We start from the raw sequence: 144,179 nt of genomic DNA, 5'->3' as shown, positions 1-144,179 counted from the left end.
TCGTACACGGTACGCAGACATACACACATACATATGCAGACAAGCACATACAGAGATACATACATATTTGAACACATTCTTAAAAACACATAAAACAGACATAAATATATATATACACAGTCATACACACTGACATACACACAATACACATTAGAAATATATTTAATATGGGGACTGGGGAATCTGGTGGCAAGCCTCACTTACCTGCCCCTTGTCCTGTGTTCGGTCCAGCTGTGCAGGGCCGCCGGCATGTCTGATGGCCATCACAGACTCTGGACCATCAGAGGGGCCCACTCGATGTCGGGGCCCAGACCGCTCCCCCAGCATGTCCACAGAGATGACCTCCGGCAGTGTTTGATTGCCGGCACTTAATTGGGGCCCCCCTCCTGCACCCTCTGCTCCGCCGGCGCTGCTTAATTTCCACCACTTCATCAGGGCCCACCCTCGGGGCCTCCCTTCATCAAGGACCCCCACGGGGCCTCCCTTTATCAAGGACCCCGACGGGGCCTCCCTTCATCAGGGACCCTCTTGGGGCTCCCCTTAAACAGGGCCCCCCTCCATCGGGCCCTCCCTTAAACAGGGCCCCCCCTCCATCGGGGCCTCCCTTAAACAGGGCCCCCCCTCCATCGGGGCCCCCCTCCTGCACCCCCCGCTCCGCTGTTTGATTGCCACTGCCCGCAGACACTGATTTCAGACATGGCCGCGCGCAGTGCACTGTGCGGCTGTGTCTGCTAGTAATGACGTGGCAGGGGCGACACAAGCACAATTAAAGGCGCAGTGTCGCCCCTGCCGTCATTACTACAAGACACAACCGCACAGTGCATGGCAATGTCTGAACACAGTGGCGGTGGGCGGCGGCGGCAATCAAACAGCGGAGCGGGGGTTGCAGAAGGGGGGCGACTGCTATCGGGCCCCCCCGGCTCACGGGCCCCATAGCAGTCGCGTGGCCTGCCGCCATTGGCGGTACGCCACTGGAACAAGGTGGGCAGGGTAAATGAAAGTCACAGTATCAAAGTCACCAATTCATACAATCATACATAAAATTAACATACAATAGTAGCTATGTAGCAGATATATTTATATGTAATGATTCATATATAATAATATCTCTTTAGATTTTAGACGCTTACAGACCATGGTAGCATAATAGTCATTGGGAGCATTCTACTGCCGTCCTGAGATCTGCATCTTGCTCTGTGCTAACTATGCCTCCCTGTGGCCCTACCAATCCTGAATGAGGCACAATCAGGAGGAAGTCAGACCACCAAATGCACAAATCATGAGCTGGTATTTTGTTAATATTTTGTTATTGCTCTGTGGAATGTAAGGAAGATGGCCGTCAGCCAAAGATCTCTGATGGCGCTTAGCGCTAATAAGTAAAAAAATAAGTGATATCCAACCTCTTAGTGTTTTGATTAGCCACTACAGTAGATGTTAGGGGACAACCCACCAAATAAATCCCACTGCCCCACTCAGAATTTGCCAACATTGCTCCTTATGAATTATCAGTTATTCATGTTGAACAAGTGTTTCCAGCTCCTCAGGATAAGAGGAAAGAAAGCAGCCTGATAGCCTGAGGACTTATATTCAAAATACAGGAAAATTACAGCGATGATGTGCTTAGTCCTTTCACTTGTAACTAATGAATTAGCTACACCTTTCATGGCTAACATCTTATACTATTAAATGTTTGTAAGATTGATTTAGGAAACAATAGTCTTTGCACAAGGACTAAATAAGCCTCAAGAGCTGCATGAAGGGACTTGTACAATTATCTCATATTTGTGTCATGGGTTCACATGTATGTATTAGCTCACATACAACACTCACATATGCTATCATTACAACCTTGCAGATACCACTCATCTGTTCATTGCAAAGTATAAAATTCTTAGACTGAACACATAATTTAAACAGGATTTACCCCAAAATCAGAATTAGGGATCACAGTGTAGGTCAAAGAATCTCAAACATTTTTTTCCAGGGTATCACCAGCCAAGCTTGGTGATGCATTAGCAACATCCACAAGAAAAAAAAAGAAACATGTAGAGGCCAATCCTAAGTCCAGCAGGAGAATGTCCTTTTTTGATCAAAAGATCTATAACAGATTCCTTCTGTTGAGTACAGGAGCATTGTGTACTGGAACAGAAGGACTGCCCCACTCAATTAAGATGCCTGGAAGACATGCTGCTTATCATCAAAAGCTGAGGTGCAGATGAGTAGTCAGGGTGGGGGTGATGGCATAGGGGCGGTTTTTCACTGTCACTTCTTCTGGGAGCGACGCAGGGGTGCAGTAAGTTCCTGCCCAGCCACTGATGAACTAGGTGATTAAAGCAGCCAGGGGATGTTTTGACATCTAGGTTGGTTCCTAAACAAATCACAGCAGTCGAAATGAGTTTGTCATCGGCAGCTGCGCTCTGCATAAGCAGTGACCGAGATGACAAAGCTCTTAATATGAAGTAAGCTTTCTATTATAGGTTGCTGCCTATGCAGAGTTATGGTAGGACTAAGGTTATGTTTAGAATTAGGGGTAAAGGGAATTTAGCAGCTGATACATGTTGCCCAATCCACAGGCAGCATATATCAGACACTGGCTGCATGATTTCAGTCATAACTCTGAAACACTGAAGCATTTCAGAAAAAAACAGTTTAGAAGCCTCTGGGGAACGAGTCCATTGAAAGATTAGTCAGACAGACAGGTCCCTGGTGACTTCTTCCTGCCCTGGACTGACAGGTCTCACCCTACATGTGCACATAGAAAGAGACCTGTCACTCCAAGGCAGCAGGCAGGGAGAATAAACCGGGGACTCGCCTGTCCGACAAATCTCCCCTAAGGCTCGGTCCCCGGTGGCTTCTAAACTATGTTTAAGTTAAGAAACATATATGGCTGAAATCTTACAGCCAGCATTTATTACATGCGGCCCGTTGATCAGGCAGCATGTATCAGTTGTCAGGTTCCCTTTAAGATTAGGACTCAGGTTAGGACTCGTGCTAGTATTAGAGATATGGTTGTTTTTAGGGCTCTAGTAATAAAAAAAGAGAAATAAAAAACTAAAATGTAATAAAATATACATAATTTAAAAATCTAACAATGTATAACCTTATTTTTAAAATGTTATGTCTAAAGGTCCACAAGTTAGGGTGTACAAAATACTTGTTTTGCTTCGGGCACTGGCAACCCATGCTACACCACTGCTGAGATGTGCCTCATAGATTGAGGAAAAAACTGTTTAAATTGTCACCAAGACATATAACTCTTTTGCTATTCAAGCAATGTTACACAGCAGCAAGGAATACCAGCAATGACAATTCACACACATAGCCAAAAAGTGGAATTCTTTCAATTTATGCTTATAAGGTGTGGTGCACTTATCCATCATTGGTATTGTCATCTGTTGTTGCAGGTCTGTGTTATGCCTCATGCAGGGCTTGGGGGGACGCTGCAGGAAACAGGGATAACATCAATGGGAGAATTCCCATGTCATGCACTAGACATGACACCAAAAATCAGTTTTCCCTGAAGCGTTTCTTTAGAATATTTACTTTATTTAATATCCAACATAAGCACTTACAATTTTTTGAACATTGAATAGCAACAGACGACAGGCTGACCCTTTGTTAATAAAAATACATACAGACAGCTTGCCTTCTGTAGCTAAAGAACTATAGAAATTACAAGGGCGGAGGTGCCTGCAAACATGGAGCAAGAGTTATTCCAGCCTAAACTAATTATCACCACTGGACAGGTGATAACTAGTTGATAACTAGTGATGAGCGAGCATGCTCGTTACTCGAGATTTACGAGCATGCTCGGGTGTTTTCCGAGTATCTTCAGCGTGCCAGGGTGTTATGTTTGAGTCACTCCGTGCGCATGATTTGCGACTGTTTGACAGCTTTAATACATGTGAGGAATGCCTGTTTTTTAGGCATTCCTCACATGTATTAAAGCTGTCAAACAGTCACAAATCATGCACACAGAGTGACTCAAGCACTGGAGCATGCTCGCCGAAAGGGTTAACAGAACACACTCGCTCATCACTAGTGATAACTGCTAGATCAATGTGGAACCCACATATGGGGCACCACTGATCAGCAGAATGATGACCAGTTTCCCTTATTCTCCTTTGGCCATAAAGAGCTGAATGTGCAACCTGCTGCTTTATTCAAATCTGTGATATTCAAATCTGTATGACAAAGATAGAGCAACACTCGCTATCTTTGGGTATTTTGAGTGTCATAGACTTAAAATGTGTTATAGGGCACATGCACAATCTGCTGCATTATTCAACTCATCCTGACCACAATCTTGTGACCAGGGAAGAACCAGAGAATAGTGTGGGGCACAAGTGCCCTATTCTGCAGACCTATGCAGTTCCCAGTGATGGAGCTCACACCAATATCCCATTTATCACCTATTTAGTCAAGAGGTATTAATATGTGTAATCAACGAAAAACAGGGATCCAGCAAATAAATTTAAAAAACAAAGTGGAGTCACCCTTATTTTTAATAATCAGCTAAGAGAAAGCAGACAGCTGTGAGCTGGTGTTATTATTCTGGGAAGGGGCCAATAAATATGGAGCTTCCCAGTCTATTAATATCAGCTCACAGCTGTGTGTGTAGCCTTTATTGGTTGTTAAAAAGGGGGGACCCCAAAAAAATGACCTGGGATACCCCCTATCTTTAATAACCAGCAAAGGCTAAGCAGACAGCTGCGTGCTGATATTAATAGGCTGGGAGGCGGCCATGGATATTGGCCTTTTCCCAGACTAATAACACCAGCCCCTTAGCCGCCCCAGAAATTATGCATCTATTAGATGTACCAATTCTGGAGCTTAGCCTTGGCTCTTCCCGATTGCCTGCTGTGGCAATCAGGGTAATGGTTTTGGGGTTGATGTCAGCTGTGTAATGTCCGCTGACATCAAGCCCAGGGGTTAGTAATGGAGAAGTGTTTGTCAGACACCCCCATTACTAACCCTGTAGTCAAAAGAAGTAAGCTCACACACAAACAAAATGTCCTTTATTTGTAAAAAGCACTCCCAGACAATTAACCTCTTTCATCCATGTATTAAAAAAAATTAATCCACAGGGTCCGCCATAAATCCATAATATGGATGTCCCATGACGATCCTCGACTCTGCTACATCCGGAGGCTGTGATGAGCGGTAACATCAGTAACGTGACTGCTCACCACAGCCGCCGGAACACACTGAGAGTACAGTGAGAACCACCAGCTGTGACCTGTGGTAACCTTATTGACATCACTGCTCATCAGTAGTAGTGAGAGTCCTGCTCGCAAGCGTACAATCAATGAGGAAATAGGAATGACATAAAAGGTATGGTCCAGCCATCAATATAATAAATAGCAGCATTCAAATAAAACTGCATAAACTGATCAGCTAGTATCTTTATAAGTACAGATACAAACTGCTATTGAGTGCATGGAGGATGAGGAAACAGATGATAGAAAGGACCAGATTCTGAGGAAAAGTTAGGAAGAGAGAACAGTGACTAGTTAGAATAGTGAGGTAAGGTGATAGATCAGTCTAAAGAAATGGGTTTTTAGAGCACGCTTAAAACTGTGGATATTGGGAATTAACCGGATTGTCTTAGTAATGTACTACAGAGAAATGGCGCAGCACAAAAGAAGTCTTGGAGACGGTAGTAGGAGTTTTGGATTATAGAGGATGTCAGTGTTAGATTATTAGTTGCATGGTGAGCACGGAAAGGGTCATAAAAAGAGATGAAGGCAGAGATGTAGGGCAGTGCAGAATTGTGGAAAACTTTGTTGGTGAGAGTGATAAGTTTATATTGTAGTCTATAGCCGATGGGTAACCAGTGCAATGAATGGCACAGAGTGGAGGCATCGGTATAGCAGTTGGACAGGAATATGACAATGGCTGCTGCATTCAGGATTGGAGAGGAGAGAATGTAGTAAGAGGGAGAACAATTAGTAGAGTTGTAGTAGAACGAGAATGAATAAGAGTGACAGTAAGAGTTTTTGAGGTGCAGGTGACATGAGCAAGCGAGTGATCGGTTATAGGGAGTAAAGAAAAGATCTGGGTTAAATGTAACTTCAACACTGCAAGCGTGCCACTTGTAATGCAACTGGAAACTCCTAATAGCCATCATGTACAGTACTGTTCAAAAATTACAGGCAGGTGTGAAAAAAAATGATGCAAAGTATGTTTTCAAAAATAGAAGTGGTAATAGTTTATTTTTATCAATTAACAAAATGCAAAGTGAATGAACAAAAGAGTAATCTAAATCAAATCAATATTAGATGAGACCACTCTTTGCCTTCCAACCAGCATCAATTCTTCTAGGTACACTTGCACACAGTTTTTGAAGGAATTTGGCTGGGAGGTTGCTCCAAACATGTAGGAGAACTAAGTACAGATCACCTGTGGATGTAGGCTTGTGCAAATCCTTCAGCATCTAAAGATCAAGTACCTGAGGAGACAGAAGATCAATAATAGCTATAATGTCATAACATTACAATCACTGGCTAAACATAGTATAGTGTACCCTACATGGAGGCATAGACTCTGGAAGACCTCTAAAGGTGTCCTGTGTTATTGGTTACCAAGTCATTAACAGCAGAATTGTGTGGTAGAACCTCCATGGATTGATTAGACTTGCGCAGACATGACTTTGATGCAGGTTCACCTATTGTCCTTCCTTATACCACTTGGTACCAACCACTGTATCCCACAAGACCTGCTGTATTGGAGATGCTCTCACCCAGTCATCTAGCCATCACAGTTTGGCCTTTGTCAAAGCTGCTCAGATTAGTACACTTGCCCATTTCCTTCTATGTCCAATTTATCCACTTCAAAAACTGACTTGTTTACTTGCTGCCTAATTCTTCCCACCCTTGGACATGTGTAATGAGATAATCAATGGTACTAACTTCACCTGTCAGTGGATTTACTGTACACCTCTAATAAACTAGATGGCAGAGCAGTAAAGCATAATTAGATTGCCACTGCTAGAAGGTTTTCCCTATTCCGTTCTGTGTCACCTGCTGGTTTGATTCACCGTGTAGAAACCCTTGTGCGAGGTGCACCTGCATATTAGCACATCGCAGTCCCAATACAGATTGACGTAAAAACCTCATAACAGGATTATAGGTTTACATGTGACTTGTAGAAATTGAGAAAACTGTATTAGAGAATGAGTTATTGTGCAAATGGTAAGATATATTACTAATATTTAGACAGATAAAGGCTTATTGTATATATTGATTACAGTTGAGACTGCTGAATCAAGATATGTAAAAGGAACCTTAATATGTCATGTAATACCCAAAGTTGATTTTACTCAATGTAGTTACCCTTTTAGATTATTTAGTTTTTAAAACTATTAGGGGTCCATTAAAGGGAACCTGTCACCAGGTTTGGCCAATGTGAGGTGAGGCCACCTTTCAGCCCATATATACAGCGTTCTATAATGCTGTATATCTGACCTCCAACCCAACCTGAAAGAGAAGAAAAAGAGCTTTTATCATACTTACCTGGGGGGGCAGTCCAGTCCAATGGGTGTTGCTCATCTTGGTCCGGCGCCACCTATCTCTGTTTTATTGATGGCAGAGCAAAGTACTGCAGTGTGCAGGCAGCGGGAAAGGTCAAAGAGCCCCGGCACATGCGCAATGCAGTACTTTGCTCTGCTCTCAATAGGACAGAGAAGTACACCTGCGCAGGAGAGTGATGCCTGTGTGGATGACGTGGGGACACGTCATCCACACAAGGCAAGGAGGACGGCGATTGTAAGAAGATGGGAGGCACTGGACCAAGATGAGCAACACCCATCGGACTGGACCGCCCCCCCAGGTGAGTATAATAAAAGCTCTTTTTCTTCCATTTCAGGTCGGGTTGGGGGCATATATACAGCATTATAGAATGCTGTATATGAGGGCTGAAAGGTGGTGGCCTTACCTCATATCAGCCAAACCTGGTGACAGGTTCCCTTTAAGATTGGCGTTGCGCATTGGCAGTGTTAATTAAGGGCTCACTAGAGTACGATACACTGAAATCTTTAAGAGGCGCACACTACTTAATGAATGTAGTGCATTTTGTCAATGTTTTGCACCTACATGGCCTAACCAAAAATGTTACTCTAGTGAGGGACTGGAGAAACATTTCTGTAGTAAAAATTCTTTTGGTGAATTTGATGGGTGGGTGTATCCACGCTCAATCTCCTCCAAAGCTCCATCCATTTTGGCAAAGCTGCTTTAAACTGGTGTGAAAATGGCAAAAGTCGCAAAATAATTGCGCAACTCTTACTGTGTAAATGTTTTAATGAATCGCCCCCATAGAAGTTAGTTTACAGTCGTGGGCTATCACCATAGATAAAGAATGCAATTCATTTTTGTAGCTTGGGGCATCATTGGCCGTGGTACAGAGCGAGGTGAGTACTTCATATGAAATATGCATTCCATTATCTAAGTTGCTTTAATTAATATCTTCTCACTCAACAGTGCCTGATATAAAGAAGCCATACATATTAACATATAGCACGGAAGAATGAGGTATATGAAAAAAATATCCTACAGTCCTATATAAAAAGTACATGGATGGTGTGGTAATGTGTGAAGACATAATCACGTGTACTGGGATTACCCTCATGGTAAATGCTTTTGCGGTAAAATACAAATGAAACTGAGTAGCCACACATTTTTCCCCCATTGGGACACAGTGGTGAGTGATACGTGGACTGGCCAACTATTGGTAAGGCTATTGTTACAGACTATGTGATTGAACTTACATCCCATAGTGCATTCATGTAATGCACACGGCCGGGCTGAGCGGCGTGTGCGTGTGATTCCACTGGACCATGCCGGAGAGTGAATGCCTGGAGGGGCGTAACTAGGTATTCACCCGATCCGACCAGGGTCGCACGACAGCATACGACGCCAGTGCATCAAGGAGGAACCGAGCAGAGGGACCAGGTGCTACTCCAGGACAGACCCCGGACACGGCTGTTGACCCACACAGGGGAATACAGGAACAGACAGGTTAGGCTGGCACACAGACTGGTGGGTATAGGCAGGCACGACTGGTATGCAGGCAGGCGGGTATGCAGGCAGGGGGGTACAGGCAAGCACGGCTAGAGTGCAGACAGGGAGGCACTAGCAGGCTGGAACACAGGCGGGATAGGACCCAGTACACACTGGGACTCAGGAACAGAACCACAGATGTGGCGGACAAACATAGCAGAGTAAGGCCGCCCAGAGTGGTGAGCGAGAGCAGGGCAAGACGAGACTGCCTAGAGTGGTGAGCGAGAGTAGAGCAGGACCAGGCCGCCTGGAGCGGTGAGCGAGAGAAGAGCAGGACGAGGCCGCCGGGAGCGGTGAGTGAGAGAAGAGCAGGACGAGGCCGTCTGGAGCGGTAAGCGAGAGTAGAGCAGGAGGAGGCCGCCTGGAGCGGTGAGCGAGAGTAGAGCAGGACGAGGCCGCCTGGAGCGGTGAGCAAAGGGTCAGAGCGGAGCAAGGCTGCCGGAGCAGTGAGCAAAGGGTCAGAGCGGAGCGAGACTGCCGGAGCAGTGAGCAAAGGGTCAGAGCGGAGTGAGACTGCCAGAGCAGTGAGCAAAGGGTCAGAGCGGAGCAAAACTGCCGGAGCAGTGAGCAAAGGGTCAGAGCGGAGCGAGACTGCCGGAGCAGTGAGCAAAGGGTCAGAGCGGAGCAAGACTGCCGAAGCAGTGAGCAAAGGGTCAGAGCGGAGCAAGACTGCCGGAGCAGTGAGCAAAGGGTCAAAGCAGGCCAGAACCGCCAGAGCGGTGAGCAAAGGCAGAGCAGGCTAGAACCGCCGGAACGGTGAGCAAGGCAGAGCAGGCTAGAACCGCCGGAGCGGTGAGCAAGGCAGAGCAGGCGGGACAGGGCTCTGTTCACACGGAACAGACAGGAAGGGAAAGGCAGAACCAGATACCCACAGGGTACTTACAGTGAAGTAGCGAGTGGACCACAAACTCACAAACGGAAGTACAGTGACAACGAGCAGGAGTTAGGTACGAGTTCAGACTCTGCAGAAAAAGGAAAGGTACGGACATAGAGAAACAGGCTAGAAGAGTATACAGACAAGAACAGACACAGTAGCAAGATACAGGAGCGGGTCTAGGTATGCAGCCCCTAGAAGGCGGGAGGAACAGGCTAGGAGCGTGTTCAGACAGGACAGACAAGATACAGGAGCGGGTCTAGGTATGCGGCCCCTAGAAGGCGGAACGAACAGGCAAGGAGCGTGTTCAGACAGGACTGGAAATACAGCCTACAAGAAAGGCAAGCGAGCAAACACAGAAAGGGACCTGGCACATTCAGAGTGAAAGAGCACACTGAATGAAACACAATGCTCAGGCAGGGATTCATTGGAGCAGCTGGGTTAAATACCAGGTGACAGATAGCAATAGGCTGAGGACGCACAAGGGGTGTGCCCGCAGCAGGTACAAGAAACAGGAAGTGATCATGAAGTATATGAAGAGAAAAAATGACCAAGTATGCAATGGACCAGGCAACTGTTAGGTGGATTCATAACTGGCTTAGTGATCGGACTCAAAGGGTGGTTGTAAATGGCTTCACATCCAGCTGGATGAATGTCTCAAGTGGGGTACCACAGGGCTCCGTCCTGGGACCTGTATTGTTCAACATCTTTATCAATGATTTAGATGAAGGAATTGAGGGTAAACTGATTAAATTTGCTGATGACACAAAGCTAGGAGGGATAGCTAATACTAGAGAAGAGAGAGAGAGGATTCAAAAAGACCTAAATAAACTGGAGCAGTGGGCAGCAACCAACAGAATGGTTTTTAACAGGGAAAAATGCAAAGTACTACATCTGGGCAATAAAAATGAAAAAAGCATATACAGAATGGGAGGAATAGAGCTAAGCAACAGTACATGTGAAAAAGACTTAGGTATACTAATAGATCATAGACTGAACATGAGTCAACAGTGTGATGCAGCAGCAAAAAAGGCAAATACAATTCTGGGATGTATTAACAGAAGCATACAGTCTAGATCATGTGAAGTTATTATCGGTCTTTACTCCTCTTTGGTCAGACCTCATCTGGAATACTGTGTACAGTTTTGGGCACCACATTTTAAAAAAGACATAGACAAACTGGAGCAAGTTCAGAGAAGAGCGACCAGAATGGTGACTGGTCTGCAAACCATGTCCTATGAGGAACGGTTGCAGGATTTGGGAATGTTTAGCTTGCAAAAAAGAAGACTGAGAGGAGACTTAATAGCTGTCTACAAATATGTCAAGGGCTGTCACATTGTAGAAGGATCATCTTTATTCTCATTTGCACAAGGAAAGACTAGAAGCAATGGGATGAAACTAAATGGGAAGAGACACAAATTAGATATTAGAAAAAACTTTTTGACAGTTAGGGTGATTAATGAGTGGAACAGGCTGCCACGAGAGGTGATGAGTTCCCCTTCAATGGACGTCTTCAAACAGAGGCTGGACAGACATCTGTCTGAGATGATCTAGTGAATAGTGTTGAGCCACCCCCGTAGTGTTCGAGTTCGGTTCGGTTCGTCGAACACCCGTGTGTTCGCCGAACTGTTCGTCGAACTGTTCGTCGAACACCTTCGAACACCGTTAAAACCAATGGCAGGCAAACAAAAACACATAGAAACACATAGAAAACACCTTCAAAGGTGTCCAAAAGCTGACAAACTGCTCAGAAGACACAACTAACACATGGAAAAGTGACAAGTACATATAGTCATGCGAAAAGAAAAGAGGTGGAGGAGTAAAAGGAGGGGGAGACACAGATATAGGCATGTCATGCCCTTCTAAAATCCAAAAAGTGAGAAGCCGAGACGGCCAGTCCGCTCCTGCCCGTGCCACCTCCGTGTCGCCGGGTTTGTGCCAGAGCCGCGGTGAACCCTGACGGCCAGCCCCCCTCTCCCAATACTGGTGCCTGTCCGCTGGTGGGTCGAGAGAGCCCCCCTGTGGTGGAGGCAGCTCTAAGCTTTTTAATTTAAATTGTCCCTCTAATTTGAATGAATACACTTTAAATCCATTTACAAGGATCTATTGGAGGGCAAGTCTCATGCCAGCAGCCGCGTAATTCCAGCTCCAGTAGCGTCCACTAAAGCTGCTGCAGTTAAAAAGCTTTTATAAGGATCGAGCTCGGCTGTCCACCACAAGGCATCCTAGTGCCAGTCCCAGCCCCTATGCCTTGGGGTGCCTCCTGATGCTCTTCACTAAGTATCCCGTGGTCCCGAAGCATTTCCTTTGAAAAAATTAAGTGTCCAAACTACAGGTGGTGTAGCTTGCTTAACAGCCGGGATAATCCGCTGACTAGCAGACACTGCTACTAGGCACAAAGTATTTCCTGGGCTAGATGCAGTTAAAAATTTGTAAGTAGATACTCTCGTTGGATGCTGAGAAAGCATTCCATAGAGTCTCCTGGCACGCCATATATGATTCTCTTAAAAAGCTTGGGGTAGGGGTCTAGGGGACCCTTTTATAGCCAAAATCACGGCCCTGTATCGCAATACGTCACCTAGGCTGAAGATAAATGGAACTGCAGCACCGAGGGCTCGGTTGCTACAGACGTATTGCACCTCACCCAGAGGTGTGATATCTCACTCTCAGATAAGGATGGAGTGTGGATCAGGACCCGACACCTGCATGCATTACACCACATTGCCGTGGGGCAGGGCGACCAATATGCCCCTGAGATGGGCACGACAGTCCCTGTCCCTGGCTGGAGTGGGGGGAGGGAACACTGAGGAAGGGGAACCCTGTAGTGCAGGAGCAGGGAGGAAGCAGTTCCTGGGTGCATTGAGAAGGGAGTATAAAAGGTGGGCACCATCTTAGTTCAGTGCAGAGAAGTCTGAGCAGAAGTGGCAGGGAGCAGGGGCTCTGCATGAGCTCTGCTCCGGAGGCGGGCCTAGTAACAGAGGCCCAGGCCTGCAAGAGGGAGAAGGAAGGAAGAGGAGCGGAGAAGGCTCCAGGAACGAGGAATGAAGGGATCCCAGGGGTGCGGACGGGCGAGTCGCCACCGCACGCCCGAATCCACCTGCGTGGAGGGGTCAGGCCAAAGGGGGAGACCGGTCCCCAAACTAGTGGAGGCAGGAAACGACCCTCAGCTAGAAACCGGAGGCTCTGACATTTTATGTGGCGCAGCCCCTTGCTCCACCCGCTAGGAAGGCACCACATAGGGTCAGGGAAACTGGCGCCAAGTTTACCAAGAGGAGGCCCGAGGCAGCCGGACAGAAGTGTTGGTAAGAAAGGCCAGACAAAGGACACACAAAGGGGGTCCTGTGAAGCGCTCCAAAGTTATCTGGGAGTTGTCTGAGCCCCTCACCTGGTGAGCACAGTACGACGTGGGCAGCCGTTACCTGCAGACGTGGTCTGGATAATAAGAACTGTGAGTAAAGGCCCTGAACTGCATCACTGACTCCGTGTCGTTACTGCTGCTGCCCTGCACCATCACCCCCATCCTCCGCATACACTGCCCTGAGGCTATACTCCTCCCGTGGGGAGTTATGCTACGCTCTGCTGCACCCACAACACCAGCCTTAGCGGTCTGCCCTGTAGCGGCGGTTCACTCTGACCGCAATCCACGGGTGGCGTAGTCAGACATTTAAACATCAAAACCACATAAATAGTTCCGCCACTGGTTTGACCGCCCTGAGCCACGGAACCGGATCGCCGCCACGAAGACTACAACCACCAGCATCCACCAAAAAGTGTCCGGCTCCGGGTGTCCCAAGGCCCAGGGGGTGCGTCAGAACATTTTCATCACCTTTCACAATCACCAATGGGACAAGGCAGGGATGTCCTCTGTCCCCTCTCTTATACATCCTAGTGACGGAGCACCTGCTCTCATCAATTCGCCATAACCCCAATATTAGGTGGATTGAGGTGGGAGGCACCGAGTACAAGTGCTCTCTATTTGCTGATGATGTCCTAGTATATATCACTCAATCACATATATCCATCCCTGCTGTTATGGCTGAAATAGATCACTTTGTTACATGGTAAAATTTTAAAATCAATGCAGCGAAGTCTGAGGCCCTCGATGTCTCCCTCCCTAAATCCATATAGGATTCCATCCAGTCCAACTTTCCCTTTGCCTGGCCCTCACAGGGTATCAAATACTTAGGAATTCCTATTCATAGAGACCTCTCCCATCTATGTTATCTTAATTTTGGGCCCTTTATTGAACAATTCCATACAGACCACGGTTGGCAAGTTAGAACTGTAAGATTCACTACGTGAACCACTGGTGTTTTGTGGAAAAGCACATGTACACCGCGTTCCAAATTATTATGCAAAAAGTGTTTAGGAGTGATAAGGGAAGAATTTGTTTGTTTGTCAGTTAAACTCATTGATGGTGATGTGTGTCAGGGCTCTTTATATCACTGTAAGCAATTGCAGACACCTGTGCTAATTAGTTTGGCAGGTGTGTCCAATGAAAGGCAAGACTACTTAAGAAGGCTCTCTCACATTATTAAGCAGCCTACATTTTCTGCCAAAATGGGAAAGAAAAAGGATGTGTCGGCTGCTGAGAAGCAACAAATTGTGGAGTGTTTAGGTCAAGGCATGACTACAATCAACATTGTGCGATGATCAGGATGAAGTGTCTTGGCAATCAAGAAGTATGTAGCTGATTCACAGTACACACGTGTGCGTGCTGATAAGGGCAAATTGAGGACTCTTTCCTACAGGCAATTACGTCAGGTTGAAACAGCAGCGGCAAAAAAGCCTTGTCATAGCAGCAGACAAGTTTTTGAAGCTGCTTGTGCCTCCAACGTCCCCCGAACAACAAGATGCAGGGTCCTTCAGAGGTTTGCAGCTGTGCATATGCCATCCTGTCGACCTCCTCTATCCACTTCACACAAGCAGAAACGGCTCCAGTGGGCCAAACATTACATGAAGACTGATTTCAAAACTGTTTTGTTCACGGATGAGTGCCGTGCAGCGCTCGATGGTCCAGATGAATGGAGTGGAGGATGGCTGGTTGATGGACACCCCACGCAAACACGGCTACAGCGCCAACAAGGAGGAGGTGGAGTAATGTTTTGGGCTGGAATCATGGGGAGAGAGATTGTCGGCCCCTTTAGGATCCCTGAAGGCGCTAAAGATGAACTCCATAATGTATGTGGATTTTCTCAAACAGCACTTCCTGCCATGGTTCAAGAAGAAGAACCGTGTATTTCACAGCAAGATCATTTTTCTGCATGATAATGCACCATCTCATGCTGCACATAAAACATCTGCATCTCTGGCTGATATGGGCATAAAAGGGGACAAACTTATGGTGTGACCCCCATGCTCCCCTGACCTCTACCCCATTCAGAACCTTTGGAGCATCATTAAAAGGAGTGTCTATGATGGCGGGAGGCAGTTCACATCTAAGCAACAGCTCTGGGAGGGTATTCTGTCCTCATGCAAAACAATTGAAGCAGAAACCATCCAAAACCTGACAAATTCAATGGACGAGAGAGTTCAGAAGCTCCTTTCGAACAAGGGGTCCTATGTGAAAATGTAACATCACCTAGAATAAAGTTTTGAGTTGAAAACTGTTTGATTTCAGTTTCTAACAACCTGCTAATGCTTATAATTTCAAAAATGAACATTTTTTTGGTCTTTATTAAAATGAAAAGGTTGATCGAAAAGTTTGGGGGATCTAAGAGTGTGGCAACCCAGTAGTCATGATTACTTCGAATTCTGACAATATGAGGGTCATGCTGCAGGTAGTGCAGCAAGAAGGCACTTATGTGTCTTGCGCATCTCGGAGCCCCAAAATTATTTTCCGGGCTAGATGCAGCTAAAAATTATTTTTAATTTTAAATCTGGTGAAGCTTATTATAGATGGCCTAATAGGATCAGTGCTGCACACTGCTACAAAGCCCAAATTTTTTTCCAGTCAAGATACAGATAAACATGATTAGTAATTTGAAAGCTTAAAACGGTTGGTAGGGTGATTTTAACCAATCATCAAGCTTTTACTCTCCCCAGGATGACACAGGGGTAGAAAAGTCATTTCGGATCCATGATTTGTTCATCTTTATGAACGTGAGTCTGTCTACATTATCAGTGGAGAGCCGCGTGCGCTTATCTGTCAGCACACCACCAGCAGCGCTGAACACACGTTCAGACAGAACGCTGGCTGCGGGGCATGACAAGATCTCCAAGGCGTAAGTGGCTAGCTCCGGCCATTTATCCAGATTGGAAGCCCAAAAAGAGCAAGGGTCCAGTGACACAGTCGTGGCTTCAATGTTTACTTGGAGATACTCCTGTACCATCGTCTCTAGGCGTTGACTATGTGTCAGACTTCTTGTCTCCTGTGGCCTTGCAAAGGAAGGGCTAAAAAAGTGGTGAAATGATTCCGCAAAATTGATGTTACCAGCAGATACTGTGGTTCTGTTACGGTTTGAGTGCTGAACACTTGACGGTCCCACGGTTGGCAAGTTGGAACTGTGAGATTCACTACGTGCACCACTGGTATTTTGTGGAAAAGCACATGTAAGATTCTGCAACAGTCTCTGCTGATACTCCTGCATGCGTGCATCCCTTTCTATGGCAGGAATAATTTCTGCAAATTTACTTTTGTACCGGGGATCTAACAGTGTGGCAACCCAGTAGTCAGGATTATTTCTAATTCTCACAATTCGAGGGTCATGTTGCAGGTAGTGCAGCAAGAAGGCACTCATGTGTGTTGCGCATCCAGGAGCACCAAGTCCCTGTTGTGTTGGTGGCGAGGTAACAATCATGCTTCCTTCCTCTGTCCTCTCCCCCCAACCTCGCACAACAGAAATGTGATCAAGGTCTCCCTCATCTGATGAGTCTTCCATCAGTTCGTCCTCCACTTCTTCCTGGGCTCCTGCACCTTCCTCACTAGTTTGGCTGCTACCATGCGCCCTGGTAAAACCATCTCCCCCACCCTCACATGCCTGCCGCCTTGGTGCTGCCGACCGTCTGGACCTTGCAGATGTTAGCCCTTCCGCATACAACTCCTCCTCCTCTACTTCCTCCACCTCCTCTTGTGCCACCACCTGACTCCGAATTCTGTTTAACATGTGCTCCAGCATGTAAATCACCGGAATAGTCATGCTGATAATGGCATCGTCAGCACTAAACATCTTCGTCGCCATTTCAAAACTGTGCAGAAGGGTGCATAGGTTCCTGATCTGAGACCACTCCTCCAGCGTGATTTGCCCCACCTCTGAATCTCGTTGGCCCAGGCTATACGTCAGAACGTATTGCACCAGGGCTTGTCGGTGCTGCCACAGTCGCTGCAACATGTGCAGAGTTGAATTCCACCGGGTAGGCACATCGCATTTTAGCCGGTGAAGTGGCAGGCCCAACGACTTCTGTAGAGATGTAAGTCGCTGAGCTGCGGGATGCGAACGGCGGAAGTGAGCACACAGCGACCGTGCCCTCTGCAGAAGGCCATCTAGTCTGGGATAGTGGGCTAAAAATTGCTGGACAACCAGGTTCAACACGTGAGCCATACAAGGCACGTGTGTGACATTGCCCCGGCGAAGGGCCGCACCCAGGTTTGCAGCATTGTCGCACACGGCCTTCCCTGGTTTCAGGTCCAGTGGAGACAACCATTCATGAAATTGGTTCTCCAGAGCTAACCACAACTCCTCAGCTGTGTGACTCACATTTCCCAGACATTTCAATGTAAAAACCGCCTGATGACGTTGAGCCCTACTGCCAGCATAGTAAGGAGGTGTGCAGGATCCCTTCTGCGCAGTTAGAAAGCTTGTGGCATGACCAGACAGGCTTTGGGTGCAGGTGGAAGGCCGAGAGGAGGTTGAGGAGGCAGAAGCAGTGGAGGAACTTTGACATAAAGAGGATTGACGCACAACTCGTGGGGACGGCAAGACTTGGACAGCAGCCCCTTGTCCTGCTGTCACCATAGTTACCCAGTGCCCAGTCAGCGACATGTAACGCCCCTGTCCATGCCTACTCGTCCAAGTGTCTGTGGTGAAATGCACCCTGTCACACACAGAGTTTCTCAAAGAAGCGGTGATGTTGTGTGCGACATGCTGGTGGAGCGCAGGCACACCTTTCTTTGAGAAGTAGTGCCGACTGGGCATCTGGTACTGGGGCACTGCGACGGACATAAGGTCTCGAAAATCCTCTGTGTCCACCAGGCGGAAAGGCAGCATTTCTGTAGCCAAGAGCTTGCAGATGGTGAAATTCAACCTCTTAGCTTTCTCATGGCTAGGAGGAAATGGTCTTTTACTTGTCCACATCTGAGGGACCGAGGGCTGGCTATTGTGCTTAGACGGGGTTGATAAGGGTGTCCCCGGCAAACTGCCGGTCTGTGAGGAAGATGCAGGCGGACATGTTAGGTTGCCTTGATCCAAAGGTGGTGCTATCGATGTCGGACAGCGCTCAACACCAGCTGGTGTTACCACCTCCAAAGAAAATGATGACCTGCCAATCACGCTGGCTGTTGCGGGTAAAGAGGTGGCAGGTCTGCGCCCCAAAACAGGTGTGACTGCTGTCCCCCCAGTCACAGAGGATGAAGAGGCCGCGGATGCACAAGATATGGCAGACGGTGATTGGCCCGGCCGGCTAGGCCGCATTGTAGCACACTGAGCTTCCCACTGCAACTTATGCTTCATGTCCATGTGCCGGTTCATGCATGAAGTACTCAAACTATGTATTTTTTGGCCTCTACTTAGCTTTTGCTGACAAATGTTACAGATAACACGAGTTGGGTCATCTTTATCGATCTGAAAAAATGCCCAGGCTATGCAAGGCTTAGCACCCATGCGACCTGAAGAGCCACCACGACTTGTGGTGAGAGGCAGAGTTGTGTTTGAGGATGCAGTTGTTGACGTGCTTCCAGTACTACGTCTCTTTCCAGGAAGGCGCAACCTGACCTCGTCGTCACTAGCATCTTCCTCCACCTCCTCTGCTGACCTCATCCCTTGGCTGACTGTGGGTTGACAGTAAGTGGGATCTCCGACCTCATCATCATCACCCTGTGCGTTATCACACCCGTCGTCCTCAGAGCCAACCTGTTCCTGCCCTGACAAAAAACTAAAGTTGTCGCTCCAATCAGGTATTTGAGTCTTATCATCGTCTTCCTCATTGTCTCCACCAACAGGAGTTACAGTTTGGGAATGAGGGTCTACATTATGGTCAGAACCTTCTGCGTCTGGTCCTGGATCCGACTCATAAAGATTCTGGGCATCAGTGCAGATCATTTCCTCGTCTGGATTCACAGAAGCGCTGGAGTCGACCTCTGATTCCCAGGCTATAGTATGAGTAAACAGCTCTGCAGACTCAACCATCTGTTCTACCTCATACTCAGACGGGCAGCTGGAGATTTGGGAGCTGTGAGGAAGCAAGTGCGATTTGGGTGACACCTTTGAGGACTGGAGTATTTGTGATGTTGAAGTTGATGTGGAGGAGAGCCCACTTAAAGGAGCACTTGATATCCGTTGAAGCACCTGCTGTTTTTGTGCCTCATCTGGAATTTGTAGCGATTGGCGTGGCCGTAAGAAAGGGATCTTATCACATTGTCCGCTAAAAGAAGTAGACATTTTAGTTTGGCTGGAAGATGGTCTTTCTTCTGCACCTACCCCACGGACACAACCTTTTTTCCCCTTCCCAACACGCCTATTCCCCTTTCCACCAGCAGCAGGCCTTTTTCCACTCATTTTGGTGGTTAACTAATTCACAACTCTGGAGTTGTTTGCACAAAAAAACAATGGCTGGTAACCGAGCATAGCTGAGTGGCCAAACTGTGGTATTAGGCCAAAACTATTGGCTGGGCTAGATGCAGAAAAAAATTATTTTTAATTTGCAACCTGATGGAGGTCAGTATAGATGGACTAATAGAACAAGTCCCACACGCTGCTAGAAGCCCAAATATTTTTTCAGAGATAAATGAAGAAAAAAATTATTTTTAATTTGCAACCTGATGGAGGTCAGTATAGATGGACTAATAGACCAAGTCCCACACACTGCTAGAAGCCCAAATATTTTTTCAGAGCTAGATGCAGAAAAAAATTATTTTTAATTTGCAACCTGATGGAGGTCAGTATAGATGGACTAATAGACCAAGTCCCACACACTGCTAGAAGCCTAAATATTTTTTCAGAGCTAGATGCAGAAAAAAATTATTTTTAATTTGCAACCTGATGGAGGTCAGTATAGATGGACTAATAGAACAAGTCCCACACGCTGCTAGAAGCCCAAATATTTTTTCAGAGATAAATGAAGAAAAAAATTATTTTTAATTTGCAACCTGATGGAGGTCAGTATAGATGGACTAATAGAACAAGTCCCACACGCTGCTAGAAGCCCAAATATTTTTTCAGAGATAAATGAAGAAAAAAATTATTTTTAATTTGCAACCTGATGGAGGTCAGTATAGATGGACTAATAGACCAAGTCGCACACACTGCTAGAAGCCCAAATATTTTTTCAGAGCTAGATGCAGAAAAAAATTATTTTTAATTTGCAACCTGATGGAGGTCAGTATAGATGGACTAATAGACCAAGTCCCACACACCGCTAGAAGCCCAAATATTTTTTCAGAGCTAGATGCAGAAAATTTTTTTATTCAATTTGCAACCTGATGGAGGTCAGTATAGATGGACTAATAGACCAAGTCCCACACACTGCTAGAAGCCCAAATATTTTTTCAGAGCTAGATGCAGAAAATTTTTTTATTCAATTTGCAACCTGATGGAGGTCAGTATAGATGGACTAATAGACCAAGTCCCACACACTGCTAGAAGCCCAAATATTTTTTCAGAGCTAGATGCAGAAAAAAATTATTTTTAATTTGCAACCTGATGGAGGTCAGTATAGATGGACTAATAGACCAAGTCCCACACACTGCTAGAAGCCCAAATATTTTTTCAGAGCTACATGCAGAAAAAAATTATTTTTAATTTGCAACCTGATGGAGGTCAGTATAGATGGACTAATAGAACAAGTCCCACACGCTGCTAGAAGCCCAAATATTTTTTCAGAGATAAATGAAGAAAAAAATTATTTTTAATTTGCAACCTGATGGAGGTCAGTATAGATGGACTAATAGACCAAGTCCCACACACTGCTAGAAGCCCAAATATTTTTTCAGAGCTAGATGCAGAAAAAAATTATTTTTAATTTGCAACCTGATGGAGGTCAGTATAGATGGACTAATAGACCAAGTCCCACACACTGCTAGAAGCCTAAATATTTTTTCAGAGCTAGATGCAGAAAAAAATTATTTTTAATTTGCAACCTGATGGAGGTCAGTATAGATGGACTAATAGAACAAGTCCCACACGCTGCTAGAAGCCCAAATATTTTTTCAGAGATAAATGAAGAAAAAAATTATTTTTAATTTGCAACCTGATGGAGGTCAGTATAGATGGACTAATAGACCAAGTCCCACACACTGCTAGAAGCCCAAATATTTTTTCAGAGCTAGATGCAGAAAAAAATTATTTTTAATTTGCAACCTGATGGAGGTCAGTATAGATGGACTAATAGACCAAGTCCCACACACTGCTAGAAGCCTAAATATTTTTTCAGAGCTAGATGCAGAAAAAAATTATTTTTAATTTGCAACCTGATGGAGGTCAGTATAGATGGACTAATAGAACAAGTCCCACACGCTGCTAGAAGCCCAAATATTTTTTCAGAGATAAATGAAGAAAAAAATTATTTTTAATTTGCAACCTGATGGAGGTCAGTATAGATGGACTAATAGAACAAGTCCCACACGCTGCTAGAAGCCCAAATATTTTTTCAGAGATAAATGAAGAAAAAAATTATTTTTAATTTGCAACCTGATGGAGGTCAGTATAGATGGACTAATAGACCAAGTCGCACACACTGCTAGAAGCCCAAATATTTTTTCAGAGCTAGATGCAGAAAAAAATTATTTTTAATTTGCAACCTGATGGAGGTCAGTATAGATGGACTAATAGACCAAGTCCCACACACCGCTAGAAGCCCAAATATTTTTTCAGAGCTAGATGCAGAAAATTTTTTTATTCAATTTGCAACCTGATGGAGGTCAGTATAGATGGACTAATAGACCAAGTCCCACACACTGCTAGAAGCCCAAATATTTTTTCAGAGCTAGATGCAGAAAATTTTTTTATTCAATTTGCAACCTGATGGAGGTCAGTATAGATGGACTAATAGACCAAGTCCCACACACTGCTAGAAGCCCAAATATTTTTTCAGAGCTAGATGCAGAAAAAAATTATTTTTAATTTGCAACCTGATGGAGGTCAGTATAGATGGACTAATAGACCAAGTCCCACACACTGCTAGAAGCCCAAATATTTTTTCAGAGCTACATGCAGAAAAAAATTATTTTTAATTTGCAACCTGATGGAGGTCAGTATAGATGGACTAATAGAACAAGTCCCACACGCTGCTAGAAGCCCAAATATTTTTTCAGAGATAAATGAAGAAAAAAATTATTTTTAATTTGCAACCTGATGGAGGTCAGTATAGATGGACTAATAGACCAAGTCCCACACACTGCTAGAAGCCCAAATATTTTTTCAGAGCTAGATGCAGAAAAAAATTATTTTTAATTTGCAACCTGATGGAGGTCAGTATAGATGGACTAATAGACCAAGTCCCACACACTGCTAGAAGCCCAAATATTTTTTCAGAGCTAGATGCAGAAAAAAATTATTTTTAATTTGCAACCTGATGGAGGTCAGTATAGATGGACTAATAGAACAAGTCCCACACGCTGCTAGAAGCCCAAATATTTTTTCAGAGATAAATGAAGAAAAAAATTATTTTTAATTTGCAACCTGATAGAGGTCAGTATAGATGGACTAATAGACCAAGTCCCACACACTGCTAGAAGCCCAAATATTTTTTCGGAGCTAGATGCAGAAAAAAATTATTTTTAATTTGCAACCTGATGGAGGTCAGTATAGATGGACTAATAGACCAAGTCCCACACACCGCTAGAAGCCCAAATATTTTTTCAGAGCTAGATGCAGAAATTTTTTTTATTCAATTTGCAACCTGATGGAGGTCAGTATAGATGGACTAATAGACCAAGTCCCACACACTGCTAGAAGCCCAAATATTTTTTCAGAGCTACATGCAGAAAAAAATTATTTTTAATTTGCAACCTGATGGAGGTCAGTATAGATGGACTAATAGAACAAGTCCCACACGCTGCTAGAAGCCCAAATATTTTTTCAGAGATAAATGAAGAAAAAAATTATTTTTAATTTGCAACCTGATGGAGGTCAGTATAGATGGACTAATAGACCAAGTCCCACACACTGCTAGAAGCCCAAATATTTTTTCAGAGCTAGATGCAGAAAAAAATTATTTTTAATTTGCAACCTGATGGAGGTCAGTATAGATGGACTAATAGACCAAGTCCCACACACTGCTAGAAGCCCAAATATTTTTTCAGAGCTAGATGCAGAAAAAAATTATTTTTAATTTGCAACCTGATGGAGGTCAGTATAGATGGACTAATAGACCAAGTCCCACACACCGCTAGAAGCCCAAATATTTTTTCAGAGCTAGATGCAGAAAAAAATTATATTCAGTTTGCAACCTGATGGAGGTCAGTATAGATGGACTAATAGAATGATGCTATGCCCAAAAGATTTTACTTCACTAGGTGCAGTAAAAAAATTGGTATTCTATACACAGGTGGTATATCTTGCAACACAGATAGGCTACTCCACTGACTAACACACTCTGCAATAGGCCAAAAAGGATTAGCTTTGCTAGATTCAGCCAAATGCTGTGAAAAAAACTTGCACAGCACTGGCACAGACCTGCCTGGCAAAAACTGATAGGAACTGATGTAACCTAGTCCTGAAAAGGACTCCAATTACAATTAGTCTTTACTCCCACAATCTATCTATTTAAGAGCACAGACCTGCCTGATAAAAGTCGTAGGAAATGCTGTAACCTAGTCCTTAAAAGGACTGCAATCACAACTATTCCCTACTCCCAAGCTATCTGTATATTTGTGCGAAAATTGGCTTGAAATTAACAAGGTATAGCGCACACAGCAACAGCGGTGCCGTCTAACACGCAGCTGCAGCAGTGAGAAAATGGTGGCGACGGGGAAAATGGCTTGGTCTTATAGGGCAAGGACATGTGACATACACTGCCAATCACACATGCCCTTGCTTGTGTGAAAAAAAGCACTTCGCTCCGTGTGTGCGCTGCTGATAGGCTGACAGATTGCACCTCCCCACTGCAAATGCGGGAAAGAGAAAAAAAAATGGAGATCTTCATTGTTCCTGCAGAGATCCATCCCCTGCCCCTCCCCCCGCCCCGCTGTACACTCAAACTGCATATTAACATTAATTTTCATCATTACTGAGAAAAAATCCAGTTATGATTTTGGTGCACGAACAGTTATCGAACATAACCTCGAACAGCCGAATTTTTCTCAAATTGTTCGTGTTCGCCGACCGGCTCGAACACCGCCCAAAACAGCTCGAATTTGAGATTGGCGAACAGTTCGAGTAGAACAACGCTCATCTCTACTAGTGAATCCTGCTTTGAGCAGGGGGTTGGACCAGATGATCCAGGAGGTCCCTTCCAACTCTACCATTCTATGATTCTATGATCGGGCGCCGCCCTTAAGCAGCAGACACAGAGGCAAGCAGACAGCATGGAGGGAAGCCAGGCTAGCAGATTGGACTGGAGATCAAGAGCGCGCTCTTGCACAGTGGGAGATGGACCACTATGCAAGGACGCCGCCAGGTATGTTACAATTCATACAGGTGGATTGGTCAACATGTACATCATTATTAGTACCATTTACACTTAAAGAAGTTGTCCACTACTTGGACAACTCCTTGTCTTACTCCACTTTTGGCCCCGATAAAATTAAAAAGCTTATACTCACCTCCCGTGCTGGTGCTGTTCCAGCGGTGTCAGCACTCGCTCTCCCCATGGCTGTTGTTGTGACACGTGCGCCCGGCTGCCAATCAGTGCTGGCGTCACTGTCCCTGCCTCCTGTCGAATTGAACATGAAGAGGAAGTCAGAGATCAGCTGCAGCCCTGGCTTCCTCTTCATGTTTGATTTGTCCGAAGGAGGGGACAGTGACGCCAGCGCTGACTGAGCGCTGGACTCATGTGTCACAACAACCGCACGAGCGTCCCGGGACTACCTAAGTATAGGCTTTTTTATTTTATTGTGGCCAAACATTTAGATCAAGAAGGGGTTGTCCAAGTGTGGCATCCCGGTACCCGTTCTGCTGCTGCGAGATAGTTGTAGTGTGGTAGATTTGTTCCATTGTGTGTACTGAGTTAGGGGACATAATACATTGCCATGTAAATTGTACTTTCTTGCATTGTAAATTGTATTTCCTGCCATCTGCTGGTCAATGTGTGTATATGAAGTAATGCGGGGCCCTCCATTTTAAAATGGGGGATACATGGTAGCACAGACCCCTTTAGTGTTATTAATTTGACATTTTATCTTCTACATGCTTTAACAGTTGTTCTCCAGTTATTTATAGGTTGAGTTATTTTGAGTAAGCTGTGGAGACCCTGATAGAGCAGCTGCTGAGGAGAGCGGGTGAGGCCGGCGGAGAAGCTTGGCTGAGGAAATGTTTAGAGGATCAGCCACTTCAAGCAACAGTACTTGAAGAGAGTACAGTAATGGTGGTGTCCGAAGAAGTTGCCAATGAAGATATAGCTGTGGCGGTGGTAGAAGAGGCGCAACAGAGCTATAACAACCTGAAAAGGAAAAGAAAGCGCCGGAGCGCTTACTCACCGCCGCCGCTGACCATGAGGAAGAAAGCCGGAACCAGGAAGAAGTCGCTGCCAACCGGTATGTCGGAAGCTGAATCGCGGCATCGCGGACGTCATATGGCGGCATCCGTGACGTCAAGAAAGAGCGGCCGTGAACCGGAAGGATTACAAGGAAGACTGGCGACACAGTGTCGGCATGGGCATCGAGGAGGCACGTCAGGACAGCGCGCGCATCAGCAACTAGCGCTTGCTGCGACAGGAGTGGGGATTCTTCAGAAGGGGAGCATTTAGCCAGAGGTAAAGAAGACTGGCGCCAGCGGTGTTCTCCGGTACCTGAGGTTTTGAGCTCAGATGAGGACAGTATAATGACCCCAAAATCGAGCAGATGCCTGGACCCAAGGAGGAGTGGTGAGATATTTCATGTTCCTCTGTCTGTTCCTCTGTCTGTTCCCCGGGCTCCAAATCAGTTAGACATTTTTAAAGATACTGTTAGAGAAATGGTTCTTAATGTATTGAAAGAACATGAGTTTAGGGCTAATACTGTCAATAGTGCTCCTTTGGATGGGTCTGTCAGAGCAGTTCAGAAAAGAAAGTCTGGGGTGTCTGAGACCTGTTTAAAGGAAGCGTTGGTATGTGAAATTTCACCTCTGGGGTTTCACTTAAGTTTAGCCACAAAAGAACGTATTTGGAATCTTATCGTCTGATCCACCACCTCTCTTTCCTAGGGGGTGGATCTTTAAATGACAAGGTGGATAAAGTCAAAGCTTCAGTTAAATATTCATCATTTGACCAAGCGGTAGATTTGCTGAAAATTTGTGGTAAAAAAGCTTTATTGGCAAAAGCAGAAATTAAGTCAGCTTTTCGTTTGTTACCAGTAAATGTTAAAGGTTTCAATTCACTTGGTTTTCAGTTTAAAGGGAATTTATATTTTGATAGGAGCTTACCAATGGGTTTTTCATTGTCTTGTTTTTACTTTGAAGCATTTTCTTCTTTTTTGCAGTGGGTTTTACAGTTTCAGGTTAGGGAAGGAGAGGTTTTACATTATTTAGACGATTTTTTGTTTTTAGGCAATTGCGAGTCTGATTCGTGTTTGCAGTTATTGTTGAAATTTAAGGAATTGTGCAAAAATTTCGGAGTTCCATTAGCAGAGGAAAAGACGGTTTATTGTCATTGTTTGGAATTTTTTGGCATCACAATCGACTCTGTTAATATGGAATATAGACTGCCTTTAACTAAGGTGAGCCAATTGCGGTACCAATTAAACGTTATGTTGAGAAGAGAGAAAACGACTTTGAAAGAGCTGCAATCTTTATTAGGTTTGCTAAATTTTTCCCTTTGTATAATTCCTATGGGTAGGGTTTTTTCTAGAAAATTGTATGACGCCACGAAGGGTATTAAATCTCCGAAGTGTCATATTAGGTTAACTAAAGACATGAAGGAAGATATGGTCATTTGGTCGGAATTCCTGGAAGTTTTCAATGGGCATAGCTATTGGCAGTTAGATTTTCAGTCTTCAGATTCATTGAATTTATTTGCTGATGCAGATTTGAATTTTGGTTATAGTGCAATGCTGGAGGGTCAATAGTCATCTGAAGTTTGGCCTAATGCTTGGATTGTGTCAAAAGTGGTCAAGAGTGAGGTTTCTTTGAAACTTTTTTCAATTTTAGTCTCGTTGGTGATTTGGGGTTCTCAATTGAAAAACAGGAGAATTTTGCTCATTTCTTGATTTTTGATGCTCTTTCTCGCCATCAGTTGGAAAAGTTTCATTCATTGGCTCCAAAAGCTGCTCAAGAGGGGATCCCTTGCCCAGCACATCTGTGGAGTCTGATATGGGAATAATTACATCTCTTGTTAAAAATTCAATTGCCAACAGAACATGGGCCAGTTATTCGGCTGCATGGTTGGACTGGAAGAATTTTTGTATGTCTTGGGGTATTGATTGTAATAAGAGTACAGCGGAAGCAGCTTTACTATTTTTGAGTTTCTTAATATCTAAAAAGTTATCTTTTTCTTCCATTAACAAGGTTTTGGCAGGAGTGTCATTTTTCTTGAAATTATCTGGTGAAGATGCTTTGAATAGTTTTTTCTCAGTCAAGCAGGCGTTGAAGGGTTTTAAGAAAGGGTCATTAAAACCAGATAACAGGCGTCCAATTTCTATCGATTTATTAAAGAAACTTTTTGGTATTCTACCTGAAGTTTGTTTTATTTTATTTGAAACTTGTTTGTTTAGGGCAATTTTCTTGCTCGCATTTTTTGCTGCATTGAGAATTGGTGAAATCCTTAGTGAAAGTAGGAAGATGTTGTCAGGTTTAATGTTAGAGGATATTAGTTTTAAAAATAATTTTATGTTAATTTATATAAGAAGGTCAAAGATGGACTAGCTTGGGAAATGAAGTTGGATCAAGTTAAATAAGTTAAGTGATGTAAATTTATGTCTAGTTATTAATATTAAAAAGTGGTTAGAAGTTCGTCCAGTGCATGCTGGTGCTTTATTTATTCACATGGATCTCTTACCAGCGACTAAATTTCAATTCAGTTCAGTACTTAAAATGTGTTTAATAAAATTGGGACTAGAAAATATGAGAATATCCTCTCCTTCCTTTCGGATCGGCGCTGCCACTGAAGCGGCAAGGTCTGAGTTGGATGAGAGCATAATTAAGAGAATAGGTAGATGGGAATCTAATAGGTACAAAATTTATGTAAGACCGGATTTAATTATTAAAATGTAATATTCATCTTTCAGGCTCATTTGTTATCTGGATCCTGGGTCACTCGTATATTCACTGGGCCCAGAAGAGGGCAAGCATGAGGTCAGAAGAGGGCAAGCATGAGGTCATATTCTGAGAATTTATCTTTTAATCTTGAAAAATTTTATATTTTTTGGCATGGTGTTAGAGGTTTAAAGTGGGAGAATGTGTTGAAGTTAAGAAATTATTGTTGCTATGGCCTAATCCTCATTTAATTATATTTCACATAGGTGGGAATGACATTGGAAAAATAAAAACGTTAGACCTTCTTTGGTTAATGCGGAAAGATTTTTCTTTAATTAAATGTTGGCTTCCCAACACATGTTTGTTTTTTTCAGAAATAGTGCCAAGATTAGCATGGTCAGGCTCAGAAAGCAAATTTCTGGACAAAATAAGGAAAAGAGTGAATAAGTCTATGGAGAAATTCTTCCCTTTATTGGGAGGTTTTTCCTATAGGCATTTGGATCTGGAAGGTTTTGTGTCTGGCTTATTTCAAAGCGATTCCGTACACTTGTCGGTCATAGGCTCGGACATTTTTAATTTGGGATTGCAGAATGTTATTGAAAAGTGGCTGTGTTGTTTTTATTTGGGGGTGGGCCAGGTCTATGCTAGTCCTGGCAGATGGATAATCGCCCAGCTTTTGATGGGTGGATTTGGTCATGGTTGGTTACGGTTATAAATTAATTTAATTGTATTAAATGGATTTATTATAATATTAAAATTATTTATTATTGGTATATTATTTATTAAATTAAAGTAACTCTTAATAAAAACATCACGGCCTATTTTATGCCACAAGTTTATTTGTGTAGTGTTTTTATTTATCGAAGATAATAGAAGAATGGGTCTTGTGCTACCATGATTAATCTACACACAACAAGCTGCCATAGCAACGGCTGCGAGGAGTCTCCCAGCTCAGGGCTCTCTGACTGAACGCTGGTACAAACCAGTGGTGGGCGGCTCCTGCTGCCTAAGGAACATATAGGAGGAACATTATTCTCTCAGAGAAGAGTTTTCAATGCCAGTGTACGCTGAGGGGACATTTTTCCTCACATAATCTCCTTCACAAATAGAGTGAAGTGTCTTCCAGTCAGGAGAGAGGATGCTGTACATGTGCCCTCCTGCTCTCTGGTTAGCCTGATTAGTGTTGAGCGAATTTGTTCGGCATTTCAAATTCGTGTTCGGGGTTCTGGCTTGTTCGCGTCAAAAAATCGTCTCCGCCCACGAACATCCTTGATTTGCCACACTGTCACGCAGATAACATCTAATCCTGATCGCTTCTAGCCAGGACCAGATCCACGTGGCTGCTACGCCACCGACTTTGCTTAAACCTACCCCCTGCGAGAGGGAACGGTGGGATAAAACCTGTGAGTACGTCCACACTTTAGTGTGTTTCCACAGAGAGCCAATCTGTGAAGGTCTCTGTATCAGTTTAATATTCCTTGGACTGTGCATAGCATTTCCTCTACTAGCAAGTGAAGAGAACTCTTCTCCAGCCGCCCTGAGAGGCCATAACAATGCTTGTCTCATGAGGAGAAAACCATTACTTTCATATGCACAATATACTGTGACCTTTGCCTGTAAGGGAGACTGTACCCTGTTACCTCCTTCAGTAAAATTGTTATGTTTACAAGTTCACCTGTGTGTCTGGCTGCTTGAGATTGCACAAACATCACGGGCACTCCAAAACCTGCACCCAGACACCACAGCTACAGGAGTGCCCCCAGGGGTCCTATACCATCCACAAGTGCCACCTCCCGCTTTTGAAATTTTTGTGGACACGAGGGAAGGATTGAGGGGTCCAGCGACCCACTTCAGCTACCGTGAAATCATTATCTGCGCCAGTGAGGCTACACACCCCAGCTGGCCCTTGCAACATCTGCATCTACATGCAACATCTGGGTCCTCCCCAGTGGCCCACCACACAAGTAGTGGACATCCCCTTTAAAGGGAACCTGTCACTTCCTTTTTTTATATTAAACTGGCCCCAATGGCTTGTTAGTGATGAACATTGCATCACTCGCAAGTTTTTCTCAAGCAAAACGTCCCAGTATTTTTCGCAAAAAAACCCACTTTTTATACTTTGATGATTGCACCACATACCTTCTGTTTCAGTCATAGGGGTGGGGATTTCTAGCTTTCCAGTCACGGTCAGTCAAATGCCTTTTCAAATTCTCCACGCCCATGAAATCATAATTCCTTTCCTTCACTGCTCCCTACGTCACTGAAATCTCCCAGCAGATCCTGCGCTTGGTCAATAACTCTCAGTTTTCCAGAGTCGTTGATCGTCACAATGATGCACGCGTCCACCAGCCACTGACTCTCAGCAGCTCCGGAGCATGTGCATAGGATTTGAAGCTGGGACGTACACCCAGATTTAGTGCGCATGCCCGGAAAGCTGATAGTCATTGCTCAGGCGCGGGATCGGCTGGGAGATTTCGGTGACGTAGGGAGCAGTGAAGGGAAAGCGTTATGATGAGATGGGCATTTGACTGACCATGAATGGAAAGCTAGAAATCCTGACCCCTATGACTGAAACAGAATGTATGTGGGGAAATCATCAAAGTATAAAAAGTGTTTTACTGCGAAAAATACTGAGACGTTTTGATTGAGAAAAACATGTTAGTGATACAATGTGTATCACTAACATGATATTGGGGGCAGGTTAGTAGCAAAAAAGGACATGACAGGTTTCATTTAACCCCTTTACCCTCTGGGCCATTTTCCATTTTTGCGCTTTTGTTTTTTGCTCCCCTTCTTCCCAGAGCCATAACTTTTTTATTTTTTGGTCAATATGGCTTATTTTTTTGCGGGACAAGTTTTACTTTTGAACGACACCATTTGTTTTACCATATCGTGTACTGGAAAACGGGAAAAAAATTCCAAGTTCGGTGAAATTGCAAAAAAAAGTGCAATTCCAAGTCATTACGAGTTCGTAGATACCAAACATGAATAGTTTTTTTTAATTTTTTTATTTTAGGCTATGTGCCCACGATGCAGAAATGAAGCAGAAAATTTCTGCAGCATTTCTGCATCTCCCTGGCAGAAAAAACGCATGCAGATTGTGCATGCATTTTTCCTGCAGAATACAAGTGGATCCACATGCGGATTCACATGCGTTTCCGCATGCAGATTGACAAGCGCTTTCCAGGCGATAGCATCACTTGGAAAGTGCTTGACAACTAGGTCACACTGTATAAATCCATGCAAACGGCATGGATTTATACAGTGTGAACCGTAAAAATTAAAACAAATAAAGCTATACTCACCCCCGAGGCCCCGGTGTGGCTGCAGCGCTGCTTCCTGGCTGGTTCCCGGCTACCGGCATATCGCGAGACAGAGCGGTGAAGGGCCTGCGGTCACATGACTGTGACGTCACCGCAGGTCCTCAAGCGATGCCGGCATTCAGAGAGAAGCCGCCGGACAGGTGAATATAACTTTATTTGTTATTTTATTCTTTTTTTACAGGTAGAATGGTACCCAGGTCTGGATGAGAGTCTCCTCTCCTCCAGAACTGGGTACCATCCGCACATAGAAACGCATAGAAGCCGCTTGTAGAAATGTACAGTCGTGGTTTCTATGCGTTTCAATGCCAGTCAATGGCGGGAGTTCCGCTGCGCTACCGCAAAATTAAATGACATGCTGCGGATTTTTGTACGCAGCATAAACGCTGCGGAAAAATCCGCAGCATGTGCATAGAACATGCGGAATCCCCTTGGGGACCATGGGGTGCGGATTGCCTAGCGTTTAACAAGCGTTTACGTTGCGGAAATTCCACAGCATAAACGCTTGAAAAACGCTACGTGGGCACCCAGCCTAAGTGTTGAAAAAAAAAATCCGAAGTTTGTTAAAAAAAAAAAATGTCATCATTTTCCGAGACGCATAGCATCTCCATTTTTTGGGATCTGGGGCTGGGTGAGGGCTTATTTTTTGGCTATACCATTTTGGGGTAGATACGATGTTTTGATCGCCCATTATTGCATTTTATTGCAATGTTGCGCTGACCAAAAAATGTAATTCTGGCGTTTTGATTTTTTTATCATTACACCGTTTACCGATCAGATTAATTATTTTTATGTATTCATAGATCGGGCGATTCGATTCCAAAAATGTGTATATTTGATTTTTTTTTTTATTGTTTTATTTTGAATGGGGCAAAAGGGGGGTGATTTAAACTTATTTTTTTTTATATTTTTAAAAACATTTTTTTTGCTTTACACTTGCTTCAATAGTCTTCATTGAAGACTAGAATCTGTGATCATCAGATCGTCTGTGTGTAGCAGAAATGCTCACTGGCTATGAGCGCTGGCTGCTGGGCAGAGCTCATAGCCTCCCAGCAATGAAAACCGCAGGGGTCTCCCGCAGACCCCAGGTTGTCATGTAAACCCAACGGCGACCCGTGGTCATGTGACACAGGCGCCGATGGGCGGGACTTATGACGTCCTTCCGCTGCGTCCATGCTAAATGCCACTGTCAGAGATTGACAGCGGCATTTAACATGTTAACAGATGTGGGTGGATCGAGATTCCACCCTCAGCTGTTAGGGGCACATGATAGCTGATCAGATGAGCTGTCATGTCCCTGGAAAGGTGCGGGCTCATCACCGGAGCCCACACTAAAGGGAGAGACCCAACATGTGCTGTACATGTACGGCACGTGTCGGAAAGGAGTTAAGATTCATTGTACTTCTTAAATGAGCACAGTGACGCCTAGGCCCCATTGATAGGCCCCACTATCAGTATTTGGTCAGTATTTTTTCTCAGGAGTGGGAGCCAAAATCAGGTGAGGAACAATCAGAGAAAAGGTATAATAGAAACAAGTCACCAATTCTGCATTTATCACCCACTCCTGGTTTTGACTCCCACTCCTGAGAAAAATACTGACCGAATACTGACCAAATACTGATAGTGGGACCGTGGCCTTAGTTGTATATTATTGTACCAGAATAATGAATAAGATTGTATCTGTAGGCGGCAGCTACAGATTTCTATTGTCAAGGGTGAAGTCTGTGGTAAATAAGCAGATCCCAGCAAAATTTGATGCACTTTAGTGTGTTCATAATCAGCTATATTAGAATGCAACCATTAAGAACCGAGTTGATGCAGAAAATAAAGCGTGTTGCATTTGCACCCCTTAGTAAAACAATTGTGCAATGGCTTGACTTGTACCTATTGGTTTTGAAACTGAAAGATGGCCTTTGTAAACCTGGCGTTCACCTGCAATGTTTTAGATACTGCCCACTGAAAAAAACTGAGCTAGCTGTTATATATACACGATTTTGCACTCCGGATCGACACCAAAAAAAATAGAACAATTTTTTTTTTTTATAAATGTGCTACATAAGGGCTGAGGGAAGAAATCAGACATCTCCAAATACTGACAGTTTGGCTAGATTCACATGACTGTATAAAAAATTGTGAGAGTTTCATCCAGAAAACTTGGGAGATTTTTTTTCTCACTTGTCATCCGTATACAATCCGTCTTTTTACAGCTGCAGCTATTAATCATTTACAGTTTCCTATACTGCAATGTATCCATAAAAACATACAGTGTGCTATACTGCGGCTCTATATGGCATCTGTTTTTTCCTTTGCGCACCCACAGACTTGAATGGGCGAGTCTCATGCGACACATGGAAGAAACTTGTGCAAGCTGCGATTTTTTTTTTTTCTCATGCAGATTCGGGCAGTGAAAAAAATTGCTCATCTGCACTCCCCCATTGAAATATATTGACCCTAGCGCTCTCGGTGTGCTGCTGTTTTTTATGGACAGCACTCGGACCGAAAATACGATGGTGTGCACGAGCCCTTTGACTGATCTCTGTTAGGGATTTTAGGGATGTTCATATCCGTTTGAATGTAACAGGAGTGACATAAGTGGTGAAACCGCCTCCAAATCCACAATCCATGTTATGTCAGGGCTGAAAAATAACAATAACTTCTTAATTTATAGCATATATATTTATAATAAACATGGTATTTTTCTGTGTGTCCTTTAAGGAAAACTACATACAATGTATGTGTGATGCAAGAGTATTAAAAATAACAGGAATTATGCCAATAGGAAAATATGGCGCAGCCACATGAAAGGACAGGCGTGCTATTTTAGAACTTGTTTTATGAGCCATGTCATGTAGCTGATTGTTTAATACTTTACGTCGCTGAAATATGCCATAAACCATCTTTAAATGAAAGCCGTGTGAAGATGTCTGTCTCCACAATAATCACTCATTTGTCTTGGTACAATTGTTTGTAGAAAAATGTATAATTGTTGTGACTTTATGTGTGAATTAGCATGACATGTCTGTCTCATTCCTATACTGTATATTGTGTTAGTTACTAAATCCTCTCATTGCCAGACTGGTAAAAGTCTCATTGCCAGACTGTTATGACAACAGCATGATGTAGGGACAGAGACCCTGATTCCAGCAATGTGCCACTTACTGGGCTTCTTGCTGCAATTTTGATAAAATCCCTGTTTTATCTGCAGTTCTCTGAATCCAGAGCTCTGTATAGCACACCCACAACTGTGTACAATGTGCATAGGCACAAAGCTGTCAATCAGTGGTGCAAGAGTGGTTTGACTAGCTGGCAGCAGGCTTATTAGTCCTCTAGTGATAATTTACTGCTGACAAATAGGGATTTTATCAAAACTACACCAAGCAGCCCATAAGTGACACATCGCTGAAATCAGGGTCTCTATCTTAGAATTATACAGACAGATTCCCTTTAAATAGCCAAAGCAGTATATATTTTTATTATTATAATGGGAATGATTGTCAGAGGTGAGCAGTAGTATTGGCATACAGTTATATGCACATACCCTCAAATCATAGGGGAAACTAGGGAAAAAAGGAAAGCTACATTCAACTCAAATATGTCTGTAAAATTAAAGGGGTTGTGCACTACTCGGGCAAACCCTTATGAATCTCTTTGTTTCCCCCCAGTAAAATAATATCACTTATACTCACCTCTGGCACCGATGCTGTTCCAGCGGTGTCAGCACTGGCTCCCCCAGGGATCGTGTCACATTATGTCACATGGTCCCTGCAATCAATCAGCGCTAGCTTCACTCATCTCTCCTACAGACGTGATTGACATCTGGAGGAGGTGAGAGCTGTCGTTACCCTCCCACTTCCTCTGGGTATCTTGATTTGTCCGAAGGAGGGGAGAGTGAACCTAGCGCAGATGGGACACAGGGATCGAATGACATAAAATGTCATGTGAACACTGGGAGAGCTAATAATGACACTGCTGGAATGGCATTGGTGCCAGAGGTGAGTATAAGTGATATTATTTTACTGGGGAGAAACATAGGGGTTGTCCGAGTACTGGACAACACCTTTGAGCAATTGCAAAAATTGTACACGGCTCAGTGTTCACTGTGTCTGTTTAGAATTCACATTGAAAAAAAAATCTCCCTTTATTTACATCAAATTATCCAGAGGGCTCCAATCACTCTAGTGACTGTTGGTCTCCGTAGGGCCGTTGTACAACCCCTGGCAAAAATTATGGAATCACCGGGCTCGGAGGATGTTCATTCAGTTGTTTAATGTTGTTGAAAAAAAGCAGATCACAGACATGGCACAAAACTAAAGTCATTTCAATTGGCAACTTCATGTCTGTAAGAAACACTAAAAGAAATCAAGATTAAAAATGTGGTACTCAATAAGGGTTATTTTTTTTAGACCAAGCAGAGGGAAAAAATTATGGAATCACTCAATTCTGAGGAAAAAAATATGGAATCATGAAAAACAAACACACAAAAGAACACTCCAATACATCACTAGTATTTTGTTGCACCACCTCTGGCTTTAATAACAGCTTGCAGTCTCTGAGGCGTGGACTTAATGAGTGACAAACAGTACTCTTCATCAATCTGACTCCAACTTTCTCTGATTGCTGTTGCCAGATCAGCTTTGCAGGTTGGAGCCTTGTCATGGACCATTTTCTTCAACTTCCACCAAAGATTTTCAATTGGATTGAGATCCGGACTATTAGCAGGTGTAACATACCTGGCGGCGTCCTTGCATGGTGGTCCATCTCCCACTGTGCAAGAGCGCGCACTTGATCTCCAGTCCAGAATGTCTCTCTGGCTTCCCTCCTTGCTGTCTGTTTGTCTGTTTTGGCTGCATAGGGCGACGCCCGCTGAACTTCCTGTTTCTTGTACCTGCTGCGGACACGCCCCTGTTGCACCTTCAGCCTATTGCTGTCCATCTTTGGGTATTTATACCACCTTCTTCCTCAAGATGGAGCCTGAGCATTGTGTCCTGTCAGTCGGCTTTTTTTTGTCTCTGACATGCCAGGTCCTATCCTGTTTTCCTGCCTGTTTTCCAGTTCTGTGTCTGAACTGTGGTCTGTTCTTGTGAACACGCTTCTTGCCTGTTCTTTCGCCTTCTAGGTGCCGTATTCCTAGATCTGCCTGTCTGTGCCTTGCGGTATCTGTTCCCGTCTGAACAGAGTCCTGTTTGTGTCCCTGCCTTGCGGTATCTGTTCCTGTCTGAACTGAGTCCTGTCTATTTCTCCTGTCTTGCAGTATCTGTTCCCGTGTCTGAACTGAGTCCTGTCTATGTCTCCTGCCTTGCGGTATCAGTTCCCGTGTCTGAACTGAGTCCTGTCTGTGTACTCTTGCCTGCTGCCTTTCCTGGAGGCTGTATTTCCAGGCCTGTCTGAACACGCTCCTAGCCTGTTCCTCCCGCCTTCTAGGGGCCGATTACCTAGATCCGTTCCTGTATCTTGTCTGTCCTGTCTGAACACGCTCCTTGCCTGTTCGTCCCGCCTCTCTGGGGGCCGTATTCCCAGACCCGCTCCTGTATCCCGCTGCAGTGTCGGTCTCTTCCGTACACTCAGTTCCAGTCTGAACTCTCTCCTATCCTTTACCTGTTTTGCCTCTATGTCCGTTCCTTTCCTTTTTCTGCAGAGTCTGAACTCGTACCTAACTCCTGCTTGTTGTCTCTGTACTCCCGTTTGTGAGTTTGTGGTCCCCTCGCTACTTCACTGCAAGTACCCTGTGGGTATCTGGCTCTGCCTTTCCCTTCCTGTCTGTTCCGTGTGAACAGAGCCCTGTCCGTCCTGCTCTGACTCCTTGCTCTCTGCTCCGGCAGCCTTGCTCCGCTCTTATCCTATTGCTCACTGCTCCGGCAGTCCTGTCCTGCCCTGCTTCTGCCCGCTGCTCCGGCAGTCCTGTCCTGCCCTGCTTCTGCCCGCTGCTCCGGCAGTCCTGTCCTGCCCTGCTTCTGCCCGCTGCTCCGGCAGTCCTGTCCTGCCCTGCTTCTGCCCGCTGCTCCGGCAGTCCTGTCCTGCCCTGCTTCTGCCCGCTGCTCCGGCAGTCCTGTCCTGCCCTGCTTCTGCCCGCTGCTCCGGCAGTCCTGTCCTGCCCTGCTTCTGCCCGCTGCTCCGGCAGTCCTGTCCTGCCCTGCTTCTGCCCGCTGCTCCAGCAGTCCTGTCCTGCCCTGCTTCTGCCCGCTGCTCCGGCAGTCCTGTCCTGCCCTGCTTCTGCCCGCTGCTCCGGCAGTCCTGTCCTGCCCTGCTTGTGCTCGCTGCTCCTGCAGCCCCGTCCTGCTCTGTTCTTGCCCACCGCTTTGGGCGTTCCCTCTCTGCTGTGGTTGTCTACCGCATCTGCGGTTCTGTGACCCAGTCTGTACTGGGTCTTAACCTTTCTGTGCTTCAGCCCGTCCTTTCGGCCAGTACCTCCCTGCCTGCATACTCGCCTGTATCCACCCCTCTGCATACCTGCCGTGTTTGCTTACATCCACCAGTCTGTGCCAGCCTAACCTGCCTGTTCCAGTAATTCCAGTGTGGGTCAACCCCCGTGTCCGGAGTTTGACCTGGAGTAGCACCTGGTCCCTCTGCCCGGTTTCTCCCTGGTGCACTGGCGTCGTATGCCGTCGTGCCACCTTGGTCGGATCGGCCAGATACTTAGTCACGCCCCTCCAGGCACTCTCCGGTCCATGGTCCAGTGGAACCACAACACCCGCACACGCCAGTCAGTCCGGGCGTGTGCATAACAGCAGGCCATGACATTGACCTTATGTGTCTTCTTTCAAGGAATGTTTTCACAGTTTTTGCTCTATGGCAGGATGCATTATCATCTTGAAAATGATGTCATCATCCCCAAACATCCTTTCAATTGATGGGATAAGAAAACTGTCCAAAATATCAATGTAAACTTGGGCATTTATTGAAGATGTAATGACAGCCATCTCCCCAGTGCCTTTACCTGACATGCAGCCCCATATCATCAATGACTGTGGAAATTTGCAGGTTCTCTTCATGCAGTCATCTTGATAAATCTCATTGGAACGGCACCAAACAAAAGTTCCAGCATCATCACCTTGCCCAATGCAGATTCGCAATTCATCACTGAATATGACTTTCATCCAGTCATCCACAGTCCACGATTGATTTTCCTTAGCCCATTGTAAGCTTGTTTTTTTCTGTCTAGGTGTTAATGATGGTTTTTGTTTAGCATTTCTGTATGTAAATCCCATTTCCTTTAGGCAGTTTCTTACAGTTCGGTCACAGACATTGACTCCAGTTTCCTCCCATTCGTTCCTCATTTGTTTTGTTGTGCATGTCCTGTTTTGGAGACATATTGCTTTAAGTTTCCGGTCTTGACGCTTTGATGTCTTCCTTGGTCTACCAGTATGTTTGCCTTTAACAACCTTCCCATGTTGTTTGTATTTGGTCCAGATTTTAGACACAGCTGACTGTGAACAACAAACATCTTTTGCAACATTGCAGTTTGATAATCCTCTCCTTTGTTTCAATTTACATCTCTCGTGTTGGAGCCATGATTCATGTCAGTCCACTTGGTGCAACAGCTCTCCAAGGTGTGATCACTCCTTTTTAGATGCAGGCTAACGAGCAGATCTAATTTGATGCAGGTGTTAGTTTTGGAAATGAAAATTTACAGGGTGATTCCATAATTTTTTCCTTAGAATTGAGTGATTCCATAACTTTTTTCCCTCTGCTTGGTCTGAAAAAAATTACCCTTACTGAGTACCACATTTTTTATCTTGATTTTTTTTAGTGTTTCTTAAAGCCATAAAGTTGCCATTTTAAATGACTTTAGTTTTGTGCCATGTCTGTGATCTGCTTTTTTTCAACAACATTAAACAACTGAATGAACATCCTCCGAGCCCGGTGATTCCATAATTTTTGCCAGGGGTTGTGTATCAGAATACCTATTTTTTTGGCATAGGTGTGCCACACAAAAAAATATATACTTTTGCAATGAGAGCCAAAGGGCAACATCAGACATCAATTGGCTATACAGGTGCCCAAATTGAAGCCATTTGCGCATACATTTCCCTATTTTTTTTTGTTTGTTATACTAAAGGTGATATCATATGTGTTTAGCTAACTGTAAGCACATACATGGCTAACTCTGAATCTACTTTTGTATTATTACTACATTTTTATAGTTTACGAATATATATTTCATTTATTGTCTATTTTCTTTTTTTTTAGTACAGAAAATATAATCAGAATGTGCATGAGATCTGAAGAAATCTCATTGAATTAGCTGGTACCGAAAACTGTAGCATTGTTTTATGAAAAACATGCGGAAAAAAAAATGTGGCAAAAATGCAACATGTGAACAAGTGCGAACGGCAGTTTTTCGTGTACGAGTTCTTTCCATGATATTCACAGATAGAACTTGAACCTATTACAGCATATGGGGCTTTTCACATGACCGTGTATTTTTTTGCTCCGGCTAAAATCACACAGTCAGGTTGCCAGCAGTGTTTTGGAGGGATTTCCCATGGTTTTTGTGATGTTTTTTTCCAGTCGTTTTTTTCCACTCCACTGAATAATGAAGAAACTGCTAGTGTTTTTTTCAAGCACAAAAAATAGCAAAATGGTCCAGACATCTGAGCATCTTTTGAGCTTTGCACAGCAGGTTGTATTTAGATAGAAATGCTTATGTTCATTTTTTTAGGCCACGTGCACACAATGAGTATTTGGTCAGTATTTTACCTCAGTATTTGGCCAAAACCAGGAGTGGGTGATAAATACAGAAGTGGTAACGTGTTTCTATTATACTTTTCCTATGATTGTTCCACTCCTGGTCTTGTCTTATAAATACTGAGGTAAAAAACTGACCAAATACTGAATGTGTGAACATGGCCTTTAAGAAAAAGGACTAGAGATGTGTGTGATATCATTAAAATTATAAAAAATAAAAATAATAACCAATTAAACAAGAGGTTATAATCACTAATAATAAAAAATAGAAGGTATTATGATATAATGTCTGTGAGGATAGAAGGGGTTATGATACTATGAAACAGAAATAAGTAATGATGGCACAATAATAATAACAAACATAAAATATAATTATAATAGAATACTATTGCCAATGTCTTGGTGACATGGTACTTGGCCACTGAATATAGACAGTAATGATGTTACTATGGCAGCGGTAATAATAGCAAAAAGGCTATAAGTGATGGCAGGGAGGGCTGTGATGAGGGTCTTCTCTGTGCCCTCTATAGCTATAAGTGATGGCAGGGAGGGTTGTGATGAGGGTCTTCTCTGTGCCCTCTATGGCTATAGGTGATGGCAGGGAGGGTTGTGATGAGGGTCCCATCTGTGCCCTCTATGGCTATAGGTGATGGCTGGGAGGGTTGTGATGAGGGTCCTGTCTGTGCCCTCTATGGGTATAGGTGATGGCAGGGATGGTTGTGATGAGGGTCTTCTCTGTGTCCTCTATGGCTATAGGTGATGGCAGGGAGGGTTGTGATGAGGGTCCCGTCTGTGCCCTCTATAGCTATAGGTGATGGCTGGGAGGGTTGTGATGAGGGTCCTGTCTGTGTCCTCTATGGGTATAGGTGATGGCAGGGAGGGCTGTGATGAGGGTCTTCTCTGTGCCCTCTATAGCTATAGGTGTTGGCAGGGAGGGCTGTGATGAGGGTCCTGTCTGTGCCCTCTATGGCTATAGGTGAAGGCAGTGATGAGGGTCTTCTCTGTGCCCTCTATGGCTATAGGTGATGGCAGGGAGGGTTGTGATGAGGGTCCTGTCTGTGCCCTCTATAGCTATAGGTGATGGCTGGGAGGGTTGTGATGAGGGTCCTGTCTGTGCCCTCTATGGGTATAGGTGATGGCAGGGAGGGCTGTGATGAGGGTCTTCTCTGTGCCCTCTATAGCTATAGGTGTTGACAGGAAGGGCGGTAATGAAGGTCCTGTCTGTGCCCTCTATAGCTATAGGTGAAGGTGACGCGCCCCTGGGCCTGTGTCGCGCTGCGTTGCGCACGTGGGAGCTTACCCGGAGCCGGATCTGTTGAGGGTTGTAGTCTCGTGGCGGTGACCCGGTCCGTGCCCAGGGTGTCAAACTAAGTGGCAGTCTATGGCAGTAGATGTTAACTTGGATGTCGACTACGCCACCCGTTGAGTGCGGCTTTGCAGCCGCCGCTGCAGAACAGTCCGCTGAGGCCGGTGGTATGGGTGCAGCGATGATGTTATAACCCCCAACGGGAGGGGTATGGCCTCAGGGCAGCAGGTGAAGATGATGGGGGTTGTGACGGTGCAGTAAGAAGAGTCAGAGTCAGGAGATGCAGTTTCAGGGTTTTTACTCACGGGTGTTCTCTCAGTCACTCTGGCCTTGAGTGACCACCCGAGCCGTGCTGCGTCCACCAGGTCCTGGACTCGGCTAACCCCCAGGCAGTTCCGGAGCGTGGTCCTGAGCTCCCTTCTCTCTCTCTGTCTCTGGCCGTTCCCACCAGGGATCCACCTTTGGCCGGCTCCCTCGGGTCTCTTGGTGGTCAAACCTCCTCTGGGTTCCCTGACCCTATACTTGGTGTGCCTTTCTGGTGGATTTGGTGAGGGTCGTGGCAAATCTTGACCACGACCTCCGGTTCCTGGCTGAGGATAAGTGGCCTCCGCCAGTTCGGGTTCCGGTACCCGTGTCCGCCAACCCTTCACCCCTTTTTGGTCTGATTCTGGGTTCTTAGGGTTCCCTCTGGTCTTCCACTCTGGGCCTTTCTTTCTCCTCTCTCCTCCGCAGGCTTGGCTCTGGAGCTGGGCCCAGCCGGAGCCACAGCTCCCTGTCAGCCCTCCTGGCTGAACTCTTCCTAAAGACTCCCTCAGCTCTCCCTGTCCTAAGATGGTGCCCACCATATATATCCCTCTATGTGTGAGCCCAGGTGACCAGCACCCAATGAGCTCCTAGCTTTACCCAGAGTACTCCCCCTATCTACCCTGTCGTACCTGCACATTTACTTGGTGGGAGTACCGTAGTTCTGTCCCCCGGAAATGGGATGTATGTAGTGCATGCAGCCTACTGAGCTCAGTCCCACACTCCATCCTTACCCGGGAGTGGAATACCACACCTCTGGGTCGAGGTGCAATACCCCTGTAGCAGCCGAGTCCTCAGGGTGCTACATTCCCCCCTGGTAAATCACAGCACGTCCTCGGGCTGTAAAAGAATAAAATATCCAAAAACATACTATTTTTTTTCAAAACATATCAAACATTAAACATTATCAGATTTAAACAAGATAAACTTTTTCTTTCATATAAAACTCTTTCATAATAATGTTCTTTGAGTTACTGGCCACTGTGCGCTTGTGACCAGGTAGAAGTGCAACAGTCAGTTCAAGAACAACAGTTTCCTATAAAACCAGTAGGGGGCGCCTTAGAAAGCGCAACTATATACAAGGGGAGGTGGCCGCTCTCAGTCCTCGGCCAGTGGGGAAAAGGAATGGCTGTTCACAGTCCTCAGCCTGTTAAGGGATAGGGGACACACGGGTTTAAGTTCACACTTGTCCCAACGGGGAACATATTTAAATTAGCAGCAGTTCTTATACCCTTACGGGTAACTATGTACAGTTCTTTTTTACCGTACTCTAATAACGGCGTCCTCCTGATGCTTCCTCCCTGTATTCTTCAGACCCGTCCGGGTCCTCTTGCTCCTCCTGACACCTCAGCTCTTCCTCCGTCAACCGGTGTACATGAAGGGCATAGGGTCCTTTGGCACATTGGTGCCGGGTAAAGGTGACCTCATCACCCAGGTATAGGTCACGACCTCTGTGTCCCTCCGGCAGGTGGGACTCGACATCCCTGCGGGTCACGAAGACGTCGCCAGGGGTGCGGTGATCCCGGATGAAGCCCCAACCGTGCTGCAGTTGGAATTTAATTACAGTCCCGGTGGCACGGGGACCGTGGGCTGCACGGGGGTTCCGTCGGGTCCGGCTCTTCTGTTCTGCACTCCTCACTTGCAGCCGCTCCTCGCGGACCCGCCTCTCTCGTCGTTCCCGGTCGAAAACCTCTAATTGCTGCCGGCAGCACTCTGCTCGCTGGGCTGCGGCCGCCCGGGTCTCTTGAGTGAACCCGATGAGGTCTCCTCCAGTGGGGTCCCACGCAAACTGCGCTTCCTCCAGCGAGAGTGGGGTGATCTTGGCGGGCGCCGGAGCCGGGATCAGGGGCTCATCCAGGGGTCTTTCTTTCCGGAGTCGGGGATGGTAGTACTCCGGTGACCACTCAAAGGGCTGCCCATCCGGGCAAATATGCTGGGTTAACAAGTCTTCACCCAGGTGCGGCACTGTGGAGGTTGAGGGCGCGGTGGTGGTAGCGGCGCCCGGGTTCACCAGGCCTTGCGACCAGGCCTGGGGCACCCTGAAGGTGAAGGGCACCGTGAAGACGGCGGCGCCCGGGTGTACTTGACTTTGCGACCAGGCCGGTGGCTCGGTAGAGGGCGCTGTTGGTACTGCGGCGCCCGGGGGTACTCGGCCCTGCGACCAGGCCGGTGGCGTCTCCTGCTTGGCCGCGCTCAGGGTTGAGGCGCGTGACGTCACAAGAGGCGTGGCCGCGGCTCCTGCTTGAGGCCTAGTCTGGAGCGGTAGCGGTGCGGCAACGGGCACGATCGGTGGGATTTCGGGCTCTGCGACGGGGAGCGGGGGTAGGCTTACGGTGGCTGGGCTTGGGGTAGTGACGTCCCCTTTACTTGCCTCCGTCTCTTCAGCTCCCTCTGCGGCGTAGTCTCCGGCCTCCGTCCCTTCTGCATCCTCTTCAGGGGCAGGCGTGCTCCTCGTTGCGGGTGGTGTGCTTCGCTGGCGGGTTCCAGCCTGCTGGGCCATCTCCCTGCTCCACTCCGTCAGCGTTTCTCGCTGCACCTGGGCCATCCTCCGTGCGAGGCCCTCCAGCGCGGTCTGTGCACGCTCCCGGTCTCGGGGGAGCTGTGCCAGGATCTCCACCAGGTCTTGTGGAGTGGTAGCTTGCAACAGGCTCCTGACCACAGGGTCGGTGCTGCCTGACTCTCCCTCCATCTCCGGGTACGGCTTCTCCAGACTCCTCCAGGCTGCACCCATCTTCTCTGTTTTGTTCTGTATCCGCCCCCATTGAGGGCGGTCCTGGGGCAACTTGGTGATTGTCAGTTCCAGGGGCAGACCCCCCACGCTGATGGACATCTCAATCATTGCAGTCTCTGCTGGTGGGGGCGGTCTTCGTTTTTGGCGCCATTCTTGGTCCTGGCCCACGATGGGAGGTGGCCTCTTGCCACCCTCTGGCACGCCCATAATGGCGTCCGCTCTGCCAGGGCGGGAAATCTTCCCAAATGGCGGGAAACTCTGTGGATGGCGGGAAAAGACTGCAGATGGCGGGCAACCGGCGGGAAACGACTCCGAACGACGTCCGATGGCGGGGACCCTCCGGAATTGGCGGGAGACTTCTTTTTACGGTAAATATGAACTTTTCTTCAGGCACGCAGTTCCCGGTGGTTGCGGGCACGTTATCCTGCCGACTACGCCAAAGTTGACGCGCCCCTGGGCCTGTGTCGCGCTGTGTTGCGCACGCGGGAGCTTACCCGGAGCCGGATCTGTTGAGGGTTGTAGTCTCGTGGTGGTGACCCGGTCCGTGCCCAGGGTGTCAAACTAAGTGGCAGTCTATGGCAGTAGATGTTAACTTGGATGTCGACTACGCCACCCGTTGAGTGCGGCTTTGCAGCCGCCGCTGCAGAACAGTCCGCTGAGGCCGGTGGTATGGGTGCAGCGATGATGTTATAACCCCCAACGGGAGGGGTATGGCCTCAGGGCAGCAGGTGAAGATGATGGGGGTTGTGACGGTGCAGTAAGAAGAGTCAGAGTCAGGAGATGCAGTTTCAGGGTTTTTACTCACGGGTGTTCTCTCAGTCACTCTGGCCTTGAGTGACCACCCGAGCCGTGCTGCGTCCACCAGGTCCTGGACTCGGCTAACCCCCAGGCAGTTCCGGAGCGTGGTCCTGAGCTCCCTTCTCTCTCTCTGTCTCTGGCCGTTCCCACCAAGGATCCACCTTTGGCCGGCTCCCTCGGGTCTCTTGGTGGTCAAACCTCCTCTGGGTTCCCTGACCCTATACTTGGTGTGCCTTTCTGGTGGATTTGGTGAGGGTCGTGGCAAATCTTGACCACGACCTCCGGTTCCTGGCTGAGGATAAGTGGCCTCCACCAGTTCGGGTTCCGGTACCCGTGTCCGCCAACCCTTCACCCCTTTTTGGTCTGATTCTGGGTTCTTAGGGTTCCCTCTGGTCTTCCACTCTGGGCCTTTCTTTCTCCTCTCTCCTCCGCAGGCTTGGCTCTGGAGCTGGGCCCAGCCGGAGCCACAGCTCCCTGTCAGCCCTCCTGGCTGAACTCTTCCTAAAGACTCCCTCAGCTCTCCCTGTCCTAAGATGGTGCCCACCATATATATCCCTCTATGTGTGAGCCCAGGTGACCAGCACCCAATGAGCTCCTAGCTTTACCCAGAGTACTCCCCCTATCTGCCCCTACACTACTGGGATGTTCCACCCCCCTCCCACTCCAGCCAGGGACAGACGCTGTCATACCTGCACATTTACTTGGTGGGAGTACCGTAGTTCTGTCCCCCGGAAATGGGATGTATGTAGTGCATGCAGCCTACTGAGCTCAGTCCCACACTCCATCCTTACCCGGGAGTGGAATACCACACCTCTGGGTCGAGGTGCAATACCCCTGTAGCAGCCGAGTCCTCAGGGTGCTACAAAGGCAGGGACGGCTGTGATGAGGGTCTTCTCTGTGCCCTCTATGGCTATAGGTGATAGCAGGGAGAGTTGAGATGAGGGTCCTGTCTGTGCACTCTATAGCTGTAGGTGATGGCTGGGAGGGTTGTGATGAGGGTACTGTCTGTGCCCTCTATGACTATAGGTGTTGGCAGGGAGGGTTGTGATGAGGGTCCTGTCTGTGCCCTCAATGCCTATAGGTGATGGCAGGGAGGGTTGTGATGAGGGTCTTCTCCGTGCCCTCTATGGGTATAGGTGATGGCAGGGAGGGTTGTGATGAGGGTCCTGTCTGTGCTCTCTATGGTTATAGGTGATGCCAGGGAGGGTTGTGATGAGGGTCCTGTCTGTGCCCTCTATGGGTATAGGTGATGGCAGGGAGGGTTGTGACGAGGGTCCTGTCTGTGCCCTCTATGGCTATAGGTGATGCCAGGGAGGGTTGTGATGAGGGTCCTGTCTGTGCCCTCTATGGCTATATGTGAGGCCAGGGAGGCTTGTGATGAGGGTCCTGTCTGTGCCCTCTATGGCTACAGGTGATGGCAGGGAGGATTGTAATGAGGGTCCTGTCTGTGCCCTCTATGGCTATCAGTGATGGGAGGGAGGGCTGTGATGAGGGTCTTCTCTGTGCCCTCTATGGCTATAAGTGATGCTAGGGAGGGTTGTGATGAGAGTCATGTATGTGCCCTCTATGGCTATAGGTGATGGCAGGGAGGGTTGTGATGAGGGTCCCGTCTGTGCCCTCTATGGCTATAGGTGATGGCAGGGAGAGTTGTGATGAGAGTCTTCTCGTGCCCTCTATGGCTATAGGTGATGGCAGGGAGGGCTGTGATGAGGGTCCTGTCTGTGCCCTCTATGGCTATAGGTGATGGCAGGGAGAGTTGTGATGAGGGTCCTGTCTGTGCCCTCTATGGCTATAGGTGATGGCAGGGAGGGTTGTGATGAGGGTCCCGTCTGTGCCCTCTATGGCTATTGGTGATGGCAGGGAGAGTTGTGATGAGGGTCTTCTCGTGCCCTCTATGGCTATAGGTGATGGCAGGGAGGGTTGTGATGAGGGTCTTCTCCGTGCCCTCCTTTCTGTGCCCTCTTTCCTCTGCCCTCCCCGTACTCCCTCATCTAATGATTCGCTGTAACGTGGTGTAATAACCCTTCCGGGTTCCCGCTCCCATTTCCTGCAGTGTGAGCGGAGCTCCAGCCGAGAGCAGCTTGTGCAGCCTGGACTGGCGGGCACAGTGAGGGGCGGACACACGGGCACCGGCTCAGGTGGCACAGCTTCCAGTGCTCGTTCCCCCCGCGCTGTGGTACTAGAGGGGGCCGAAGATGAGGGGCGTCCTGCAGAGCTGTGCGCTGTGCCTGCTGCTGTGTGCAGCCCTGGGCAGCGCCGTGTACAGGCGGGAGCAGGAGGAATCCCTCTCCCTCATGTCTAGTAATAGCAGCCTGCACTCTCCAGACTCACAGGGCAACGACACTGCCAGGGTGACCCGCTTCAGCAACATAGGGCAGTACATGCCCACCATCAAGAGCGTCTTCATCTTCGTGTGCGGCTTCAGCACCTTCCTCATCGCCTGCCTCATCGTCAAGATATTCAGGTACTGCGAGCAGCAGGCTGGTACTGGCAGCAGTGGCAGCTGCTGTGACAATGCCATGCGGTGCCCATATGGCATGCCCGAGCGTGGCTGTGCCGGCACCATGCTTCTTGCCGTAGCAGTCGGTGTAAATCTTAGGGACATCGATTTGTTTCATTGATTGCAATGAATGGTGTCGTGCGGAGGGCAGCAGTGGCATGGGGCACAAGCTACTTTGGAGATGCCCATGGGTTGAGAAAGCTGCCTGGCATCATCCTTGGCTCTAATTATTCTTAACTTTGCTAATAGGGTTCCAACAAGTAACAGTGGGGCTCCATAGCCAAACAGAATGGGATTGACAGCCACTCTGGCTACCATAGCCAAACAGAATGGGGGTCTGACAGCCACCCTGGCTACCATAGCCAAAAAGAATGGGGATCTGACAGCCACCCTGTCTACTAGCAGGGCAATCTGAATCCTGAAATCCTAAAATAATCCTCGCTTTTCCCTCACATTATTAATGATTGTGCAGCCAGTTTTGTCTATCCTGCTGCATTATCAGCATTAATCCCCCTTACTTCTGAGTGAGGACCCCCTGAGCAGTGCTCCCCTATAACAGCTGTTTCAAATCCATTCTAGCAAAATGTTCAAATCATGTATATGACCCCAAACAAGAATGACGGCCCACTGACCCAATGTCTAGGTCTGTGTCAACCTAACCTTATTTTTGTAATGCACATAGAAAGTTAAGAAACTTTGTAAAACTTTGCTTTCCTCATGTTGTGCTGATCCTGAGTGACTGCCTGTGTGTTAGGACATGTTCACATGTTCAGGATTTGCCTGTAGCAAGAGGATCCGCTGCAGAGATCCGAGGATGATTTAAGTTTTCTGCTACGGATGTGTCTGCGGATCCGCATGGGGTTTGTCACACAATTGGACTGATCTGCGGCTTTTTCAGAAGAGTAATGGCATTGCTTCTACTCCAAAGTATTTTTTGTTTGTTTTGCTCTGCAAACAAAAATCTGCACAGTCTTGTCCAGTGCATGTGCCGGAGTTATAAGATTCGCCTTTTATTTGCATTGGATGCAGCATGGTAATAGATGTGCAGAATATTAGCACCTACATCAAACCTGAACATGTGAATGGGGCCTTATACTTAAGAGCTGTAATCATAATTCTGCTGGATGTTACTGTAAACACTCAGCTAGCTATTTTACAGATCTGCCAAACTCCAAGTAATATTGTTAATTTGTCAGATTACTGTACATTGCCAGCAGGATGCAAAGCACCAGATGAAGTTCTGCCAGCACACATTTACTGATTGTACTGAATTGTGAATTTAGCTCTGGAGGATAAATATAGTTTACAGTTCAGGACTAGTAGATAAGTGCTGAAATATAATTACAAAATGTTGATTATTTTACTTTAGATGACGACTGTGATAATTTTATGCCACCTGTGTGATAGTTTTACAGTTGTGATTTGTATGCACATTGTTATTTAAATGCCAGATTTTTGGAATTATGTGTCTACATAGTCCTACATGAACTTGTACATTCATGTTCACCTTTGCCTGCTGTGCATACCTTGGCTTTAGTGCTCACATATGGTACAGACATTGTAGGCACTGAACCCCCCTATACTGTGGCCCTATATAGACGCATCAGCTACTGCTTAGGAAAAGTCTGCTGTCAGATGAGAACGCGCATCCCTATAGACTGGGTCTGTAGACCCGCAGCAAAAGTACACAACCCTCCTAAGATAGAATTCATTAGAGGTCAGCCTAAGACAGTGCTAGTGTCGATGGCTCCAGGATCTGGGATGGAAAACAATAGTCATGTATACATTTCAATATACAATGCCTAGATATAGTTAGTTTAATCCTCATTAATAAAACTAAACTCTGAATTAATTATTAAAGGGATTGCCCACTTCTATTAATAATTGGCCAATTTATTTTTATGTTGAAAAGAAATATCTTTGTAAATACCTTGCGTTGCTCTTACTGCCTGTGAGCGGTGCTATCACTGGCCACTCACAGGCATCACGTGACCCCCCACTGACGTCACGTCAAGTGAGGCATGACATCAGTGACGTGCTCCCCGTGGTGGATGCTGTGTTGTGGGTGGGGTTACCCCGTGCATCACACCCAGCATCCACCGCGCGCTTTCCCAATGAATGGGGAGAGGCTGGGTGTGACGCGCGAGGTAACCCCGCCCACAGCCCAGCATCCACGGTGGAATGCCGCATAGAGACCCCCACTTGACGTGACATAAGCGGATGTTAGAGCCGGCTGCAGGTGGGTGGTCACATGATGCCTGTGAGCTGCCAGTGATAGCGCCGCTCACAGGCAGTAAGAGCAACACAAGGTATTTACAAAGATACTTCTTTTCAACATATAAATAGATTGGCCAATTATTAATAGTAGTGGACAACCCCTTTAAAGGGAATGTGTCATTAGGAAATGATGTCATGTATAAATACTTTTTTTTTTCTTAAATGTAATTTTTTTTTTAAATTTTTGCACATTTTTTATATATATCACATTTTATTTTGGATGTGAATATTTTTATGCCCACTATAAAAAACAAAAGTATTCTAGGAGTGATACATTTAATGGCTAACCAGAAAAAAATATATTTGCAAACTTTCGTCCCTGGCTTCATCTGTTTATAGATGAATAAGTTAACAGTGCAACATTTAAGAGATGTTACACAAGGACATATATGTGCATGGTAAAGATGGGGTGATGCCTTCTAAAAAGAAGCCAAGGTAGTAAAATTAGTTATTTATTTATTTTTTTTTACAAATGGTGTGTTGTGGGAGGTATGGCTTAGTGATCTAGAGTCAGTCTGGTGGAGGTGTGAAGTGTGTCCATGAAGTGAGTCATAAATCCAGGAGTCCTTTTATCAAAAATAAAACCTTCAGTGTAAGTAAACAGCACACAGTTTAATAAGTGACCCATAGCTAAATTCAGTGTTTTAGAAACCTACAAACCTTCTGACAGATTCCCTTTAATAGAACATGTCGATCTGAGAAATTCTGATTCCAAAACACTAGAGTGCCTTGGATGGAATAGTCTTCTATTGATTGTAAGTGAAAGCCCTGTAATACTTAGTCTTCCCTCTCTTGATGCTGCAGGGAAACCAGCCACTTGTCGCATTCCCCGTGCAAATAATGTGATTACTATCAAACTATTCAGTTTGAAGCAGAAGAATTTTAATTTTAAAGGAGTTTTCCACTTTTAAATAAGTGGACCCCAAATGTTTCCCTTAAAGCACCATTCCAACATTTTTTTTTTATTTCCCCGCTGGAGTGGTATCACTAATGTCTACTCCTTGTCTCCAGTAAAATACTTATCACCAGCTGCCTTCTTCTGCTTTTCCTATCACTGCTCCGGTCCCGTTCCGCTATCATGTGACCGTAGCTCCTGATTGACCGGAAGTCAGAGGTAATGATCTCAAGCTGTCAGTGTAAGTGTATGGGATCTTCAATCTGGCCTCATTGACGTACACTGAGTAGTGACTTCCGAATCACCCAGCAAACACTGGAGCAATCCGGCAGGTCACAACCTGCAGAAGACCGAACGGTGCGGCACTGAGAACAGAAGAAGATGGCGGCTTGTAAGTATATTACTCGAACATACATTCTGGCAGTGAAATAAAAACTCTGGAGTGGTGCTTTAATGTAAAAGAGCAGAATCAGATAATACTCGCCCGCCCTAGGTCCAACGTCGGCTCTCCACCACTGCTCTCGTTTCAGTGTTTTTGGCAGCAGCAGTGACTTCACGTTGACAGCTCACATCACCGGTGCAGCCAATCACTAACCTCAGCGACTCGACCAATGCAGACGGAATGAGCCGCTGAGCTCAGTGATTGGTTGCAGTGGTAGTGTAAGCTGTTGATACAGTGTCACTGCTGCACTCAGATGGGAGCAGGGTTGGAGAGGAGGAGTACGATCTGATTCTGTCTTACCTTACAGGAAATGTTTGGAGTCCACATTTCTAAATGTTTTACCTTCCAGATCAGGTATTTCTGCATTGCTGACATTGAGCCTAGACTGGATAGGTGGCACAGCTTGTCCAGTGTGTGCGGCTGTGTGTTACAGGACTGACCCTACACAATGTTACTTGTAGGCAGGTAAAGCTGAATCCGCTCAGATTGCCGCCATTCTCCGTAAATAAGTCTTGTGATTTAGTGCTGTGCAGTCAGAGCGTCTGCTCTAGTAATAGTCAGATCCGTATCTGCGGCGTTCTGACTGACTCTTTTATTTGCCTATTGTCACGAGACACATCCCGTAACGTCTCTGCCATAATGTAGTGTATTCATCATCTCCTCACAGTGGAATTTCTCATGTTATTCATAAAGCTGTAAGCTTAGCGGCACACGTGTAAAAGAACATAAGTGTTACTGGGCCAAGGACTGGCATTACAAACTGTGGATACTGTGCACTCTTTTTATCTATTCTTGTATGTGAGGACTGTGACGGTGAACATGCTGCTCCTGAATAAAAATATTACTGGCGGAAGCCTTTATAATCCCATCAGAGATGAGGTCCGCTACCTCGATCTCCGGCTTGCAGTGTTTAGAAGGCAAATATATGGAGGTTCAGATTACGAGCCTTATACTATGTTCCCACAGGTTGTGTTTTTTTTTTTACCTTCAGAAATCTGCAGCAAAACTGCTCTCAGGCAGGAAATCAGCGGCGTCAAAAGCCCAGGATTTGCTGCGTTTTTTGCAGCATTTTTCAGCGTTTTTTTCACTGTCCTTCTGTCTCTATGTATGCATGTACATAAAGTTCTGTGAAAAAAGAACCCCATTCTATTTTGCTATCAAAAACGCTGAAAAAATTTACCTGCGTTTTTTTTAGTGTTTTTTCAACCTCCCCTTACTTCCTATGGGTGAAAATATGCTGAAAGAAGTGACATGCTTTATTTTCTAAAAACACAATCAAGGCACAAAATAAGCAGCTAAAAAAAATAAGATGTGTGAACAGAGAATTCTGGTTTCTCATAGACTTTGCTTGTACTGCAAAATTCAGCTGAAAATTTGCATAAAAATCTGCAGCAAAATATGCTGAAAAACCCAGCATGTGTGAACACAGCCTTAGGGCTCACTCAGACATCAGTATTTTCCACGTACGAGAAAAACTTGACTGATTATTCTGATTATACTTGATCAGAGTGTGGTCCGAGTATCATCAGTTTTTCCCATGCACGGGGAGGAAAGCAGTCTCCTTTCTGACAGTCTGTGAATATGGGACTATACTCTGCTGTCATCTGAGTGCAGTCTGATTTTTTTTTTTCTCGGACCCATAGACTTACATTGCGGATTTTGATCCGACGCTCAGATCAAAATTGGACATGTCTCCGATATTTCCCGCGACACACTTGATCCGAGGAAAAAGGTCGGACATGCGCACAGCCCCATAGCATTCGTACCTATGATATTCTATCTGTAAAAAACACGGATAGCACTTGTCCGAGAAAATCGGTTGTGTGAACGAGACCTTACTGTTTTGTTAGGGCAAACTTCTTCTCTGACAGAACACTGAAGGCTGCAGCCGATCAGTGACTGATGATTGGCTGCAGCAGTCATATGACATAACAGTGTCATGTGACCTCTAGGGGACATGGTGCTGCGATCGAAAGAACAGCGCCAGACTGGAAGGTAAGTATACAGTGTTTTTATTTTTTCCCTTCTGTGACATATGTCGCCTAAGACAGTTCATGAGCTTGAGCGTATTCAGTCTCCACCCACCCCGCCTGACTGAAGGCTGCAGATTGTACTGAGCAGTGTGAGATCTCAGCAGCAGAAGGGACACTGAGGAGCTGTCAGTCAGGCTAGGTGGGTGAAAAATGGTCTTAAACATTCATAAAGGATTATTACACTGACATTCACCTGTGGATTTTCAAAGTAAATACACCAGCCTCATCAAGTCTAAGAGATCTATTTATTAATTCATCTGGTGACAAATCCACTTTAATCTCATGTTGTATATAAAATTCATAAGCTGCAGAAACAATGGGGCCGTGTGCAGAGTAGTAGGTCATACATGACACAAATGCAAGAACTATATCTGAAATGCCATATGGACAACACATTGGGAGAAGATAATGTAAACCTCTTTCTGTTGGAAAGCCTATGCACGCTGCAGTGTGATCTTGATCTTCAGCTGCAGGTGTTTACATGGAGGTTCACATATGGAGCCACTTTATTTTTTTAAATTGCTGTATTTTTTTTCTAATATACATGTGATAAAGTGGTATTCCCACCACAGACATCTATGTAATATTCATGTGATATGCCATAAATGCCTCATAGGTGCGGGTCTCTATCTCCTGAAACCTGCTTGGTTCTTTCTGTAGCTCCCAAAGAAATTAATGAAGAGCAGTGCACATGCAGTGGTGTGAAAAAGTATTTGCCCCCTTCGTGATTTCTTATTCTGTTACATCTTTGTCACACTTAAATGTTTCAGATCACAAAACAAATTTAAATATTACACAAAGATAACACAAGTAAACACAAAATGCAGTTTTTAAATGAAGATCTTTATTATTAAGGGAAAAAGAAATCCAAACCTACAGAGCTCTGTGTGAAAAAGTGATTTGCCCCCTCCTCCCCAAAACATAAATTAACTGTGGGTTCTCACATCTTTGGGAAGCTGAGTTCAATTTCCATAGCCACACACAGGCCTGATTACTGCTACACCTGTTCTCGGTCAAGAAATCACTTAAGTAGGACCTGCCTGACAAGGTGAAATAGACCAAAAGATCCTCAAAAGCTAGACCTCATGCTGCGATCCAAAGAAATTCAAGAACAAATGAGAAATAAAGTAATTGAGATTTATCAGTCTTGAAAAGGTTATGAAGCCATTTCTAAAGCTTTGAGAGTCCAGCTAACCACAGTGAGAGCCATTATCCACAAATGGCGAAAACATGGAACAGTGGTGAACCTTCCCAGGAATGGCCGGCTGCACATATACAGTAACTTTCTTCAAGGCGGAGGTATAGGGAATTATATTTGTCTAATGTTTCACTGCCTATGATAGGATGAAAGCAGGTTCCATTTATAGCAACTTTGTTCTGGAGATGTGTAGAGCAGAGGCTCTGCTATCAAGTCATTTTGCACATTGTCCATTCCCTGGTCATAGGTCTATTTCGTTTGGGGAAAATGCAGACACAGATTTGAGTGGAGGAAGGGGGGTCACCATTTTAAGTTCTACGAGGTAGAGTAGGGTTCACTTCTGTAACGAGTGGTGCTCCTTTCCGACAACTGGAAGGGGGTAACCTCATGTGACTTGTAAGACCATGCACTCTCTTTAAAATCAACATTGGTGGCATCAACAAGCAAAAACAATTTCACCTAAAATATTTTTATTTGGTGTCTCTTTAGGGCAAGAATTTTTTTTTTTTTGCCAAAAATAAGTCAGATCATCATTTGCTTTTTGGATAGCACAATGCCGTTAGTTTATATAGGTAATAGTGTAAGTGGGGGTTTTCACGTTCTCCGGCTCTTGTCTGATAATCCCAGGGGGCCAAGTATTTTATTTTGGTGCACAGTTCATTTGTAAGACAACAAAGCATGAAATTGCTCTTTGCTTTTGGATGCGGACATGACCAGTTGGTGATTAGGAGATGGTAGGGTTTGCAGCTGTCGTACTTCATAATGTAAATGATACATTGTCCTAAAAACAAACAGTGCTTATCTTCTGAACAATGTTTCTACATGCATCACAAGTTACAAAAGATCCAATTAACTTATAGGACATGTGAGGGATGTGGGGAGTAGTAGCTTTATCTGACATAAGTACCCTTACCTGTGCTTTTCATCCTGGGCTGTTCTGCTCAGTGCATAACTTTGTCCTGTATATCTGTTGAATAAGACAAAACTTTGTCAGTATCATGCAAGAGTTTTTGGTAGTTCTCAGAGGGTAACCACCTTGCCAGATACTGCTAGATTTGGATCCTTGAAGGGTTTTCCCATATTAGACATTGATGACATCCACAGGATACACCATAAGGCTATGTTCACACATTGTGTTTTTTCAGCAGCAAAACCTGGTCTCTTGCCGGGAGGTTTGTTCAGGATTTTCCTTGCTTTTTTGATGCGTTTTTTTCCACTGTCCCTTTGTCTCGTTATGCATGTACGTAGAGTTCAGTGGGAAAAATAAAAATCTCATTCTGGTTTTGGCACAAAAACTCTGAAAAACCTGACAACTGCGTTTTTGGTGCGTTTTTTTTCACCACCCATTACTTCCAATGGGTGAAAAAATGCTGAAAGAAGTGACATGCTCTATTTTGGAAAAACCATGCAAAGCACAAAATACTGATCAAATAAAAAACCAAGGTGTGTGCATGAGATTTCTGGAATCTCATAGACTTTGCTGTAAAACGCAGCTGAAAATTTGCATAAAAAAACGCAATGTGTGGACATAGCCTAAATGTCTTAGAGATGGGGGGTTTCCACGTTTGGGTCCCATAACTATTCTAGGTAGAGTGGTATTAAAGACTACAAGTCTGAAGGAACAGGACATTATTGACATTATTGGCCTCCTTGATTTTGGAAAAAAGTCAGTGGGGAAAGTTTATTAAAACTGAACTGCCTAGTTCTTAGTGCAAATTTTGACTGCACAGTTCTAAAATGGCACAAAATTTATCAACATGGTTCATGCTGTTTGATTAAAAACCTGGCTCATTCTAAGACTGTTTTGCCTATATTTACGTTACCTACTAGTTGGCTTACTCTGTGCCAAAAAATGTACCCCACAATTTTGTACATATTTTTGACTCATTGTTTTTCATGTTAAGCTGCACCCCTTTTCCCAGAGAGGCCACACCTACTTGTCGGAAAAGCTGTAAAAAGAGGACAACTCATGAAGGACAGGTTTTCTTGTTACTCAAATTACGCCAGAATTCTGGCACATTTAGCTTGGCCAATATGTCTTGATATTTTCAGAAATACGTACAGTATATATGTACCAACTATGCATCATTAGAACATTTATTTATTTTAATATTGATAACGTTTCAAACTGCTGAAGAACAGATACAAAGATCTTTCTTTGAAGATCGTTTTATACCCCTTTACCTGTTAGACTGCTAGTGCTTGGTGATGTTAGCTTTTCTGGTCGGCTCCAATAACTCACTTGTCTTTACCATTATGAACAAGGTGCAAGGTCGGTGGACAGGTGAGTCTAGTTTCTAATTAGCTAGATATTAGTCTGATTGAATCCTTTTGTTAAAATTAATCAAAGGGTCATTAATCTTGTCCTTGCTTTTTTTTTTTTTTTTTAATTTTGTATCATTTTTTCCTGTGAATTTTTATTTTATGTTTGTGTCTTTTCCTTATCAGTATCAGACATGTGAGTTTATATACTGTATATCCAAGCAGTTCCACTAAACACTTTGTTCATGGAGATCTTTTGCATCTTTTGTACTTAAAGGAATTCCGATCTTTTGGCAAAAGTCTACAGTCACTCAATGTGACTGCAGACTTCTGAATCCTTACAGAGCGTGCACTGCACGCTGTCAGGATTCTCTGGTGTCAGCAACAAGAGCAGGCGTTCACGTGACCGCAAATATGCGATTTGCATACTTAAACGGCCACATTCCAACTAGACATTCGCAGCCTCACCCAATTCATTATGTCAATTCACACAGTGAGTGCAGAATTTTAGCAAAAGATCGGACAACCCCTTTAATATTCAAGGGTGCCAATAATATTTTCCACAACTGTAACTGATTGGTATAAAAATCCTACATTTTCTAAGTATCGATTTTAAAAATGTCAGAGTCTAAAATATAGAGCACTATGTCTGCGTAAGAAGAAGCTAACATAGCTCCAAGTTCCCTCCTACCCTTCACACGGTCATAGGCCAGGAGTAGACATGGCAGATTTACATCTGATGTCAGGTACACCTTCCATAATTTGCAGTTTTGTTTTTTTTTTTACTACAGATTTGACTCTTTGCAGTTTTACAGGTGAAATCCATAGTAAATCAGATACAAAATCTGCAATGTTACCATATGAAGATTTTGCCGTGAATTCTTCGTGGTTTACCAACTTCTATGTGGCAAAATCAATGGAAATTATTAGCCTTGTCTGAACCCAGCCATAGAGTCAAATGATAAAATTCTAGTTTTCTGCAGCTGAATGCAGGAGGAACATAAGAGTTTTCTGCAGATATCTTAAAGGGGATATCCAGGTCTAAAAGGCATGTAGTTGCTAATAGAGACATCAGAGCAGCGGTTTCTTTTCCTGTTGACAGGGCGGGACTACTGGCATCATGCTGATTGACAGCTGGCTTCCCCCAATTAGGCAGCAGAGAGCCGGCTGTCAATCAGCATGACACCAGTAGTGCCATGCTGACAAACTGCCCTTCTGTTGATGTGACGTCAGCGGACTTCTGTGACCGCTTAGTGCCGGTGGACAACGGCAACGGGCACAACTGGCAGGTAGGTAGCAACTACCTGCCTGTTAGTGCTTAGGCAAATTTTTTATTTTTTTTTAAAGTCCTGGATATCCCTTTAATTATTGAGTTCACCGACAGCTGTATCACTCTAGATGAAGTAAGCTCTTAAAGAGAATCTGTCAGTTTGGATCAATCCTCCTAAGCCGACTATATGGGCATATAGGTCATAAAAGTTGAATAAAATTAAATCTGTGTTCAATCAAATTTTTCTTAATATGTAAATGAGCTGTTAAGATCTATGGGCCGGACACAGATCTCCAAGAGAGTCTGCATCCGGAACATTAAAGGGGGCATTACCACTGTGAGACATGTTATGACTGACAGTCTGCTCTCCTGATCTACATGTCTCACACTGGTAATACCACCTTTCATTTACAATAAGCTCTGGAGGTGATTCTCAGGGAGATCAGTGTCCGTCTCATAGATCTTAACAGCTCATCTACATATTAAGAAAAACACAGATTTCTCTGGAAAACGACATCGGATCGCAGATACCAAGCTATTAAAATATTAAACTTTCTATTACCTACATGTCCATCCATATAAATGACTTAGAAAGTTTGATCCTAAGCAGAAAAATGTTATCATTTAGCGTTATATCAGAAAAACTAAGCACTCATTCCATTAATAGATACATTTCTAAATGTTTATATTTACTTTAAGAATATGAATAAGTTGAAAACATTTGTAGAAATTGAAAACATATTTCCAGTACAAATCCACTGCTAATTTTGGAAAACCTTTTTAGAAGCCAATCCTATGGAAGTTAATATTTATTAAAAGCTGTTCTACAATTTGCAAAATGTTACTGAGTAGATTGAGTCCTTCCTGATAAGGAAGGCAATGGTATCTGTAGCTGCGGTGCCTGTAATCATTATTCTCCATAGAATGGCTTTAGCTTTGAGCTATTGACGTCTTTCCGTGGAAACAGATGTGATGCTTTATGTATAGCAGAAGTGGTTTGTATCCTACTTCCTGCGCTACTGTATAGATCTGGCTTCTTTTTGGAGTCTGGCAATCCCCACAGAGGAGGGTTAAAGCCGTGCCGTTTTATCCTGTGTTTTTCTTCTAAACAGTAATTGTGGTGACGTCACTGGACGTGAGGCCTCATTTCTCTGTGCTCCAGTCTTGTTGGAGACCTCCTCTGTTACAGCAACAGCATGGATTACTTAAAACTAAGAATAACAACTGTGCCTCAGGAACGAAGCTCTCTACATTCTGGTTTGCCAATTGGAATGAAAGCTAAAAGGGAAAAAACACAAGCGCCTTATCTAAACTCCAGCAGAATTAATATAGAAATCATCAGTCAGATGTAGCAGATGGACCCGTGACAGCAGAATTTAATTTACTGTCGCCTCCTCTGCCGACTTTAATCATTGTGCTGTTTGCATAGGGATTCCCAAGCTCCCAGTGTCACCGTTAATTAAATTATAAGCCTTCTGAATATTGAGGATTTGGCATTTACTTGTTTTATTTTGTTTTTATTTTATTTCACACCTATCAAGTCAAAGAAAAGTGAGCATTGGAGAAGACTGGATGCTAACTTGTGGACTTATTGCATATGTTGTCTTCTCATAAAGGGTTTTCTCTGACATCTTTCTGAATTTATAATAAAGGTCTAACCACATTTTTATACATTGTAATAAAATAAAACCCAACAAATACCCAGTTTATTATTTTGACTGTTTTCCAATGATCCAGATTCTGCACGTTTCTCCTGTTTGTTTCGAGCTCTTCCTCTAGTCTCAAACGACACTTTCTACACGGCATAGCTTGTTCTTGGCCAGCTGAAGACCTGTGAAGTGCTGAATCCAATGCCGCCCATTCATGTAGGTGCAGTGATGGCAATAGCATGCATGGAGCAAAGTGAGTGTCTTCTAACAAGTTCATAACCTTGCCCTTTTCTCCCTTTCCTATTTTCGGGTTTTATCGTACATGTGCTTATAACAGCTTTAAACATTTCCCTCGTTCAGATTCTCAAATAATTTTGCCTCTTTATTTTTCATGACACAATGAGCTTCATTTTTTTATTTTTATCTTTTTTATTTTTTTTGCAGGAAAAATGTAAAGAAAATTAGTAAATGCAAATCTTTTTTTTTCACTTTTTGAATTTTTTTTTATTTTACAAAGACAAACGACCATTAAAACATTTGCGTTCTCCTTTCCGTAAAAAATATTTTTAACTATTTTTTTTCCCATGGGGGGTGAGGCTAGAAAGAGTAATTCAGACTGTCAGTGTTATTTTGTTTTATTTATTTATGCTTTTTTATTTTATTTTTGCTCGTTTTATTTATTTTTTTGTATTTATTTTACACGCTATGCCTCCCGGGGACATTTTTTTTTATTGCTAATTTCCCCTGTACCGGGGTTGTTTTGTGAGACACCGTTACAGGAAAACTTCTGCCTCCTGACTGCATAGCAGAGCCAACTGGGTCTCCTAGGATCCATCAGCTTCTCTCTCTCCCTACACCCAGGTCCAGAGGAGGAAGCACTGTCAGTGTTTCCTAATCTGTAAGCTGCAAGGATTCTACCTTCTAAGACACAGCCACATGTTATTGGAAGATGTGAGCTTTCTTGCCTTCTCCTGTTTGTGTCGATACAACATTAACAACATCAGTCACTTGATTGCAAGGAGTCGGTTATTGAACAGAGTGCTAAGTCCCAAAATTGATGTCAGTCCTTTCCACACATGCACACTGTAATGGCTAAAATAAGAACATTCCAGGGTTTGTATTTTTTCAGAGTACACTTAAAAAAACTTAGATTAAACAGAATTTTCACCCCCCCCCCCCCCCCATAAATCAATAGTGCACATAAAAATAAGATACTTTGTAATATCTTTTATTAGATAAATCTGCTTCTTTCTCCTTCTGGACTGATCTTTCATTTTCAGGCATTCTGCTGCAAGTTCTCCTGAACTGACAGATGCAATTTAAATGCTGTCTTATAATGGGAAACATAAGGGAAGTTTAGCTTTGATATTGAGGCTCAGTGACTTAAGCACTCGCTCACACGACTGTATAACACGGCCGAGTGCTATCCTATGTTTTATCGCATAGTTCTCGGGACAATATTATAATATGGGGCACTGCAGATCAGTGATTTTTTTTTTTTTTCTTATGCCGAATGAGGGCATGCTCTGGGTTCATCCATACAAGTCTATGGGTGCTTGTAAAATATTGGACTGCACTCAGATTTCATCCAAGTGCAGTCCAATTACCGCAGACACAAAGAATGGAGAAATTAAGTTCTCCATCTTCTCCGCACCTGTGCTGCGATTCTTTCATGCGAGAGAATTGGATCACACTGAGGTGACACTCGTATCAAACTTTAGCAGAGTTTAAGCCGAGTGTCATTGGCATAATCAGCCCGATTCTCTCCTGTGTGACCCCAGCCTAAGGCTGATTTCATATGTCTGTGAAATATGGTCTAAGTATGGAGCTTGATGTCTGGGTCTGCTGCAGGTCTGCTGAACCAAACCTAACAGCCATAATATGCGTTTCCTATGAAGCTGGTGTGTTCGGATCAGGAGACCCATGACTGTCTGCACACAATGGCCCGCACTTATTCATTGTTTCAGGAATGTCTGAATTTGGCATAAAAAAACCCCAAGTTTTGGTTAGTGTATTTAAATGTACTGACGATGGATTGTATTTGGAGGTGTATTCATGTTTGACCATCATGCAAACTTTTAAAAACCCAAATACTTGTATTGCAATCCTATTAAAAACAACTAAAAAATCTCATAAAGGATTACTTTTCCATATCTGATATGTGGAGAGCTGAAAGTTATTTATTTGGGAAATTATTTCTGCATCGTCTCCAGTGCTGATTACAATAGGTGAACATGGTCTGATTGCAATTACAAATTACGTTACTAGTTTGTACGGTATATGATTTTATAAGCGTAATGAACACTTAACACTGAGCGAGTGTCCTGGTGATGTGGGTGCTCACCAATACATAACGTGTAGACATGTACTGAATGTACCCCTATACCCTTTTATAAAAGTAGGCAGTAGGTGTACTGATGTGTGATATGGGCATAATGTGCATACACTGAAGCCTAATCTTGCCTGATTTATTTTGTCAGCTGGTTCCTCAGAGGTTGTCACAGCAGGGGCGTCACATAATGCTCGCTTATACTAATCATTCAATGATTCATGGATGGAGGGGGCCACTCTTAACAATCTGTACATTGCTGTAGACCGGTGTGAATTGACTGTCAGTTGACTGGAGCAGAGTGGTTGATAACCTTTACAAATATGCCATAAATAGAGTATATAATTTGATCCTTTTAGCACGAATAAAACCAATGACGGGTTGCCCTGTGAGACTTGTATTGCCCACTTATAGGTTAAAGGGAGCACAACAGAATTATCAGATTGGCAGTCCTTGATGTTTTCAACTAAAAAACTACACAGGTTTGGCTGTATTTTTTTCAGAAATAAATGAAATCATTATAGAGAATATTTTTTAAGCTTTAGTCATGAGATATGGCAGAACGCTCACCTTATCCTGCCCTGTGTGTATATATAGGGAGTGCAGAGGTGGCAGTCACAACTGGACTTTAAATGGGCACAGTGTACTTTTGGCCAAAGACGATTATAAATTGCACTTATTACAGAATTCACGTTTTTGCATGCATTTCTGCATGCGGGTTATCAAGCGCTTTTCCAAGCGATTTTAGCATCACTTGGAAAGTGCTTGACAACTTGTTCACACTATATAAATCCATGCAACCGGCATGGATTTATATAGTGTGACCAAGTTAATAGTTAAAAAAAGAATAAAAATGGTAAAAAAAAAAAAATTATACTCACTTTCAGATGGCCCCAGGTCTCCTTCTCCGGTGCGTCCGGTGTCTTGGGCGGCTCGCGGTTGTATAAAAGGACCTGCCATGACGTCATTTAGTCATGTGACAGGTCACGCGACCCCCGACGTCAGCGGTTGTGTGACCTGTCACATGACTAAATGACGTCATGGAAGGTCCTTTTACACCATCGCGAGCTACCGGGGAGCCAGGACGCACCATAGAGAAGACCGCGGGCCATCAGAAGGTGAGTATAATGTTGTTTTCTTTTTTAAATTCTTTTTTTTTTTTACAGGTACTTTGGTACCCGGGTCTGGAGGAGAGTCTCCTCTTCTCCAGACCCGGGTACCATCCGCACATTGAATCGCTTAATATCCGCATGTGCACATGTAGTCATGCGGATATTATGCGATTCAATTCAAGTCAGTGGCGGCAATTGCGCCGCGTTTTCGCAAAATTAATGGACATGCTGCTTATTTTTCCGCAATGATAATCCGCAACGGAAATTTCCGCAGCATGTGCATAGCACATGCGGATTATCATTGGGGACCATGGGGCACGTATTACCAAGTATTTTTTTAAGTGTTTTCGCTGCGGAAACTCCGCGGCAAAAGCGCTTGAAAAGCTCATAGTGGGCACACAGCCTAAAAGTCATAATTTTTATATTTTTCCAAAAAATGATGCCGGAATTGCAGGCGGGTTTTTTGCCATTTCAACACAGTTGGATTTTTATTCCATTTTCCAGAAAATTACATGAAAAAATTAACTGTGTTAGTCAAACATAATATATATAATGAAAAATAAATTCAGAAATTTGCATTAAAAACTTGTATCTTACTTTTTTATTTTTCTGATTTAGTGGAGCTGTTTGAGGACTTATTTTTTACTGTGTTATGATAACCTTTTCATTTGCATACCATTTTGATCGCTTTTTATTTTTTTAGGGTAGTCACAACAATTGAAAAATGGCAGTTTTAGCGTTTCGTAGGGGAATTGATCCTGCAATCTTTTGATCGCTTGTTCTATATATTGCAGTATTTAGCCAAAATCATGGTTTCCTATGGCATTCATCGTAATACCAACATGGCAGTTGTGGAGAGCCTTCAGCTACCTTGTGGCAGGGTGATGTGCACCTGAACGGCACACCCCAGGTCCACATGGGGTAAACAGCAGGAAATGGACATGCTCTTACAGGCAGGTGCCGTTTTATAACATAGCCAGGTCTTGGCTCAGCTCTTGAGTTTGGCAATACACCCACACCCGACGTATCACATACAGTGGGGAAAATAAGTATTTGATACACTGACAATTTTGCAAGTTTTCCCACCTACAAAGAATGGAGAGGTCTGTAATTTTTATTTTAGGTACACTTTACCTGTGAGAGACAGAATATAAAAAAAAAATCCAGAAAATCAAATTTTGTGATTTTTACACAATTAATTTGCATTTTATTGCATGAAATAAGTATTTGATACAATAGAAAAACAGAACTTAATATTTGGTACAGAAACCTTTGTTTGCAATTTCAGAGGTCAGACGTTTCCTGTAGTTTCTTGACCAAGTTTGCACACACTGCAGCAGGGATTATGGCCCACTCCTATATACAGTTCTTCTCTAGATTTTTCAGGTTTCAAGGCTGTTGCTGGGCAACATTGAGTTTCAGCTCCCTCCAAAGATTTTCTATTGGGTTCAGGTCTGGAGACTGGCTAGGCCACTTCAGGACCTTGAAATGTTTCTTACGGAGCCACTTCTTAGTTGCCCTGGTTGCGTGTTTAGGGTCATTGTCATGCTGGAAGACTCAGGCCTGACCCATGTTCAGTGCTCTTACTGAGGGAAGGATGTTGTTGGCCAAAATCTTGCGATACATGACCCCATCCATTATCCCTTCAATACGGTGCAGTCGTCCTGTCCCCTTTGCAGGAAAGCACCCCCAAAGTATGATGTTTCCTCCACCATGCTTAACGGTTGGTACGGTGTTCTTGGGGTTGTACTCATCTTTCTTCTTCCTTCAAACATGGCGAGTGGAGTTGATACCAAAAAGTTCTAAAAATTACCTGTTTTTTGTTTTTATACTTTTTAACAATAAAATACTCATTTACTCTATATCTATGGGATCCACTTTGTTTTCCATTTGGACTTCATGAACCAGTAGCTTACAATGTTCAGTATTTTTCTCCGGACTTCATGATAATTCTGGATGTGGATGCCCTGACATTATAATCACTTCTGAGTAGCTGCTGCAGCTTGTTCCTTAGACGATTGGAGCTATACCATACCCTGACCCTCGGTGTTGTGCTTGCTCGCAACACAACTCTCTAAAGTGAGCCGCTCTAAGGTGAAACCTCCTCCACTGTTTAACCCTCTAAATGCTGCGATCAAGAGTGATCTCGGCATTTAAAAGGCAGTGAGAGGGGGCTCCCTCTCCCTTCAGATCTCCCTTCAGGTTCTTCATGATGACCCCCGGGTCACCAAGCTATGGAAAGCATCTTAGACTATGCTCATTGCATGCTCTAAGATGCTTCTGACAGTGCAGCACTGACAGGTATAAAGCATTGCAATGCTGGTGCATTGCAATGCATTATACCTGCGATCAAAGTGAAAAAAGTGAAAGTCCCATAGAGGGACTAAGTAAGAAAGTAAAAAGAAATTGTAAAAATATATTTTTTAAAAATTACATAACAAAATATAAACAAAAAAAAGTACACATATTTGGTATCGCCACGTCCGGAACGACCCTATCTATAAAACGGTCACAGTAGTTAACCCCTTCAGTGAACGCTATAAAAAAAACGTGGCAAACTATGTTTTTTGTTCATACTGCTGGAAAAACATTAGAATGAAATGCGATCAAAAAGATGAATGTAAATAAAAATGGTATAGCTGAAAATGGCATTGTGTCCCGCTAAAAACAAGCCAACATACAGCTCCATCAGTGGAAAAATTAAAAATTATAGCTCTCAGAATATAGCGGTGCAAAAATATTTTTTTTCTATAAGTTTTTGTTTAAAAGCACCAAAACATAAAAAAATGACATAATGTGGTATTGCTGTAATCGTATCGACCAGAAGAATAAAGCTGCCTTATCAATTTTCCCACATGCGAAACATCTTAAAGAAAAAAAAAAAAAAAAAAACTATTCCTGAATCGCTGCTTTTTGTTCATTCTCCCTCCCAAAAATCGGAACAGAAAGTGATCAAAAAATGTCATGTGCCCGAAAATGGTACCAATAAAAACGTCAATTCGTCCCGCAAAAAGCAAGCCATCACTTGACTCTTTCAGCCGAAATACTGGAAAATTATGGCTCTCAAAATATGGAGATGCAAAAACTAGTTTTTGCAAAAAAAAAAAAAAAAAGCGTCTTTTTAGTGTATGACAGCAGCCAAACACAAAAGACCGATATAAATCTGGTATCGCTGTAATCGCACCGACCTGAAGAATAAAGTTGTCTAATCACTTATACCGCACGAGGAATGGTGTAAAAAATAAATAAAAACAATTCTTCACCTGCTGTTGATTTGTTAATTCTGCCTCCCAAAGATCGAAGTAAGGCTTGGCTCATACTTATCATGCGCTCTACGCTGATCGCTTACATCGGGTTTTCCATGTAAATTTTTGAAATACGTGATTTAGACCATGGAAGATTCCCTATAATGAGGCAGATGGGGGGCACTGTGGACGCTTTGACCTATGATCCCACGTTGTCCATCTTTTTAGGCATGCATAAAAGTGTGGTCCGCCACAGTTTTGTGCACTTCTGAAAAGAAAGACACCGCTGAACAGAGGCCAGATGGAGTCCACAGTACCTCTGCTGCCTCATTATAATGAATGGATCCCTCGGGGGTTTCATCTGAATTACGTCATTCGGAGATTTAGATGGAAATCCTGATATAAATGCTCAGTGTAGATCGCCAGATAAATGTGATCCGAAATGTTATGTAAACTGTTCCCGTCAAAAGCTTCAACTCAATTCACATAAAAAGCAAATCCCCACTCAGGTCCATCATCTGTCAAAGGAAATATAGGGAGCTTGCGCTCCCACTTTCAAAAGCCCTCTCCCTTCTGAGCCCCACAATGTGTCTAAACCACATTTGGCGTCCATATGTTTGGCAGGGGTATAATTTCCGAAATAGGGTCACTTGAGGGGGATATTCTGCTTTTATAGAACTTAGGGGCTCTGTATATGGAGTCCACAAACTATTCTAGGAAAATCTGCGTTCCAGGAGGCAAATAGCCCCCCCCCCCCCCTGAGTCTTGCCGTGTGGCTAGCAGTACTGTACAGCCGCATATGAGGTATTTCCACGTTCAACAGAAATTTGTGACACATTTTGGTGTAATTTTTACCAATTTCCCTGTGTGAAAATGTAAAATCTGAGTTTACAACAAATTTTTTTTGTTAAAAATGTAATTATTTTTTCTTCACTGCCCAATGATATAAAATTCTGTGACCCACCTGTGGTGTCAATATGATCACTGCACTCTTAGATGAATTCATTGAGAGGTGTTGTTTGTAAAATGGGGTCACTTATGAGGGGATTCTGCTGTTCTTACACCTCAGGGGCTCTCCCAGTGGGTCATGGCACCCGCAACCATAGCTGTAAAATCTGTACTAAATTATGCCGTTCCTTCCTTTCTGAGCTTTGCACTGTGCCTCAAAAGTAGGTCCTGATGACATGTAGGGTATTGGCGCACTCAGGAGAACTTGTACAACAAACTGAGAGGTCCATTTTTTCCTATTAGCCCTTATAAAAATTTAAAATTTGGAGCTTAAGCCACATTTTAGCGGTAAAAATGTAATTATTCTTTCTTCACCGTCCAATGGTACAAATTTCTGTGAGGCACATGTGGTGTCAACATGCTCACTTCACCCCTAGATGAATTCATTGAGAGGTGTAGTTTGTAAAATGATGTCACTTATGAGAGGGGTTCTGCTCTTTTGAACCTCAGGGGCTCTGCCAATGTGACATTGTACCCTCAAACCTTTCCATCAAAATCTGAGCTCCAATATGGCGCTTCTTCCCTTCTGAGCTTTGCACCGTGCCTCAAAAGTAATAGTTTTCAACCACATATGGGGTATCGTGTACTCAGGAGAAATTGCACAACAATTAGTACAGTGCATACTCTCCTGGGGCTAAAGGAAAAATGTGATTTTTTTTTTTTTTTTTTTTTTTTTTTAAATCGCGGCTCTATAAACTTCTGGGAAGTTTTTGATGACTTTGAGGGGTGCAGTTTTTAAAATGGTGTCACTTTTGGGTATTTTCTGTGATATAGGCCCCCTAAAGTCACTTCAAATGTGATGTGGTCCCTAAAAAAAAAAATGGTTTTGTAAATTTTGTTGGAAAAATTAGAAATTGCTTTTAACCCTTCTAACGTCCTATAAAAAAATTAGGTTTCAAAAATTGTGCTGATGTAAAGTAGATATGTTGTAAATGTTATTTGTTAACTATTTTGTGTGAGATGGTTTAAGGGCATAAGAATTCAAATTTTGAAAATTGTGACATTTTCAAAATTTTTGCCAAATTTCCAATATTTTCACAAATAAACGTAAGTTATATCAAACAAATTTTACCACTATCATGAAGTACAATATGTCAAGGGAAAACATCTCAAAATCAGTGGGATCCGTTGAAGCGTTCCAGAGTAATTACCTCATAAAGTGACATTGATCAGATTTAATAACTGAGGCTTGGTCATTGACGTACAAAGTGTCTCAGTCCTTAAAGGGTTAATAATTCCAAATTGTTATGTACAATGTGATCTAATAGAGTAATTGTAATGTTTAAGTTTTATACCACTTCTTTTTCTAGAAATACTAATTATCTTACAGAATTCTGGATGGTTTATTGCACAGATCTGTTTAAGAACATGGACAGTTAAAGGGAATCTGTCATCGGGTTTTTGCTACCTCAGCTGAGAGCAACTTGATGTAGGCAATTAGAAACTGAATCTTATGATGGATCACTTAGTTTACTGGATGTAGCTGTTCTGACACAATAAGAGCTTTTAGATTTAAAATGAAGCAGAGCTAGAAAGCTAACCCCACCCACACCAGGCTCTCTGTGTACAAAGTTCATAGACAGTGAGGTGCTTATCAAAAGGGGAGGGGCATTGCCAGACTAGTGTAGTCCAGCAATATTAATCTCTTAGTGATAAATCCTTCACAGTTAGTAAACAACAGCACGCACTTTGACAAGTGACACATCCCTGAATTCTGTGTTTCATCTTCTATCTCCAGCTGTCTTCATATCACATAGTAAAAGCTTGCTGACATTCCCTTTAAAGATGCAGTTAAATACAATCCCTCATAGTAATCATATATACAAAGTTTTCAGTAATCTCTCTCTCTTTTTTTTTTTTTCTAATCCGTAAATTTTAACATCTTGTTTTAATGGTAAACTGATATTAGGGAGAGAAAAATGTAATGTAGGAAAGGTATTGACATTTCTTTCTAGGTGATTTTCACTTTTAAGTTATCGACTATTCTTCTGGGTTACAATTAAGTCACTAATGTTTGGAAGTCAAAAGCTGTTTCCTTGTGGTTCCTTGTATCTAAAGCATGTCTAGCAGATGAAGCGTATATTGAAGGAAAACCAAGTGAGAGGAATTGAAAAGAAGGTGAATTAAAGGGGCTTTCCGGTCATCATATACTGATGCCCTAGCCATAAAATAGGTAAACACAAATCAGATTGGTGAGAGTCCCAAACCTGGGCCAATCCCCTCACACTGACCAGCGGTTGGATGAAAAACACATGGAACAGAGTTGCACTACACAGCTCATTTTAATTTGTAGTTGCCTTGCTCAGGTAGTGTACAACCGTTCCTATTAAAAAGAGTCGGAGTTGGTTTAAAATGTACCAACTCCGACGCCTAAAATATATAATAAATTGGGTTGATTAATACAATGCAGGATGTGCTGTAAATGTTTTCATAAGAATTTGGGAAAGTTATGAAATGTTATATAAATGTTTTCTATTCCTGATCAAATGATTTAGATAAGTTTCTATGAGCTTTCCACATCTTGCCACTGGGATTTTTGTCCATTCCTCAAGGCAAAACTGCTCCAACTCCTCCATGTTAGATGGTTTTCACTGGTGAACAGCAATCTTCAAGTCTGACCACAGATTATCAATTGGATTAAGGTCTGGGCTTTGACTAGGCCACTTTGAAACATTTTCTCGTTTCCCCTTAAACCACTCGAGTGTTGCCTTAGCAGCATCCTTTGGGTCATTGTCTTCTTGGAAGGTGAACCTCTGTCCCAGTCGCAAATCACTGACAAACTGAAACAAGTTTTTCTCAAAAATATCTTTGTATTTTGCACCATCCATCTTCCCCTCGACTCAGACCATTTTGCCTGTCTTTGTTGCCGAAAAACATTTCCACAGCATGATGCTGCCTCTACCATGTTTCACTGTGGGGATGGTGTTCTTGAAGTGAAGAACGGTGTTGGTTTGGTGCCAGACGTAACGTTTACCTTGGTGGCCAAAGGGTTACATTTTGGTGTCATCTGACCACAGCACCTTCCTCCATACGTTTGGGTAGTCTGCCACATGTATTTTGGCAAACTCAAAACGAGCCTTAGAATTTTTGTGTGTAAGTAAAGGCTTTTTTATGCCCACTCTTCCATAAAGGCCACCTCTATGGAGTGTACGGCATATTGTGGTCGTATAGATAGATACTTCAGTCTCTGCTTGGGCACTCTGCAGCTCCTTCAGGGTTACCTTTGTCTCTGTGCTGCCTCTCTGATTTAATGCCCTCCCTGCCTGGGCTGAGAGTTTTGGTGGGTGGCCCTCTCTTGGCAAGTTTGTTGTGGTACCATGTTCTTTCCATTTGATGATAATGGATTTGATGCTGCTTCGGGGGATCATCAGAGATTGGGATATTTTTTTATAACCCAACCCTTACTTGTACTTCTCAACAACTTGGTCTCTGATTTGATTGGAGATCTCCTTGGTCTTCATGGTGTTGTTTGGTTAGTGGTGCCTCTTGCATAATGGTGTTGCAGCCTCTGTGGCCTTTCAGAAAAGGTGTGTGTATACTGACAGACCATGTGACACAGGTTGCACACAGGGAGACTTCCTTTCACTAAGCATGTGATTTATGAAGGTAATTGCTAGCACTGGGTTTTGGCTTCATTGCAAAAGGGGTGAATACATATGCAGATGCCAATTTTTATTTATTTGATTCCATAAATTTAATTTATGCCTATATTTTTCTCACTTCACCAACTTAGACTATTTAGTGCTGATGCATCACACGCAAATCGGATTACAAAAATATTTACATACAGGTTGTAATGTAACAAAATAGATAAAAAGCCAAGGGGGTGAATACTTTCGCAAGCCACTGTATATAGAGCTTTTTTATGTGTGACCTGTGTCATTGCCAAGATCACCATGTAGCGCCAGCCTAAAAGTTATGATGTATTTCTTACGTCCCTGATAGTTAAAAGGGTTGTGTCAGTTTGCCAAGCACTAATCAAACATGGATATGTTTACACTGCAATAGTCAGTAAGGCTGAGTGCCCACGTAGCGTTTTTCAAGCGTTTATGCTGCGGAATTTCCGCAGCATAAACGCTTGTGAAACGCTAGGTAATCCGCACCCCATGGTCCCCAAGGGGATTCCGCATGTTCTATGCACATGCTGCGGATTTTTCCGCAGCGTTTATGCTACGTACAAAAATCCGCAGCATGTCATTTAATTTTGCGGAAGCGCAGCGGAACTCCCGCCATTGACTTGCATTGAGACGCATAGAAACCGCGACTGTACATTTTTACAAGCGGCTTCTATGCGTCTCTATGTGCGGATGGTACCCAGTTCTGGAGGAGAGGAGACTCTCATCCAGACCTGGGTACCATTGTACCTGTAAAAAAAGAATAAAATGACAAATAAAGTTTATACTCACCTGTCCGGCGTCTTCTCTCTGAATGCCAGCAGCGCTGAAGGACCTTCGGTGACGTCACAGTCATGTGACCGCAGGCCCTTCACCGCTCTGTCTCGCGATATGCCGGCAGCCGGGAACCAGCCAGGAAGCAGCGCTGCAGCCACGCCGGGGCCTCGGGGGTGAGTATAGCTTTATTTGTTTTAATTTTTACGGTTCACACTGTATAAATCCATGGTGTTTGCATGGATTTATACAGTGTGACCTAGTTGTCAAGCACTTTCCAAGTGATGCTATCGCCTGGAAAGTGCTTGTCAATCTGCATGCGGAAACGCATGTGAACCCGCATGTGGATCCGCATGTATTCTGCAGGAAAAACGCATGCACAATCTGCATGCGTTTTTTTCTGCCAGGGAGATGCAGAAATGCTGCAGAAATTTTCTGCTTCATTTCTGCATCGTGGGCACATAGTTTTCTATTTTCCCTGTAAGGCTAACAGCAACTTCCCAGGTAAAATCAGCAGTTTGCCCAATTTTTTTCAGAACTCTCATGTTAAAAGTTGACCTTAAACTATAGTTGGAAGGAGATGGCAAAATACATATGTGATATGCTAATTTAATGGATTTGAAAGAAAAAGTGGCAATATTGCCTGTAGCACCACATCATTCAACGTTTTACCTTTCCAATGCAGTCTAATACGCAGTAACTTCTTGAAGATGTGCAGTAAGGGAGCTTGATTAAAGTAGCCCACGGTGCTGAAAAGCTTCTACATAAGTTATAACCTTTGTTTTTCATTATGTTGATGAATGTATACGTGTGGTCATTGAAAGGCTGTGTGCCCACGATGCGTATTTCATGCGTTTTTGGTGCGGAAATTTCCGCAGCGTAAACGTATGATAAACGCGTGGTAAGCCTTCTGCCATGGTCCCCTATGCAATTCCGCACTTTCAATGCACATGCTGCAGTTTTTTCCGCAGCGTTTATGCTGCGCTCAAAAATCCGTGGCATGTCCATTAATTTTGCGGAAGCGCGGCGTAATCGCCGCAATTGACTTGCATTGAGACGCAAATAATCCGTATCAGTACATTTGTACTCACGGATTATATGCGTTTCAATGTGCGGATGGTGCACAAGTCTGGAGGAGAGGAGACTCTCATCCAGACCTGGGTACCATTGCACCTGTAAAAAAAAGAATAAAATAAAAAATAAAGCTTATATTCACCTTCCGACGGCCCCCGGTCTCCTTCCCTGTGCTTGCCAGCAGACTGAAGCACCTGCGGTGACGTCACAGTCATGTGACCGCAGGCCCTTCAGTGCAGTGTCCTGCGATCAGCTGGCAGCCAGGAAGGAGCGCAGCAAGACACGCCGGGCCATCGGAAGGTAAGTATAGGTTTATTTTTTTATTTTTACCATTCTTTTACGGTCACACTATATAAATCCATGCCGTTTGCATGGATTTATATAGTGTGACCTAGTTGTCAAGCACTTTCCAAGTGATGCTAAAATCGCCTGGAAAGCGCTTGTCAATCCGCATGCGGAAACGCATGTGAATAACGCTTCAAATCCGCATGTATTTGGCAGGAAAAACGCATGTACAATCTGCATGCGTTTTTTCTGCCAGGGAGATGCAGAAATGCTGCAGAAATTTCTGCGTCGTGGGCACATAGCCTAATAGTCTTTGTTTTGCTCAGTGATATCTGCAGCGTTCTCTGTTGAGCTTAACATGTGAGCAGACTTCTAAGGTATTAATGCTATCGAGGGACGCAGTTGGTCATATCATGGAATAGTGGCTGCAGAGCTGAGTAAAATGTCATTTTTATTTATTAATATCTGACCTCCATTGCGGAGATAATACTTTTTATTGTTTCGATTTTAATTTACCCTTTAGCTAAAGGAATGTAAGCAAGGATTCTTCTCTGGGGGTGTTGATTTTAGTATTTTTTCCCTACGTGACATTTACCAATCATAAGCAAGAGACATCTATACTGAGGGGAAAAAATCACAGCTCAGTGGCTTAAGATCCTAAAATAAGTAATGTAATCAATTTCCAAAAGTGCTTGCGGTTCCAGATATATCTCGCTGCATGTCTGAGGCTTTTGCTTACGTGGTTCCCATGGATATGTCCTGTAGTTCTTTTATGTCAGGTCGCACATGCTCAGTAGATACCTGCAGTATTGCTGTGCATGGTTACATCGACCTCAGTGCAAACAAATGGGCACTGTGCTCCTGCTGCAGCCAAGGGAGGAACAATTATTCTCCTCTCTAACTGCTCTACACAGCGGTGTGATAGATTCAGCAAAGCGAGCACAGAAGAACCAGTCACAAATTATTTTTTTCCATTAAAATCATGAATATTTCAGGCCGTATTTATTATAATGACACCTCCTTTCATTGTTTAAATAATACTATTGAAATGAAAGCTGTGCTATGATTGGTTGCTATGGGTAGCTAAAAGTTAGGAGAGCATGCGTAGGGAAATATATCTAAAACACAGACTTATTTGATGTAGGATTATAACATTCACAGGGTGGTGAGGATAGAAAAGAATTACTGTACATTTACTCATGTAACTCTTAATATATATTAATAATATTTTTTTTATTATTTAGTATTGTTTCCACTTGTCAGCTCTGACTCTGTTGCCATTAGCAGATCACAATGTAGCTTGATGAAGTGTGTTAAAGGGGATGTCCACTACTTCAACAACCCCTTCTGAATCCCCGTGTTTCCGGCAAGTAAAATAACAACACTTACGCGCCCCTCCAATGTCAGAACTGACTTTCCTGGGGCTCACGTGATATTGTTATGTCACACAGTTCCTGCAGCCAATCAGCGCTGGCTTCATGCTCCCCTCCTAACTCATGTGATTGTCATGAAGCAGCTGCTCTCACTTCCTCCCGATGTCTTGATTTTTCCGAAGGAGGGGAGAGTAAAGCCGCTGGAACGGTGCCGGCACCGGAGATGTGTATAGGTGTTATTATATTACTGGGGGGAAACCTAGGGATTCAGAATGGTTGTCTGAGTAGTGGACAACCCCTTTAATGTCATCTGTGCAAAGGGAAAGGCAGGGAGAATGTAGAGGAAGCTGGGGATGATGTGGTTTTCAGTGGTCTCATCGTCAGCACTGAATGACCACCCACTTCACACTGAGCAGAAAGACGATATAATGTAGAAGTTGGAGTAAGAAACAAGAGTAAGGCTACGTTCCCACCAACAGTATTTTGTGAGTTTTTGATGTTGCAGATTTTCTGCACCAATTAGGTAAATTAGATTACGTGTAAAAAAAAAATGCACTCGAAAACCGAATTAAAAAAACTTCTGATTTTGAGTGTGTTTTTTTTTTTACACATTTTTATTGCATTTTGGCTGTAGAAAGGCAAGTATACAAACAAGATTATATGCTTAGCGTTATGGCAGCTGGTGTGTGAAGCCTTTTATAGAAGGCAATTATACTGAGCTGCTACAAATCAATTGAATTTTAACTTACAGAAATCCAAGGAAGTAACTGAATCCCTGACCCACTTCACTATATTGGTCCGGGTAAGGAAAAGCAGTGCGTGCTTTTGAAATCCCATTTACGCCTTGCCCGGGATGTGCTGCCCATAGTGATGTGAGCAGTCGCAATGTTTCCATTGTTGTACTAGGTTTTCACTTTTTGTTTTTTTCTTTTTTTACAACTATTTTTCTTTTTTATGTATTACAGTAGTTTGATAGGTCCATCACAATTCTTACCTATTGTTTGTTCATTCTTCACAAATAGCTGTAGACAACCCTTATCATTGGCAGAAGCAAAAAAAAGAAAAGTTCTCAATTTTAAGTAGCTGCAGAACACAGTAGAGTGGATATAAGTCAGTGCATCGTAGTTTGCAGGAATTTATGTTGCTTCTGTAAAGCATTGTGTTGTGGAATTTGGAGGTTGCGGCAGCATTCACTGTGATCAATGACTGCAGCGATAGACTGATTTATATACACAGGAAGGAAGGGCGCTTGTCTAACTTTCCTTACGCTATTGGTTTACAGATGACTTTGAAGCTCTGGGTCACTTGCACTGCTTTGTTGTGTTTGAGATCTTTAGAACAATAGCTAGGAACGTAATGGAATTCACATAGGTTATGTCTTACATTGAATGGAAAATAGATTTTTTTCCATCAAACCTGATCATGGAGATATAATTTGATGTATTCACTTAGCTGTATCTTATTCTAGAAAAAAAATCTGAGCAAATATCCCTTGTACCCTTGGCTGGGATCTATTTCCGCCTTTGGTTATTATAAATGACATAATGGGCTTCAGCAAATGAAGCATGAGATTAGTAAAGCTTTTATAAATGTAATATGGGCGAATGCATAAGTCTGTGATTCCCCATGACCCTAATTCGGGCGTCCATAGTGGGGCGTGAGATGAACTTCCATATGCCTCTGATTCTACACAAAAGTAGTTTTTTTTTCTGTCAAATTTCACAGGAAAAAAGAAAATCTGCTATGGCTAGTTGAGAAATGATTCCTTCATTGTACCCACTGGCACACAATAAGCAAATACACCAGTTTTTACTCATGAAATATGAAAAATGACAAAAAAAGGACAAGGTCTTCAAGGAGGCATAATTTATTTTTTTTATTTTACTCACTTGCGTGGCGCCATTAATTCCACAGCGCTTTACAGACATTATCGGCATTGTCCTCATTTGGGCTCACAATCCGGATTCCCTATCAGTATGTCTTTAGAGTGTGGGAGGGAACCCACATAAATATGGGGAGAACATATAAACTCCTTGCACCATGTTGCGTTTGGAGAGTCCCTGTGTGCCTAAACATTTGAGCTCCCCCACAAGTGACCCCATTTTGGAAACTAGACCCCCCAAAGCACCTATCTAGATGCATAGTGAGCACTTGGAACCCCCAGGTGCTTCACAAATTGATTCGTAAAAATTAAAAAGTGAAAAAAAAAATACTTTTTCATTTTTACGGATTAATTTGTGAAGCACCCGGGGGTTCAAAATGCTCACCACCCATCTAGATAAGTTCCCAGGGGGAGTCTAGTTTCCAAAATGGGGTCACTTGTGGGGGGTTTCCACTGTTTAGGCATATCAGGGGCTCTCCAAACACAACATGGCGTCCGCTAATTATTCAAGCAAATTTTACAGTCAAAAAGTCAAATGGTGCTCCTTCCCTTCCGAGCCCTGCTGTGCGCCCAAACAGTGTTTTTTCCCCACATATGGGGTATCTGCGTGCCCAGGGGAAATTGCACAACTAATTTTGGGGTCCATTTTTTCCTGTTACCCCTGCGAAAATGAAAAAAAAATTGGGTCTAAAGTAACATTTTTGTGAAAACGGTTAAATGTTCATTTTTTTTCTTCCACATTCCAAAAATTCCTGTGAAGCACCTGAAGGGTTAATAAAGTTCTTGAATGTGGTTTTGAGCACCTTGAGGGGTGCAGTTTTTAGAATGGTGTCACTTTTGGGTATTTTCTGTCATAAAAACCCCTCAAAGTTACTTCAAATGTGATGTGGTCACTAAAAAAATGGTTTTGTAAATTTTGTTGGAAAAATGAGAAATCGCTAATCAAGTTTTAACCCTTATAGCTTCCTAGCAAAAAAAAATTTTGGTTCCAAAATTGTGCTGATGTAAAGTAAACATGTGGGAAATGTTATGTATTAACTATTTTGTGTGACATATCTCTCTGATTTAAGGGCATAAAAATTCAAATTTTGAAAATTGCAAAATTTTTAAAATTTTCGCCAAATTTCCGTTTTTTTCACAAATAAACGCAAGTGATATCGAAGAAATGTTACCACTATCATGAAGTACAATATGTCATGAAAAAACAATCTCAGAATCAGGGGGATCCGTTGAAGCGTTCCAGAGTAATTACCTCATAAAGTGACAGTGGTCAGAATTGTAAAAATTGGCCCGGTCATTAACATGCAAACCACCCTCGGGGGTAAAGGGGTTAAATACTCATTAACAAAAAACACAGCCAAGCAATTTCAGCCCGAAGGCATTGCCACGCCCCAAAAAAAAGGCAGCAAAATTTTCATTGTTCATAATAATTACCATAAGGGTGAACTCGCATGCAGCAGATTAGTTGCATAAATTTCTGTGACTAAAAATCAGTGTTGTTGATGTGAATGAGTTTTTTAGGGGAATACACATTGGTTTCTGGGGCAGTTGTAGAAATATCTGCTGTATGTGATTTCATTCTAAAGAAAGTCCTTAATTGGTCCCAATTTTATTTTGCACCATGACAATGACAAAGTTTGAAAGATTTCTGCAAAATGCTGCAAGAAGCCATAATGTTTAACTTCAACCTTAAAGACAATTTCAGATGTTTATATTCCTTTTTGACATATGGTATATTTCTTTATTTTTATATGCTTCTCATTTCTTTTCACGGGCAGTGGTCATTTTCCCCACTTTACCAATTAATCTGGATCTAAAAATAAGTTCAAAGCAAATATGGCACAAAAAGACCAGTCACTAGATTATATATTTATTTCTCTTCCTTTGTTGCCTATGTTTATTTATCCGCATGATTCTTTACAGATTACCATGAAAGGCTACATATGACTTGAAACCCAGCAAAACACCCCCAGGTTACAATTGCACACTACAGATAGCACTCCTGAAATGCCAGACTGGTTTTCAAGTTATAGAGGGGAAGTTACAGAAATCTGGAGTATTCTAGAAGTAAAAACAAACTATTAGGCTATGTGTGCACGTTCAGGATTTGATTGCAGAAATTTCTGCAAGGTTTCTGCATCTCTTGGCAGGAAAAACGCTGCGGCATATACTCACTTTTTTTGATGCGTTTTTGTACAGCAATGAATGCTTTTTGGAGCTAAATAAAGATATTTGAAAAAAAAGAAACGTGGGACATCGCTTTAACCCTTGGATTACCGTCGGACCTGGGGTGAGTATATTGGTTAACTTAAATGATTAAAGAATGTGTCTGTTTTATTTCAAATAAAGTTTTTACTCTGTGTGTGTTTATTTAACTCTTTAGTTACAGCTTACAAGTTTAGTAATGCGGGTGTCTGGTTGACAACTCTTCATCACTAAACAGAGGGCTTGGTGTCAGCAACACCTAATCCCATTAGCCCTGATTCCCATTCATGTAATTTCTTTGGAAGCTGAGAGCTGCTATTTTTAGCTTTGGAAAGAGCTATTAAGCCAACATGTTCCCTGGCTATTAAGAACAGCTCACAGCTGTTTGGTTAGCCACTACGTCTCCATCAGCAGCAGCCATCAGCACTTTGGACGCAGCATATTTTCGCTGCGTCCAAAACGCTGTGTTCTAAATGCCGCATTTGGTTTGTCATTACATGCGGATCCACAGAAATTGACATGCTGCGGGTGAGTTTGGGTATGTGCCCATGATCAGGAGTCGCTACAGGTTTAATGCTGCGTGTTTATGCAGCATCAAACCTGCAGCGGCCAGATGTTACAGCATAGTGGATGGGATTTATAGAAATTCCATGCCCTCTATGCATGCAACTGAGGCTGTGGATCACCCGCGGACACTGTCATGTGGCGCATCTTTCAGGACCGCAGCATGCCAAATTCACTTGCGGATTCGCTAGTCTCCGTAACAGAAATTTGAACACTAGAATGTATTGAATGCGGTAAATCCGCATGGTTCAGTGAACACATGCGGATTTACCTGTGTTCAATAGAATGCAGCGTTTTGGACACAGCAAAAATATGCTGCGTCCAAAGTGCTGTTACGTCTGGATCGTGGGCACATAGCCTAAAATTTAAAAAAATGGCGTGGGCTCCCGCGTCATTTTCATAACCAGCAGAGTGAAAGCCAACCACTGGGGGCTGATATTACTAACCAGGGAAGGGTCCATTATCCAAAAATGTTCACTGGCTATTAATAACAGTCCACAGCTGTTTACTTAGACTTTACTGGCTAGATGACAGGTGGACCCCAGAAAAAAATTGATGTAGGGTCCCCCTATAAAATCTAACCAGCAGAGGCTAGGCAGACAGCTGCTGGCTGATATTAATAGCCTGAGAAGGGGCTATGGATTCTGGCCGCCTCCGAGGCTAGTAATATCATCTCTCAGCGGCCCCAGAACTGGCGAATCCATAAGATGCGCCTAATCTGGTGCTTAGCCTTCGCTCTTCCCACTTGACCTGGTGCTGTGGCCAGTGGGATAATAGGGTTGGGGTACATGTCAGCCTTGTATCGGCAGCTGACATGAAGCCCAGTTTAGTAATGGAGGGCGTCTATAAGACGCCCCCATTGCTAACCCCGTAGTCAAAGTTTTGAAATAAAGACACGGCCAGAATAAAGTCTTTTATCTTAAATAAAATTCCACACGACTTTAATTTCTTTACCAATAAAAAACACTGTATACTCACCTAACGCCTAATCCCCAATGCCCTTGTCTCCTGTAAGAAACCAAAAATAAAAAACAACAATATCCGTGACCTGTCCGCCGTAATGACATAATCCAATGTCCCATGACAATCTGGGTCACTTCTACAGCAGACACACCAGCAATCACTGATTTGACTGTTGTAGGGGACATCACTGTATACACTGACAGTCAGTGTATAGCGCAGAGCTGCTGGGACTGAGGTCACTTGAGTGGAGTGAATTTGCTGCACTGAAAATAAAGGGGCCGATTAATATTGTACGCCCACTTTTCAGTTTTTAATTTTTTTAAAAAAGTTTAAAATATCCAATAAATTTCGTTCCACTTCACGATTGTGTCCCACTTGTTGATTCTTCCCAAAAAAATTAGAATTTTATATCTTTATGTTTGAAGCCAGAAATGTGGCAAAAGGTAGAAAAGTTCAAGGGGGCCAAATACTTTCACAAGGCCCTGTAAAGTCAGATTTGAAAAATTTGGCCTGGTCACTAAGGGGTTAAACCTTCATACTCTTGGTCTTATTGGAAAGTTCTGATAACACTAGTATGTTAACACTATTTGCACATGTCTGACAAACATCAATGATTATATAGAGATATTACTCACATCCAATTATTCCACACCAGAACAAAACACTGCACAAACAGAATGGCTATAAATGTGCAGTCATTGTGTTCCACACTAGGGTCAGGGTCCCAGGTGCAGTGTTATGTGATGTCAGGATGATTGTACACATACAGGCACAGACCAAAAGGTCTGTTTCAGAAAACACATTTTCCCTCCTCAGGGATGGTATCCGCCTGGGAATTACCACCTTAATTGCGCTGCATACAGTATATGATTACTTATTGGACGTAACAATTCAATCACAAATATCCATTAACTTTCAATACGTGACATTTGCCTAATGTAGTCTCCTTAACACCAGTGTGTTTTCACTGTGCGTGCTCCCCAAATTTCTGAACCCTTGAAATGTCCCCCATGTTTAGTTGCGTAATGCCTAGATAGAAGGTGTTCTTCAAATTTATTGATCACACCTTCTTTATTGGTCACACCTTCTTTATTGGTCACACCTTCTTTATTGGTCACACCTTCTTTATTGGTCACACCTTCTTCATTGGTCACACCTTCTTCATTGGTCACACCTTCTTTATTGGTCACACCTTCTTTATTGGTCACACCTTCTTTATTGGTCACACCTTCTTTATTGGTCACACCTTCTTCATTGGTCACACCTTCTTTATTAGGAAGAAGGGCAAACTACTGCACTCTTGGTATTAGGTGGTGCTCAAGTAGGGGACAAAGCCTGATATACGTGAAGAGAAACTTGGCACTCAAGTAGACTTAGAAAATCTTGAATACTTTTAATGATGATAAAGTAGTACAGTGGCACAGACATTTCGGTCTAATAAGACCTTCATCAGTGTACGTATTGCTTAGAACAAAGTAAATGCACAGGGGAAGAATGCAGTATCCAGCATCAGAATTTTCAGGCTTGCTGACCAGTAAAGGAAAATTCGGCGGTGTGAACGCGGCGTCCACTGTGGCGCACCATTGAACTAGCAGTGGACGCTGCTTTCACACTGCCAAATTTTTTGTTTTGTTTTGTGACCCCACACATGATTATGGAGTCAATTGGTGCCTTATATCCCTTTACTTTACTTTTTTTAATAGGATATATTGTTTCTTCTTGACAACACACAATTGTATTTTTATTATTATTATTATTATTATTTTTTTTTTCGCTATCTTTTGGTAGACATTTAAATTGCAGGGTGCATGTTTTTATCCAGGTGTTTACCCATCCTGTTTGTTGGTGATCTTGTGTTATCACTATACTACTACTATCTGTGTATTTAATTTTAGATATATTAATAAAGGTGTGGTGTGATCTTACATATTTGCCTTAAACTTCTGTCATGCATGGGTACATGGTATAGGTGTCTGAAATACGTTACTTCCATGATACTGATATACTCAGTTGACAACACTTCATTAAACAGAGCAAGACCAGTTTTTAAAAAATAGAAAACAAAGTTCTTGGTTTCTTCTGATTAGCAGAACACTGAGGAAAATGTAACCATTTGGTGTATATAAGAAGCATATAGACTTTATGGAGGTAGCCCTCTGCTTCTGATCCCCTTTTATTTTTCAAGGTGATAACTAACAGAAGCACTGCCAGACACAAGCCGCCCATGTATTACATCAAAATCCCAACCTTGTAATAATATAGTATTCTACTGCAGAAAAAATGTCTGTCAGGCTGTGACTTTTAGCAGCAAAACTGAGATGTCTTCTGAAGTGCTGGACGCTGCACCCATGTGGATTATATTTAATGAGTTATCTGGGGGGAGACAGACCCTTTAAAGCCACATGTATAGGGTCGTATTCAGATCCTGAATGTACCACACACAGCCTACTATTATATTTTATTAGTCCTTATTGTGACCATAGTTTCCTTGGAGGAAAGCTGATTTGCGGCATGTAGCTGTTATGGTAGTGAAGCAATTCAGTCGGGGAAAAAGGTAATGGGTAATTTTTTAGGTAATACACTAAAAACTGCAACTGACCCTGCCGGTTCCTGCACAGTCTGGAGATCCTTACCCCGCAGTCCCTAGTGAATCCTGTGTGAGCTGAGATAGCCCTGACCACAGACTAGGCATTGGCAACTCGGACCTATACTGCCTGAAAGGTCGTCAAAAGCTTCACGTTCCTCCTAAAGAACCGGAAGGCAAATTACCTACAGAAGGGAAAGTGTGCTGAATTAGGAAGAGATCCCAGAGTGAGTAAAATAAAGCACAAAATACAAAATAAAGGATTAAATATGTACTTCAACTAATTCCTAAAAAAAAAACAAGATAGGTGCAGGGTAAAGAACATAAATAGCAGAGAGATTAACCCTAGCTGGTCTTTCACTGACTAGATTAAATACAGCAGTTTGGCTGTACATCCAAATGAGTATCACCAGCAGGAAATACCAGCAGGTCGAAAAGTATATAAAGCTGCACCCGAAAGTTGATAGGGCAGACAAATGAGTAAATGAAAATATCAGTTATCCTAAAAAGTCTGAAACAAGGATAACAGAAACTACACACCTGGCAAAAAGGTGCATCTGCTGTGGCTTGACGGACAGTGAAGCCGATCACAAAGCACAGGCTCAAGGGTTCGAACCCAGATGCATGACATTAGCATTGAGTTATGCTAACAATGCCATGCAGCCGCTCAAGTGGTGTGCAGGGGTCTGTCATACACTGGCCATGCAAATGTCATTGCCATATGTATGAGTGCTAATAACATATATGTGAACACAGTCCAACTCTGACCACATGTATTCCTAGACGGTTTTGAAGTAATTTCACACACATAAACAGGTATATATGTAAGTTATAAGGAAGATAAAGCTACATACTTATTACAGAAATTGAATTTAATTTTTTTGTTTGTTTTTTTAATTTTGTCAAGTATCCAAAAATGTCTGTGAGTCAGCGCACTGTGCTTCCTGTGAACACGAATCTATTAATGAGAAGCATAAGGCTATATTTCTTCTTATTACTAGCATTTGCCTATTATGTGCTATTAGTCCAGTGGGCGCTAATGTCTAACCAAGCTGGACACCAGATAAGCTCTAGGACATTCCCGTAAATGTTTAATTTTTAACAGGGTGGTTATTTACGGAGGAATGCATTTCCTAGAAAACCTTCTCCTCTTCCATATGCACCTCAGATAGAGAACATTTACCATAATTATGTCTGGAGACTTCTGTTAGCCATGATTTTCCTATTAGGGAAGAAAAAAAAGAAGTAGGTTTCGCCTTTGAAATTTTAGATATAGATTGATTTCCTTTGCTCATGATAACAATCTTGGAAGTTTTATATCTCCTGTAATCTTCCTAGTAAGGAGAGATGGATGAGCTAATGAACAGATTGTCACGAACAAGACAATATTTAATCCAGTTGCCCAGGGGAACATTTTTATATGCTTGATTTACGCACGCTGTGTGACTACTTAACACTGGTTTTAAGAGCATTTGATTTTGCTTAAATGGCCTGGCATTTTTATGACCTAATTTAGAGAAGACTGAGATACAGAGCCTGTTGTGCAAGTGTGTTAACTATTCCTTCCCTCCCTTCCTTCCTTCCTTCCCTCGTTCCCAAATCCTGCATTCAGCATTATGCTTTCTAATCTGTCTGAATATTTAATATATGGTTTGCATTCCTCTTTAACGCCATTATGCCATTACCACCTACTATATGTGCACATTTGAGACAACATTGTATTGTATGCGGGCCATGGATAAGAAGTTTTGTATTGTACAACCATTATTATTTATTATTATAGCGCCATTTATTCCATGGCACTTTACATGTGAAAAAACAATTGCAGTACTGAGCCCCTCTGTCATTAGTGTTGATTTTAATTGTTACATGTACTGTATCTACTATTTAAAGGGAACCTGTCACCAGAAATAACGCTGTTAGCCTGCAGATATTTGGATAATCTGCAGGTTAATAGCGTTATTATGCTGCCCGGCGCCTGCACGCAGCCCAATGCAGCGGGGAGAAAATGAACTTTATTCTCCCCACCAGCATTTGGTTTCAGTCATAGAGATGGGAGCTGCGTGGGTTCAGTCATCGCTCAGAGAATACAGAGCAGTGGCTGTAGCCGCATCCCCGGTCCTTACTGACAGCAGGCCGCAATGCAGAGGGAGTGTCAGTCAGGGCCGGGGGCATGGTTACAGCCGCTTTGTATTCTCATGCAAATGAGCGATGACTGAACATGGGGGCAGGAGTCCCCACCCCCATGACTGAAACAAAGTGCTGGTAGGAAGAATAAAGTACATTTTCTCCTCGCTGCGTGCTGGCGACGGGCTGGTTAGTAACGCTGTTAACTTGCAGTTCAACCACATATCTGCAGGTTAATAGCGTTATTTCTGGTGACAGGTTCCCTTTAAAGAGAAGGGACAAGGCAGTCTAAAAACCATATGGTACATTAAAAAACCATGTTTCACCTGTAGTTGTCATAAATATTCAGGTGCATTTTGCCACTTGGTAATTACGACTGCACAACTATTAGATGTACTGACACCCTAAATAGAGAGGAGAGCACCCAATGCTGCCAATGGAGGGAAAAATAGGGGGGGGGGGAATAGACACTGATCAGAATCAGTATCTGCCCCTAGCAGAGAATAGCTCCCTCATGGGCGGTAAGGTCACGGCCCCACTATCAGTATTTGGTCAGTATTCGGACAGTATTTTTTCTCAGGAGTGGGAGCCAAAACCAGGTGAGGAACAATCAGAGAAAAAATCAGGGGGAAAAAAAGGGGAAAAAAAACTGTGCATAAAAGTCATTTAGTATATGGGTTTTGTTAGATTCCTCAGAGTGCAAAATCCTGCATATCTAAGTATCTGGGTGTGTCTGAAAAACAGATCTTTCACTCCCCACCCAAAATGACAAGCAGGGATATCTGCTATAAGATGTGTTTAGATAGATCTGTTTATATGCATGATGTTATACCTGAGGAAGGCTCAAAGAAGTCGAAACCGGTTGTATTTTAGTTTGAAATAAAAATGATCTTCGATTCCGAATATCGAGTTCCATCACCATCCTGCTGGGAAAAAAATTTACAATTGTACATTTTGTCACTAAATTTATCTATAACCCACAATGTTATGTTTACTGAGAAAATCATGCAGTCCGTTTTTAAAAGCTGTTATAGTATCTGCCATTACTACCTCTTGTGGTCGGGCATTCCACAGCCTGACTGCTCTTACTGTAAAGAACCCTTTCCTGTTTAGCGCCGGAATCGCCTTTCTTCCACCCGTAATGAGTGCTCCCTGGTCCTTAGTATGGTCTTTGGAAGGAATAAGTCATTGTGCAGTGTGAAAAAACCCAGTGGCAATTTTCAAACTGGTCACTGGGGCTTTTTTTTGACTTGTGCTTCCTTTTGTGTAAGGAAACAACACATGTACATAAGCCACAATGGTCAGACTGAAGTGACTAAGGAGCCTATTCAAAAGTCATTTTGAAAGGGGGAGAGCAGGGTCATCTGAGACATCACCTATTGTGATTGGTGGCTCCTGTTTTATCAGCTGTGTATATAGGTGTCACTTGTCTCTACCCTTGTAAGCTCTTCCTGATAGAACAGGAAGTAAGAGTCTAAAAAAGCCCCAGTGGCCAATGTGATAATTGCAACAATAATTTTATATTTTTTAGAATAAAAATTGTGACAAAAAAAAAAATCATTGTATTTTTTTAAAAACATACCTGTAACATAAAAACTTAATTTGAAGAGTAGGTTTTGTGATGATAGTAACTTCCCTGGTTTGGGCTGGAAGGAGTTGGTACACCACAGGCAATTGGGCCATATCACTAGGATCAGCCACCAATGTTTTATCAGGGGAGGTCAGTCTGCTGGGACCACCAGTGATTGTTATAAATTCAATGTATTGTGGTTGATATTTTAAAGTGTAATTCTATTCAATATTAATGCTTATGATCAGTCAAAGCTTTTTTTTTTTATAGTAAAATGATGTGTCTTTTCCTAGGTCTGGAAAGAGAATACGGAAAACTCGAAAATATGACATCATAACGACGCCAGCCGAACGAGTAGAAATGGCTCCTCTCAATGAAGACAATTTTGAGGATGAAGACTCAACAGTATTTGATGTGAAATATAGATATAGGTAAAGAACCTCATTACATACCAGTTTATTGCTGCATGACATGGTACATTTTTATTTTATTCTGGAACAACCAAGAACATTGGGGTTTTGTGTTTTAATTGCTTGCCATGTTTTTTGTTTTCTACTTTTTTATTTAAAATACATCTTTATCCCCTTCTTTTTATTAGTGATTATTATTCTAATAAAGTTCTGAGAAGTAATGCCTTACGTGAAGGTAGCTAGCACCGTGTTACAGCATTCTATGGGTGTCATATTCACATGGAATTTCTTGCGTGGATTTTTCTGACAGTAAATTCTGACGCAAAACCAGAACATTTTTGTGGGTGTTTTTAGTGTTGGGGCATTTTTTCTCTCCTTACAGTTTATTCATTTCTCAAGTTTGAAGTATTTTCAAGGCTTGTAAGGCACCAAATCTTGACATGATGCTTTTTTTTAACAAAAAAAGAAATACCGAAGATAAAAAAGAAAGAAAAAGTTGCAGTGTTCCTGCAGGTGCGTGTTCTCATTGTAATCAATTACCGTATACCTTTCATTTAGAGGGGATGTGCTATCAGAGAATGCAATATTGTTTAAATCAGGTTTTTGTATTGAAGATATATTTTTTTCATTTGGTAATCCTCTTTTTTAATTCATATTACGATAGGTATATAAAAAAATTATTAATCTTGAAGTTTTCACAATGGCCACTAGGGCTATTTTACAATCACACTTCCTGTGTTTTTTAGGAAGAGTTTTCCGAAGTCTCTTTATCATAACATGCAGAATTACAGTGAGAGGTAACACCTCTATACACAACTGATCCACAGGACACAGGATCCACCATTCACTATAGATGTCTCCTCCTGGTCTTGCTGCCTTCATGATGATCTTTGCACACGCTTATTAGATGCTTCAATGCAAAAAATAAAGTCTGAGTTAATCTAAGGCTGCTAATATACATGTGAATTACCTGAAACAGGATATTTGATTCAAGAATAGCCACAGTGCCCAATGTAAAAATTGCAAGATTTCTCGTTTTTAATATCCGGTTGTGATATGGAAAAAAAATAGACAAAAATGTTTCTAAAATAAATTTAACACAAAAACCTGATTTAAGTAATGGGTCATTTTCTGATGACACATTCCCTCTGAGGATTTTTTAAGCAGACTTTAGTGCTGAATCAAAACCAAAATCCATATTTAAAAACGTTGTGTGAACATATCCTTAGAGCACATATGTCAAACTCTGGCCCGAGGGCCAAACTTGGCCCACAGGGTAAGTATATTTGGCCCGCGACGCCGTGTGGGTCCCTTGAGTATATTTGGCCCGCCTGGCATCGCACTTACATCTAGGCATGTTGAAAAGCAATTCCCCCTCCATGTCTGTCATCTCAGCGCAGCGTGATGACGTCAGTACAACGCGCCCGCTGTACCGAGATTTGCAGAGAATCTGAAGACGCCATGAAGAAACCGGAGCAGTGGGAAAATGGTCAGAGGTGAGTATTTATTTTTTTAAGTGTTACTGTATGAAGCACTATGTGGGGCACATTATACTGTATGGAGCACTATGTGGGGCACATTATACTGTATGGAGCACTATGTGGGACCATTATACTGCATGGAGGACGATGAGGGGCACATTATACTGTATGGCGCACTATGTAGGGACCATTATACTGTATGGAGGACTATGTGGGGCACATTATACTGTATGGAGCACTATGTGGGACCATTATACTGCATGGAGGCCTATGAGGGGCCATTATACTGTTTGGAGAACTATGTAGGACCATTATACTGTATGGAGCACTATGTAAGGATCATTATACTGTATGGAGCACTATGTGGGGCCATTATAATGTATGGAGGAGCACTATGTAAGGACCATTATACTGTATGGAGCACTAACTAAGGATTATTATACTGTATGGAGGACTATGTCGGGTCCATTATACTGTATGGAGAACTATGTAGGACCATTATATTGTATGGAGCACTATGTGGGACCATTATACTGTATGGAGGACTATGTGGGACCATTATACTGTATGGAGGACTATGTGGGGCACATTATACTGTATGGAGCACTATGTGGGACCATTATAATGCATGGAATTCTATGAGGGGCCATTATACTGTATGGATAACTATGTAGGGACCATTATACTGTATGGAGCACTATGTGGGGCCATTATACTGTATGGAGCACTATGTAGGGATCATTATACTGTATGGAGCACTATGTGGGGCCATTATACTGTATGGAGCACTATGTGGGACCATTATACTGTATGGAGCACTATGTAAGGATCATTATACTGTATGGAGGACTATGTGGGGTCCATTATACTGTATGGAGGACTATGTGGGGTCCATTATTCTGTATGGAGAACTCTGTAGGACCATTATACTGTATGGAGCACTATGTGGGACCATTATACTGTATGGAGGACTATATGGGACCATTATACTGTATGGAGGACTATGTGGGGCACATTATACTGTATGGAGCACTATGTGGGACCATTATAATGCATGGAATTCCACGAGGGGCCATTATACTGTATGGAGCACTATGTAGGGACCATTATACTGTATGGAGCACTATGTGGGGCCATTATACTGTATGGAGCACTATGTGGGACCATTATACTGTATGGAGCAATATGTAGGGATCATTATACTGTATGGAACACTATGTGGGACCATTATAATGCATGGAATTCTATGAGGGGCCATTATACTGTATGGAGAACTATGTAGGGACCATTATACTGTATGGAGCACTATGTGGGGCCATTATACTGTATGGAGCACTATGTAGGGATCATTATACTGTTTGGAGCACTATGTGGGGCCATTATACTGTATGGAGCACTATGTGGGACCATTATACTGTATGGAGCACTATGTAAGGACCATTATACTGTATGGGGCACTATGTAAGGATCATTATACTGTATGGAGGACTATGTGGGGTCCATTATACTGTATGGATAACTACGTAGGACCATAATACTGTATGGAGCACTATGTGGGACCATTATACTGTATGGAGCACTATGTGGGACCATTATACTGTATGGAGCACTATGTGGGACCATTATACTGTATGGAGCACTATGTGGGGCACATCATACTGTATGGAGCACTATGTAGAGCTTTTATACTGTATGGAAGGCAATGCAGCGCCTCGTTATACTGTATGGAGCACTATGTAGAGCCATTATACAATGCAGGGCCCTCGTTATACTGTATGGAGGACTATGTGGGGCTTATACTGTAAGGAGCACTTTTTGTGGCCATTATACTGTATGGGGATTACAATTGGAGAATCATACTGTAATGGGGTCATCATTCTTTGTCGGGGAATTGAGGGAGGGGGGTACAGTAGGGTTCATCATTCCGTGTGTGTGGAGGGATTCACTGTGGGGGTATCTTGCTGTTAGGGGGGACTTTTATTTGCATCATACTGTATTATTTGTATTATTCAAGGTTTTTTATCCTTAGTTTTTACATATTTAAATTAGGCCATTTAGCCATATGCTTTTTACTGTTCTTACATAACATATTATATTATTTCATTATTTTATTCTAAGATCTATTAATTAAAATGTACTTTGTTTGTGGGACAACCCCTTCAAGTTTGATTCCAAATGAAAAAGATCATTGTTATGATTGATAAGGAAAAACTTCCTCAATTGTAGACATTTTTTTAACAAATAGCAAGGTTGGCCGGCGACATTGTCCAAGCTTTTAATTTTGACCCTCTGTGTATTTGAGTTTGACATCCCTGCCTTCGAGTTTCGTCTTCTTGAACAATAAACAGCAGAGTGCTGGGAGAAGAGTACATTACATGATCTGCTGTTTCCCCTTTTAACCTTCTTTCAGTGCACTTGGTACACGGACACCAAATGGGTTTTATCCTACATCGCACACATAGTCACTCAACGCAAGTTGCCCCCTTTGTTCCTTTTTCTGGACATCGCTAAAGCCTTTGACTCTGTGTCATGGGATTATATGCACTTTACATTTCAAAAATGGGGATTCAGGGCAAACTTTCTACATTAGATCTCTGCCCTGTACCTTACATGCTACTATCAAGCAGCCACTATACATCTTCCCACATTATACTTTTCCTCTTTGTCCCCCAAATGTTTCCCCTCTGCTTATTAATTCCTTATTATGGACCATCCCCAATATTCAGACCTAATACATTGATCTTTTTGATGCATCATTCCCTTAAGATATGGGACACCGTTACATTTTCAGGCAAACTCCCATCCCCTCACCTTCCTTTTCAATCCCTATGGCACAATAGAGCCTTTCTACTTGATATAGACAGCTACACCTTTTACGCATGGTGGTGGGTGAATGGCTTTGAGAATACTCATCAGTTCTTTTATTCCTTGCTCTTTATCTCTTTCAAGGTCTTAAGAGAAAAATATTTAATCCTTCCTTCAGAACACTACAGATACATTCAAATAAAGCCCTGGCTATCGCGTTAGCTGCACAGTCTCGACACTTTACATACACTTCACATCATTTGAACATATCTGTAAATCATCTTCACACTTCCAGAGGCTTAATATCTGTTATGTATTCCTCGTTAAATAGCGTTCCTCACCATGCGGTACATAACTGTTACTAAACGGGAGGCGGACTTGGTGGGCACACACGCTTGATGGTCCTGGAATAATACATGGAATGTGATCTCTTCCTCTACTATCCATCTAATGCAACGGAGTCTGCTTCCAAAATCCTCAGGTGAATTGCCTCTGTGCGTATAACACATATGGTCCTTGGATACCCTGCTAATTGTTTCTAAGGATCTGCTTCCAAAGGTGAAATGTTGTACTTGTGGTTCTCTCGTTTCTGGTCTCATATATGTAAATTGACTCAAGCCGTTTTCCATTCCCCCATAATAAGAGATCCCTTGGAAGCTCTGTTACACCACAAATCATCCACGCACACCCACCCTTAGTACAAACTCCTCACTTTCTTCTTAGCAGCAAAATAGATAATAGCTTATGCTCAGCAAAAAAGAGACTCATGCCATACCCGGAATTTCTATCCCGAATAGATAATTTTCTGACCAGTGAACAACGAACTAGTGTCTAGAATGCCACTCGGGCTAAATTCTTCATGATCTGGGACCTGTGGATAAAACCTGAACATCTACCTGTACCAAACGCCAGCCTTTGTTTTGGTTAATCATACATAATATCCTCATCAATTCCTTATCCTTATCATTCCATTGTCTATTTGCCACTCATACTACTCTTTCCCCCATTCCCTCGCTCTCTTTTTTTTTTTGTACATTCTGTCTTGTTTCCTTTTTATGTTCATCATTATATGATTTGTTAACATTGAATTCATATATTTGACTTTATTTTTTCTAGCTATTGTTAAAACATAAAATTCAATAAATTACATGAAAGATCAGATAAACATGATGGACAGCAGTGTGGGCAGTTTCTTCTTACCTCAGATTTCTTGGTATCTCCAGTATTAGGTTAGATAGACAGCAGTGTGAGCAGCCTTTTCTTTCCTCAGCAACCTGGTATACCCAATATTAGATTAGATTGACGAGGTGGAAAGTAGTGTGAGCAGCCTCTTCTCTCCTCAGCAACCTGGTATCTCCAATATTAGATTAGACTGACGAGGTGGAAAGCAGTGGGAGCAGCCTTGTCTTAATTCAAATTCCCTAATTATTTAAAGTATTAGATAAGATAGAAAAGATTGGTCAACAATGTGAGCGGCCTTTACTTACCTCAGCACCCTGGTACCTCCAATATTAGATCAGATGGGCAGTGTGAGCAGACTCTCCTACTTCAGTACCATGGTATCTTCAGTATTAGATCAGACAGACAAAGTGGACAGCAGTGTGAACAGCTTCTTCTTACCTCAGCACAACTGATATTTCCAGTAAAAGTAAAGTTATTTAGGAACTTATATATAATGACTTTTATATATTTTTTCTATTTCAAAGAAGCCTCCCCATATACATACGTTGACATTTTATCTTGTAAGCTTTTTAGTTGACCAGTTAGAAATTGGTAATCTCACTTGCTCACTACGCTGCAGGAAGGTAACTTGGAAAATTGCTGCATAGTCATCACAAAGATTTATCATGTGAGCATGCATTGGATTTTTGTATCTAGGAAACATCTTTTTTCTAATTGCCCATATATTATACTCCTGGTTGTTACTTTTAAGTTTGTGTTTCTTTGAACAGTACAAGGTACTTATTGTATTCTTTCTTTAATAGTTATTGTTTTAAATGTAAAATATCAAACATTGGTTATGTCACTTAGTTCTGACTATTGCCCTGATGTCCAGATTTCAGCACTGGTCTTGGGGTGGGTGGGGGTCCATTCCACTTCATCACACATTCATTCTGTCACGGTCAGGGAATTCCTCACTTGTGTGCTGCCGGGAATTTTCCAAGTTGGGATAAAAAATGTGGGCAAAATTGAGGGAATGTGATAAAATAATAAAAGGAGCTTTAGTTCAGTGATGAATGGCCTCAACAGTATATGGCACACGACCACTGAGACAGTCATTGGCTGCAGTGGTGAAGTGTGGTATATAGCATATCATCACTGCAGCCAAGCACATAAAGAAAGGTGGGCAGCACCAAAGCGGCTGTCCTGGAATGTAAGGGGGTTCAAAATAAAGGTAATGTTTTTTGTATTATTTTATCACACATCCAACACTACTTTACCCATTTTTTTTACCAACATAGAAATCCTCTTAAAGACTAACACTCTGCAAGGCATGTGTCCTTAGAGACCCGCAGCCTTCGGAGACTCAGGAAGAGTCTTCATTCACTTCATTCTTCTGTTTGTTAATAGCCGAGAAGATGTTTTCCAGGAGAATGACCTGTCCTTCAGATATGACACGGTCTTTGTTTGCCTCCTGGAGCGGCTTGTAGAGGTAGAAAGTGATGCCTTTTTTGATTAATGTGGAAAAAAGAAAGTACATTCTATTGATCTTCTTGAAACGCTAGCCGGGCTATGTAAGTGTTTGAGCCTCTCCGTCTCCCTCTGTGCATCTGGCAGTCAGTTTGAAGTCAGAATTTGTATGACTTAAGGCATTTGGATGAGTTAGACAATGAAGCTTAAAACGTGCCAGTGCCTTTGCATTTAATGGATATATAAAATAAAATAATCTTTTAGGACATTGCTAGCTTTAAAAGAAATAACTAGTGCAGTGGATCATTAATCCCATGTGGTATTAGACTTGGCATTTTAAAAAATATAAAGATGCAAAGGAGTGAGCTACATTAAAAGAATAGTCCATGATCAAGTAAATGTTGATTGCAATACTAGATAAATCCTGTGGACAAGCATTTTGCTATTCCTGGAATACCCTTTTTTCTAATCCTGGAAAAAACAGTTTGAAGAGGACCTTTCACCAATTTTTCATGTTAAATTGGACACAAAAAAACTGGTCAAAGTTGTCTGTATCACACTTATGTCTGATGTACTCAAGCAACTTGTCATCGCTCTGCATTGAGACCACAGCAAGATATTGATGAGTGAGACCTATGACTGCCTGCTGATCTCATATAATGACCTTATCTAAAAGGTATTTGTCATTTGTACTCTAATCCCAGCACTTTCTAATCAATCAGGAGGTTAGACCAGGAGATGAGAGCTATATCCTTACAACTGACACTCACACTAAGCTATTGTGGGGAGTTTTTCTTTTTCCAGTGTGTTACCTCCTGCTCATGATTGGTCAGCATCATACAGGGATTAGAAGTACACGTCAACAGTGAAAACTATCTGATAATGCCTAGCTGGACTTAACAAATCCTAACTCATTAGGTGCTAAAACTTTGGTTGCTAATATCTACGCAACAGAGAGACGGAAAAAAAATGTTCTATTCCACTCTGCAGTCAATATTACATTGTGTGGCCCGTCAAACCTGAAAACTTTGGTAAAAAGTCCTCTTTAAAAGCAACTATTTTTCTGTCTTTATGCACAAAATTCATACATTTAGAGGATCTTTTAAAATAGTCCTTCACTTGCAGCTAGTATAAAGAGGAATTAATTAAAGTAGAAAAGCATATTAGACGTAGAGTTAGTCATGAATTTACATACGCTTGAAATTATGAAAACTCATATTTATCCATTCCACGGATTCAATGTTAGCAAACTTTAATTTAAGCAATTTGTTTCAGATATCTACTGTGTAAAATACATGACACAAGCAATTTTTCAAACAAATATTTACAATCAGATCTTTTTTTTATAATTCACTATATAAAAATTCCAATGAATCAGAGGTTAACATTAGAGATGAGCGGTGTTCGACTAGAACTGTTCGCCAATCTCAAATTCGAGCTGTTTTGGGCGGTGTTCGAGTTGTTCGACGAACCCGAACGATTTGCAAAAAATTCGGCTGTTCGAGGTTATGTTCGATAACTGTTCGTGCACCAAAAGCGTGTCCTGCATGTCTGGCGCTATTTAGAGCACCAATCATGCAGGGATTGTCTGCCACTCACTGTAATGCCACAGCCATGGTGGTTGTGGCATTACAGTGATTGCCCAAATCGATGGGAACAGTGCCAACAGTGAAACATGAAAAGCCGGCAATTCAGCAGCGGCATACACCTGTACCCGACAATTTAGAACCGAAAGAATAGAGCTTCACACATAGATTAGATAGATATAAACATGTCAGCCACATATATACGAAGTACAGTGAAAGTGCTGCTTACTGTACTTGTCATTTAGCGTAAAGGATTTATCAAAAAAAATAATAGTGTTTTCATGCACCGTCTCTTTAAAAAAGCCGGCCGGCAATTCAGCAGCGGTACCCGACAATTTATAACAGACAGAATAGAGCTTCACACATAGATTAGATAGATAGAAACATGTCAGCCACATATATACGAAGTACAGTGACAGTGTTGCTTACTGTACTTGTCATTTAGCGTAAAGGATTTATCAAAAAAAATAATAGTGTTTTCATGCACCGTCTCTTTAAAAAAGCCGGCCGGCAATTCAGCAGCGGTACCCGACAATTTATAACAGACAGAATAGAGCTTCACACATAGATTAGATAGATAGAAACATGTCAGTCACATATATATGAAGTACAGTGATAGTGTTGGTTACTGTACTTGTCATTTAGTATTAAAATAAAGGATTTATTATTAAAAAAATTGGCGTGGGGTTCCCCTTAATTTTAGGCTCTAGCGGAGGTTAAGCAGACGGCTGGGGCAGATGTTTGAAGCCTGGGAAGGGGGTAATACCCACGGAGCTTCCCAGGCTACTAATATCAGCCCCCAGCTGAATACATAGCCTTTACTAGCTATTAAAATGGGGGACCCCCCAAAAAAAATGACGTGAGGTCCCCCCTAATTTAATAGCTAGCAAAGGCTAGGCAGACAGCTAGGGGCTGATATTAATAGCCCAGGAAGGGAGCCATGAATATTGGCCCCCTCCCAGGCTAGAAACACAAGCCGTCAGCCGCCCCAGAAATGGCGCATTCATAGGATGCGCCAATTCTGGCACTTAGCCTCGCTCTTCCACGCTGCCCTGGTGCGGTGGCAGGGGGTAATAGGGTTGGGGTTGATGTCAGCTTATAATGCCAGCTGACATCAAGCCCAGGTTAGTAATGGAGAGGCGTCTATAAGACACCCCCATTACTAACCCCATAGTCAAAGTTAAAAAAAACACAAACACCCAGAATAAAGTCCTTTAATTGAAATAAAGACACAATCCTTTATTGTTCTAAATTAAACCATACTTACCGTCACGCCCATTCCAGCTGAAGCCAACGATCTCCTGCAATAAAAGAAAAATAATAAAGCAACCTCATCCTTACCTTTCCATGGTTCCCACGACAGCTTCAGCTCTGCTACATCGAGATGACAGGCTGGACCGCAGCAGAACGCTGCCATCCAGCCTCTCATCCCGCAGACACTGAGAAGCGCAGGCTTGCTTGCGCTGCTCAGCGTCTCTCTGTGACGACATCCAGATGAGCCGAGTTCATGTCCAATGAACTCGGCTCACCTCATGCACGTCACTGACAGTGTGGGAAAATTCTCACGCTGAAGCGGTGAGTGCAGGAGAATTCTCCCACGCTGTCAGTGACTTGCATAAGGTGAGCTCATGTCCAATGAACTCAGCTCACCTCCTGCACGTCACTGACAGCGTGGGAGAATTCTCCTGCACTCAGCGCTTCAGCGTGAGAATTCTCCCACGCTGAAGCGCTGAGTGCAGGAGAATTTTCCCACGCTGTCAGTGACGTGCATGAGGTGAGCTCATGTCCAATGAACTCAGCTCACCTCCTGCACGTCACTGACAGCGTGGGAAAATTCTCCTGCACTCAGCGCTTCAGCGTGGGAGAATTCTCACACTGAAGCGCTGAGTGCAGGAGAATTCTCCCACGCTGTCAGTGACGTGCAGGAGGTGAGCCGAGTTCATTGGACATTAACTCGGCTCATCTGGATGCCCTCACAGAGAGACACTGTGGAGCGCAAGCAAGCCTGCGCTTCTCAGTGTCTGCGGGATGACAGGCTGGATGGCAGCGTTCTGCTGTGGTCCAGCCTGTCATCTCGATGTAGCAGAGCTGAAGCTGTCATGGGAACCATGGAAAGGTAAGGATGATGTTGCTTTATTATTTTTCTTTTATTTCAGGAGATCGTTGGCTTCAGCTGGAATGGGCGTGATGGTAAGTATGGTTTAATTTAGAACAATAAAGAATTGTGTGTTTATTTCAATTAAAGGACTTTTTTCTGGGTGTTGTGTTTTTTTTAAATACTTTACTAGAAATTCATGGTGGTCATGTCTAATATTGGCGTGACCCCATGAATTTCGGGCTTAGGGCCAGCTGATAATGCCAAGCTGGCCCTAACCCCTTTATTACCCAGTGAGCCACCGCATCAGGGCCCTGGATGAGTTGGGTACAGCGCCAGAAGATGGCGCTTCTATGAACGCGCCATTTTCCGGGGTGGCTGCGGACTGCAATTTGCAGCGGGGGTGGCCCAGAAAGCTTGGGCCTCCCTGCGCTGCGGATTCCAGCCCCCAGCTGCCTAGTTGTACCTGGCTGGACACAAAAACAGGGCGAAGCCCCACGTCAATTTTCTTTAAATTATTTCATGAAATAATTAAGAAAAAAAGGGCTTCCCTATATTGTTGTGTCCGGCCAGGTACAAATAGGCAGCTGGTGGATGGGGGCAGCCCGTTCCTGCCTGCTGCACCTGACTGGACACAAATATAGTGCGAAGCCCCACGTCAATTTTTTTTAAATTATTTCATGAATTTCCTGAAATAATTTAAAAAAATTGAAGTGGGGCTTCGCACTATATTTGTGTCCAGCCAGGTACAGCAGGCAGGAACGGGCTGCCCCCATCCACCAGCTGCCTATTTGTACCTGGCCGGACACAACAATATAGGGAAGCCCTTTTTTTCTTAATTATTTCATGAATTTCATGAAATAATTAAAAAATATTGAAGTGGGGCTTCGCACTATATTTGTGTCCAGCCAGGTACAGCAGGCAGGAACGGGCTGCCCCCAACCACCAGCTGCCTATTTGTACCTGGCCGGACACAACAATATAGGGAAGGCCTTTTTTTCTTAATTATTTCATGAATTTCATGAAGTACGTGGGGCTTCGCCCTATTTTTGTGTCCAGCCAGGTACAACTAGGCAGCTGGGGGCTGGAATCTGCAGCGCAGGGAGGCCCAAGCTTTCTGGGCCCCCCCCCGCTACAAATTGCAGTCCGCAGCCACCCCGGAAAATGGCGCGTTCATAGAAGCGCCATCTTCTGGCGCTGTACCCAACTCATCCAGGGCCCTGGTGCGGTGGCTCACTGGGTAATAAAGGGGTTAGGGCCAGCTTGGTATTATCAGCTGGCCCCAAGCCCAAAATTCATGGGGTCACGCCAGTATTAGACATGACCGCCATGAATTTCTAGTAAAGTATTTAAAAAAAACACAACACCCAGAATAAAGTCCTTTAATTGAAATAAAGACACAATTCTTTATTGTTCTAAATTAAACCATACTTACCATCACACCCATTCCAGCTGAAGCCAACGATCTCCTGCAATAAAAGAAAAATAATAAACCAACATCATCCTTACCTTTCCATGGTTCCCACGACAGCTTCAGCTCTGCTACATCGAGATGACTGGCTGGACCGCAGCAGAACGCTGCCATCCAGTCTGTCATCCCGCAGACACTGAGAAGCGCAGGCATGCTTGCGCTCCTCACTGTCTCGCTGTGACGGCATAAAGATGAGCCGAGGTCATGTCCAATGAACTCGGCTCACCTCATGCACGTCACTGACAGCGTGGGAAAATTCTCACGCTGAAGTGCTGAGTGCAGGAGAATTCTCCCACGCTGTCAGTGATGTGCATGAGGTGAGCTCATGTCCAATGAACTCAGCTCACCTCCTGCACGTCACTGACAGCGTGGGAAAATTCTCCTGCAATCAGCGCTTCAGCGTGAGAATTTTCCCACGCTGTCAGTGACGTGCATGAGGTGAGCCGAGTTCATTGGACATGAACTCTGCTCATCTGGATGTCGTCACAGAGAGACGCTGAGCAGCGCAAGCAAGCCTGCGCTTCTCAGTGTCTGCGGGATGACAGGCTGGATGGCAGCGTTCTGCTGCGGTCCAGCCTGTCATCTCGATGTAGCAGAGCTGAAGCTGTCGTGGGAACCATGGAAAGGTAAGGATGAGGTTGCTTTATTATTTTTCTTTTATTGCAGGAGATCGTTGGCTTCAGCTGGAATGGGCGTGATGGTAAGTATGGTTTAATTTAGAACAATAAAGGATTGTGTCTTTATTTCAATTAAAGGACTTTATTCTGGGTGTTTGTGTTTTTTTTAACTTTGACTATGGGGTTAGTAATGGGGGTGTCTTATAGACGCCTCTCCATTACTAACCTGGGCTTGATGTCAGCTGGCATTATAAGCTGACATCAACCCTATTACCCCCTGCCACCGCACCAGGGCAGCGTGGAAGAGCGAGGCTAAGTGCCAGAATTGGCGCATCCTATGAATGCGCCATTTCTGGGGCGGCTGACGGCTGGTGTTTCTAGCCTGGGAGGGGGCCAATATTCATGGCTCCCTTCCTGGGCTATTAATATCAGCCCCCAGCTGTCTGCCTAGCCTTTGCTAGCTATTAAATTAGGGGGGACCCCACGTCATTTTTTTTGGGGGGGTCCCCCATTTTAATAGCTAGTAAAGGCTATGTATTCAGCTGGGGGCTGATATTAGTAGCCTGGGAAGCTCCGTGGGTATTACCCCCTTCCCAGGCTTCAAACATCTGCCCCAGCCGTCTGCTTAACCTCCGCTAGAGCCTAAAATTAAGGGGAACCCCACGCCAATTTTTTTAATAATAAATCCTTTATTTTAATACTAAATGACAAGTACAGTAACCAACACTATCACTGTACTTCATATATATGTGACTGACATGTTTCTATCTATCTAATCTATGTGTGATGCTCTATCTTTCTGTTCTAAATTGTCGGGTACCGCTGCTGAATTGCCGGCCGGCTTTTTTAAAGAGACAGTGCATGAAAACACTATTATTTTTTTAAATAAATCCTTTACACTAAATGACAAGTATAGTAAGCAACACTATCACTGTACTTATTATATATGTGACTGACATGTTTCTATCTATCTAATCTATGTGTGAAGCTCTATTCTTTCTGTTCTAAATTGTCGGGTACAGATGCTGAATTGCCGGCCGGCTTTTTTAAAGAGACAGTGCATGAAAACACTATTATTTTTTTAAATAAATCCTTTACACTAAATGACAAGTATAGTAAGCAACACTATCACTGTACTTATTATATATGTGACTGACATGTTTCTATCTATCTAATCTATGTGTGATGCTCTTTTCCTTCTTGTCTAAATTGTCGGGTACCGGTGTATGCCGCTGCTGAATTTGCCGGCCGACTTTTTTAAAGAGAGTGTCTTCTGAGCAGTTTGTCAGCTTTTGGACACCTTTGCAGGTGTTTTCTATGTGTTTCTATGTGTTTTTGTTTGCCTGCCATTGGTTTTAACGGTGTTCGACGGTGTTCGACGAACAGTTCGACGAACAGTTCCTCGAACATCCCGGTGTTCGACGAACCGAACCGAACCCGAACACTACCGGGGTGGCTCAACACTAGTTAACATACCCCAAGATGAAGCCTTTTAAACAGCTTGCCAAAATATGTCAGGGTTTTAGAAGCTACTGGTAGGCTAATTGATGTTTTTTGAGTCTACCAGAAGGTATTAACGGGAAACTGTCAGCAGGTTTTTGCTACCTAATCTGAGAGCATGATGTAGGCAAAGAGACCTTGAATCCAACAGTGTATCACTTAATTTTAATCTGGTTAAGAAAAAATAGCAGCATTCAATACCAAATATAGTTGCTGTCCTTTTACTGAAGCATGAAATTGCTAACCCAGGCAGATGAAAAACCAGTTGGCCAATGTTGTTTCGCTTGAACACATGCTATCTCAAGACCTCATGGGAAAAGTACACATCCTCCCAATGTTAATTAACAGACAAAATAAATCACATGACATACCTGCAATCATAGTGTGTATGTATATGTGTATGTAATATATATATACATATACCTTCAATTAAAGTAAATCTGTCACCAGGTTTTTGCTATGTAATCTGAGGACTAATCTGTCACTTATAAGGCTGTGTGCTGTTGTTTACTTACAATGAAGGTTTTATCACCTGGTGATTATTGTGTAGACTACATGGCAGGAGCATGCTAGTCCGACTCCGTCCCCTCCTGTGATAAGCAGTTCACTGTCAATAGAAAATGTAAATCCAGAGCCTGGTGTGGGCAGGGGCAGCTTTCACAGCTCTGCTGCATTGCTGAATTTAAAAATTAGATTGTGTCAGAACTGCTGCATCCAGTAAACTAAGCGATACTAGTGAAAAAGACAGTAATGCTCTACGGCACTGCAAGCTCTAGATAACAGCTACTTGGGACAGAGACCCATCCACAGATCTTAAAACACCCCCCAAGGCAGGTAGAAAAGAAAACACAAGGTAGTGGAGCTCAGCTCATAGAAGTCGCAGGTTTTAATATAGGCTGTACATTCTTTTTAACCCCTTTCTGACATGGCCAGTAATAGTACGTCCCTGTGCCCTGGGCCTATTGGACCAGGGACGTACATTGGGTACAGAAAGTATTCAGACCCCTTTAAATGTTTCACTCTTTGTTTCATTGCAGCCATTTGGTAAATTCTAAAAATTTCAATTTTTTTCTCATTAAAGTACACTGTGCACCCCATCTTGACTGAAAAAAAACAGAAATGTAGAAATTTTTGCAAATTTATTAAAGAAAAACTGAAATATCACATGGTCATAAGTATTCAGACTCTTTGCTCAGACACTCATATTTAAGTCACATGCTGTCCATTTGCTTGTGATCCTCCTTGAGATGGTTTTACTCCTTCATTGAAGTCCAGCTGTGTTTAATTAAACTGATAGGACTTGATTTGGAAAGGCACACACCTGTTTATATAAGACCCCACAGCTCACAGTGCATGTCAGACCAAATAAGAATCATGAGCTTAAAGGAACTGCCCATGGAGCTCAGAGACAGAATTGTGGCAAGGCACAGATCTGGCCAAGGTTACAAAAATAATTTCTGCATTACTCAAGGTTCCTAAGAGCACAGTGGCCTCCATAATCCTTAAATGGAGGAAGTTTGGGACCACCAGAAGTCTTCCTAGACCTGGCTGTCCAGCCAAACTGAGCAATTGTGGGAGAAGAGCCTTGGTGAGAGAGGTAAAGAAGAACCCCAAGATCACTGTGGCTGAGCTCCAGAGATGCAGTCGGGTCTTTATGGCAGAGTGGCCCGACGGAAGTCTCTCCTCAGTGCAAGACATATGAAAGCCTGCATAGAGTTTGCTCAAAAACACATGAAGGACTCCCAGACTATGAGAAATAAGATTCTCTGGTCTGATGAGACGAAGATAGAACTTTTTGGTGATAATTCTAAGCGCTATGTGTGGAGAAAACCAGGCACTGCTCATCCCTACAATGAAACATGGTGGTGACAGCATCATTCTATGGGGGTGTTTTTCAACTGCAGGGACAGGAGGACTGGTTACAATTGAAGGAAACATGAATGTGGCCAAGTACAGAGATATCCTGGATGAAAACCTCTTCTAGAGTGCTCTGGACCTCAGACTTGGCCGAAGGTTCACCTTCCAACAAGACAATGACCCTAAGCACACAGCTAAAATAACAAAGGAGTGGCTTCAGAACAACTCTGACCATTCTTGACTGGCCCAGCCAGAGCCCTGACCTAAACCCAATTGAGCATCTCTGAAGAGACCTGAAAATGGCTGTCCACCAATATTCACCATCCAACCTGACGGAACTGGAGAGGATCTGCTAGGAAGAATGGCAGATGATCCCCAAATCCAGGTGTGAAAAACTTGTTGCATCACTCCCAAGAAGACTCATGGCTTTACTAGCTCAAAAGGGTGCTTCTACTCAATTTGAGCAAAGGGTTTGAATACTTATGACCATGTGATATTTCAGTTTTTCTTTTTTAATAAATTTGCAAACATTTCTACATTTCTGTTTTTTTTTTCAGTCAAGATGGTTTGCAGAGTGTACTTTAATGAGAAAAAAATGAACTTTTTAAAATTTACCAAATGACTGCAATGAAACAAAGAGTGAAAAATTTAAAAGGGTCTGAATACTTTCTGTACTCACTGTACTATTACTGCATAATGGGATCACGCCCGCACACAAACGCTGCTGGGCGATCGCCGCCAGGTGTCAGCTGATAGTACCGGGTGTCAGCTGTGACAATGTGCCAGGAGCAGTCCCGCACCACTCCCATCACATTAACCCCCGAAATGCTGTGATCGAAGTCGATTGCCGATTCTTATCATGGTGACCCGATGTCGTCATGACGACATCCGGGTCACCAGACAGCAGGAAGTTAGGTAGACTGTGTTCAGTGCAAGGTCTAACTAACTTGTTTGCACAGGGCTGCAGCCTGCATAGAATAGAGATGCTGCTGCTGCAGCATTTCTATGCTATACAGGTGGTCTGGGTGAAAAACATGAAAGTCCCATGGTGGGACAAAGTATAAAAGTTAAAAAAGAATCAGAAAGTGAAAAAAAAAAATAAAACAAAAATTGTAAAAATATTTTTTTAAAAATGAAGAAAAGAATCCCCGAAAAATAAAAAATATATTGTACTGATGAATAAAAAATTATTGTGAAAAAAAAAAACAATAAAAGTACACACATTTGGTATCGCAGCGTCCGGAGCCACCTGACCTATAAAACTGTCCCACTAGTTAACCCCTTTAGTGAACACGGTAAAAAAAATGAATAAAAAACGATGCTTTATCATCATACCGCCAAACAAAAATGGAATAAAATGTGACCAAAATGACAAATGTAAATAAAAATGGTACTGCTGAAAACGCCATCTTGTCCTGCAAAAAACAAGCCGCCAGACAGCTCCATCAGCCAAAAAATAAAAAAGTTATAGCTCTCAGAATAAAGCGATGCAAAAAAAATATTTTTTCTATAAAATAGATTTTATTGTGTAAAAGCGCTAAAACATAAAAGAATGATATAAATGTGGTACCGCTGTAAATGTACTGATCCGAAGAATGAAGCTACCTTATCAATTTTACCACACGTGGAACAGCATAACAAAAAAGCAAAAAAACAGTTCCTGAATTGTTTTTTTTTTTTATTCTGCCTCCCAAAAATCAGAATAGAAAGCGATCAAAAAATGTCATGTGCCTGAAAATGGTACCAATAAAAACGTCAACTCGTCCCGCAAAAACAAGACGTCACATGACTGTTCGCCGAAATATGGAAAAATTATAGCTCTCAAAATGTGGCGATGCAAAAACTAGTCTTTGCAACAAAAAAAGCGTCTTTTAGTGTGTGACAGCTGTCATTCATAAAATCCCGATATGAATCTGACATCGCTGTAATCGCGCCGACCCGTAGAATAAAGTTGTCTAATCACTTATACCGCACGAGGAAAGACATAAAAAATAAACTCTAGGGTTAGGGTTGTGCTAGGGTTAGGGTTGTGCTAGGGTTAGGGTTGTGTTAGGGTTTTGCTAGGGATAGGGTTGTGCTAGGGTTAGGGATAGGGTTGTGCTAGGGTTAGGGTTGTGCTAAGGTTAGAGATTTTTTCAAAAGTAAAGAAAAAAAAATGATGACGATGTGGCGACTAGTGTTGAGCGCAAGTGCTTGCTACTTGAGTTTGCATCAGGTGCTCGGGTATGCACCGAGTATCGCGGGTGCTCGAGTGAAATGTTCGAATCTCCGCCCCACATGCTTTGCGGCCAAAAAAAACCTCACGGGGATTGCCTGCCATACACGAGCGGTCCCCACATGTTTTGTTATTGGGTATCTAACAACCGTGAAACATGCTGGACGGGGACTCGAGCAAGTCACTCGAGCACCCACGATACATGGTGCATACCTGAGTACCCGATGCAAACTCCAGTAGCGAGCACTTGCGCTCAAGACTAATTATAACTTATTCACTGTGATAACCTAATGTTATCAATTTCTGTGTCGTACCTCTGGGTTCAAAATGTTCACTATACCCCTTGATGAAATCCTTGAGGGGTCTAGTTTCCAAAATGGGGTCACTTGTGGGGAGTTTCTGACGTGCCCCCGGGGCTGTGGGGTACTCGGCAGCCGGGCCTCCGGTAGCTGAGGGATATCCCGGTGGCTGGCCCCGTCCGTGACCCAGGGCGGTCAGTGAAAAGGGGAACTTCTTTTATATGGGGTTTTTGGGATTATTCGTGACGCCACCTGTGGTGTCTGGTGAGGATCACCAGCGCTGCGACAGTCATCTGAGGCAGGTGTTAGGGCAGATTGTGATGGAACGGCTCCCCACAGGTGGAGCTGGCCTCAGGGCAGTGTGGGAGATGTACTGGATGGTGGTGCAGGGGAGAGACGGCAGGACGGCCCCGGAGGAAGGATGGACACTCACACAGGGGTAAGCTTCAGTACCTTTACTGGTGATGCTGCAGGCACGGTCCAGGGTACTCCAGATGAAGGGCGCGCTTCTGGACTCTCCCCAGTGAGCGGGTATAAGGCCTCCTGATCCGTTGCTTTACTCTCTAAGATTCTGGCCTGCCTGGAGCTGGGCCTAGCTTGATTACTGTCTCTCTCTGCACCTGCTGACTTGGTGGTAGGGCCTTCTCTTTGGAGATAACTCTCCCTGGACGCTGGGACCTCTGTGACTCCTAGCCCTGGTACTGCAATCAGTATTTGGTGAACCTGGGACCTGTAGTTCTCCAGGGGTTCCGGTGGTTCCTACTGGGTATCAGGAGTCCCTGTAGGCGCGGACCCGGTGTCCAGTATATAAATCGGGGTGAGCTTACTATGCTCCTCTGTCCCCTTAGCTCCACTCTCCTTTTCCTCTCGCCGTCGACCACACTTGGGGCCCTCACTACTTGGCAGCTGGCGTGCTTGCATCTTCACCGCTCTCTGAGGGTCGGCACGCTCTCTGCTCACTCTGAGCTGACTGATTCTCACAGACTGAACTGAAACTAGACTCTGACCGAGCTGCCCTATATATGTCCCTAACGGGCTCCCTCTGCTGGTCTGAGGTAGAAGGTGGAGGTGTATGAATGTAGTGAGGACCTCTTGCGGAGAAGTCCATTCATGCACCCTTCTGGGTTCTATGGCACCAATGCGCAGCAGGGCGCCACATTTCCACTATATAGACGCATCAGGGGCTCTCCAAATACGACATGGCGTCTGCCCTGAATTCCAGCCAATTTTGCGTTCAAAAAGTCACAGTGCTCCTTCCCTTCTGAACCCTGCCGTGCTCCCAAACTGTGTATTTTCCCCACATATGGGGTTCATTTTCTCCTCTTACCGTTGTGAAAATAAAAATTTTGGGGCTGAAACATCATCTTGTGTGGGTTTCCACTGTTTAGGCACATTAGGGGCTCTTCAAACGCAACATGGCGTGTGCTAATTGTTCAAGCAAATTTTACATTCAAAAAGTCAAATGATGCTCCGTCCCTTCTGAACCCTGCCGTGCGCCCAAACAGTAGTTTTCCCCCACATACAGTACAGACCAAAAGTTTGGACACACCTTCTCATTTAAAGATTTTTCTGTATTTTCGGGACTATGAAAATTGTACATTCACACTGAAGGCATCAAAACTATGAATTAACACATGTGGAATTTAAAAAGAATAAAATAAAGGAAAAGCTGATGAAACTTTCCCAGACTTGCTTTATTTGGACATGGTTTTCTCTTCTATGGGAGAGCGTGAGAATTTAACACTCAACAGGACTCGATGGACAGCACACCAAGCAAAGCCATCAGTTTATTAAGTGGTTATCAAACAAATCAACATCACAGATTTGATTTGTAATGGTAATAGGAAAGAAATGGAATAAACTCAAGGGTTAAAAATCCACTTAATCAGCATTCATGAATTCATTCTAATAAATAGGAGATGTCCTGCTATTATGGCAATACAACCCAGAAATCCACCAATAACAAATTAACAAAAAAGTGTGAAACAACTGAAAATATGTCTTATATTCTAGGTTCTTCAAAGTAGCCATCTTTTGCTTTGATGACTGCTTTGCACACTCTTGGCATTTTCTTGATGAGCTTCAAGAGGTAGTCACCGGAAATGGTTTTCACTTTACAGGTGTGCACTGTCAGGTTTAATAAGCGGGATTTCTTGCCTTATAAATGGGGTTGGGACCATCAGTTGTGTTGTGCACAAGTCTGGTGGATGCACAGCTGATAGTCCTACTGAATAGACTGTTAGAATTTGTATTATGGCAAGAAAAGAGCATCTAAGTAAAGAAAAACGAGTGGCCATAATTACTTTAAGAAATGAAGGTCAGTCAGTGCGAAAAATTGGGCAAACTTTGAAAGTGTCCCCAAGTGCAGTTGCAAAAACCATCAAGCGCTACAAAGAAACTGGCTCACATGAGGACCGCCCCAGGAAAGGAAGACCAAGAGTCACCTCTGCTTCTGAGGATAAGTTTATCCAAGTCACCAGCCTCAGAAATCGCAGGTTAACAGCAGCTCAGATTAGAGACCAGGTCAATGCCACACAGAGTTCTAGCAGCAGACACATCTCTACAACAACTGTTAAGAGGAGACTTTGTGCAGCAGGCCTTCATGGTAAAATAGCTGCTAGTAAACCACTGCTAAGGACAGGCAACAAGCAGAAGAGACTTGTTTGGGCTAAAGAACACAAGGAATGGACATTAGACCAGTGGAAATCTGCTTTGTTCTGATGAGTCCAAATTTGAGATCTTTGGTTCCAACCACCGTGTCTTTCTGCGACGCAGAAAAGGTGAACGGATGGACTCTACATGCCTGGTTCCCACCGTGAAGCATGGAGGAGGAGGTGTGATGGTGTTGGGGTGCTTTGCTAGTGACACTGTTGGGGATTTATTCGAAATTGAAGGCATACTGAACCAGCATGGCTACCACAGCATCTTGCAGTGGCATGCTATTCCATCTGGTTTGCGTTTAGTTGGACCAAAATATATTTTTCAACAGGACAATGACCCCAAACACACCTCCAGGCTGTGTAAGGGCTATTTGACCAAGAAGGAGAGTGATGGGGTGCTACGCCAGATGACCTGGCCTCCACAGTCACCAGACCTTAACTCAATCGAGATGGTTTGGGGTGAGCTGGACCGCAGAGTGAAGGCAAAAGGGCCAACAAGTGCAAAGCATCTCTGGGAACTCCTTCAAGATTGTTGGAAGACCATTTCCGGTGACTACCTCTTGAAGCTCATCAAGAGAATGCCAAGAGTGTGCAAAGCAGTCATCAAAGCAAAAGGTGGCTACTTTGAAGAACCTAGAATATAAGACATATTTTCAGTTGTTTCACACTTTTTTGTTAAGTATATAATTCCACATGTGTTTATTCATAGTTTTGATGCCTTCAGTGTAAATGTACAATTTTCATAGTCATGAAAATACAGAAAAATCTTTAAATGAGAAGGTGTGTCCAAACTTTTGGTCTGTACTGTATATAGTAGGGGAAATTGGCATGCTCAGGAGAAATTGCACAACAAATTTTGGGTCCATTTTTTCCTGTTACCCTTGCAAAAATAAAATAATTGGAGTCTAAAGTACCATTTTTGTGAAAAAAAAAAAATGTTCATTTTTTTCTTCTACATTCCAAAAATTCCTGTGAAGCACCTGAAGAGTTAATAAACTTCTTGAATGTGGTTTTGAGAACGTTGAGCGGTGCAGTTTTTAGAATGGTGTCACTTTTGGATATTTTCTGTCATAAAGGCCCCCCTTCAGGGGATCCGTTGAAGCGTTTCAGAGTTATTAACTCATAAAGTGACTGTGGTCAGAATTGTAAAAATTGGCCCGGTCATTAACGTGCAAACCACCCTTGGGACTAAACGGGTTAAACTAATAGATTGTCGTTCTTCTGTGGTTAAATTATCAAAAAACATTGGATAATGCAAACTCTTAACATCTCGCATCATGGATGTAATAAATTTAGATAATGAGCTAGCTACCTGTTGTGATTGTTAAATTAACCAATTTTTCATTCCCTGTCGAGAACCAACCTCATAATGTGAATCTCTCCTGCCACACCCATTAGGTTGCAAAGTTCAATTAGGGCTATTTTTTCTGAGTTCATAAAGTTCGCCCATAATGAGAAACCCACTGGGCCAATGTTGGCTGGTATGTCACATTCTTTTTTACTCTCATCAACGATTGTCGTTTTATGTTTATTATCTTTCCCATATATTAAATGTAAATTAGTCTTATGGACCGCCTTTTGAAGATTGATTTCAAACTGTGTCCTAACAAATTACTTGATAATTCAAAAGTTTAAACCTTTTGGGATAGTATTAATACAGGCATCTGGTAAAACCACATCCGTTAGATTAATGTTCTCAACAGTTCTTTTCTGACATGATCAGTCACCTTTCTGGTGATTGTAGACTTTTATTCACAATTTGACATTTTATATATAAAGGGTGGTCCAAAAGTAGGTGGACAGAAAGTGTAATAAGGTTATGAAGGGGAAGATTTATCAAACATGGTGTAAAGTGAAACTAGCTTAGTTGCCCTTAGCAACCAATCAGATTCCACGTTTCATTCCTCACAGACGCTTTGGAAAATGAAAGGTGGTATCTGATTGGTTGCTAAGGGCAACAGAGCCAGTTTCACAGATCTAGTTTTCACAGATAGATCTCCCCCAAATCTGTTTTCTTTTCAGATAATTCAGATAACACATAATGGCAAATAATTTAAATACAGATCAAAGAAAATGAATTTTAACAGAGTATGGGAAATCTCAAAATGCTGAAACCATTAGAGCAAATTGGGTTGAAACATTTGGTACTCAAGCCCCAAAGAGACAAACTATTTACCGCATTCGTGACAAATTCAATGCCACTGGCTCAATCCTTATTGCTCCAAAAACTGGTCGACCCAAAACAGTCTGTACAGAAGATAATAAACAACTTGTTGCTGAAACATTTGTTCAGAGTCCAAAGAAGTCCACCAGAAGAGCCTCTTTGGAATTGGGAATTTCACGAGCTTCTATCATGTGAATCCTGAAATCTATTGGGTGGAAAGCTTATCGTCCACGTCTAATTCATGGTTTATTGGAGGATGATCCAGACAGGCGGCTACAATTTAGTGAGATTATGCTTAATGAAATTGAAGAAAATCCAGTAATTTTAGATAACATTATGTGGAGTGATGAAGCTTCTTTCACATTCTCCGGCCATATTAACAGACATAATTGTATTTACTGGTGTAATGAGAACATGCATTTAACATTAGAGCAACAACTAAATGAGCCTGGTGTCAATGTTTGGGGTGGTATTTCAAGTTTTGGTGTTTTAGGACCAATATTTTTTGATGGAACAGTCACAGGAGAGAAGTATCTCGAAATTCTAATGAATCAAGTTGTTCCCCAGTTACAGCAACAGCCTAATTCAAATGACCTTTATTTCCAGCAAGATGGGGCCCCTCCACATTATTCAAGAGTAGTCTGCGAGTATCTTGATGAAACATTTCCTAATAAATGGATTGGCCGAAGAGGCCCACTTGATTGGCCGGCACGTTCACCAGACTTGACCAATGGATTTTTTCTTTTGGGGAGTACTCAAGGACAAAGTTCGTAGTCGAAAACCAAAAAGTGTCAATGATTTGAAAAATTACATAAGAGATGCATTTCAAGAAATTAATACCCAAAGAGACTTGTGCAAAAAAGTATGTTGAAGCGTAAGACGCAGACTTCAAAGCTGTGCAAATTGTAATGGAAAACAGTTTGAGCACCTGCGTTGATAAAATTTAAGGGCTTTTGCATTATTGTTTAAAATAAAATTTAATTGTCAATGTTATTCTTGTGTTAGTAAATATAATTTTATATATAAATCAAAATAAATGTTATTATTTTCTGTCCATCTACTTTTGGACCACCCTGTATATAGATAGATAGATAGAGTAGTGATGAGCGAGCATGCTCGTTACTCGAGATTTATTAGCATGCTCGGGTGTTTTCCGAGTATCTGCAGCGTGCTCGGGTGTTATGTTTGAGTCACGCTGTGTGCATGATTTGCAACTGTTTGACAGCTTTAATACATGTGAGGAATTCTTGTTTCTTAGGCATTCCTCACATGTATTAAAGCTGTCTGTCAAACAGTCACAAATTATGCTCACAAAGTGGCTAGTTTTTCTAACCATTCAACTTGTTGCACTGTGCTCTTTATTTTGGCTTTCCCAGGCCACTTTTGATAGGCTATGCTCATTACTATCTGTTTCTTCCCCTTATAGCCCTCTTTAAGGCTTCTATACACTTTGCAGAAGGTTAAGTTCAGATAGGACATAACTGTTAGGTGTGTGGCAGAGGTTTATCATTATTTCATTACATTTCTGACCACTTGAGCCATAGCTCTCTCAAATGTATATTTACAGTCTATATGTGGACGGGCTAATTGATTTTCTTTTATTTATCATCTATTATATGTTTTTAATTCTGCTAATAAATATTTGATTTTTTATGCATATTCCTATTTCTCTTCATTGTTTCTGAACTGTCATTTGAGATTCAGAACTGTGTTGATTTATTTAAATGCTCTCAAAAACATAAAATTGCTATGTGGTGATGTGTACCCTTTAGGCTGGGATCACACAACCGTCACTTAAACTCCAAGCACATCTGCGGCTTCATGGGCTCATCTACATTTTGGACGGGTGCAAAGCTTGCCTGCTATTTATATGGACCAGACTAGGACATGCTGCATTATTTTCTCACGGACCATCTGTCCGTATGAAAAAAATCACTCTTGTGCATCTTTATTATTGGGTCAGTGTGCTTTACGTTGAGTTAGTAAAGTATATCTGAGAGCATGTTCTCTTTAAAAATCTTTCATAACTTGTAGGGGGTTTTGAAATTTTTGCGAGAACACTTGGGAGGGAGACTGTTGGGACGTAATCAAGAATTACTTGTTTTCGTAAGCATCAGTAATCATCCTAATTTTTCAATTATTGCTTCAAGATGGCCTCAACTGGTGAGTGAAATATTGAGAATCTAGCCAAAGGAAAACAACTGTTTGTTTGGGTGGAGAAGGAGTGTGATGTATTGTGTAATATCGTGGAATACGTTCCAGAGTTTGTCTGTTGCATGTTGTTTATTCTATAGAAATGAGAATTTAAATGTTTTCTGACGTAGAAAAAATTGTATTGCAGAATTTAATTGCTTAAAACATCTTGTATTTCTCCTGCTATACTCTTAACGTTGTCCATAGACGTAGGTGTTATATTTCATGTTGATCCATAGAGGTCAAGGATTTGGCTTTCTAAACGTTTTTGTGGTTTTTTCTCTGTAGCGCTGCCTAGTTGACCTTTCCCCTGTACTCCTTATTGTAGTAATATGTAGCATAGTTGGATAAATATATGACCACTAGCTCACTTTTGTGGCTGACCTCCCAGAGGTTTATGGAAATTCTTAGTACTGATGACATAATCTCATTTCTTTGTACTATGAAATATGACACGATTCACGACAGTATAATTCATTCTCTGCTGAGAACTTCTCCATGGGATGTTCCTTTTTATTTGATTAGTTTACGGTTTATAGAGAATGTGTTAATAGAAGATATACAGTCCATTATTGAATGATTTTTGTTCCATCGGTTTATCTTGGCACTTGTCCATTTTTATTGACCTTCCTTTTGGGTTTCCCTTAAAAATTCAGAAGTATGTTTGGGTCACTAGTCAAAAAGGAAATTGCCCATAATATTCAAGCAGTAGTTTCTGATTCAGGATCCATACACTGCTGTAGTTGTCAAGCTGTCTTAAAGGGTTTCTTCACTACTAGGACAACCCCTTCTTGATCTTCACTGATAAAATAAAAAAGCTTATACTCCCCTTCCATGCTGGCGCCGTTCCAGTGGTGTTGGCGCTCACGGTAACGGGGTCCCCGTGTGGTTGTTGTGATCCGTGAGACAGGTGCCTAGTCAGCGTCATTGTCCTCACCTTCTGTCGAATTTAACATGAAGAGAAAGTCCGGGCTGCAGCTGATCTGACTTTTTTTTTCATGTTCAATTCGTACCAAGTCGGGGACAGTGACACCGACGCTGATTGGGCACCTGACTCACGTGTCACAAAAACCACGCGGTGACCCTGGGAGTGCGAGTGCCAACGGCGCTGGAACGGCGCTGGCATAGGAGGTGAGTATAAGTTTTTTTATTTTATTGGGACCAAGCATGGGATATAAGAAGGAGTTGTCAAAGTAATGGACAACTTCTTTAAATCCTTGTGGTACAAAGGTAATGAAAGTTGTACCACAACGATGAATGTAAATATTAATTTTCTTGATAAAATTTGGGGTTGTAATTAAATGGGATATGTGATTACTTGGTGTAGTGTTATTGACAATCCACTTCCATGTAGGTTCTTGAAAAGTTTCTCATTGGAATGACTATTCTGCTAATCAGGTTGAGAAAAGTAGAGTGGCAAGAAATGTCCATGTGGGTTCAGCAGCAGTTTGTGCGCTGATTGCATCCTATAGCTGCCATATGTTTATGCAAAATGTTTTACGTTGTAGCGCGGTTTGTAACTTCTACATCTGCTGCATGTTTCTCCTACGCATTCATTACTGTTAATTCTTACCGTACTAATTCTGCTTCAATAGCTATGATACTTGCCTACATATTGCTGTTTCTTCTGTTCTCAGAATATAGTTTGAAGCTGGAAACAAAATGACCAGTTCATAACAAATGTCTTTGTCTGCCTCATGTTTGGATACACACTTTTCATTAACCTCTTAAATCTGAACATTAAAGCGAATGCCTCGTGAAGCCAGCATGTATTGCAATACAAGGTCTATCTTGTGTAACACTAGAATCTGTGTCCCTCATGCCTTCATTACTGGGGCCATCCGCCTCTGTTCTATTTTCATCTTAAACGTCTGATGACCTATTGGGATGATTTGTTGCTCGTTTGCATGCTTGTCCTCCCCATAAAACAATCCACATGATGCTCAGTTTCTGGATTCTCTTTAGTTTTTAACCACTCCACCATATGTTCTGCTCAGGAGCTTGTTAAATCCTAGCCCACTATGCTGTTAAATGTTTTTGCCAACTAGTTTCCCATTTTAGAAATTACATAATGCACCCAAAAATAGATTGTCTGCTCTTGAATAGTGTCATCTTTTTTATTTCTTTTTTTGTTTTTATAATTATTTTTATGCTTTGTACTCAAACCATGTCCTGTATTGTTTGCACATAAGATCGCTGTACAATCCACAGAAACTTTTGCAAAACCAAACGTATATGATGAATAATGTTGTGTTTACCCCAGTAGCATTAGTGTTTGCAAACTGACATAAAATAATCCAGTCTTGTCTGTGTAACAAAAAAAAATGAACAATTTTAATTTTGTTCACTATCAACTAAGTAACTACAAGACCTCATTCAGATGAAGGGGAAATTCTTGCTGCAATCTCTATGTATAACAGAAACAGGCTTTGGGTTAATGTTAGCTGTAATTTCTTTTAGCCTTTAATGTTTACAGGTGTACCTTATTTAGCTGATGGCTTTTTTTCTGGTCCAGTCCCCCTTATTCTATGCTGCAAACAGGGTATAGATTGTCATGAATGGTCCCAAGATAAGAAATCTCAAACTTATGTTCTTCCTACACTGCGGGGCTCTACCATCTGTTACTCATCTTGGATTGTGATAGATTTTATGCTTTTTGGTCAGATGTCCATGTTTTTTTTCTCATAATATCACAATGAGACTGCATATATTAAAGAGAACTTAACACTTGATACATGTTGCCCGAGCCACAGGCCGCATGTATCAGACACTGGCTGTATGATCTCAGCCATGTATGTTTGACTTTGAAAAGCTGCGGCATTTCAGAGAAAAAATACTTTAATAGCTGTGGCCGAGACCACGCTGTAGACTAGTCGGCAGGCGGGTCCTGGCAGCTTCTCTCTGCCCACTGTCCTGGATTGACAGGTCTCTGCCTATACTGCAAACTCAAGCAGCATGAATCAGAGCCTGCCTGCACGGTTGCAGCTAGGTATATTTAACCTTGAATCATTCCGGCATTTTACAGAAAATATACTTGAGAAATCTGGCCGGGGACCATGGCAAGATCTCTACCTTTTCCCAGCGCTTCTGTGGGTGATTCCCAGGTATCATGCTATGAGAGAGACTTATAAATTAAAGGGAATCTGTCACCCGGTTATTGCTGCCCCATATGAAAGCAGCATGATGTAGGGGCAGAGTCTCTGATTCAAGCAATATATCACTTTTTGTGCTGCTTGCTGTAGTTTTGGTAAAATCCTTGTTTTATCTGCTGGAGAGCTACCAGTTTTCTGAAGGCTGAGCTATGTATGGCCACGCCCCCACCACTGATTGGCAGCTTTCTGCCTATGCACAGTGTACATAGCTGTCAATCAGTGGTGGGGACGGGCTAATAAAGCATTTATGAATATGGAGGACTACATGGCAGCAGGCTTACTAGTTCTCAAGTGATAATCTCCTGCTGATAAAAGTGTTATATCAAAACTACAGAAAGTAGCCAAGTAAGTGACACATCACTGAAATTGAGAGCCTCTGCCTCTAAGCCATACTGCTCTCAGATTAGATGGTAATAATCTGGTGACCGATTCCATTTCATATAATAAAGCGAAAGATCAAGAAGTATTGATCTAAGCAAGAGAGGGATACTGTTTTGCAAAAAAGAAAAAAACTTGTCTACTAGATGTGATAGATTGACTCACTCGGCTGCTCAGAGAGGTAGTCACAGGAACGCTTTCCGTTTCCGTTTTCAATTGGTTTATTAAAAACATACTACATAAACCACTCCAAAATTAGGTAAACATACATGGCCCTTCTGGTAAAAGGGGAAAAACAAAATAGCATACAGTACAGTCTGTTTGGCTGCAGGGTTTGCCTGCTCAAGGAAAAAAAAAACAAGGTTCAGCTCTCTTTTAACACTAGCACAGCTCTGGAGATCTCATCTCCAGACACACCAAACACTGAATGAGTCTAAAGGCTACACATTTACCTTCTGTACCACACCCTGGGAAGGAGATATGATGAACAGCCTCCCATCCAACTCTTCAGCTGTTCACAAAAACCCAGCCCTTATTATGGCCAATGAACCCCTCTCAGCACATAATATACTGGAACATACTTCCGGGTTCATATCACTGAGGCTAACATCCTCAGTGACACATATCTTACCTACAGTATTTTACCAGTGACCTTCTCACATAGGAGACATTTTTGTTTATTTTTCAAAAACTGTGAAAAGAAACATTGTTTATCTAAAGCAATCATGTGAATGAGTTATATTGAAAAAGTTTTCTATGCAAACTACTCTTGTTCTTCTTCCTGTTCTGTAGCTTGGGATGATCCCAAATTCTCAGATATTGGTATGAGAACCCAAAATATAATTTGTTTAAATTACACAATTTTGTTTCAATTGACTAGAACTGCATATCTGTAAAATGTGGACTTCTTATTCAGAAGAGTTATAATATGCAGTTTGTGAAATATGATCCTTAGTTATGGAAAAGTTGAATGGAGGGTCTGTAAACTATAAAACATGGTGCTCTCCTGAAGTACTTTTGTAGAGGGGAAGGGACACATTCACAACCACAATGTATGATCCAGTCTGTCCCAAAAGAGCTTTGGCCTACGTTGTACTAGGTCTCTGCAGAGTCCATTCTGAATAAAGCTTCAGTTGAGCTTATATGCTGGTGTTCTAGTCATTCTCTAATGGATGGCTGAAAATTAACGCTCTATGTACTAGCCTTTCTTTAGCATTCCCTTAGAGTGACTAGGGGGTGCCCCTGACTTCTGCCCCATTCAGATAGAGACCTGCAGAGCCCAATTCTTTGATCTTGGAATCTGTGTGAGTTCCAGCAGTCAGACATCATCAATCAGAAAGTTGTCGAGTATCTGTATATCACCTATCATATCATACCTGTGTATCAACTTTAAAACTTTGTGCAAGGTAAAGGTATTCTTTTTTTTTTCAGTCCGTTTCTGATGACAGTACTAAGAAGACTTCCTCCTTGATATTTTGGTATAAAATGTAGGTTCTTCTTTCAAGCTTGAGTTATCCTTTTCACAAGAATTTTCCTTTGTATCTCTCTTTGTGTTACTTGTGAAATGTCATTGTTGTCCATCAACCACATTCTGAATAATTAACACACAATTTCTAGTTACATAATTTATTACATTTCTTCTCCTTTTTGATCCTTTTCTCATGGCAGGTAAGAACGTTTGATCTACCGTCATCTGGACACAATTCTAGTGAAGCCAAAAGTCTGAAGTGGAATTTGGAAATTTTTGTCATGGAAAAAAAAGATGAAAATGATTTCTTCACGCACCGTCATCTGCAAAGAAATGACATGGATTAATGAGTTTCTCCTTACGCTAACAGCCCATATTTATGTACCTGAAGACTTCAGAAATGGGGAAAGAAGTGTGGACTACCTTTCAACTGGATTATTCCTTTTCAATCTTAGGAGGGGGTACTTTTTGTCTGATAATAGATATTTTTATAGTACATGCCAAAGACCTGCTGCCATAAGACCTTACACAAAACCATAATTACTGGAAACATTCCACTGGTAAAGCAAAATCTGTATCCTTTTGAGGTAACGCTTGAATTTTCTTTTTCCAGTAAAGTCCATATAATATCAAAAAAAATTTGAGCACATTTTATGATATTTACTACCAGCTCCTGCGATCTTCTAAACAAGAGGAGATATTATCCAGATGATGACACCATTTTTATAGTGAGGTTTGAGGAATTATGCTGTTTACCGGGATACAACTTAAATACTCCAATGACATTTTCAGAAATTGGGACAGCCCTATTTCTATCTGGACCCCTCCTTTTCGTCAGTGTTGGCAATATTTCAGCGTGCCTTGGCGACACATAGGTGCTATACCTATTCTAAAAGTGGCAGATGTGTTCGATATGATTTCCACCAGTCTGTATGCACATAATTGCTCATACCATGTCGCTGCGTAGAGTACATAGACATTTTCTAACCCTTTATTGTGGCTCCATTCAAAGTGAATTTTTTTTTTGTCTTTATCACCAACCAAGAATGGAAAATCATGTGTATGAAATGATCATCTCCAATATCCTGTTATATCAGTGTGTTGCTGCCAGTGGTGGCTTTTGTTTTTTGGAGGTGTTTTTTTTTTTTTAGATTTTTATTGTAATCTGTTTAGAACAGAAATTTGGGACAAAACCTTTGTGATTGAAAAGATATATAGGATAGGGGGCGAAATACTTTCCAGGATAGGTCACTATGCTGTATATGAAATAATAATTCTCATTAATATATTTGAATATTTTCTATGTTAAGTATATAGTATGTAATATATATCTGTTGTCTATGAATAAGAAACTAAATCATGTTTGACAAAGTCAATGTCCCAAGTGGTGAAAAACTACTGCATGGATGCAAAGGCAGCAGTGGCTTTTAAGAGTGGGAGAATTGACTACTAAACTTTAAGGGGGTGTCCCACAATTACAACTTATCACTTGGGTCTTAATGAGGTAGCTGAGTACAGCAGTCAGCTGATTTCATCAGTCCTAAGACAATGAGTGGAGAAGCAGCACATTGTCACCACTGTTCCAGCACAATGGAGGGGCACGAGACTCAGTCTCGTGATTGGTGACTGTATCGATGAGCATTCTGTGGTTATGTAATTAGTTGTAATTGTGCGTGAGCCCCTTTTAAAAGATATTGACAACTTTCAGGCCATATTTTTTGTTTATTTAAATTCATGTATTTTGGGTTAAAAATCATTTTTGCAATTGGGTTTCATTAAAAATGTAGCACTGTTTGCCTTCCGTCGCCTCTATTTTGGTCTGTCTATTGGCTGCAGAATGAGTTATTTAAAAATCTGTAAATTCTATTCTGACGGAAGAGTTTATAACTCTTTTATCTGTCTTATGAGTTTCATTGTGATAACGTATGAGCACCGACTACATCAGAGTTGAGCTGAACTTTGTGGTCATAAATTAACTGAGAGGAGCTCAGGAAAAAAGACAGATAGCTTACAAGTTCAGAACAGGCTGACTAATGGATTTTTAGTTCACTCATTCTGATACAACAAAAGACATGCAAAATAGAAGCTGTAGAAGGTAAATGGTGCAAACTGCTTAAAGAGATTGTCCACTACTTAAGCATTGATGCCTATCCTTAGGCTGGAAATACTCACTTGCATAGCTTGCCGTCTTCTGATAGTGGCCGGCCCAGGGTATTGCACATCCGTCTCCTATTGATTTGAATAGGAGGCGGATGTGCCAGTACCAAGCCTCGGCCACTATCAGCAGACAGCCAGCTCTGCAAGTGAGTATTTCCGGCCGCCGCTCACACCGGTAACAGCTGATCGGCGAGGGTGCCGGGTGTCGAACTCCAAACGATCAGACGTTGATGACCTATCCTAAGGTTAGGTGATCATTGCTAATGCAGTGGACAACCTCTTTAAAGGAACACTCAAATGAAGATTTTGTTTTAATAAATCTATGTATATGTGTATGTGTTGATAATATGTAGTGTGTTTGTGTTAATATAGGCAGCACGGTAGCTCAATTGTTAGTACTATTGCTTTGCATCGCTGTGACCCTGGGTTCAGATCCCACGAAGGACAACTCAGTAAGGAGTTTGTATGTTCTCCCATGTTTGCATGGGTTCATTTTGGTTTCCTCCTACACTCCAAAGACATACTAATAAGGAATTTAGATTGTGAGCCCCATCGGGGATAATGATGATGTCAGTAAAGCACTGTGGAATCAATATAAATGAGTAAAATAAATAAATATGTTCACCTACTGCCGTCTTCTGCAGTATCCAGCTCCATTCCTCTCCTCTTCTCAGTGACGTCACCACTCTCATGACCCGTAAGTCTATTTTACAATGTAAGTCTATGGAGTGTCAGAACGAGGCTCCATAGAGTTACATTATAAGAGACTTCCGGCTCATGTGTAGAGCATAGAGTGAGCTGGGTAGTCTGAAGAGCGGTGACGTCACTCAGGAGAGGAGCGGAAAGGCCCTGGATCCCAGACAAGATGGTGGTAGTTGAGTATATTAACACACACACATTACACACCTTCCACATAAACACAGATTTAGTAAAAAACAAGAAAAATCTTCATGGGTTGTTTCTTTAATGAAACATCATTTTTAGCCCTAAATACTTTAATTTAAGTGGAAAAAATGTGCCTTGTGGTATCCATATCTGTTAAATAAAATTCTGTACGGTATACGAGCGTAATTAAGATGTATAGGACGCAATGCTTTACATATAAGCCGCAGCAAATATAGATAATACAATGCGAGGTAAGATTTTCTAAGATAACCAGTGTTTCATAGGAAGCAGATGTTACTCTTCCAGGTAGTTGGACCTGATTCTTGACACTACACATTTTGAACCTAACAATTATTCAGGGTTATGTCAACCTTCACAGACATTTTTTTGTTCTTGTGTATCTATAATGAGTAGTAGACTACTAAAAATAGTAAAAGGCTAATTCAAACCACGTGTAACCGGACCCTGCCGTCATACTCTCCTCCATCTTTTCTTTACTTCTTACCAACCTACGTTACATGCTGTAGAATTGAATCAGTAGGGGACAGGCGGTCAATGTGAGTTTGTAGTCTGTTACCGTGGAGACATATACTTTGGCAGAGAAGCTGCAGATGCATAAACAGTATATGTGACTTTTAACTAAAAGGTTTTTTTTTTTTCAAAAATACATGGGAATTGGTTAAGAAAATGGACCTTACTTTTGATTTATCCATAACTCGTTGTTGTAATGTCAATGGTTATATTTCATAGGCTGACGATCATTTTATTACAGGGCAGAAGTCTTTCCACGTGTGTATGTTCATCAGGAAGGCAGTATTTTGTCAGTAATCTGCGGCACTCACGAGCTGCACATCTGTGAAGGGGCTTGTCCACCTTCAGATGACTTACTGATGTGTAACTTTAAACTGCATGCATTGATTTAATCTCCTCGCTTCCTCCTGTGCTTTTATGTAGGTATTCAAATAAAAATACACAGGACACATAGAAAAAAAAATCAAGCAGTAGAGTTAGTGAAATGGCTTCTCAGAGATTTCCACAGACTGCAGCCTAAACTCATAGCTTTAACAATACATGTTTTAATGAGATAAGCTCTGGCCTCCTATGGGATTGCACCAGGCTCCATGCCATATTTTTACATTTATATTTGCATGTGGTGGCTGTGTGCCCACTATGCGTTTTTTAAGCGTTTCCGCAGCGGCAATTCGACTGCAGAAACGCTTAAAAAACGCTTGGTAGAAGGTCTGCAATGTTCCCCAATGATGCGGAAAAATCTGCAGCACTACCAATTATTTTGTGTAATCGCGGCGTTTTCGCCGCCATTCACTTGCATTGAATCGCTTAATATCTGCATGACTACATGTGCACATGCGGATATTAAGCGATTCAATGTGCGGATGGTACCCGGGTCTGGAGAAGCGGAGACTCTCATCCAGCTCCAGGTACCACAGTACCTGTAAAAAAAAAAGAATTAAAATAAAAAATATACATTATACTCACCTTCTGATGGCCCCCGGTCTCCATAGCGATGCGTCCTGGCTCCCCGGCTGCTCGCGATGGTCTAAAAGGACCTGACTTGACGTCATTTAGTCATGTGACGGGTCACGCGACCGCTGACGTCGGCGGTGGCGTGACCTGTCACATGACTAAATGACGTCATGGCAGGTCCTTTTCCACAACCGCGAGACACCGGGAAGACCGGATGCACCGGAGAAGGAGACCTGGGGCCATCGGAAGGTGAGTATATGTTTTTTTTTTTAATTTTTTTACCATTTTTATTCTCTTTTTTAACTAACTTGGTCACACTATATAAAATCCATGGCTGTTGCATGGATTTATATAGTGTGACCAAGTTGTCAAGCACTTTTCCAAGTGTTTCTAAAATCGCTTGGAAAGCGCTTGACAACCCACATGCGAAATCGCATGATCATAACGCTTCACATCCGCATGTCCCTGGCAGGAAAAACGCATGTAAAATCCGCATGCGTTTTTTCTTCCAGGGAGATGCAGAAACACTCAGGAAAAATCCGGAGCATTTCTGCATCGTGGGCACATAGCCTAAGGCTATGTTCACACGTGTGTTTGCTGCATTTTTTTCTGCAGGCAAAACCTGTTCTCTTGGCAGTAAACAAGCTGCTTACAAAAAGCAGATTTTGCTGGATTTTTTGCTGCATTTTTCAGGATCCCAAAGTTCAGCTTTGCTTCCACCACGGAAGCATGAACACAGGTCACCAATGCAAGACATATGTGAAACCATAAAACCATTTTTTGAAAAGTGGCAAACGTGATCAAATTAATTAGTGGAAAAAGATTTTTATGTCTGAAAAAATAGTGACTATTCTGAACAAAAACGTTAGAGTTCATGAAAAAATACACAATTACAAATGTAACAGCGGGGGGGGGGGTGAATTGGTCGGGAATGGCTTACTTAAAGGGGTTTTCCCCACGAACAAAAGTTCATTTTAATAATTGTCTGTGTCTGACCGTGTACAGCTCCTGGGCAGGGGAGGAAGCAAAAGACAATACAGACATTACAGCAGGGGATTCATTTTGTGAGTTAAAACATTTCACTGCCTCACAAAATGAATCCTCTGTGATCCCGTGCTGTAATATCTGTATACTCTTTTGCTTCCTCCCCTGCCCAGGAGCTGTGGTGTGTTTCATACAAGGTCAGACACACAATTTTTAAAATGATCTTTTGTTCATGGGAAAACCCTTTTAAGACATTGACAGAGAATTGAGTTTGTAGGACACTGTTTACTTTCACACTTGGGTCGGCCCAGGCTTTGTTCAATTTCACACCTTGGCAGGCCAATGTTTACTTCTCTTACACATCAGTAATTTAAGTAAACTTTACTAATCCCAACTGCCATGGACACCAAGACATTATGGTTTAAACTTGGGAAAATCACAAAAATAAATGGGTTTCACATACTGCTGTTTCTGCTTTTTTTTTTCACTAAAAACGCAGCTAATCCAATACCTGTGTTTTTTTCTGCGTTTTTGCACTTACCCATTGCTTTCCATGGGTGAAAAAAGGCTGAAAGAAGTGACGTGCTGCAGTTTGCAAAAACGCAGCAGTTTTCCATATCAGTCAGGAAAAAAAAACAAACAATGGATGTGCATGAGATTTCTGAAATCTCATAGACTTTGCTGGTAATGTAAAACGCAGCTTAAAATTTGCATAAAATACACAGCAAAAATGCAACATGTGAACGTAGCATAATGTTAGTGCCGTGTAACTCTATCATATTAAGATGCTGACTTCTTGATCTTCTCGGCCTTAGCCTTCCTTATACCATTATAGTTTGTAAGATCAAGGGATTATTTATCCTGAATGATGAAGCCATACAGACCAGTCACTGATAGATCAGGAAGAGGAAAAATCCAGACAGTTCAAAATGACATTCTGCTTTATCTGATATTCTACTTGTCAGAAAACATCAAATGAGGGCTGCAATCTGGTAACCATCCATACTGGTGGAGGAAAGCATTTCAGCTGGATTTTTATTGTTCTCATGTAATGTTCAGTAACCTTTCATCTATGTGGCTTCTGCGTAGACTGATCCATGACCCTCATATATCTTACCTGGGAAGACGTCTGTATTTCAGATGTGAATTCTGTTTTGCCAAATGCTCACTGCCTGAGTAAAAGGAAATTCATTTAGACATTTTCACAATGCAAAATGTTAATACTCTCAGATAAGGATCTAAATTAACCGTAATGATGGACGATTATTAACTATTAATACAATTCTTTACTTTCCGAGAGTTGGAGAAATTTATAAAAATGGGCTATAGACATACAGGAATAATATATAACAATATCATTGAAGCACATGGCCTTGAAAGTTAAGCGAATATTATTCTTTTTGCACTATTACAATACTACTCTATATTGTTGTCTCACCATAAGAGCTTTATATTTTATGAAACCGGATGATTTCCATAAATTATGTTTTGGTCTATTTAGGTGGCAGAATGACAGAACTTAATGCCGGTAAACGGAGTCGCCTTGCTACCTTTATGAGTCTGCCACAAGCAAGTCACAAAAATCTGGATTCAACTTTTTGCAACTTGCTTGTCGCATGTAGACGAACTTGGCGGCACTCTGTACTTTGTAGATTATCTTGTATCAATAATTTACCTTAATTATATTTTTTTCCAATGGTATTTGCCTTAAAATATGAAAGGAAAGCAAGTCTTAAAATTCTGTTCTTCTGGAGTCAGAAAGCCCTTTGAACATCTTGACACTAATGGTTCTCTTCCCTCAGTATACTTAGTTGTATTAATATGGATTGGTTAATAAGGTAGCTCAGTAATGCGTGAAATGTGTCATTAATGTAAATGTATGCAATGATTGTGAGCTTTGTAGCCTGTGGGTGTTGGTATGTATGAGGTGATAGATCTAGGACATAATATAAGTATGAGGTGATGTATAATTCTATGGCCCCTGATTTCTCACGACTGACGCTGTTCATGCTGGTTTTTTGAGGGGCATGCTGTAAGGAGAGGCAAACATCTATTAATGAATCGGGAGCGTTGGACAAGTGGCTGCTCCTTGCCATAAATCCAACTCCAGTCCCTGCTGAAGTACGATTTGTGCCTAGCAAACGCTGCCACTTGTCGCCAACCCAGCCCCGCCTAATTTATCAGAGTTGGGCAAAAATGGCGTGAGAATGTCCAAAGTCGCAAAACTGTAGTTCAGCGTCAAGTTGCGCCAACATTTTTCAAAACCTTTTACGCCAAAAGCTTTGAGGAATCGGGCCCAATGTGTGTATGTATACATGTATATGGAATTCATAGTTATGGCTCCACTTCATGCACATCTCCACATCTATTTCTAGGCGGTTCAGTCTGATGTATGTATAGAACAAGTGGTAGAGTACTGATTATCACTTAACGTGGCCGGAAATGTGTCACTTGAAGCCCAATGGGTCCGTACTGACTGTGCAATGCTTTTAGAGCCTCCATGAGGCACTGTACTCGGGAAGGAGTGTGCCACTATAATATATACACACTTTGCTACTTATTCTATGTGAAAGCCTCCATATGTTTATAATTGGAGGCACATTGTCAGAGATATGTAGAATACAGATATATGTGGCTTGTGCCTCTACAGATTAAGCTGCGCGGCTATGGGATCATAATGTGGGTCTAACAAAGCTTGGATTCATCTAATATGTGTACGGGGTCCATGCTAAAATATTATTTCGAAAAAAGTGGAGTCTACATAGCTCTCATGTCACCCTTAGATTGAGCAATTTTGGTGTCATTTCTCAACTTTTTTTTGACAGTGATGAACATTAATAATAACTGATAAATCTGCACTATAAAGTGTTATGGTTAGAATTCGAGTCGTAGAAGCCAGCGGTCTACAATTGCGTTCAACGCAAGTCACACAAGATAGATTTGCTTAAAATGACTGTTTGTTGAACTACAGTGAAGCCGAGTTGACTCTGATCCCACCAAATTTAATCTGATGGGAAGACACTTAAAGGGGTATTCCCATCTCTTAGATACTATCTAAATATGTAGTAGGTATAATAATAGCAAATTTCTCCAATTAAATCTGTAGTATAGTTCTTCTGATTAGCTGTGTAGCTTACCTCATGTACTGGGCATTGCAGTAGCTTAGATATCCATGGTTATGACCACTAACTGTCACTATATGAGTGGTTGTAACCATAGATACATAAGCTACTACAATGCCCTGCACATAGTGTAAGTGACATAGCAAATCAGAAGAACTATACTACTTTTCTAATTGGTGGTATTTGCTAATATTGCTGTTACACCTTCTACATATTGAGATAGGATCTTGGAGATGGGAATACCCCTTTAAATTACAAAAAAAGTTGTGATGCTTTTCTGCCACTCTTGGTTTGTCTACGTTTTTTTTTTCTTTTTTCCCATGTCAGGTAAACAAACAATATAACTATAATGCATACAGGCTACAACTGAACTTGGCTCGCAGTAGTTGACCTAGTAACCCTGTTTTTAATTCTTTTTGAATTTATCACTAATTGATTGCAGACTCTTTTAACCCCCTTTAGCACACATCCCGTGGACTATGTTCCAGGAAAGAGTTAACCGTCGGGATAATGTGCTTCCTCTCTGGGAAGTGTGTGACACTGCCAAATATCCACAAGGATGTGATTGTAATTCTTTCTGTTTGCTGCTATGTGATCTGTGTTGTCTTACTCTTCGTTTTTGCATGTTCCACTTTGTGTGGTTGTAGGGAAAAACAAGCTAAAAATAGAGTACAAGCACTTTGTCATTCCTTTTTGATTAGCTATTTAATGACTGCAAGACCTCATCTGTGCTTTAATTACCAGTTCATTTAGGCAAATGAAGCAAGCTGGCTGCAGACTTCCTGTGCGCTTTGTATTGGCATGTCTGTGTTTAAAGTAACAGTGTTGCTTATTTTGAGACAAGATTGCAAATGAATGCCAGCACTTTTGGCGTTTCAAAGGTTTTAGCGTGCCAGATGCAAAGGTATTGTGTGGCAATCTCTGTGATCCTTGGTCGGCCTCTTTATGTGATGGGCCTGAATCCACAAAAGTCCAATGTAGGCTTCCGTAGGCCATGCCTTGTGGTTGGCGACAGTCACATGGAATAAGATATGGTAGGTTGAGTAAAGTGTGAATTAAAAGGCTTGTATGGGATTAGGAAAAGAGTTTGCACTTTTTTTTCTTTAAACCACGTGCCTCCATTGTCCATGGGCCATGTTCACTTCAGTGTGAAAACAGTGACCTATAACAGAGCAGCTTTCATTTTACCAAAGTTGTTTAAAAAATGTAAGCTGGGCCTTGATTGGTTGACGGTTTTTCTTTCACATAGATTTGATAAATTAGACTTTTTTTTTTTATTTCATAGAAATCCCATTAGGTTAAATTATTTCTGACTACATGAGTCGCGGCTGTGAGCACAATCCTTTATAAAAGTAGATATTTTCTTGCACAAAGAATTATATTGGTATTTTTTTTAGCTATATGTAGATACAGACCTTAAAATTATAAAGGCTCCCATTTTTGTGGTGTAATACGCACATTTAGGGGCACTTCTCAAAATATGTTTTACACAAATAATAGGCATCCATTGTACTCAGCATTATATAGGTCTGTATTGGTCCTACCTTATAGGAAAGGGGGGGACAGAAATGTGTAATTTGATTCAAGCTATATTTGAAGTTCTGATTGGAAGCCCTCCATATTTTGACAAATCCTTGAATTTCTGTTTCATGGCAAAAACAGGATGTACGTATTTTGCTCCTCTTTAGAACTATACACAGTATGTAGATTTTTTGCTCTCCTACTAGAAAGTGAAGGCATAGATGACCTTGGTCCTCATCTCTTCTCGGAGTATCACACCTCCTAAGTTAACAAGACTAGATTGACGCACATGGCAGAGGAGGCTGTGTCTCAGGAATAAAGAGGCACAGGAACAAAAAAAAACAACAACTAGAGATTCAGGAGAAGAGCGGTAGGTAAAAAATTACAACTACAGCAAGTGGCTTACTTCTGTAAGTAATCATGCGCAAGAACATTTCTGTACATACTTTTATAGCCGATGTAGCATTCCTTGTGGAGCAATCTTACTCCATAACTTCAGTATATGAATTATTGAAGGGGTTGTCTACTACTAGGAAAACCCCTTCTTAAACTAAATGTTCGGCCCCGATAAAATAATAAAGCCTATACTCACCTCCGGTGACTGTTCCTTTCCAGCGGTGTCAGCACTCACGGTCCCGTAGCTCTGGTGCGGTGGAATGACACGTGATGCCCGGCGCCCAATCAGCGCTGGCATCACTGTCTCCACCTTCAAACTGAACATGAAGAGGAAGTCAGAGATCAGCTGCAGCCCTGGTTTCCTATTCATATTCCTTTTGTCCGAAGATGGAGTCAGTGACGGCAGCACTGATTGGGCGCCGGGCATCATGTGTCATTCCACTGCTTCACAGCCCTAGAACCGCGAGTGCTGACATCGCTGAAACGGCGCCAGCAAGGGAGGAGAAGTATAGGTGTTTTTATTTTATCGGGGCCGAACATTTAGTTTAAGAAGGGGTTGTCCTATTAGTGGACATCCCCATTATAATAAACTTTGGGTTAGAATAAGCCTTTTAAAATCAAACTGTTGAGGCCATACATGAAATGATTTAACTGAGAATAGACACAGCTTTTTTCATTTCCGTTTCTCCATCGCGGTCATTATAAGATATTGATTGTTGTCTAATATTTTAAGGCATGCTCGCTTTATTCCAGAAATAGTGTCACTCTTGTCCACCTTCACAGTGTGGTATTACACTTTAGCACTATCCAAGGTAATGGTGCAAAACCACACATCGCTTGCGGCTTAAAAGGGGCGGTTTATGGAATAGTGTAGCCTTGTTTTTATCATTTCTGATACCTTTTTATCTCTTTCTTTGTATGGTTACTAAATGAATCTGCTGCTTTCAATATATGCTGGATGGGTCGCCAAAGCAAATTTTTCCTGATGTTTTTTTTTTCTTCTTCCTTTAGGTGTTCTTTTCTTGTGTGCTTTTGTGTTTAGCGGTGAGGGGGTGTGAGTTATTGTATAATTTAACTATAGAGTTACAATCTCAGAGTTTAATGGGATAGAGGTGGTTTATTTTTTAATTTATATAACGACAAAGTGTACATAGTGATATGTTAGAATATATTTCTAGATTTACATATTTATGCTAACGGTAAACTTCTCTGACCTTTTTGTGCAGCTCCACCATGCTGTTTTGTAAACTATCTGTATAGTCAAGGATTTTCTTTCCTCCAGATGTATGAATTTGAAATACAATTCAAAGCACATGTTCATGAGTATTTTAAAATATTATTATTGAGACCAGTCTCCCATAAATGGAAACCATATCTTTTATTATATTTTATTTGAAATGTTTTGAAACAATCCTTTGTATTACCATGGTCAATTCCTGCCATTAATAAAACCTTCTTTAGAAGTGTAGCGAGTGTTAATGTGCTTTTTGTTTTCCGATCACAGCCCATGTAGCTGTACATTTCTGGGCATTTGTTTTTCAAAATAACATGATCCATTTGGGAAAGACAAAAAATAACACCCTCAAGATGTATCTGGTCTGCATTGTCTCTATCGTGTCATTGATCCTAATGTCAGCTCGAGGAGTAACGCCACATATTTCCCATTGTCAGAGTTTTACAATGCAGACTGGAGAATTAAAATGCTGTAAATTTGGAGCCACTTTATTATACGGGGGAATTGCATTGTATACATTACCCAAATCTGTGTAATTCTGAATGAGGTCAAAATTTCAAAATTCTGAAAACTTAATATTCCACAGCTGCTTACTGGAAACCACCAACATAATACATATGCTATGACTACCAACACTTGGTGACATGATTAACGGCCATGAATATTTATAAGAGCTGATTTTAGTGTAAAAATTAGGTCATGAATGGTACTGCTGTCAAATCAAGCAATACAACCCAAAATAGCTACTTATGATAATTCTTTCCCAGTTTCAGAACTGGAACAGTCCCTATTGATAAAAAAAATGAAAACAGTTTTATATACACATAACAAGTAAGAATTATACTTATGCCATTTGGATCAGAATACTTACTTTCAACAGCATAATCCGCAAAACAATAGCCTCATAAGGATCCGGTGAGGTACAGAAGCTACAGCTGGCAAATATACAAATAAACCTTTCCTTGCCTTTTTTTTATAGATCGCATATTCCAAGATGTACAGGCCTGCACATCGTTATTGGCACCCATGAAGTTTAAGAACATAATGTGGAATACATCCTGAAAAAAATTAATCAAGTGAAAGTTTTTTTTATAGAGCACTCGTGTTAAATACAAAAGGGCAAATAATAAACAATAATTAAAAAAAAAAAAAAAACAATGGAGGGAAAAATAGGAAAAACTTAAAGCTTACTGTGTTACTGGTATTTTCACCCTTTACATTAAATTAGTATGGAAACACATTTTGCCTCGCCTGTGGTAAATCATAGAAGAGATTAACCTGTGATTGTCGGTGCCCATGTGACATGAATTAGCCAATGAATGATAACTTCAGTTTTTTTAAAAAGCCACATGGTAGGCCCTGTTCCTTTGTCACAATGGTGAAGACAAAGGAGCTGTCTGAGAACATCAGAACTGTTGTTATTAGCAAACACAAGACTTCCAAAGGGTATAAGGCCATCTTGAAAGACCTTGTTATCCCAGTTTCAACAGTGTGCAATGTTATTAAGAAGTTTGCCAATCATGGAACCGTCAAGAATCTCCCTGGACGTGGGAGAAAGGAAAATTGACAAGAGATGTCTTCGAAAGGCTGGTGCGAATGGTGGAAAAAACACCACGTCAAACATCCAAAGACCTGAAAGCCAACCTGTAATAGTCTGGGGTCATGGTTTCAACAAATACCATACGCTGCACACTAAACCAAGCAAATCTTTATGGGCAAAGGCCAAGGAAGAGACCATTGCTGAAGAAAAGACATAAAAACGATCGACTGATCTTTGCCAAAGAGTATCTTGACAAACCACAATCCTTCTGGGAAAATGTTCTGTGGACAGATGAAACAAAAATAGAGCTTTTTGGTAATGCAAAGCAGCAGTTTGTTTACAGACAGCGCAATGAAGCTTATAAGGAAAATAACATTTACCAACAGTTAAGCATGGTGGAGGATCCATAATGCTGTGGGGTTGCTTTGCTGTGTCTGGTACTGGAGGCCTTGACCGTATCACAGGAATCATGAAATCAGAGAATTATCAAGAGATTTTAGAGCAAAATGTCCTACCAAGTGTAAGAAAACTTGGTTTGAGTCAAAGATCATGGGTCCTCCAGCAAGACAATGACCCAAAGCACACATCCAAAAGTACACAGGAATGGTTGAAAAAGAAAAAATGCACTGTTTTAAAATGGCCAGCAATGAGTTCTGACCTCAATCCCATTGAAAATCTTTGGGGTGAGCTGAAATCCGCCATTGGGAAAAAGAACCCTGCAAATGGTCAAGAGCTTGAACAAACTGCAAAGGAAGAGTGGGAGAAAATTCTAGCTGAGAAGTGCAAAAAGCTTACAGATGGCTACAAGAAACATTTGGAGGCTGTCATCAATGTCAAAGGGTGTGCAACCAAATATTAATTAGGGGTGCCTTTATTGCTGCTCATGCTGTTTATTCTGTTTTTCTTTGAAATTGCAACATGGAAGTTGAAAAACAATGTTTTATTGTTGTATTACTTTGGACCACTAATTAAAAAATTCTGAGGATATAACTTTGGTACATTTCCATTTATTTCTGAAGATATTGTACAGTCTATGAAAAAATGAAGGGGTGCCAATAATGGTGAGCAGCACTGTATGGCACAAGATGACCAGATTAAAAAAAAGTGTTGTTTTGAGAAATACTCTCAGATGTTGTTTATGTTATTTGTGTCTATGTGGCCAGCCAGTGGTTGTGATGAGCTGCAGTCTATTGAGGTTATTGTTAGTATGTGACATTAATGTATTAAACTTGTTTCATAAGAAATTGGAGTCCTTTACCATTTAACACAAAATCATGTACATCCTGATGAGGTGTAGCTTGCCACATCAAGAAGTGCATGTCTTGTGATTGGGATGACACAGACAAAAGAGTTGTGCTTGTGGTCTTCATTGTAGGTGCTGACTGTAATGTATACCTGTGCTACAGCTTCTGGGACCAGAACTAGCTCCAATCCCAGCACTTTAACCCCTCAGATGCTGATATCAGTAGTGACCGGGACATCTGAGGAGTGACATGGAGAGCACTCATTCTGTCAATCCATTATCTCCCCTACAACTCCCTAAAGCTCAATGATGGGGCGTTGATGCGTTGCTATGATTGATGCACTCCGGACCTGCCAAAGACCAACCTCCTATTAATCCCTTCCTGACATGGCTATTTTACGTTTTTGCATTTTCGTTTTTTCCTCTTCTTCTTATTCCAAGTGCCATAACTTTTTTTTATTTTTTTGTCAAAATATGAGGGCTTGTTTTTGTGGCGTGATGAGATGTACTTATAAATGACACCATTGATTTTATCATGTGATGTACTAGGAAATGGTAAAAAAAATTCCAAGTACAGTGCAACAATTTTTTTTAAATTTATTTACAATGTTCTATATATGGTAAAAATGTCATGACAATATGATTTATCAGGTCAGTACAAATACTGTGATACCAAACGTATAGTTTTATTTTTTTTATTTGCGGCTGTTAGAGGCAACTGAAGGCTGAATAACATAGCCAACATCTTCCAGGAAAGATGAAGGCTGTTGAATCTGTCAATCAATCTGTCAATCTGTCTGTCAATCAAAAGTATTTCACACCCCAAACTATTTATATGTTCATAAAAAAACTTAAATTAAGGAAAGAGTTTAGGGTTATAGTAAAAAATATAAATCTTTATTGAATTCCAAGATAAAATTGGTACATAAGAATAAATAGACATATGTTTCAATGTGAGGGAACAAAAGTGGATATAACGTCTTGAGAAAGCCTCCTACAGACCGCGCGAAACGCGCGTTGGGAAATAGGGTACTCCTTGTGTCACTCTGTCTGATTGGCGTCTGTCTCCAGCCGGGTAAGCACTACACTATTTTGTATATATGGCCTTCATATCACTGAGTCCTGTTCTTTAAGCTCAATATTACTTATTGTGACACTGTGTCTTAATAATTAAGAAATCTTTGGAGCTAGTCAATGAACAGTGTCTCTTATATTTCGTCCTTTTTATCCACTTATCAATTGGCTCCCCCGGCTACCGATGAGGTTAAAATAGAACTCTTTGGCCATAATGATCAAATATATGTGTGGAGAAAAAAGGGCACAGAATTTTAGGAAAACCACATCTTGCCAACCATTGAGCATGGGGGTGGATTAATCATGCTTTGGGGTTGTGTTGCAACCAATGGCATGGGGAACATTTTACGGGTAGAGGGAAGGATGGATCAATGAAATTTCAACAAATTCTCAATTATCTCAAAAGCTCTTTAATGGTCTGCATGGACTATTCCCTCGTTAACCCATCATCAATTAAGCAGGTAAAAGGTTTGGAACTGATTCCAGGTGTGGCATTTACATTTTGAAGCTGTTGCTGTGAACCCACAACATGCGGTCAAAGGAGCTCTCAATGGAAGAGAAACAGATTATCATGATCTAAAAAAAGAAGAACTTCATCAGAGAGAGAGCAGAAATGTTAGGAACATTGTTTGGTTGGTACATTCTGAAAAAAAAGAGCGCACTGGTGAGCTTCGGAATTCAAAAAAGCCTGGACATCCACAGAAATATAAAGAAAAATGGATGCACAGAAATTTCAATAGCTATAGGATGCCCCATTATGTATCAGCATGAAGTATAGAGAAAGGCAGAAATACACTAGTAATGTGCACACCTAAATAGTACAAAATAATTTTATTGGACAAACTATCAGTGAAATAATAAAACCATTATAAAAATGACACTACAGCAGACTTGATCTATACCAAATAAAGGGTTATGCTTGATTATATAATACAGGTGGTTGATAGTATATTGCATAAGACCCAGTATTTGCATGAAATTATGATAGACTGCAGGGCCAACTACCCCTAATTAAGCATGAAATGTAATAAGCCCAGCTGGGCAAACACTAATAAATGGAGTATAAGCATGCAATAAACCATCCAAACATTTTTGGAGAAGAAGGACCTGTATAGTAAAGATTGTATATATATAGATATAAGCAGCTAGTAGCAGTAGCGAATATAATCATCAAGATGCCGGATGCATGGCACTACAGTACTAGTAAATGCATTCCAATGTGTCCTATGGTCATAATGAACCTTTCTCCATATTCCATATACATGGAGTACTCCGATATGGTCATACATATACCCATGAAATAGCTCCCATAGGAGTATATATCGTACAATAGAGCATATTAGCAGTACAATCAACAGTTATAATTGTGCACATGCCACCAATGAGTTAAAGTCACCTGTAGGCAAAGCCCACAGAGTCTGCACCCAAACACCCCACACTTATCGCTGTTGGTCACAGCTTCATCAGAGAAAGTGACACACTTTCACACTGTGTTTGGGTGAAGACTCTGTGGGCTTTGCCTATGGGTGCCTTTAGCTCATTGGTGGCAGGTGGACGGTTATAACTGCTGATTGTATTACTAATATGCTCTATTGTACAATATATACTCCTATGGGAGCTATTTCATATCTCCTGCTTCTAAGATAGACACTCTATTCATGTATGCATCCAGCTCTTAAGCACATACTGTATGAAACCCAGTTTTCACTAGGAATCCTAAGCTCACCAGCAATCTATGGCTCAATTAATGTAGGATTATTTATATGTGATATAGCAGATGACGTTAAGGTTTTCTTGTTTTGTAATTGTAGCGTCGGCGTCCCTGCTGTCGTAGGGGAAGATGGGAGGCATGCAGAGACGCCGACTCACTCACCAGCCCTCGGCCCCCGCTTCCTCTCTCTCTCCTGCGGTATCCTGGGGTCTGTGCACACCTGGCAGATCACTGCACTTAGCGCACGCATGCGTGCGCTCCCGGTCTCTTAACGAGACAGCGTGGACCGTCCTAAAGTGTCCCCAGCCAATGGCTCGGAAACATTTATTATTTAAGACACCTTCATATGTTGGGAGGTGCCTGAGCAATGTGTTTTGTCATTTAATCTGCTTGCTTATTAGTTCCCTGTCTGCCTATACCTGACTGTAGCTGCTAGTACCTGCCTGTACCTTTCTGCCAGTGCCTGCCCTACCTGTATACCACTCATGCCTGCCTGCACCTGCCGTGTCTACAGTTGTGCTCAAAATTTTACATACCCTGGCAGAATTTTTGCTTTCATTGCTTTGGTTGTCATTAAGATTTAAAAAGAGAAAACACAGTAGTTTGACAATAAATGGCTTCACCCAACCAATAACCATGAGTGGAGAAAAAGTTTTTTGTTATCATTCATATTCTCTGAAACAAGGCCAAGAAAGCAAAAATTCTGCCAAGGTATGTAAACTTTTGAGCAAAACTGTATATACCAGCCGTGTCTTCCTGCCTGCATATGCCGTTCCTTCCTGTATGCCAGCTGTGCCTGCCAGCATCTGCCCTACCTGTCTAAAAGCCGTGCCTGCACCTGCTGTGCCTTCCTGTATACCAGCCGTGCCCACCAGCACCTGTCATGCCTATATACCAGCCCTGCCTGCATCTGCCATGCTTTCCTGTATACCAGCTGCGCCTGCCAGCACCTGCCATACCTGTATACCAGTCATGCCTGCCTGCACATGATGTGCCTTCCTGTATACCAGCCTTTTCTTTCCGTTCCTGACTGTTTCAGTTTCCTGTCCCTTCGGAAGTCAGCTGCCATGTGTCCGAGGTCTGTACTGTAGTAGCACCTGGCATCCCTCTGGAGCCAAGTCTAACCACATCTTTAGGGGCTCTAGCGAAGAGTCAGGTGTTCACCTTGTCATGCCCCGCCAGGCTCTCATCGGTCCACGGCACAGTAGTTCCACTACCACGGACGTTACAGTAATTTTGTATAAATAATTTTCGCATACTATATAAATAAAAGGTTATACAACTTTGTAGTATACTTTATTTCAATTTCTCACCATTTTCAAGGTATTATTTTTTTAAAAATGAGGACACTTTTATCTACAATTAGATGCTGAGAACACTACATATCTAAAGAAAAAGAAAAAATGTATACACTTTATCCAGTTCACGTAAGGTACTCTGAGCTAAATAGCTGTGACTGATACATTATTGAAACTAGCAGATAGACTTGTTCTGCTGGTGGTATAGAGCACAGCCTAGACTAGATACAACTGTGCCCATGGCTGACAGCAGTACTCAGACTACAGGCTAGCTGCTTCCTTCATGGAAACAATTGTGTCCTAATTCACACACTGAATACTAGTATCTGGAAGATGTTAAGGAACTGATGATACACAATGGTTTAAATTAACCAAGAAAATGGCAATTCCTACGGCTGGGACAGAAGGGGGCTGGCTTTGCTATTAAAATGAGCAGTCAGCTTGCCTCCTTCATACTCATCACAGGTCACGTGCCAACACAGGAAGCGCTGTCCTGTGTCGTACACAAGCCACAAGAGGACCTGCCTTGACCTCGGACCAGTACCTATAATTAAAGCTAGGAATTGCCAAAACTTACCTGAGAAAGCCTAAAACGTTTTGGAAGAATGTTCTCTAATCAGATGAGACAAAGTAGAGCTTTTTGGGAAAAAGCATCAACATAGAGTGTACAGGAAAAAAAGAGGCATTCAAAGAAAAGAACATGGTCCTTACAGTCAAACATGGCGGAGGTTCCCTGATGTTTTGGGGTTGCTTTGCTGCCTCTGGCACTGGACTGTTTGACCGTGTGCATGGCATTATGAAGTCTGAAGACTACCAACAAATTTTGCAGCATAATGTAGGGCCCAGTGTGAGAAAGCTGGGTCTCCCTCAGAGGTCATGGGTCTTCCAGCAGGACAATGACCCAAAACACACTTCCAAAAGCACTATAAAATGGTTTTAGAGAAAGCACTAGAGACTTCTAAGGTGGCCAGCAATGAGTCCAGACCTGAATCCCATAGAACACCTGTGGAGAGATCTCAAAATGGCAGTTTGGAGAAGGCACCCTTCAAATATCAGGGACCTGGAGCAGTTTGCCAAAGAAGAATGGTCTACAATTCCAGCAGAGCATTGTAAGAAACTCATTGATGGTTACCGGAAGCGGTTGTTCGCAGTTATTTTGGCTAAAGGTTGTGCAACCAAGTATTAGGCTTAGGGTGCCAATACTTTTGTCCGGCCCTTTTTTGGAGTTTTGTGTGAAATGATCAATGATTTGATTTTTGCTTCATTCTCTTTTGTGTTTTTTCCTTGCAAGCAAATTAAATAAAGATAATAATACCAAAGAATTTGTGATTGCAATCATTTTCAGGAAGAAACTGAATATTATCTGACAGAATTGCAGGGGTGCCAATACTTTTGGCCAGCACTGTATGTATAGAGTCATATTTCTACTCCTCCACATAATATAGTGTGATTGCTAGTCCTTATCTATTTTTATTTTCAGGCTACTATCTGAGTTGAAAATACTTGAAAACTATAAGGAGGTGTGCAAGAATAAGTGTCACTGAATTAATAAAGAAGCACACTCCACTTAAAGCGGTTGTCCCACAAACAAAGTACATTTGAATTAATAGATCTTTAAATAATAATAATTAGTTTCACAGTTGGCTGTGTTAAAAAAACCTGTTCCTGTGCTGAGCTCCTATAAACGTGTCCCTACTATATACTGTTATTTGCTGTGTCCAAGCATGCAGAGCTGCTCCAGTTCATGATTGGCACATACCACAACTCATGACCTGGTTAAAAAATAAGTAACTTATGATAAGTGAGTATACAGATGAAACATCAGGGGCTTGCAGCTGCTGTTTTTTGAGGTCATACATTTTCCTGCTTGTTTTATTACAGGAGTGAGAGTTTCTGCTGCATTTCCAACGCCTGAGCTTATCATATATCAAATCAGTGACATAGGCACTTCAGAATATGTCACTAACTTCATATATGATGAGCTGGAGACAGGCCAGAAATGCTCCTGTGATAAAACCAGCAGGGAAATGTGTTACCTCACTAAGAAGCAGCTGTGAGTCTCTGCTGTTTCATCTGAATACTCATTTATCATAAGTGACTTATGCTATCTTCCCTGGCCAGGTATGTGCTGAGCATTAACTGGAGCTGCTATGCATGCTCCGACACAGCCATTACCCAGTATGTAGCAGGGGCACATTTATAAGATTATGTTAACACAGCAACATTGTTTTTAAACCCATCCAATAGAGGAAACTTTATTATTCCAAGATATATTAATTAAAATGTACTTTGTTTGTTGATCCCCTGCAATGAACTTGGCACATGTTATCAGTGGCTTGTACCTTTGTGCCCCTCACCAGAAATGTTAACAAGCCCATCGATCCTCCCACGACAGAATCAATGGTTTGCCATAGTAATTACAAACTATGACTGGGCTTCAAAAGAAACTATGATTTTACTATGTAAAGCAATACAGAAATATTGTTGTATCAAGAAAAATTAGTCTTCGACACCATACTGTAACGGGTCTGGGAGGTGGAACCTCTGAGCTACGATACAAAGGGGCAGTCCTTGTAAGGAAGCGGGTGGCTCCTAGGGTAGGCAGGCAGGTAGTCACGGCAAGTGACGGGGACAGTCTCTGGGTAGAAGGGCAGGAGGTCACGGCAAGTGACGGGGACAGTCTCTGGGTAGAAGGGCAGGAGGTCACGGCAAGTGACGGGGACAGTCTCTGGGTAGGGGGGCAGGAGGTCACGGCAAGTGATGGGAACAGTCTCTTGACAGGCGGGTGGTCACGGCAAGTGACGGCGAAGCCTCCAGATAGGCTAGCAGGCGGGTAGCAGGTAGACGCTCCCAGGTGAGCGGGCAAGAGTCTCTGGACAGGCAGGTGGTCACAGCAAGTGACGGCAGAGCCTCCAGGTAGGCTAGCAGGCAGGTAGCAGGCGGACGCTCCCAGGTGAGCGGGCAAGAGTCTCTGGACAGGCAGGTGGTCACAGCAGGTGACGGCAGAGCCTCCAGGTAGGCTAGCAGGCAGGTAGCAGGCGGACGCTCCCAGGTGAGCGGGTAAGAGTCTCTGGGCAGGCAGGTGGTCACAGCACGTGATGGCAGAGCCTCCAGGTAGGCTAGCAGGCAGGTAGCAGGCGGACGCTCCCAGGTGAGCGGGTAAGAGTCTCTGGGCAGGCAGGTGGTCACAGCACGTGACGGCAGAGCCTCCAGGTAGGCTAGCAGGCAGGTAGCAGATGAGCGCTCCCAGGTGAGCGGGCAATCAGATCCATAGACAGACTGGCAGGGCTGGTAGGCCGACTGTCGGACCGCATTAATGCAAGTAGATAGACAAGTATCAGGCAGGTATCAAGCAGGAATCTGGCAGGTAACTGGTAACGGGACCTGAGGGCTGAAGCAGAGTGATAGACTATGCAACAACATTGCTCGGGCACCTCCATTTTGAAGGAGGTGCCTTATATATGGTGAGGTCCTCCGGCCATTGGCCGGGGACTCCTTAGGACGGCGCGCGCGGCCCCTTTAAGAGAGGGGGAGCGCGCGCGCGCACACCCTATGCACAGTGGCCGGGAAGCAGCGCGCGCTGCCAGCAGAGCGGGAGGAGGACGCCGGGCACGGAGCGGAGAGGTGAGGGGAACAGCGTCCCTGCCTAGCAGGAGGCAGGGACGCCGACGCTACAGTACCCCCCCTTTAGGCCCCCCCTTTTTTAGGCCAGACAGAAATTTATCAAGGATGAGAGGGGCATGGATGTTCTCCCGGGGCTCCCAAGTTCTTTCCTCAGGACCAAACCCCTTCCAATCCACTAGAAAAAAGGTCTTTCCTCTTACCCTTTTGGTGGCCAGAATGTTCTTTACCTCAAACTCGTTTTCAGCGGAAAGCGGAGCAGGAGGCGTACCTGTAGACTTGGAAAAAGAGTTAAGTACCACGGGTTTGAGGAGAGATACATGGAAGGAGTTAGGGATCCGCAAGTTGGCCGGGAGTTTCAATTTATAGGCCACTGGGTTGATTAGTTTGATAACTTCCAGTGGGCCGATGAACCGAGGCCTTAACTTGTAGGAAGGAATCTTGAGCCGGACATACTTGGACGAGAGCCAGACTTTATCTCCAGGACGGAATTGTGGAGGATCCAGGCGTTTTTTGTCAGCGTGTTTTTTCATCCGCTCGGACGACTGAAGGAGTGCGGATCGGGTACTCTCCCAAATGGAGGAGAATTCGCTAACAAGAGATTCCGCAGCTGGATTGTCCACCGAGGTGGAGACGGGAAATGGGATCCGAGGATGCTGACCGAAGACTACAAAAAACGGGGATTTGGAGGAAGATTCGCTCTCGTGATTATTGTAAGAGAACTCGGCCCATGGTAGGAGATCCACCCTGTCCGAATGGTGGGCATTAACGAAGTGCCGGAGATAACTGGTCAGGATCTGATTGATCCGCTCCACTTGACCATTGGACTGTGGGTGGTAAGCGGAGGAGAAGTCCAGGGTGATGTCCAGCAGCTTACATGTGGCTCTCCAGAAGCGTGAGGTGAACTGAACCCCACGATCCGACACGATGTGGAGGGGCAGGCCATGGAGACGGAAGATGTGGCGGATAAAGTCTTTAGCCAGCTCGGGGGCAGACGGGAGGCCCGGCAGGGGAATGAAGTGAGCCATCTTGGAAAAGCGGTCAGCGACCACCCAAATGACCGTACAACCGGCAGAGACAGGGAGATCCGTTATAAAGTCCATAGCTATATGCTGCCACGGGGCAGCAGGTACTGGAAGAGGAAGGAGGCGACCGGCTGGCAGATATCTCGGAACCTTGTTGCGGGCGCAGGACACACAGGCTGAAACAAAGTCTATTACGTCCTTGTGCAGGGTAGGCCCCCAGTAATGCCGGGTAATAAGCTGGAGGGTCTTTTTCTGACCGGCGTGGCCAGCTAGCTTAGGCGAGTGACCCCAGTGTAGGATCTTCTTCTGATCAGGTACTGTTACGAACGTCTTACCGGGAGGGAGACTATTTAGATTCACGGGGGCCACCTGCATTACTCTGGCGGGATCAATGATGTGCTTAGGCTCCTCCTCTAGATCAGACACCAGGAAGGATCGGGACAAGGCATCAGCTTTGATGTTTTTGTCTGCCGGGCGAAAATGAAGAACGAAATCAAAGCGGGCAAAAAACAAGGACCACCGGGCATGGCGCGGGTTAAGTCTCTGGGCGCTCTGGAGGTAAGCCAAGTTCTTGTGGTCCGTGTAAATAATTACCGGGTGAAGAGCCCCCTCGAGCAGGTAACGCCACTCCTCCAGTGCCAGCTTAATGGCCAATAACTCTCGGTCTCCTATAGAATAATTGCGCTCAGAAGGGGAGAAGAGTTTGGAGAAGAAGCCGCAAGTTACCATTCTTCCGGAAGACGACTTTTGGGTAAGTACCGCTCCGGCTCCAGAGGAGGAGGCGTCCACTTCCAGGAAGAATTGTTTGTTGCCGTCCGGACGATGCAGCATCGGGGCGGAAGAGAAAGCCTGTTTTAAGGAAAGAAAGGCTTCCTCTGCTTCGAGCGGCCATTCTCTGGGATTAGTGCCCTTACGGGTGAGCGCAGAGATTGGGGCAGTCCGGGAAGAGAAGTGCGGTATGAAGAGGTGGTAGTAGTTGGCGAAGCCCAGGAACTGCTGAATAGCCTTCAACCCCCCTGGTCGGGGCCACTTCTGGATGGCAGACAGTTTCTCAGGATCCATTCGTAGGCCGGTCTGAGAGATTATGTAGCCCAAGAACGGAAGCGAGGTCTGCTCAAAGAGGCACTTCTCATATTTAGCGTAGAGGTGGTTCTGCCTGAGCCTGAGCAGGACCTGACGAACATCCCTCCGGTGAGTGAGAAGATCCGGAGAGAAGACCAAGATGTCGTCCAGGTACACCACTACGCAGGAGTAGAGAAGGTCCCGGAAGATGTCATTGACCAACTCTTGAAAGACGGCGGGAGCGTTACAGAGACCGAAGGGCATTACCAGATATTCATAGTGGCCGTCCCGGGTGTTGAATGCCGTCTTCCATTCATCCCCCTGACGGATACGGACCAGGTTATACGCCCCACGGAGGTCCAGCTTGGTGAAGATTCTAGCCCCCTTCAGATGGTCAAATAATTCCGGAATGAGCGGAAGGGGGTATTTATTCTTCACCGTGATCTGGTTAAGGCCTCTATAGTCTATACAGGGACGGAGTGAGCCGTCCTTCTTTTTGACGAAGAAGAAGCCTGCTCCCGCCGGGGAGGTCGATTTCTGGATAAATCCCCGGGCCAGATTCTCCTCAATATATTCAGACATGGACCGGGTCTCAGCAGTGGACAAAGGGTAAATACGCCCATGGGGAGGAGTAGCGCCGGGCATCAGGTCGATTGGGCAGTCGTATGGTCTATGAGGGGGTAATGTCTCTGCCTCCTTTTTGTTAAAGACGTCCGCATAAGACCAATAGGGAACCGGAAGACCAGGTAGATTGGCTGGGGTAGGAGAAGGATGGACAGGATGGACGGGAACTAAACAAGTCTTATGGCAGTCCTGTCCCCAGCGAAGGACTTCTCCGGTCTGCCAATCAAGCACGGGTGCATGTTTCTGAAGCCAAGGTAGGCCTAGCAAGAGGGCGTGAGAGAGTCCAGGCAGAACATGAAAGAAGATGCTCTCAGAGTGCAGCATTCCCACCTGCATTGTTATGGATTCGGTGATGAGTTGAATGGGATGTGGTAAGAGGCCCCCATCCACGGCAGCGACAGATAAGGGTACAGCCAGAGGTTTGGTGGGAATGCGGTATTTCTCTACCAGGGACTGAGAAATGGGATTTCCGGCAGCTCCAGAGTCAAGTTGGGCTAGTTCAAAATAACGGTTCTCCCCGCAGATGATAGAGACCGACAGCAACAGAGATGGAGAGGGTTTACTCTTGTCTAGGACGACCTCTCTGAGCGATCCTAGACACAGGTGTTTCCTGACCTCTCCGGGCAGGAACGGATCCGGTGCTCCTTACTGCCACAGTAGAAGCTGCTCCCCTCGGCTCGGCGTAACTCTTGACGGGTCTTGACCATCTTGGTCTGGTCGACCTGCATAGGCTCGGGTGAGTGCGCCTGGGGAGTAGCGGGAGAAGTGACAGGTTTCTGAAAGGTAGGGGCTAGACGTGGAAACCTCCTCTCATGGGTGACCTCTTTGGCGCGTTCCTGGAACCGGATGTCAATCCGGGTGGCAAGAGTTATTAAGTCGTCGAGAGTGGTAGGTATGTCCCGACCGGCGAGTTCATCTTTAATCCGGCCGGACAGACCCTCCCAAAAGACAGACACCAGGGCGTCATTATCCCAGGCCAGCTCCGAAGCAAGGGTACGGAACCGTATGGCATATTGGCCCACGGTGAGATTTCCTTGATGGAGGCGTAGCAGAGATGATGCGGATGACGTCTTCCGTCCGGGTTCGTCGAAGACTTTCCGGAAAGCCGTGAGAAAGTCTGGCAGGTTGGACACCAGGGGGTCTCCTCTCTCCCATAGAGGATTTAGCCAAGCCAGTGCCTCCCCCGTGAGATGGGACATGATGAAGGCTACTTTGGCCCGGTCGGAGATAAACTGGTGGGACAGGAGTTCAAAATGCAGGGTGCATTGGTTTATGAAGCCCCGAGCTTGAGCGGGGTCGCCTCCGAAGCGAGGAGGTGCAGAAAGCCGGGTTCCGGGGCAGGATGCCATGGTATTGGTGGGCAGCGGCGCTGCCGGGCTGCGAGTCATGACACTAGCGGTGGTTGCTGGTGGAGCAGTCAGAGTGTCC

General features: G+C 42.9%; 1 protein-coding gene across 1 annotated transcript; it reads left to right on the top strand.

Moving 5' to 3' along the window:
* Positions 1–47,561: 47,561 nt before the first annotated feature.
* Positions 47,562–126,381, top strand: FAM174B (family with sequence similarity 174 member B). Its single transcript, XM_073653301.1, has 3 exons — positions 47,562–48,016; positions 87,081–87,218; positions 117,970–126,381. Exons 1-3 carry the CDS (start codon positions 47,748–47,750, stop codon positions 117,971–117,973), a joined length of 411 nt encoding a protein of 136 aa, XP_073509402.1. The 5' UTR covers positions 47,562–47,747; the 3' UTR covers positions 117,974–126,381.
* Positions 126,382–144,179: the final 17,798 nt, after the last annotated feature.

This window comes from Phyllobates terribilis, unplaced genomic scaffold, assembly GCF_046119375.1.
Source record: "Phyllobates terribilis strain yellow unplaced genomic scaffold, ASM4611937v1 Scaffold_11__3_contigs__length_659146591, whole genome shotgun sequence".
NCBI lineage: Eukaryota > Metazoa > Chordata > Amphibia > Anura > Dendrobatidae > Phyllobates > Phyllobates terribilis.
This window is presented reverse-complemented; position numbering and strand designations above follow the sequence as displayed.

Bases quoted from the DNA above. Each gene is read 5' to 3' on its own strand.
- FAM174B (XM_073653301.1), top strand. From the start codon at position 47,748: ATGAGGGGCGTCCTGCAGAGCTGTGCGCTGTGCCTGCTGCTGTGTGCA. The intron at 48,017-87,080 runs GTACTGCGAGCA...GTCTTTTCCTAG, and splicing joins CTCATCGTCAAGATATTCAG to GTCTGGAAAGAGAATACGGA.